Consider the following 144179-nt stretch of genomic DNA (forward strand, 5'->3'; position numbering starts at 1 on the left):
CCTTATTTTTTTGTATACATATAGTTTTTTTTTTTTATTCTAAAAAATTCTGGGATACAATTTCTTCTAATAGATCAAAATATACCCTAAATCTAGCACATGGCTTTGTTCTAGTATCCAGCCTGGGCACATTCTCTCCTCTTTTTTTTTTCTTTCTCCAACCAGCTTGTCAATTTCTTCTTTACAATTTATAAAAAAATTTCATCTTTACTGTCATACTCCATCCCTTCATCATGTTTCCCCTTCTTTTGTATATATATAGTTTTTCTTTCTTTAAAATTTTGGGAGGTAGTTTCTTCTAAGAGATGAAAATACACCCAAAATCAAGTGGGTGGCTCTGTTCTATTCACCAGTCTAATATATATATATGTGTATATACATACATATATATATATGTGTGTGTGTGCATATATATATATATTTATATATATATGTGTGTATATACATATAAAAGAAATTTAAAAAAAATTTTATTTTATTTTATCTTTTTTTAATTTTAATTTCTTTTTTCCTCCTTTCTTCTCGCCCTGGTTTGGGTCTCTTCTGATTTGGTTAGCATACATTTTTCTGGGGGTCTTTGCCACACTTTTAGTATCTTATTCTCTCATTCATATATTCTTATCTGGATTAAATGACAAGGTGGAAAAACTCACCACACAAAAAAAGAACAAGGTGCAGTACTGATGGCTAGGGACCTAATCAATTCAGACATTGGTGATATGTCATAAGTAGAGTTCAGAATGATGATTCTCAAGGTGCTAGCTGGGCTTGAAAAAGACATGGATGATATTAGAGAAACCCTGTCTGGAGAAATAAAATCCCTTTCTGGAGAAATAGAAGAACTAAATCCAACCAAGTTGAAATTTAAAAAAAAAAAAAAAAGCTTTTTTTGGTTGGATTTAATGAGGTGCAATAAAAAACTGAGGCTCTTACTGCTAGGATAAATGAGGCAGAAGAGAGAATCAGTGATACAGAAGACCAAATGATGGAGAATAAAGAAGTCAAGCAAAAGAGCAACAAACTACTACTGGACCATGAGGGGAGAGTTTGAGAGAGAAGTGATATCATAAGATGAAATAATATTAGAATAATTGGGATCCCAGAAGAAGAAGAAAGAGAGGGAGAGGCAGGAGGTATATTGTGTGAATTATAGTAGAGAATTTCCCTAATATGGCAAAGGGAACAAGCATCAAAATCCAGGAGGCACAGAGACTCCCCCTCAAAATCAATAAAAAATAGGTCCACACCCCATCCTCTAATAGTAAAACTTACAAGTCTTAGCAACAAAGAGAAAATCCTGAAAGCAGCTCAGGACAAGAGGTCTGTAACATACAATGGTAGAAATATTAGATTGGCAGCAGACTCATCCACAGAGACCTGGCAGGCCAGAAAGAACTGGTGTGATATATTCAGAGCACTAATGAGAAAAATATGCAGCCAAGAATACTATATCCACCTAGGCTGTCATTGAAAATAGAAGGAGAGATAAAAAAGCTTCCAGGACAAACAAAAATTAAAAGAATTTTCAAACACCAAACCAGCCCTACAGGAAATATTGAAAGGGGTCCTCTAAGCAAAGAGAGAGCCTAAAAGTAATAGACCAGAAAGGAACAGCAACAATATACATTAACAGCCACCTTGCAGGCATTAAAATGGCACTAAACTCATAACTTTCAATAGTTATCCTGAATGTAAATGGGCTAAATGCCCCAATCAAAAGACAGAGGGTATCAGAATGGATAAAAAAACAAAACCCATCTATATGCTGTCTACAGGAAACTCATTTTAGACCCAAAGACACCTCCAGATTTAAAGTGAGGTGGTGGAAAACAATTTACCATGCTAATGGACATCAAAAGAAAGCTGGGGCAATCCTTATATCCTTATATCAGATCAATTATATCCTTATATCAGATCAATTATATTTTAAGCCAAAGACTATAATAAGAGATGAGGAAGGACACTACATCATACTCAAAGGGTCTGTCCAACAAGAAGATCTAGCAATTTTAAATAACTATGCCCCTAACATGGGAGCAGACAACTATATAAACCAATTAATAACAAAATCAAAGAAACACATTGACAATAATACAATAATAGTAGGGGACTTTAACACCCCCCTCACTGAAATGGACAGATCATCCAAGCAAAAGATCAACAATGAAATAAAGGCCTTAAATGACACACTAGACCAGATGGACATCACAGATATATTCAGAACATTCCATCCCAAAGCAACAGAATACACATTCTTCTCTAGTGCACATAGAACATTCTCCAGAACAGATCACATCCTGGGTCACAAATCAGGTCTCAACTGGTACCAAAAGATTGGGATCATTCCCTGCATATTTTCAGAGCACAATGATCTGAAGCTAGAACTCAATCACAAGAGGAAAGTTGGAAAGAACTCAAATACATAGAGGCTAAAGAGCATCCCACTAAAGAATGAATGGGTCAACCAGGAAATTAAAGAAGAATTGAAAAAGTCCATGGAAAGAAATGAGAATGAAAACACAACTGTTCAAAATCTTTGGGACACAGCAAAGGCAGTCCTGAGAGGAAAGTATACAGTGATACAAGCCTTTCTCAAGAAACAAGAAAGTTCTCAAGTACACAACCCAACTTAGACCTAAAGGATCTGGAGAAAGAACAGCAAAGAAAGCCTAAACTCAGCAGGAGAAGAGAAATCATAAAGATCAGAGCAGAAATCAATCAAACAGAAACCAAAAAAACACTAGACCAAATCAATGAAACTAGGAGCTGGTTCTTTGAAAGAATTAATAAGATTGATAAACCCCTGGCCAGACTTACCAAGAGAAAAGAGAAAGGACCCAAATAAATAAAATCATGAATGATGGAGGAGAGATCACAACCAACACCAAAGAAATACAAACAATTATAAGGGCATATTATGAGCACTATACACCAACAAATTAGACAATCTGGAAGAAATGGATGCACTCCTAGAACATATAAACTACCAAATCTGAACCAGGAAGAAATAGAAAACCTGAACAGACCCATAACCAGTAAGGAGATTGAAGCTGTCATCAAAAATCTCCCAACAAACAAGAGCCCAGGGCCAGACATCTTCCCAGGGTAATTCTACAAAACATTTGAAGAAGAATTAATACCTATTCTTCTGAAACTGTTCCAAAAAAATAGAAATGGAAGGAAAACTTCCAAACTCATTTTATGAGGCCAGCATTACCTTGATCCCCCAAACAGACAAAGACCCCATCAAAAAGGAGAACTACAGACCAATATCCTTGATGAACACAGATGTGAAAATTCTCACCAAAATACTAGCCAGTAGGATCCAACAGTACATTAAAAGGATTATTCACCACGACCAAGTGGGATTTATTCCCGGGCTGCAAGTTTGGTTCAACATCTGCAAATCAATCAGTGTGATATAATACATTAACAAAAGAAAGAACAAGAACCATATGATACTCTCAATACATGCTGAAAAAGCATTTGACAAAGTCCAGCATCCTTTCTTGATCAAAACTCTTCACAGTGTTGGGATAGAGGGTACATTCCTCAATATCATCAAAGCCATCTATGAAAAACCCACAGCGAATATCATTCTCAATGGGGAAAAACTGAGAGCTTTTCCACTAAGATCAGGAACATGGCAGGGATGTCCACTATCACCACTGCTATTCAACATAGTAGTAGAAGTCCTAGCCTCAGCAGTCAGGCAACAAAAAGAAATAAAAGGCATCCAAATCAGCAAAGAAGTCAAACTCTCACTCTTTGCAAATAATATGATACTTTATGTGGAAAACCCAAAAGACTCCACTCCAAAACGGCTAGAACTCATACAGGAATTTAGTAACGTGTCAGGATATAAAATCAATGCACAGAAATCAGTTGCATTTCTATACACCAACAGCAGGAGAGAAGAAAGCAAAATGAAGGAGTCAATCCCATTTACAACTGCACCCAAAACCATAAGATATCTAGGAGTAAACATAACCAAAGTGGCAAAGAATCTGTACTCAGAAAACTATAAAGTACTCGTGAAAGAAATTGAGGAAGGCACAAAGAAATGGAAAAGTGTTCCATGCTCATGGATTGGAAGAACAAATATTGTGAAAATGTCTATGCTACTTAAAGCAATATACACATTTAATGCAATCCCTATCAAAATACCATCAACTTTTTTTCAAAGAAATAGAACAAATAATCCTAAAATTTATATGGAACCAGAAAAGATCCAGAATATCCAGAAGAATGTTGAAAAAGAAAGCCAAAGTTGGTGGCATCACAATTCCAGACTTCAAGCTCTATTACAAAGCTGTCATCATCAAGACAGTATGGTACTGGCACAAAAACAGACACATAGATCAATGGAACAGAATAGAGAGCCCAGAAATAGACCCTTAACTCTATGGTCAACCAATTTTTGACAAAGCAGGAAAGAACGTCCAATGGAAAAAAGACAGTCTCTTCAACAAATGGTGTTGGGAAAATTGGACAGCCACATGCAGAAAAATGAAACTGGACCATTTCCTTACACCACACACACAAATAGACTCAAAATGGATAAAAGACCTCAATGTGAGACAGGAATCCATCAAAATCCTTGAGGAGAACACAGGCAGCAGCCTCTTTGACATCAGCCACAGCATCTTCTTTCTAGAAGCATCACCAAAGGCAAGGGAAGCAAGAGCCAAAATGAACTATTGGGACTTCCTCAAGATCAAAAGCTTTTGCACAGCAAAGGAAACAGTCAAAAAAACCAAAAGACAACTGACAGAGTGGGAGAAGATATTCTCAAATACATCAAATAAAGGGCTAGTATCCAAAATCTATAAAGAACTTAACCAAACTCAACACCTAAAGAACAAATAATCAAATCAAGAAATGGGCAGAGGACATGAACAGAAATGAAATCTTGTCATTTGCAACAATGTGGATGGAACTAGAGGGTATTATGCTGAGCAAAATAAGTCAATCAGAGAAAGATAATTATCGTATGATCTCCCTGATATGAGGAGTTTGAGAGACAGAGTGGAGGGATTGGCGGGTAGGGAAGGAAAAAATGAAAGAAGATAGGATTGGGAGGGAGACAAACCATAAGAGACTCTTAATCTCACAAAACAAACTGAAGGTTGCTGGAGAGAGGGGGTATGGAGAGGGTGGTTGGGTTATGGACATTGGAGAGGGTATGTGCTATGGTGAGTGCTGTGAAGTGTGTAAGCCTGACGATTCACAGACCTGTACCCCTGGGGCAAATAATATAGTATATGTTAATAAAAATAATAATAAAAAAGCTCTTATTAATTATGATGATTTATCTATAGGTTCTTTTGGGTTTTATATGAACATAATCATATCATTGGCATATGCTGAGAGTTTTATTTCTTCATCCTATTTTTTTTTATATCTTTCATTTCTTCTAATACTTAAATGCTTTGACTGTGATCTTCAGTATAATGTTAAATAAAAATATTCATAGTATTTTTTCCTGGTCTCTGAGGGAGAGGTTTGTTAGAATTTTTAATCCAAATGAGAACATTCTCTTTTATCCCCAAATTGTTAAGAGGTTTTTGTTTTGTTCTGTTTAATAATGAATCCATGATGAATTTTATGAAGTTATTTTCCTGTATTCATTGAGACAAGTACATATTTTTGTAATTGGGTGACTTACATGAACTAATTTTCTATTGTAAATCAACTTTGCATGTCTGGCGTAAACCAACTTGATCATGATGTAATGTTCTTAATACATTGCAAGATTTACTTAGCTAATATTTGGTTTGGGATTTTTGTATGTAAATTCATGAGTAAATTGTCCCATCATTGTCTTTCCCATTCTATCTTCAGATTTTTAACATCAATATTATACTGGCAGCATAAAATGAGTTAGAGAGTATTTATTATTTTAATATTCTTTGGAAAAATTTATGTAATACTGCAAATATTTGTTCCCTCGGTGTTTAGTTAGAATTCAGTGCTGAAGCCACCTTTATCTTGTGTTTTCATTTTGGGAAGAATTTTTCAAAAAAATGACATAATTTCCTGAACTGTTTGCCATATTATTACAGATTAAAATGCAAAATAGTAAAATTTTAATCCATTATTAAATCCAAAATTAAAATCCACCATTTTATGATTTTACCTTTTGAGTTAGAAGATGTGATAATTTATATGTTAATTATGTTATTGCTTATTGACAGCATTTTAATCTTTCTTCATTTTTTATTAAGATTCATTTTACATACAATTAAATTTACCCATTTTGGTGTATAGTTTGTGGGTTTTGACAAATATTAGTTTTGTGTTTTTTGGTGTAGTTTTTTCTTCTGTGACCACCACCATTATAAAGATATATCATTGTTCCATCACCCCAAAATATTCGTCTTGTCCCTCTGTAACTAACTCCTTGTCCTACCTCAGACTCATGGTAACCATTGATCTGTTTTCTATACCTATAGTTTCACTTTTTTCAGAATTTCATATAAATTAGATCATCCACTATGCAGTTTTTAAAGTCTGGCTTCTTTTTATTTCACGTAATGCAGTTGAGGCTGGTCTGTGTTGTGTGTATCATTTTTACTCCCCAATATTATCTTGTACAGATATACCACTGTTTACTTATCCAGTCATCAATGAAAGGACATTTGGGGAGTTCCAGTATTGAGAAATTACAAACAAAGCTGTTACAAACTTTTGTTTGCATATTTTTATGTAAGTAAGACTTTCATCCTTAAAGTGGGAGTGCTGGATTGTATTATAAGGGAATACTTAACTTTCTAAGTACTGTTAAACTAGTTTCCAAAGCAGCTATGCCATTTTGCAGTCCCACCATCCATATATGGAAGTCCTGGTTGCTCAATACGATCATCAGCATTTCACATTTGTTGTCAGCGCCTTTGTGTGTGTGTGTGTTTTAAGTTCTTATATAAATTCCAGTTAACCTACAATGTAATATTAGTTTTAGGTGTACAACATAGTGATTCAGCACTTCAGTACAACACCCAGTGCTCATCTCAAGTGTACCCCTTAATTTCCATCACTTATTTCATTCATCCCTCCACCAACCTCCCTTCTGGTAACCATCAGTTTGTTCTCTATATTTAAGAGTCTTTTTTCTTGCTTTGCCTCTGTCTTGCTTGCTTGTTTGTTTTGTTTCTTAAATTCCATATATGAGTGAAATCATGTGGTATTTGTCTTTGGCTGACTTATTTCACTTAGCATAATACTCTCTAGTTCTATCCATGTCCTTGCAAATGGCAAGATTTCATTCTTTTTTATGACTAATATTCCATTGTATATATATGCCATCTCTTTTTCATCCATTCATCAATTTATGGACACTTGGGCTGTTTCCATAATTTGGCTATTGTAGATAATGCTGCCATAAACATAAATATCAGGTACATGTATCCCTTTAAATTAGTGTTTTTGTATTCTTTAGGTAAACACCTAGTAGTGTAATTGCTGGCTTATAGGGTGGTTCTATTTTTAACTTTTTGAGGAGCCTCCATACTATTTTTCAGAGTGGTTGTGCCACTTTGCATTCCCACCAAGAGTGCAAAAGTGTTCCCCTTTCTTCACATCCTCATCAATACTTGTTTTTTGTGTTGTTGATTTTAGCCATTCTAGTTTCATAGGTATAACGTGGTATCTCATTGTAGTTTTGATTTGTATTTCTCTGATGATGAGTGATATTGAACATCTTTTCATGTGTCTGTTGGCCATCTGTATGTCATCTTTGGAGAAGTGTCTCTTTATGTCTTCTCGTTTTTAATTGGATTATTCATTTTGAGGGTATTGAGTTTTAGAAAGTCTTTATAGATTTTGGATATTAACCCTTTATCAGATATGTCATGTTTTATGGATCTTGCCATCAGATGATATAAGTTCTCCAATTTTGTTTTTCTTTTTCAAAATTGCCTATTCTAGTTCCTTTGCCTTTCATATAATTTTAAAAACTAAAAAGCCTGCTGGTATTTTAATTGGAATTGCACTAAATTTATCAGTCTGGGGAGAATTGACTTCTTAATAATATTGAGTCATAAAATCCATGAAAACAGTGTATTTTTTTCAGTTATTTAGCTCTTCTTTTATTTTTTCATCAGTATTTTGTAGTTTTTATCTCTTTGATCTTAAACATATTTTGTTAGTTGTATGCCTAAGAATTCATGTTATTTAGTGTCCTTAAGTATAAATAGTGCTGTTTTAAAATTTCAACTTCAGATTTTTCATTAATGGAATATAAAATATGATTGATACATTTGTACATTGACCTTATATTCTGCCAGCTTGTTCAACTCATTTATTAGTTCTAGTAGTGTTTTTGTAAATTCTTTGGTATTTTCTATGCAGCCAATCTAGAACCCTCAGTATGATGTGGAATAGAAGTGATAAGGATAGAAATCCTTGTTTTGTTACATTCTTAGGGGGAAAGAGCTAGTCCTTTACCATTGTGTGATGATGTTAGCTATTTTTTTTCTTAAATAGACGTACTTGTTAAGTTAAGGAAGTTCCCTTTTATACTTAGATTACTGGGAGATGTGCTTTCTATTATAATGGATATTGAATTTTTTTTTTTTTTTTTTTGGTCAGTTGGTTTTTCTGCACCTACTCAGAGGATTATTTGATTTTTTAGATTTTTTAATATGATGAATTACATTGACTGATTTTCAAATGTTTAGCCTGCCTTGCAGACCCTTGTTAAACTCTAGTGTATCCATGATTATTATCATTTTTATATATCATTGAATTTGATTTGATAAAATTTTCTTAAGATTTTGCAGCTGTATTTATATGGGATATTGGTGTGAGCTTATCTTTCCTCACACGGTCTGGATTTTGGGTTTCAAGTAATGAAGGCCTCAGAGATGAGTTCAGTAGTATTCCCTTGTCTTAAATCTTTTGGGGAGAGTTTGTGTAGAATTGGTATTATTTCTTTCTTAAATGTTTGTACAGTTTAATGGTAAAGACTTTGGGGCCAGGAGTTTTCTTTGTGGGAAGTTTTGTTAAACTATAAATTTAATTAATAGATGTGAGACTATTCTGGTTATATTTTTCCTTGAGTCAGATTTGAGTGTGGCTTTAAGGAATTTATCTCATGTAAGTTTTTGAAACTACTGACATGAAATTGTTTTTATATTTTCTTATTACCTTTTTATTGTCTATAGGAAATGCAATGAGGTTCTTTCACATATTCCTGATACTAGCAACTTGATAAATTGTGTCTTTTCATTCTCTGTTTTTTTTCTTGATCAATCTAGTTAGAGGTTTATCAACTTTATACATCTTTCCAGAAATCTAGCATTTGGCTTTAGTGATTTTCTCCATTGTTTTTTATTTTCAACTTTTATCAATTTTTGCTCTATTCTTTATCATTTCCTCTCTTATGCTTGCTTGGATTTCACTTGTCTTTTCATTTGTCAGTTAATTCAAGTTGATTAATAATGTTGTGCATGTTTTTTATAATCTTACTGATTTTATGATATATTCTTTTGATTATTGAGAGAGTTTTATTGAACTCTTGGTAATTGTGAATTTGCTTATTACTGCTTTCAGTTCTATCTGTTTTTGCATTGTATACTTGGAAGCTCTGTTATTAGGTGCATAAACATGTAAGATATTTTTTGATGAATTCACCTTTTTATAATTATAGGATGACCATCTTTATGTAATATTCTTTACTATGGATGTTATTTGGACTATTATTAAAATGGTTACTGTAGTCTTCTTTTAATTAATGTTAGCATGGCATATCTTCTTTATTGTTAAGATTTTATTTCTTAGAGCAGTTTTAAGTTCATAGGAAGATTGAGGAAAAAGTACAGAGATTACCCCTATACCTTCTGCCCCCCACATATGTATAGCTTACCCCATTATCAACATCACTCACCAGAGTGATGCATTTGTCACAATTAATGAACCTCACAGACACATCATCATACTCAATATCCATAGTTTACATTATAGTCCACTCTCAGCATTGTACAGTTTATGGGTTTGTACAAATTTATAATGATCTGTATCCATTATTATGATGTCATACCAAGCATTTTCACTGCCTCCCAAATCCTCTGTGTTTCATCTATTCATTCCTTTCCCCCTCCAATCCCCAACAGCCACTGATCTTTTTACCACCTCCGTAGTTTTGCCTTTTCTACAATGTCATATAGTTTGAATCATATATATCTTTTTCATCCTTTTACTTTTAATTTTTTTTGTCTTTACACTTAAAATTCTTATAGGCATCATATAGATGAGTACCATTTTTTATCCAATCTGTCAATTTCTTCTTTTTAATTAGGGTGTTTATATCATTTGCAATAACGTCTATCTGCCGGTGTTTTCATACCCTGTACACAGGCCTTTGCTGGCACCACAGAAGAGTAGACAGTGCCAAAACTTTTGCTGACGTATTCTTCAATAGCAACATTTTACAGCATAAAAAAAAGTCTGAGGCAGTAGTGGAGTCATTGTGCTTTCTAGTGATCTGTTATACTGGCTTTGGGAAGCAAGTTCTTTCAGGAGTAAATAATCTTCTAGGGTTCTTGGAAACATTTTGTGGTGAGGAGGAAGTGGAAGGCCAAACTGTAGGAGGGCTAGAGGATGTGGTTTTTCAAAAATGTAATCCTGAACTTCTTTCTGATTAAAGTGATTGAGGTTCAGGTTATTAAAATGAAAACGTAAGAGACATGACCTTATTTATTCCCATGTAAGATTCATAGAACATTTATCTAAATTTTCATAACAAAAATATCATTATGATTTGAGTGCAGTTTTAACTTGTTACTTTTACTAATAAAATATAAATTACATTTGTACCATTAAATAATTTTTTAAAATACAGTTTTCTATGGATCCATAATTATCTGTTGTATAGATATACTATGATATATATATAATAGTCTCTCTCTGATGGGTATTTTAGACATTTTTCCTATTTAACAACAACAAAAGAAAATTTTTTAAAAGATTGTATTTATGTATTTATGTATTTATTTATGGAGAACACAAGCAGGGGAGGGGCAGAGAGAGGGGGAGAGAATCTCAAGCAGACTCCCCGTTGAGCATAGAGCCTGACACTGTTTTCGATCTCACAACCCTGAGATCATGACCTGGGCCAAAATCAAGAGTCAGCCACTCAGCCAGCTGAGCCACCCAGGTGTCCCGATGATCTTCTATTTATGTGCATTGAGGATTATTTCTTTAGGATAAGTTTCTAGTAAAAGCTAAAGCTTCTGAAATATTTATTGAAAACAGGATCATTTTATCTGAATTTAAAAGTCAAAAGAAACCAGTGAAATTTAGTGCAAGATCTGTAGCACATAGGTCTTAGAAGATTTTTAGGTTTGGGTCTGTAATTTGCCTGACAGTAGGTAGTTTTTCCTTTTTTAAAATACACGATCTTGGGCTCATAACTGTTCTGTTTTTTTTTTTTTTTTCCCAAATTCTCTTTTTTTTTTTTTTTAAAGATTTTATTTATTTGTCAGAGAGAGAGGGAGAGAGAGCGAGCACAGGCAGACAGAATGGCAGGCAGAGGCAGAGGGAGAAGTAGGCTCCCTGCCAAGCAAGGAGCCCGATGTGGGACTCGATCCCAGGACGCTGGGATCATGACCTGAGCCGAAGGCAGCTGCTTAACCAACTGAGCCACCCAGGCGTCCCTTTCCCAAATTCTCTTAATCATAGATGAGTTTCTCTTTTTCTGATCAACTCTTCAACCTTGGTCATCAGGCTTTGAAACTTGACTTGTTCTTACTTCATACTTTGTATTCTCTTGTCCTGTAGTAAATATTGTAAACTACAGAGATCAAAACAGGCAGGCCTGTTTATGGCATAGACACTTCAGGTGTAAAGGTTTGGATCATCACCCTTCAGGCAGAGACATACAATCGGCAGAGGTGTTTGCTGAAGGGCAGAGGGAAGATGAAATGGGATGTCGAGAAAGGAAGCTATACTTTCACCTAGGTTCACATGACCGATTGCAGAATTTTGAACCAAAGCAGTTATGCTTATTTTCTTACATTCTTTTTCTTTTCCCCTTTCATATTCCTCTCTATGTAAGAGTTAATACTGAACTCTGTATCTTGGTATTTAAGTTACAGATTTATCAAGGAAAGAATAAAATTACAAAGGAACAAGCCTCACCCAGAGATGGACAAATTGAAGGTTTAATGTCTTCACTTTTAGTGAGAGAGTAAGAATATCTTTGGTTAGGTGGAAGAATGATACTATTATTTTTAGTCAGAAGTTAATGTAGGTAAAAGAGATGAACTAGAAGCTGAATCAACAATGGTGTACAGATGGCTAGATTATTTGCTGTCAACTTCGCATTATTCCCAATTCTAAGGAATTCTATTTCCCAGAATCCCTTTTCTGATGTGCTGTTCTCATGTGACATACTCGTTTAAGATTTGGATGGCAGGATGAAAAGGTCATTATTCTAAGGAGGTGTGGTGGCCAGATGTAGTGACTTTGCAGATCTTCCCAGGAGTTTCTCTTTGAAGTCATGGTGACCTGATATGGCAGATGTATAAAACATACTACGAGCAACCATTTCATAGTTGTGACAGCCAGATGTAGCTTCTCAGACTTATCTCAAAGCTCTAGCTTCTCCACTGTGTTCTAGGTCTTTGGGCTGAAGTCATTAGTAACTGAGTCTATGATCCTTTTGTTGCCATCTCTAGACCTTCCCTCCTCCAGTTCCTTCCATACTTGTGCAAGCCCTGCTTCCTATATTAAATTACTTTTATTATGGTAATGTGCAGTGGTTCTGTGTTTCCTGATTTTTCTGGATTGCTGCATATACTAAAATTCAATTATTCAGTGGATTACTTGTGTAGAAATGGGCTGATTAAAGCCGTAGGATCAACAATTCAACAAGTCTTAATAGGTGAAAGAATTTAGTATAAAGCAAAGCTACCAACTCAAATCATAAAATAAAGATAATACTATTTAATAAATGGTAATTTGGAAAAAATAATAAAAGACATTTAATAGTTTTCATAAAAATAAACTTTCAATAAATTAAGGAATTAGATAAGAAAATTAGAAAAATTAGAAAATAGAAAATAAGAAAATAAGAAAAATTGAAGCTAACAGAAATTAGGAATAACTACTTGTCTTTTGGGAAAGAATGTTTGTATAGTACCAAAGCAAAGGCAAATACATGAAGGAAAAGACTAAATTAAGTTAGACTAACATAGGACTAAATAAGTTTAACAATATGAAATATGAACAATAGGAAATTTTAAAATTTAAAGGTCAAAAATACATAAATAAAAATAGAAGGAAATTTGAAAACTTCTGAAAAAATTTAAACATATATATCAAGAATTATAGCTTCATAAATAAATAACCTAATGGTTGCGTGGCATTAATTATCAATTTAGAAAGAAAGACACATAGGTTAAAAATTCCTTAACATAATAGGGAGTATAAGAAATAAAAATCAAAATAGTAATATCTGACTTTTTTGCCTCTTAAGCAAGGCTTTATAACAATAGTACATATTAGTAAAAAGGATATAGTTAAGTGCTGGTAGTAGAATTTTAAATTGTCACAAATTTGGTGTCATTAAAAGAGCTATTTTTAGTCATTAGTAAAAAGAACTTTTAATAATCATATAGTTTGATTCTCTGTTCTTCTAGGGTTTTATATCAGTGAGATAAATAACTTTAAATATGTAGGAATATTTGTGCACCAAGAAAATAAATAGTATTTGTAATAGGAAAAAGTGGAAACATACTAAATGATTAACATTAAGACACTGGTTAAATACCTATGAATTACTGCATGATAAAATACTATGTAACAATTATATATAATTCTGTCAAATAATATTTAATGACAAAAATGTTCAAGACATAATATTAAAAACTATAATATAAAAAGATGTTATACTTTGGGATGAAAGTTCATAAATATTTGGGAGTGGGTTAGTGTGTGAGTATGCATTAAAAAGAAAAAGATTGAAATTACTGCATCATATGGTATTTTTATTATTAATTTTTTGAGTAACTTCCATACTATTTTTCACAGTGGCTGTACCAATTTACATTCCCACCAACAGTGAAGGAGGGTTGCTTTTTCTCTACAACCTTGCTAACACTTGTTATTTCTTATCTTTTTGATTTTGGTTACTATGACAGGTATAGGAAGATATGCTGAAAATTTTAATACCACTAAGTGGTGTTGATTATGAATGAGATGGATTTAATTTTTATTTGTTATGATTATCTGTATTTTTTTGTAAAACAATGAAGCTTAACTGTATAAAGTATATGAGCCCTGGGTTCAGGCAGGTATGTATTTGAATCTTGCATTTATTGTTTATATGCCACTCCACTGAATTTTTGCCTTGCATTGATTATTGTTGTGTACTCTATGTAAGGATCAGCAATTTTTTTCTGAAAAAAGCAAGACAGTAAATATTTTAGGCTTTGTGGGTCAAGAGGCAAAATTGAAGATATTGTGAAGATAGGTACGTAACAAGAGAGAAAACAAATTTCCACAAATTTTGTTTAGCAGAACTAAAAATACAATGATAATAATTGAGTATAGTTATTTTTGAACTATTGGTCCACTTATGAGGATAATGGCATTTTTTCCTATGAATAACATTTGTTTAATGGGGATTCAAAGTTAGTAATCTCTATCCATCAAAGTTTTTTGTGAAAGCACATCTATCTGTCAATGTTGATCTGTAATGAGACTTCCTGTGTTTCACTTTGAAAATGTCTTTTTACACCGGTATTGCCAAATGCTGATATCTATCCATGAGCATAAAATTTTAATTAAACATCATTATTGTCTGGAAAGCAATTATGGTATTCCACTAAATTCTTCTCCACATTTAATTTTTAACATGCCATTATATTGGATATTAATCACTTCTAATGGAAGGTTAGGTAGAAGTTCATCAATTGCACAGTTAAATGGATTTTAAAATATAGAAATTTCCTTTTCACTTTCATTTAGATGTGAAAAACACACCTGGAATATATGTAGTTTGAGGTCAAAACATGTATCTGTTGTGAATCTATATTCGACTGAATATCTTACTTCTTGTTTTAACTTTTGACAAATAGAAGTATATAAAAAAGCTTAACATTTTTTATGATTCAAATAACAATAGTTGTCATGGAGTTTTACCTATAAGTGCTGATTTGCCTTGTAATTTAAATTAATTAGGAAATGTGCTCAAGTCTACAGCAAAAGCTTATTTTCAAAAACATTAAGTGTTCAATAATTATGGCTTAGAGTGGTTTTTGTTTTGTTTTGTTTTGTTTTTAAACCAAGAAATACCTCAGTCTTGGCCCTGAGGTCAAAATATTTCAATTTTCAATTAAGTGTTAACCACTGTTAAGCTATTGAACTTTGGTATGGTAGGACAAATCAGGTTATTCAGTTTCTACTTCTGACAAAAACTCATTGGAATAATGGTCTATGAGTCACTGTAGCTCACCGTTGATACTACTCGGTCAGCGACACATGTAGATTCAAATAATTTCTGCCAAGTACTTGCTGATGACTATTACAATGAGTAAATACTTCACAGTTTCATAAGATTTATAAATGTATTCAAATAAGCCTTTTCTGCTTCACATGTATTTTTACTACTATCAGTTGTAACACATCTTAGCAGATTCCACTTTGGGTTGTATTGAATTAGTTCTCTCAACTTCTTCAAAAATATTGTCATCTATACCTTTTCCAATGCAAACTGCTCATGGAAGCTAATTCTTTTTTTAGAGAGACAGCAAGAGAGGGAATACAAGCAGGGGGAGTGGGAGAGGGAAAAGGAGGCTTCCTGCTGAGCAGGGAGCATGATGTAGGCTCAATGTGGAGCTGTACCTGGGGCTTCATGCAGGGATTGATCCTAGGATCCTGGGATCATGACCTGAGCTGAAGGCAGATGCTTAATGACTGAGCCACACAGGGGCCCTTTGGAGGCTAATTCTTTTGTCACTTCAAATTCAGGATTAACTCTTGAGTCATCAAAAATCAAAGAAAACCATTTGAAATTATTTGTCTTTTTTTTTTTTCAATTGACTATTGATATTATTTCTAATACCCTCAACTTTACAAGCAACCATTATCATGGAAAGGCTAATATTTTTGAACAAGTTTTTTTTTCTCTGTACACATTTCTTCAGTTGCTGCAGTCAAATATGGTAAATGGCTTTCCATATCTGTGTAACAAATGAGCTGCTCAGAAGTTTAATTTGGTTGCAACTTCATTCTCGATTTTTACATTTTTGTGAAGGAATTCTGCTGTGATGAGATATTCCATTTTCTAATTTTTCTGACTGTTACTTTCCTATGAGTTGAGAATATTGTGAGAAGTTCTTAATTTGGAAGTATCAACAAATATTATATAGGCACAGCTATAGTTCATTGTATTATAAACACAATGTTTTGCCATATAATTCAATAACAAAGTAATCCACACTCCACTGTGCCTTAAAAGTATGGCCCTGTATTTGAAGTCCAATTTCCTCTTTTTGTTTTAACTTGATAGGTATGCACTGGTAATAATAATGAAATAACATGTTGCAATATGGTGATATTCATGGCACTCAAAACAATGCTTCACTGTGATTTGCAGTACACTGCGAAGCAAGCAAGTGACAGAGACCGAATGAATAACACATTCGGTCTCTGTCACAACTGTTCAACTCTGCATTGTAGCAAGAAAATAGCCATAGACCATACCTAAATGAATATGTTTGTGTTTCAATGAAACTTTATTTGTGTAAACTGAAATTTGAATTTCATATAATTTTAATGTAAAATATATGAAATAATATTCTCATTTAGATTTTTAAAACATTTTATAAAGAAAAAAAGCACTCTTAGATCATGGGCCATATAAAAACAGATGGCAGGCTGGACTTGGTCACAGACTTTAGTTTGGCTCTCTCTGGTCTACTTGAGTCAAAATATTTTCATTCCCTATACATTCCCTGCTGTTTCTTTCCTAGTTGCCTTTTTTGACTTATGCTATCTCCTCTACCTGGAATGCCATCCATCCAATGTTCCTTGCCTCCCTTCATTTTTATGAGATTAACTGCTGCAAATCATTTAAGATCAGCTCACTTCTCACTTTCCTAAATCTTTTCCTGATATGCTCTCCTCCCTTAAGATTTCCTCTTTCTTTTCCATAATAATCTGTATATAACTATTATTGATCTTTTATCACCATGTTAAAGTTTTCTGTTTATGTATTTTCTTCCCCAACAGACTAGACAACTGAGGACAAAAACTATGTGTTTTTTAAAAAATTACTGTATCATTCATGTCTATATAAGGAAAACATGGGATTTACATATATATCCATATATTAGACACATAAAACTCATATATATGTATATGTGTGTACATATTTTATAGATATGTGTATCTGCATTATGTATATGTGTATATTTATATCACATATATTTGTAATACATATGTAAAAGCCAGTCTATTTTTATCATTTCCATAAAATGAAAGACTTCAGCATCATAATTTATTGAAGTCACTGCTCATGCTTAACCTTATGAAATTTAGAAACCACTTGGACATTTTTTTTTTTTTTAAGTCTGCGAGACTAACTCCTATAAGGAAGACCAGGTTAAGAGCAAAGCCAATTCCGTATTTTCCAAGACTTAATTGAAAGACTGTATACAGATGTTTATCAAGCCAATTATGATTACTGGGACATTTACATGTTCATTCAAAAGAATGTAGTTTTCTTCCATATTTCTTTGTGTCTCCATTAATATTTTCCTTTCTAAAAAACAGGCTATATTACTGGGCACATTTTAACACTACAATTAGTCATGGATGTGGTGATTCATCAGGTTGGCTTAAAAAGTGAAAGCAGCCTTGCCCTTCCTAAGCTTTGACTGTTGGCAACTCTCTTTTTCCCACTCTGAATCAGACGTGTATTTGTTTGAGTAATCAAGAAAGAACTGTCTGTCTTGTGACCTTAAAGGCTGGTGAAAGGGAGCAACTGAGTGTTTTTGGCATAGTAAATTTAGCAGAACAATGCAAATCCTGTAGACCAGAGACTGCTCTGCTTGGCCACTTACTCTGGGCAGACTTGAATGTCACACAATTCTCTGATTGCCAGCAGGATTTTTCACCCTCTGCAGAAAACCATTTTAATATAAGCAAAATGGACTTCAAGTCTTATAAAAACAATTCTTAAACTCTCTCTGTGTGCATCTTATTGAATTCTCTACCATCTATTAAGACCTGCAGTCTTTCCAAAATGAGCATTCTGAATCCTACTGTGATAAGAGCTGGTAACAGACAGGTTTATACAGGATGGACGCCATTAGGGGAAAAACACATCAAATAACCTGCTGGGGAATGAATGAGTCAGCCTAATGCAAATTTAGGTAAGGCAGTGGGACCACACAGAGGGGATGTTGAAGGCATTTCAAAGATGATAGAGAGGGATGATAGCCAATGAGGCCAAGAACTTTGAATAAAATGACAGATCTGATGACAGTGAAGCTGAATCTGGCGGAAGCAAAGGATTCACTTTTCACTTTCTCCTAATGGATTAACTCATCCTATTTGCCTCTTAAACAACGGCTGTTTTAAAGACACCAGTTGGAGGAAGTCCAAGCATCCAATTTTAAGAACGCCTATTAAAGCTGTTATAAGAGAGTGTCTCTCTCTTTCTCTCTCTTATTTTTTCTCTTGGTGGGGGTATGCAGGAGGTCATTCAAAAGCCAGATAGAGATACAAATTCTAATGCAGAAAAGCATCCCAGTGGACTCCTCCCTGCCATGTGTTTGATTCTTAAAATCTATGTCCCAGGTCTTGAAATCTTTAAACAATCTACAGTGTTCTTTTGCTTGCCCTGGGAAACCCATTTCAGTAGCAGAACTATGCTGGTTACACACCTTTTCTGACTCATGTTCCCAAGCTGTTTTATTCCAGATATGCTTTGGGGACAGTTATGTGTACTATTCTGATATCTTCCTAAAAGGAAATTATTCTGGAAGTAAAGTCACTGGTAAAATCAACTCAGGGAAATGCACTTTATAAATATTAAAATATGAGCATTATTAAAGGCTATGCTGTAAAAATACCAATTATTTTTCCTGGATAGCAGTTACAATAGAACAGTGATATATCCTGAAGGGGAGAGTGAAAGGACCTCAATTTGAGAAATGTGAAGCAAGGAAAGTTTTAAATAATTATATTCAATAGTATTACCTAAGTGGTTACTTAAAAGACAATTCGCCATGTAAAATAAAACACAAAAGACCAGTATGAAGGGAATGGAAGGTAATGTTATCAAGGAGACAAATATAAATCAGGCTTCTTTCCATATCCTCTCATATAGGAATCTCCTTTTCTCTTGGCTTCCTGTTTTCCATGTGGAGAAATTTCCTTGAATATGTTAGTCCCAGTTCTAGCCACCCTGACTCATTCCTTCCCAGAGGAGTGAGCAATTCAGGGCTGACTCAGCCCTGTGGGGATGGCCTGGTGAAGGTCTGCAATTCTCCAGCACTGCCTTGGACTCATTGGGTCCAGCGCGCTCATTCAGGGTCTAAATGTTGGACGATCTTTACGACTACAGATCTAAAGCCAAGTTCTTATATTCACCTTTTTTTTTTTCTTAAAGATTTTATTTATTTATTTGACAGAGAGAGATCACAAGTAGACAGAAAGGCAGGCAGAGAGAGAGGAGGAAGCAGGCTCCCTGCCAAGCAGAGAGCCCGATGCCGGGCTCGATCCCAGGATCCTGAGATCATGACCTGAGCTGAAGGCAGAGGCTTTAACCCACTGAGCCACCCAGGTGCCCTACATTCACCTTTTTTGAGGCTGCTGGTTTGACTCACCCTCTATCTCTTAATTGGTTCTGAATTTAGGTCGGAAAGGGAAGAGTTATTTTTGGATCTTGATAAAGCTCCAATAGTTGATTATGAAACAAAATTATGTGAGATGTAAGAAGTATATCTAAGTATACCTCAGAAAAAAAATAAATAAAATTTATCTTCCTGAGAAGAAGCAAAACCAGAAAAATAATACAAACTAAATCCCTTCATGTTTATTTGTTTATAGTGATGTATGACATCAGATAGGCAGATGTATGAAAGAAAACAGCATAGAGGGAGCATAAGGCTACACTTGGATGAGTACTAGTTAAACAGATGTACTAGTTAACATCAAAAAAGACTGAGAGGAGAAAAGAATTATGCATTTCACTCCTCCCTCTCCCTTCCAAAAAGGAGTAACTACAGATATTTGAAAGGAAAACATGGCCATAGATGCTGTGAGGCTATGCAGTAAAATCAAATTTCAGACTAAGGATAACTGATTTCAGGATATAAACCAGGATCAATCACGATAGGGTATATGAGATACCATGAAGCTATGTGTCCCAGTGGGACAGAGTGGAGAATGTTCTGTGGGAAGGAGAGAGCTTCCTTTCAGAAAAAAGGAGGAGGATCTGAAAGTTTAGTTATAAGAAAGCTAGAGGCCAGAGGGAAAGAAGGGACAAATAATGGGAGCTGAAAATGGCTTGATCAAAGACAAGTAGAGCAACAGCAATGCAAATCTCTGCTGAAGTAATATTTTTATTTGGATAAAGAAAGAAAATGTAACTCCTTACCTTTTCTTACTCAAAATTGAGCACTCCTGATCAGAAACCCTGCTTTCATTATAAAAGCACCTGATGAGGGCTTTAGAATGACAAAGTCTTTAAAATATTAAGTGAAATCCAGTCCTTTCATAGCTGCTTTGACAAGCAGATCTTCTCCTCCTTCTCACCTTCCTCCACTTCCCATTCTCCACCTGTCACCACTCTACCGCCTACCATCGTCCACTTCCCACCCCTCAACCTCCCGCCCTTTCACTGCCACCACTCCTATGGAGGTATATAACTCCTACTCATTCAGTATTAAGTGTAATGGCATCTCCTCCAGAAGGCTTTCTTCAACTCTTTCAATTTCCACTTACCGATCAGCCTTACATTTCCTCCTCTCAGATTCAGACTGGCTGGCCCAGTGTTTAAGAACTGGAGCTGTACAGTCACAGAGATCATATTTGAAAATAATCTCTGCAATTTGTTGTCTGCACAATCTTGGGCATGTTATTTAACCTCTCCTAGTCTAGTTTCTTCATCAATAAAATCTGGCAAATGATAGTATGCATTCCATATGGTTGTGAACACTAAACAATATAATGCACACAAAACCGGGCACATTGAAAGAACCCATTAAAAGTGGTTGTGATTACTGACCAGTCGTTCTCATTTTCTAGCAAACCACTTACCACGTTGCATGTCTGTTTGCATGCAGACTGAGAACTGGAAGTTGAATCCCCAGTGCCTGGTACAATGTGAGACCCCATAAAAATTTGCTGAATGAATTCAAAGAGTAAGCTTATCTGATTCTCTACCATAAATGAAGCTAATATCTGTGGTTGTATTTCAGAAAGGGCATGCTAGTCCAAGTCAAGCTATATCATTGTCTACTCTTTCAAAATACCTAAAAAAAGAAATTCTCTAATCTCCTTTGGTAAGGTTCTCTGGTCAACGTTTCTCTAAGTCAAACACACACTTTAAAGGAAAGTTTATCACTTAATTTTTTACATCAGTGGAAAAAGAAAACAGCTGCTTTCATTCCCTATAAAATAACCTGTCATACATATAAACATTCACATTGGCTCTTTCTCCTCTTACTAAAATAAACCTATTTCTTTAACCTTTTTAAATAGTCTTTTCTCTTCAGGCCTCTTAATAATTGTGTTCTGAAAAATACTGAGTCACAAAGCATAAAAACAGTGAAAATTTTAATGAAGCTTCAAGAAGTGGTACATCTAACACCTGAAGAAAGGACATCCATTTAAAAATGGAAGAGCCACATTTATTTGGAAATAGTGATCTTCAAAATATTATACTGATGAATGAAGTCTTAGTAGTTTAAGCCAGTTATACTAATTAATTCTTCTTGCTTTTATAAAATATATTTCCAAAGGATTGAACATTAATGAATTTAACATATTAAGAATCTCAAACTATTTCATCCTTAGACACATTCACTACATTTCTAAAGATCTGGCCCAAAATGTAAATTGGTGCATCCACTATGGAAAACAGTCATGGAAGTTCTTCAAAAAATTAAAATTAGAACTCTCAGATGATTGAGTAATCCCTTTCCTGGGTATGTATCCATAGGAAATGAATACCCAGGATCTCAAAGAGAGGTCTATGCTCTCATGTTCATTGTAGCATTATTCATAATAGCTACAACATGGAAACAAGCTAAATCTCTGTTAAATGGGTGAGTGGATAAAGAAGATGTGGTAAATGTATGCGATGGGGTGTTATTTGGCCAAGAGGAAAAAAAAAATCTTGCCATTTGCCACAACATCGATGAATCTTGAGAACATTATGTTAAATGAAATAAGTCAGAGAGCAACAAATTTTGGGTGATATCACTTCTATGTGGACTCTAACATGGCTGAACTCATACAGACTGAGAATAGAATGGTGGATACCTTGAGCTGGGGGTGGGTAAGACAGAGAGATTTGGGCAAAGGGTACAAATCCAGTTAGAAAAATAAGTTAAGTTCTGGAGATATAATACACAGGAAAGTGATTATAGTTAATAAACTATATATTATATCCTATATATTATGTCCTATATATTATATGGAGATCTTTCTCAACTTAACAATGGATTTATGTAAGAATAACCAATAAGCTCATCATAAGTTGAAACTATCATAAGTCAAAAATGCATTTAACAAAACTAACCTACCAAACATCATAGCTTAGCCTAGCCTACTTATATTCACCTATTAATTTAGCAAAATCAGCTAACCTGAAGCCTATTGTGTAAAAAAGTGTTGAATAACATATGTAATTTATTAAATACTGCACTGAAAGTGAAAAACAGAATGGTTGCATGAGTACAGAATGGTCATAAATGTATCTGTTGTTTACCTTGTTAACTGTGTGGCTGACCAGAAGTTGTGGCTCACTACCACTGCCCAGCATCACCAGAAAGTATCGTACTGCAAATCACTAGCCCAGGAAAAGATCTAAATTCAAAATCTGAAGTACAGTTTCTACTGAATCTGTATTACTTTTGCACCATTATAAAGTGGAAAAATCGCAAGTCAACCCATTGTAATTGGGACCATCTGTACTTGAAAGTTGCTAGGAGAATCGTTCTTAAATGTTCTTATTACAAAAATGAAATGAAAACGGATGCTTGGATGGTTCAGTCAGTTAAGTGTCTGACTCTTGATTTCTGCTCAGGTCATGATTTCAGGGTTATGAGATCAAGTCCCGTGTCAGGCTCCACAGTTAGGATTCTCTCTCTCAGCAACCTTGCCCCAGCTCATGGGCACTCTCTCTCTCTCAAATTAAGAAAAAAAAAAAAAAAAAAAAGGTAATTATGTTTTGTGATGGAGGTGTTAGCTAACACTATGGCGATAATCATTTTGCACTATATAAGTGTATGAATATCAATTTGTTGTATACCTTAAACTTCCACAGTATCATATATCAATTATATACCTTAAACTTCCACAATGTCATATAGCAATTATATCTCAATATAGCTGGAACAAAATTTTAATAATAAAGACCTGTCCCAAGAAGAATCATAACATGATTCAAAACTGTGAAAAGTTAGAAATAAGCCAGGGAAAAGATCATATAGGATAAGAAATAATTTGTTTCAGAAAAATTCTTGTACAACCTTTCCTTACCTATAGGATGAAAGAGACAATGCCTTAAAAATGATTATGTATGCATTTAAAATAGTATTTTAAGAATTATTTTTGACATTTGAAATTGTTTGGGGCACCTGGCTGGATCAGTCAGAAGAGGATGCAATGCTTGATTTCAGGATCATGAGTTTGAGCCCCATGTTAGGTGCAGAGATTGCTAAATAAAAATTTTTAAAAAAGTAATAATAATGTAAAAGCAAAAATGGCTTATTGGATTACATATTCAATATGAAAATTTTGTTTAAAATATTTTTTCAATGCTTAAAATAATATATATTGTGGTAGGCATTTGTCCTATATGTAGCCATCTGTGGTTTAGGACTTGAAATTAAGGCTTAGTATTATGTGAGATCTTGACATCTGGTAAAATGAAAAGGAACTTGAATGACCAGTGTAGCTACAAGTTGCCCTTGCCATTCTGCTTTTGTAGATAAGGTCCCCTAGCCAGGCTTATCATGGATTAGCAAACCTTCTTACCACTAGGCACAGTTCCTGCTTATCCCTAAATAGTGGGCTTCACTTCTTTGCTCAGGGATCATTCAAATAAGCCAATCCCATCCTTCTGCTGGAACTAGGAGTCACTCTGCCCTTTTGATACTACAAAGCCTGCCTGCCAGTGTCCTTGCTTATTCACGCTGTTCCTGAGTGTACCCCCCACGTAGACTTGTGTGGCACATGGAGTTCCCCCTCTCCCAAGCTGTGAGTATATGTGATTAGTAGATTGTGGTTGATCTCATGGGTCCAGTGTTGGGTACTGGTGTTCAGTCATCCCTGTAACTACAGGCAGAAATCCCTCCCTTACCAATAGAGTGAGTCGTAGGTGATTAAAATACCACCCAACAATTGTTAATTAAACACCCTTTTTATATTTGGTGAAATTCTCAACAAAATACGAAGTGTCAAAGGCAGAAGCTCTTTCTCCAGTGTTCTTTGTAGCTAAGACATGTGTATATGACAAGGCTTCCACCCATCAGGGGCCTGAGTTTGACTGGGAACATGAGTCATTAGGCATTCAAGAAAGTGTCCTCTTGAGTATGGTGGTGGTGGTATCCGACAGTTTATGTACAGCAGTGATGAGGTTCCCTTATTGACCCCTAATTATCAACATGGAAAGTTGCAGTTTTTGTGTAGGTTGCGGTGTTGCAGTATAGATGTAGCAAGAGTATCATGATTAGATCTTGTTTCAGCTGGATGGCTTTTCACATTGAGTCTCTGACACTCACAAATCTTGTGAGGACCCAATACTGTTTTCTTTACTATTCAAAGTAGGTCAAGTTGGCTGTGCTTAGTACTCTGACCAAAATAATAAATGACATCGGAAAAATTTGCAGGCAGCCAGCATCCTTAAGGAAATGGAAAACTGAGATTATATGACCTACTTACATCAGAAGGCTTTGAGAATAAAAATGTTACCAGATAATGGGATTCTACATCTATAGCAAGCAGTGTTAAAACAAAAGAATTAATTAATTCTTCACCTGTGATTACCTCTAAAGACAGGCTTTAGGAAATAAATGTTTACTGATCTGGCATAGTAGGATATGTGTGGGAAATGCAAGGATTGTGGCATAGGCTGGTTGTTTCTAAGTGCACTGGAGAACTTATAGACTTAAAAAATATGCTCAATATTCAAAATTCTTGTCTTGATGCATTCAAGGATAGATAATTTCTTTGATGATATGAAATTATCTTTTACATTTTTCAATAATGGAACAGTTGTAGTTGACAGTAAGATATAAAATTTTATCCTGAGGGTCACTAAATTATGAAGTCAGTTTAACTTACAGTCTTATTCTTATGATAAGTTTAGGTATTTCTTAAGCAAGATGGAAACCTATGAATTAAAATAGGGCCAAATGAGAGGAATCAGACCATGAGAGTACAAAGACTCCCAGGTTCCACAGAATCTCCCCTATAAGCAGAATCAGTCTCTTACCTCTGTCCTAATCCTTTCCCTGCCTTGCTTGGAGACTTCTAAGAAGCTTGCCTAAGGGAATCCACTTTTCCTCATGCGTACCTGTACCTCCTCTCACTGCTTTCAGTATAACTCGAGTCCGACATCAGCATATCTCAAGGGGCCACTTTCCAATAAATCAGAGAGGGGAAAATTTATATACCAGATAACTATAAACACTTTATTAATTTGTGATGGCAAAAGTCTAGGGAATGAATTCTGAAGGGCCTAGATTAAAAGAGAGGTAGTTTCATGTGCGTTCATTTTGAAAAAAATCATGGAGTTCTTCATTGTTACATATGCTCTTTCCTGTATGCATATTTCATTTCAACAAAGTTTGTAAACATCAATAAATCAGCATGTTTTATCAAATCTGAACATGATACTGACCCAAGTAAACCTTTTGTCTTGCTTTCCTTTCTGCAAATTGTTCCCCAGTGACTTTTGAATTCACCTTTTGTACATATCTGAATTGTTTCTGACAAACATTAAAGAAATTCATCTCCTTTTATAGGTGCTGGCCTCTGTAATTGAAACAAAGCAGTTATTTCTAAGATTTGAGTAGAAAAGGGTTCCAGATGTATATGCAGCCTCTTCCTCTTTGTCAGTGTCTCCGTCTCTGGAGTCTAGTCCATGGATTGCTGCTGCCACTCTTACCTCCCGACTTTTTACCACCCTGGCCCTGGCACACAGAAGCCCTTTCAGTTGCTTCCACTCAGAAAACCCAAGACAGGCTGATATTTTCTTCCTTCCCCTTCCTTCCTTCCTCCCTTCCTCCCTTCCTTCCTTCCTTCCTTCCTCCCTTCCTTCCTTCCTTCTTTCCTTCCTCCCTTCCTTCCTTCTTTCCTTCCTTCCTTCCTTCCTTCCTTCCTTCCTTCCTTCCTTCCTTCCTTCCAGATTTTTATTTATTTAGTTGACAGAGAGAGAGAACACAAGCAGGGGAAATGGCAGGCAGAGGGAAAGAGAGAAGCAGGCTCCTACTGAGCAAGAAACCAGATGCAGAGGCTTGATCCCAGGACCCTGGGACCTGAGCTGAAGGCAGACACTTAATGGACTGAGCCATCCAGGCACCCCAGGCTGATATTTTCCCAGTACATTTTACTAAATAGGAATAAAGAAGTACAAATAGAAATATGGGGTGTGGGATAAGCCTGCATTGCAATAGTTAGGTTTCCAATATGGACCTCTAACTATTTGCTCTTTATTCCCACCACCCCCCACCCCACTTCCATCACTTCCATTGCATATACTTCTTTATATACAGAAGGGTTGGCAGTAGGTGACCTCAGAATTTAGTGTATAGCTTACAACATGTTAAGATAGGATCATGGTGGAGCTGGAGGGGGGATGAATATTTCTGAGGCATCCTGACTTGAAATCAAATGTAATAATTAATGAGGTTGAGGTTATCTCATAGACTGAGAGTATTGTATTCAAATGATAAACAATGGCATAATGTTGGGTGAGAAAATAGTGTTGAAAGTTTAAATGAAAAAGAAGGATATAGGTGTTTACATTGAGCAGCAAAGCATAGTTGATGGGCACATTTTGTATCTGTGGCTGACTTTATGTTTTTGAATATCCTTTCAATATTGTGGGAAGCAATAATTATATTAACCATTCTCCTCTGCACCTAGGACTGAGGCATGTGATTTACTCAGATGCATCCCTAGAAGTAATTAGGTGAATTAAAACCATCACTTTGAGGCAAAAAATAGAGATATGAGTCTTTTATTTTCTCATGAAATAGACGGGTTCTAATTTGAGAGTGTGTTCTTAATGTAGGATCTTTATAAACCAAAAGACTAGTATGAAACTAGGTGAAAAGGAAGCTAGATTTTATCCATTTCTGAAGTTGGACCAGATTATGAGAAAATTCATATGGGCACAAATTCAACTTTATAGGTATCCTCTGTAATACTGCTTTACAGATCATAGAAGTTCAGTGAAGAGTATTTATATTATTATTTTAAAAATTACTCAAGTACATTGGCAGATACTCCATGTCAATGTTAGTTTGACAGGATATATGTTAATGTATGTCAAACCAGCATATACTGAGGGAGTTCACAGCATTTGTAGTTTAAATTCTATAATAGTGGGATAAGGAAAGGGAATGTAGGAAAAATGAAAACATCCCACCCTGGAGCTGGGAAATATTTTGAATCTGACTTCACAATTAATAGGAGGAGAAAATGAAATTTTCCTAAAGCGTGAATTCAAAATTCCACAGGTTCTTGCCAGGCGGATGCAGTCCATGGGCCAGCCGCAATAGTTGTGTTAGAGCCCAATCCGGAGATAGAAGAGATAAGAGTAACATGGGAGCCAAATATGTAACTTAGAAAAAGCAGAGGTTTCTAAAAGGAAAAGTGTGAGGTGCCCAAGAAATCACGTTTGTTGTCAGAATGAAATTTGGTGCTCCGATAAATTAAAATATTACTTGACTCCATGTAATGAAAGATAACATGTTACTCCAACCTGTGTCCTTCATAGTAAGCCATTAATCAAAATCCCCAAAGGGACACTCAGAAAATCAGAGATTTTAAAAAAAATTTCAATTAAATTTTATGCTTAAATACTTGTGGATATCAGACTTTTAAAAAATGTGTACTCATTTCCTGTATCTTTATGAAGGACAGTTTTTTTCTTGTCAGCACAGAGATGGAGAGAAATGGTGGTTCTTGAAATAATGTTAAGGAGACCATTAGATGAATTTAAGTCAAAGTAAAATATGTGAGGACTGAGGCTGAGTGACTTAACCGTGGTTTCCCTTGTTTCCCTGACTCACTTCCTTTTCATGCATTTAAATGAGACTAGTCAACCAGTAAAGATTTTGAAAAGAAAACCTATCTCTACCATTCATGTTGAGTTTTTCACAAATCAAAGGGTGATATTTACCTCGTGGTGTTATGGGTTGGAGGAAAAGCTTCCTATAGAATGGTGTATTTGATCTCTAATTAGAGATAAACATCATTTATCTCTAACTGGCCCATGCAGTCTCAGTATATCCCCCATCAAAAAAAAAGACCCCCCCACCTTGGATGCTCAATGATGGGAACAACAGAGGGTGAAGGTGTGAGGCACTTGTCTAAATGGAAAGAGTGAACTATGCCATCCTCAGTCCTGCTTCCAGACTCTTATAAAAAGATTTCAAGCACCATAAAACCTTTTGAGTTTTGATCTATTCTGTTGTATTGAGGTAAACAACTTTATTCTATGAGTTGCTTTAGAATACACCCAAGCATAGAAGTCTATCTAGTCCCAGTTAGGACCCTGCTATTATGGGTTTAGAAGGACTAAAGTCATGTTTGCAGTTGAATTTTATAATTCTGAAATTCTTTCTCACCACCTGCTCTGATGGTCCAATCACCTCCGCCCTTGGTCTGGTCTGTTTCTGTTAACGTGACACCTGGCTTCCCTGGGGTGGTCTGCTCTACATCTGAATCATTCAGCAAATATTCACTGAGCAACTGCAAGACGTCAGACTCTGTGCTGGTTGCTAGGGATGCAGAGTTAAATAACTCCCCATCCTCTTGCGTTACCCGCAGTCTGGTGGTGAGGAAACAGCAATCTATTCCTTTCTCTTGACAAATTCCTTGATACCTAGAAGGCTTAAATGATAGTTTTAGCAATGAACTGAAATAAAGAAAAAGCAGAAGACACGTCTTAAAAATAATAAATAAGATGAGATGGCATGACAAGTCACATGAGAATGTTTCTGAGTTGGATCAGAAGACTTAAAAAAGAATTTTAGCTGCAGTTAGATTTCGGTCAGTAGTTTGTAAGAACCTGTAGAATTCTCAGTTCCACCCAAAATCTGAGGCTAGTTTTGTCACTTGGTGGAGATTTCCTACCTAGTCCATGTAATGATACATTTCATTCCCTACGGTTCTTGCCCTAGTCCCAGCATAAGATAAATAAACATCATTTTCTTGTCTCCAAGTATTCCTCCTTTGAATTTTATTCTACATTGAAATGACCTTGTGATGTTTTCTCTCCTCTTCAATTCCTTCCCCACCAATCACAGCTCTGTGCTCTTCTGGCTTCTCATAGGTTGTCTCCTACTTTAGTAAGCCCCCCCTAAGTGCCATGATGAAGACACTTGAAGTCTTTTTCCCTCAGTTCCTCATGTTTAAATAGGGACAGCATTATATATTCATTGTGGTATTTTTATTAATGCTTTCTGATTTTACTATTAAAGACTGGCAAATACCACACCAGTTAACTGCCATTATTCAAGTAGTCAATTATCATAATATTGAAAGCACATATATTGGGTGACTAGAAGCAATGTGGTTTAATTTATTGGCATTTATATGGTAGTTCACATATAATGTTACTACATTTTTACATTTTAAAATTCCAAGATGCTTGGTGATACTTGTGTCTAAAACAGTATGGGAAGTACAGTCTATATTTAATAACTGCTTGCTGATTTATAAATATTGATCTGGTGACTTCTTCATTTGCCTGTAGCATCTATAATCTGGCACCTTTGTTAATGGTAAAGAGATTTCACCATAAAATTATAGTGGCAATGAAAGAGAATGTTTTTAGCATTATATAATAAAATGGAAATGGAACATTTAAAACTTTATAATCCATTCTGTGTTCAATTTAATTTTTTGGCTCTTTAGGTTGCAAAAACCCAAACTTCCAGGTTGTAGGAAAGATTTCCATATTTTTATTCCAGTCTTTTACGCAACTAATACATAAGAGTATTCTCATTGTAAAATTTAATCAGTTGAGAATTATATCTTCAGCATTTCTTCAGCCCTTTCCAACCCTCCTCGCTTTCCCAAAGTATATTGTTAATAGTTTGTTGCATATCCTTCCAAAGCCCTTTCTGGGCATTTGTGCAAAGTTACACACACTTTCACAAATGGGATAATACTTTATATATTGTTTTTACAAGTTTATTAAAAAAATCTACAATGTCTTGTGGATCTTACACGTAAGCATATAAATTTTACTTATAATTATTGCATAGTATCATGGTATAGGTATATCATAATTTAATCCTCAATTGATTAGTAGTCAGATAATTACCTATTTTTTTGCTCTTAAAATAATGTTTCATAAAAGTTCCTGTTGATGCTTTTTTTTTTGTAACCAATTTTGACATTTATTTAATTTTTATGTACCACAAGTCTCAAAAAAGTGAAGTGGACCCAAACCCTTTTTAAAAAAAATTAATTAATTTATTTGAGAGAAAGGGAGAGACAGAAAGAGAGTATGCACAAGCAGGGAAAGGGGCAGAGGAACACAGAGAGAGAGAGATCCCAAGCAGCCTCCACACTGAGAGTGCAGCCCTGTGCTGGGCTTGATCTCATGACCCTGAGACCATCACCTGAGCCGAAACCAAGAGTTTGACGCTTAACAAAGTGAGCCACCCAGGCACCCCTCAAGTCTTTTTTAAAAAACACCTTTATTGAGGTATAATTGATATGCAAAAAGCTATACATGTTTAATGTATATAATTCAATGAATTAGAACATTCAGTCATGATAACCATCACTATAATCATGATAAGAGACACATGCAGCACCTCTCAGAGTTCCCATGTGTCCTTGTGGGATTTTTGTTTTAAGAATACAACATGAAATCTATCCTCTTAACAAATTTGGAAGAGCACAATGCCTTATTTTGATGCACGTGTAAAATTTTTTTCCAGAATAGATATATAAGTGGAGCTGATGGCCCAAAAGATACAAACATTTTTAATTCACATAATCCTGCCTTTAAAATGCTATTTTTTGTACTCCCACATCTGGTTCTCTAGTATATCTGACATAATGTCTGATCTCCTCCCAGAATCCTTGACTGCCTTGCTGAGCACATTCCTAGTCTAATCTGAATTTTCCAAGATGTTGCAGGGGATCTCAGAAGGGTACCTAGGGTCATCATTTGATCAACTCTGCTATCTCCGTTTCTTTGTGTACATAGATGGGCTCATAAGACCTGGAAGAAATCAGATATGCTGCTTCCAATGCCAAACATAAGGAATTTCACACTGTTTCTTTTACTCCTTTTGGAACTTGCTAGGGGATTCAAGTATAAGGAAGGTACTTTCTCTTTTCTGCTGGATAATGGTGGGGGAAAATACTTTTATCTTATATTTGGCTATAGATATAAATGTAGGTATGTAGAAAAATTTACTTTTTTAAACCAGAGAATATAAATTTCTTTCAACACCATGTAACACTTATAAAAATGCCTAAGATCCTTTTTAAGGTAACAAAGAAAACTTTTTAATTCCAAAAAGTAGAATTATACAGGCTGCATCTTCTTTTCTCAAAGCTAAATTTAGTTAGATGCTTGAATTAAAAAAAAAAAAAAGAAAAGGGGAAAAAAAAGAAAAAAGAAAGGAAGCAAGCAGTGGATGATTTATATTGACATGTTTGTTGAAGTTAAGCATTTATGTTTTAGGTAACATAGCCTTGAAATACATTTTTTTTAAATTGGTTAAAAATAGAAAAGAAGCTCTAAAGATAAAAAAACAAGGCAGGGTTTTACACAAATTTCTAAGTCCTTGGTAGATTAAGATGGTTAAAGGTAAATGGATGTAACATTTCTTGAGTAAATTGGGCTTATTAGTGTGTAATACTAAACAACATTATTTTTTTACCATAGTTTCTTCAAGCTCAGGCTCAATTCATAAGCTTTGCCTCACTGTTGAATGATCTCTCAGGTGGGTCACTGAGCCATAAGGACAATCACAATTCAGTAGTGAGAATGTCCAGTCCAAGGTAATAATCAGAACTCCAAATTTCATTTGAGGTAAAGCTCTCTCTGTGAGAGGTGGGGCGGAGCAAAGGGCAGACCATGGCACATAGTCTCTCCATGTTGGGGTCCTTTCGTATCTTCAGGCTGTTGTCTTATATGACAGCCCTTTTAAAACTTCTCAAGTATGCTCCTTCCCAGGGAACTACCTGGCTCTTGTCAGGCATCCTTGCCTTGTGGTTATTTGGCTTGAGGTGAGGGGATACAAATGAAACTTCTCTTTAAACTATTCAGTACTTCATTCTTCATTCTTTAATCACTGAAGGTCTACAATCACAGAAGGTGTGTGATCTGACTTTCATGGGGTCTGAAGCTGATTCAGTTTTTCAGGGATGTTTAAAAAAAAAGAATACAAAAGAACAAATGTGAAATTAGGAATGAACGCGAATATTTGCTAAGAAGGTGAAAAGAAATCAGAACTAATGACAAATTTTAAAAAGCTTACAAGCGCCCTAAACTTCACAGAATTAAAAAATAGCATTTTAATGCTATTTTATGCTATGACTCCCGCACCTCTGAAATACCTTTTTCCCTATGATTTTTGGCTGCATATTCTTCAATCTCCTCTTCATATGCCAATGATTTAGAAATGTCATTTTCAGTAGATATATTAGAAAGGAATTTCTATTTCTGCTTTGTCATGGTTAATTAAAATTTCTTTTATTATTAGTTTAGAAGTTCCTTCCACCTTTATGCTTCTTTATTGGAACTGCCATATACATTTTTAGAATTCTTATAAAATGTGGGAAAACCACTATTAAGTTTCTTTCATATATGAGCTGTTTCACATATGAGCTGTAAGATTTCCAGTTTTCTGGTGCAGTGAGTTAATATTAAATACTCTTTTAATGGACAGTTTTTGTTGTCTGGGGAGACACCTGTGCAAGTGAGGGGGCTTGAAGTTTAATCTTCATGATTTTGCAGTAATCCACTGTGACCTGCTAATGTTGGGGGAATTGGTTTATAATCTCTTGGAATATATCATCTGGGTCATCCAGTCCCTTGATTTGGGATGCTAGAACTCTCAGCACCTAATTTATTGTTCTTAGCCTTTAGGACCTCAATTGAAACAGATACTTTAAGTGGTAATACATAATGATATATGGGACCTGAATAAGAGGATTATGTTAGTTTAAAAGACTGAATCAAACTGTACCCTACAGACCCAGAGAATAAATATCCACCTTTCAAACCATGGGAATTATAAGACATTGTATGGGTCATAATATCTGACAATGATGCATTAAAACTAGAATGTCATTATACAGAAATATTAAAAAGGTCAACCACTCATACACTTAAAGTTGTTTTTCTCAATAACTGTTGAACCATAAAGGAAATAAAAATTTATAGTTACTTAGAAAATAGTATTAATGAAATCATTACATATAAAGATCTATGGGATAGAGTTGTAACTAGAGGCAAATTGATGATCTTTCTGATATGAAGAATTTGAGAGGCAGGGTGGGAGCTAGGGGTTAAGGGGTAGGGTGGTTGGGTTATGGACATTGGGGAGGGTATGTGCTACGGTTAGTACTGTGAAATGTGTAAGCCTGACGATTCACAGACCTGTACCCCTGGGGCAAATAATACATTATATGTTAATAAAAATAATTAAAAAGAAGACAAATTGAAATTATTAAATATTTTTATTATTAAGCAAAGAGAATCAAAATCAATTGTCCATTAACTAACTAATTAATTAGTAGTGACTACCTCTCACAAGGATTTGTTTTTTTTCTAAACGTACATAAGCTTTGATATCTAGGCTTGTAAGGAATAATATAATCAAGCATACATTAGCCTATTTATGTGGTGATATTGGTTCAGAGAAGAAGACTGAACTAAAAATTAGGAGAATCTGAGGGTGAAATGTTTGTATTTTGAACTTACTTTATTAGACATTTCCTGCTCATGACTTGGTGAGCCTGGCACATGCTTGTGTATCTGTAGTTAGTACAATAGGTTCCTAACTTCATTATGTTTGGCTTACTTTATACTGAAGTGTATATGGGATTGGGGAGTTTACAGTAACAGAGGGAAATGTGTGAGCCCTTAGACACATGACATAAAACTTCTCATGGAAATGTTTGTAATAGTTCTTGGTAGAAACCTCAAGAAATATTAAGTTATAAGAATATTGGTTAATTTCCTATGGCTATAACACCTTTTTTCTCCAAGCTTTTATTTTAAATGGACTGGGGCACCTGGGTGTTGGAGTCAGTTAAGTGACCAGCTCATGATTTTGGCTGAGGTTATGATCTAATGGGTTGTGAGCTGGAGTCCCACGGGCTGCTGCTTGAGATTCTTGCCCTCTAACTCTCCCGTCACTGGTGCATGTGCAGGCATGCTCTCCCTCAAATAAACAAAGAAATCTTAAAAAATAAAATAAAATGGATAGAGGCTACATAGAGACAGAAATATTTACTATCTTTTGTTTTTCTATTTTTGTTTTGCATGTATTTTTAGTGCTTTTTTGTTGTTTTATAATCTTAAACAAAGGTCCTAGATGGGTTTTGCTCGCTCAGAGAAGAAAGCACCTCAAATAGAGGTCTTTCATAGAATGATTCATTTTAATTTGGGGGATTTCATTTACTCATCACAAAAATGTTTTCAATAATAATGACACTTTCTTTTAAATGTAGACACAGTGTGGGGTGTACGATGGCATGGTCAGTTAAGCATCTGACTCTTGGTTTTGGCTCAGGTCATGATCTCAGGGTCATAGAATCAAGCCTGGCATTTTTTCCAATGTCTGTCCTTTAAAAATTCAGGTTGTCTTTACCATAGCCAAAAAAGTTTTATTTAAAATATGTGTAGATTCAAAGTTAACTTCTTACTCCCTTAACACTTAACTGGTTTTGCTCACTACTCTATAGATAACCCATAAAACTTCGCATAATTTACATCTTGAACAAAAGTTTAATAAATCTAGTGCTATTGTTTCTACTGTGCTCAAATAGTTATTTCCATTTACTCAAAGACAGTAAACATCAGGCCCAAGACCTAGACTTTTGCATGAAGAGAATTTGGAGCTCCTTTTAACACAACAACTAAATTTGAGATATTCCAGTTTAAAAAAAAAAACAAGATATGGTGAATTTTTATCAGAAATCCTCTCCTTCAGATATTTAAGAAATCTTGTCTTAAATTTGGTATCAGAGATGATATATTATCTTAGTGGGTTAATAACATTTCCTTCATGCAAATGTAACATTATTCCTATAAGTTAGCATCCTTTTTCCTAAGAAATTTGGGGTCATAATTATGGCTTTATTTTTTCATTTTCTAAAAGATTTTATTTACTTATTTGAAGGAGAGAGAGGGAGAGAGAATGCGAGTGAGCACATGAGCAGGGGGAGTGGCAGAGGGACAAGCAGATTCCCTGCTAAGTGAGGAGCGCTATACCGGGCTCCATTACAGGCTCCATCCTCAGATCATGACCTGAGCCAAAAGCAGATGCTTAACCAACTGAGCCCCCAGGCACACCCCATCATTATGCTTTTGAAAATTCTTGATTTAAAGTGGCAATCTGGAAAAATAAAGCTACAACTTTTTTTTTTTTTAACAAACACTTCAAACTCTGAGAAAGATGAAGCCTAAACAAAGAACAATACTGTTATGAGTCATGTATTTATAAAAAAGGAACTATAAAGTACTAGTGCACAGGCACATGCTGCCTAATTACACAGGAGGTTCATTTGAGGCTAGAGCGGGCAAATGGGCTTACTGTGCTGTTCCCAGATTGCCTCAGGGTACAGTTTCCTGTGTTTCGTGGCAAGTGAGTATGAATAAGACCCTTCCTCCAAACCACCAGAGCACAGTGGGAACAAACTGCTTCGATCTGGACTGCAGAGGTAGAATGAAGTGGGTTCACAGCCTCTCCTCCCAACATGTAACCAAGAAAAAAAAAGTTAAAATTCAGCAGCAGCTTAACAAGAAAATTTCTACTCCTTCTCTCCATAAATTTGAAAAGTAGCTACCTTAGAGGAAGCTAGGGAGAGAGAGAAAGCTTCTTTCAAAACATCATGTCACTCCTCCATGCAAAACCCTTTAGTGGCTTCCCATCTTCCTCAGTGTAAAAGCCCAAGTCCTTAAAATGTTTTCCTGGCTTCTCTAGGTCCTGGCTCCCACTACCCTTCTGACCTCATTGCCTAAGAGTCTTGATGGCCTCCTCATTCTTCTTCAAACATGCCAATCACTTTTCCAGTGCTGGGCCTTTGCATTTATAGTTCCTTGGCCTGGAGAGCTCTTCCCTTGGATAGCATGGCTCATTTCTCTACTTTTTTCAAGTCTGTAGGTCATATGTTACCTTACCAGAGGTCCTTTCAGACTACCCTATCCAAAATACTAAGCCCTGTCACTTTCTATTATGCTTGCTTCATTTTTCATACATGATCATACTTATATCACCTGGCTTATGTATGTTTTGTTATTTATTCATTGTTGTCTCATTCCCACTAGAAGGTAATCTTCATGGCGTAGGTACTTGGTCTATTTTGCTCACAGCTATAAACCAAAAAATGGATTTGGCAAAGAGTTGACTCAAAAAAATATGTTGAATGAGTGAATTCTGGTGTGGACAGAGTTCTAGCCATGCTTCTGTTCTGCAGAAGCAATCCTCTGTTAATAGTGTGAATCCACAGTGTAATGACATTCTCACCAACTTCTTCCACAGGAAGAGAAATGGCCTGACCAGGCATCATTGGAAGGCCAAGAGAAAAATAATAGGAAATACTTTTGAGTATATAAGCTCTCATTGTATGATCTCAGCAAAGGCAAAAAGGGTCCCAAGAACCTGCTTGTTTGTAGGGATTGATGCTGAGATGGAGAGAGAAGGGGAAGTTTAAAGAAGTGAATGGATCCTTGGCTGAATGAAGTGAACTTTCTTACAGTTTCCTTAAAAGTATTTCAAAAGGAAATAAAATATGTGTCTTTGTTTGAACACTGCCTTTCCCCACCTCTATAGCCTCAAAATACAGAAAATAGAGAATTTCACATCTCAGAATTAGACTTAAAGTCATATCAAGAGATGGGGAGGGTGGCTTTCAAATAGATTTACCACACAATATCTATTGTCATGTTAGGAAGGAATAAGATGGGGGCATCTGGGTGGCTCAGTGGGTTAAAGCCTCTGCTTTCAGCTCAGGTCATGATCCGAGGGTCCTGGGGTCAAGCCCCTCATCGGGCTCTTTGCTCAACAGGGAGCCTGCCTCTCTGCCTGCTTGTGATCTCTGTCTGTCAAATAAATAAACAAAATCTTAAAAAAAAAAAAAAGAAGGAACAAGATGTAGAAATACGATCCATCAATCAGTAGCTAGATAGAGTTATGTGTAAATGCGGACATGGCCTAGAAGAGACAAAATGATGAACTACATCTGGAGGAAAATGTCAGAGAATAGAAGACAACCTAATATGAGTGCTCTGAGTTTATTTAAAACAACAAAAAAGGAGGTGCCTGGGTGGGTCAGTCAGTTAAGCCTCTGACTCATGATTTTGGCTCGGGTCATGATCTCATTCATGGGTCATGAGATTGAGCCTCGGGTTGTGAGATCAAGCCTTGCATAGGGCTCTGTGCTCAGCGGGGAGTCTGCTTGGGATTTTTCTCTCTTCCTCTGCCCCTACCCGCTGCTCTCTCTCTCAAATAAATAAATAAATAAATAAATAAATCTTTTAAAAAAACAAAGACAAAAAACTCGTAAAATTGTGAATTTGAAAATAAATGTGAAATATAACAATAGGATGATATCAGAGGGTGATTACTAAGTAAGCAAATTATTAATACCAACACTACTGTTTAATAAAGTGGAAATAACAAAATACAAAATACATATGGCTGGAAATATAAATTCTTGTACATAGGAAAAATTTAGATAACCTCAATGCCCATAGGGATTTAAAAATTATAGAAATGATGATAAAGTGAGCAAATAAAATTCACTATGAGGATTCTAGAGGTCCCTAAAGTAGAAATGCCAACAAAAGGAATAGAATTTTATTAAAAAATGTAGGGGAAACTTCCTCTGAAATTAAGGAAGAATAAAGAATGTAGATCATTAAAAAAAATCAATACATAGCAACATAGGTATATATAATTGAAATAATTAAACTTTGTGGAAAAAGAAAATAATTCTTTGGGCACCTAGAAAGCAAAGGAAGTCAATAAGAGCTGGGATTGAGGTAGCTTTTGTCTTCTGTAGTAGCATCCAATGCCAGGAGACAGAGGAATAATGACTGCAGAGTTATGAGATCAGAGATTTTAACCAGAAATATTATAATTTGCCAAAACATTATTTGTTTATAAAAGTCATCGGCAAATTTTCCAGCATAGGAGAATGCAGGGAATATAGAGTCCATGAGTTCTGGAAAAGCCTATTTAATCTCAATTTTTTTTTCACTTTTACTGAGATATAAATAAAATTTTAAATATTTAGTGTACATTGTGGTGATTTGATAAACGTATGCATTGTGAAAGAATTCCTCTAACCTAGCTAATTAATGTATCTATCACCTCACGTATCTATTTCTTTAAATGGTGAGACCATTTAAGTTCTCTTGTAGCATATTTCAATTATACAATACATTGTTATCAACTGTAGTAATTATGTTACACATTAGATCATCAGATCTTATTTATTGATAGCACCTTTTTTTTTTTTTTTGAAGATTTTACTTATTTAAGAGAGAGACAGAGAGATCATTAGCGAGGGGAGGAGCAGAGGGAGGGAGAAGCAGACTTCCTGCTGAGCAGGGAGCTGGATGTGGGGCTTGATTCCAAGACCTTGGGATTCTTACCTGAGCTGAAGGCAGATACTTAACCGACTGAGCCACCCAGGAGCCCCTTGAATAGTTTTGTGAAACTAAGTTTTGAAAAACTACCGAGATTTAAAGGAGGGGAAGGAGGTTCACTGAGAAAGGAAGTACTTACTATCTCTCGATTTTCATTTGGACAGCTATTACCTTCTAATTTCTAAAACACACAGATTCTAAGGAAACAAAAAACAAAACAAGCTAAACTAACAACAATCTGGAAAATACAACACAGCCATTGGAACAATGGTTCTCGGGCAATATTATCTGCAACTTTTCTTAAGTACTATATTTGTGTTATCATTACTCTTTCCCTGGCATTTTTGTTTTCCTTTTTTATTCATCTCCCTCAAATATCATAGCCTGGACCACTCTTTTATAAAGAAAGAATGCTTCCAGTTTATTCCTCCATTACTACAGATTCTTGACTTCATAGATCTCAACAGGGATGCCTGGGTGGCTCAGTCAGTTAAATGTCTGCCTTTGGCTCAGGTCATGATCTCAGGGTCCTGGGATTGAGTCCTGCATCGGGCTCCTTGGTTAGCAGGGAGTCTGCTTCATTCTCTGCCTGTCACTGCTCCCCCATCTCTGTCTCTGAGAAAGAAATAAATAAAATCTTAAATAAATAAAATTAAAAATATATATATATTATATATGTACATATATCAACAGAGACTGAGATAGGAGGCTTAAGAGGCCAAGGAATCCATTCTGCTCCTCTGCTTGACTTCAAGGCTGTCACCTTGAGCCATACCTCGGAGCACAGCTTTGTGGGTGCCATAATAGAGTACTAGGTGAGAGGAAGTCTTATAACTCATTTCATAAAAATTTGCTCATTTTACAGATAAGAAAAGTTAGGATCAGACTTTATAAAAAGTGTCTTACACTGGGTGCAAACTGGAGTCCAGGACTGTGATTTCCAGGTCCAGTCAACTTCACCACCAAGTGCCATGCCAAGTGTTTGGCATCCTGTTGGAGCATAGCCAAATCCTATATTAGCCTCTGGTATTCAAGGTTGTTGTTCCTGTTGTTTTCTTTCTTAACATGTTTCTCCATCTGCTGATTCTTTAGCTGTGGGGTCCTCAATCTCATCCACTGAGGAGCCAGCTACATTAAATAAAAATATGGCCATGAACCAATTGGCTAGCCCTGCTCTTAGCCCAGCCCCCAAGTTGAATGACCTTGTCGGGTTTTACTCTCACTCTTTACCAGGGACATCAGTATCACCTCAGCTATTCTTAAGCAAATCTAATAATTCCATAATGTAGGGGATCTCAGGGAATGACTGATTCTCTGGGGCATGTTTCTGTGTGCACGGCCTGTTCTTTTCAGTGACCTCCCTGTGAGTTTCTGGAATGTGAAGACTGCTTTCTTATGAAGAAACCACTGGCCTACATACTTCTAGTTCTTTAAAAAACTGTTACAAGGGGCACTGCTATAACCAACAATATAAACTCTTGGACTGTTTCCTGGTTATCTATCTGCCTGTTCTTTATCCACCAGCCTGAAAAGAGTGGTGAAATTTTGTGAGCTAGCTAAATAAACTGAATAAATGAACAAATAAGTACACTGAAAAATAAGCACTAAACTGTGAACTGAATGCTTCCATAACAGACTTTCTGTTGCACGACTTCCATCAAAAATATCCTTTTTCTCCTAACCACTTCTCATTTCCAACACTCTAGCCTTCCCTTAAACCTTCCTTTCTTTCCTCTACTCGTCCCCTTTCCTTCTTCCCTCCCACTGCCACATTTCCTTTTTTAAGTCCTCAAAAAAAAAAAAAATTGAAATATACTGATGCTGGATTGCTATCTAATGCTGGGTTGCTATCAGTTAACTATCACAAATAATACTTAGATGTAAATTTTGACATTTTGGTCAAATTTCCTCATGGTTATATATATATATATTTTTGTAGTATCAACATGAATATAGAAAAGCGACGAGTATGTTGGTATGTGTGTTTGTGTATGTGTGACAGTGACAGGTATAGAAACAAAGACAAAAAGAGGCAGAGACATTTCAAATGAGTATTATTTGGCAACATTTAAAAAAAAAAAACAAACATTTGGGTGCACGTGCCCCTTTGAAGCTGACATTGTGGAAAAACACAACTTGTGTGTGCACCTTCATAGCATGCTCAGGACACCATGCTTCTTCCACTCAGCATTATACTGAATGTACATTATTATATTATGCTGTTAGGTTGTAACTCTCACTGCTAATGTATTCCACTGTGTGAATATAGCCATACTGTTAGATTTCCATTTATCTTTTGACCACCAATCTCTGTTGGCTAGAGAGTTGGAAAGGATTTTCATATGTAATTGATATCCTGCTTCTCTTGATCAGTTTCCTGATGTCTTCTGATCACTTAGGACTGCTCTCTTTTTGAGGCTGACAGTCATTGTATTTCCATGAGAGCTCTGCTGGCTCTGAGGCAAATCCGATCATAGTTCTCTTTTTGTTTTCCTTGCTCATTCTTTCCTGAATTCTTCTGCTACTGCATATATATATATACATATATATATGATCTATTTATCTATCTAATGTTTTATGTAACCCACACACACCTTTTTCATGCTTATCTCATATGCCAGTTATTCCTAATTTTTTTATATTGGGCAAAATGGGAGGTAATTTGGAGACATTTATATGGAACTTGTTGAAAAAATTATATATTTTTATTTATTTAATTACAATAAAATACAACATGTTAATGAAGAAATTAAGTGTGGTCTATATAAAGATGACAAATATTTGTAGTTTTTAAAATGAGAAACTTAAGTTTGCTTTGGTGAAAGAATCTGGTATTTTTGTGTCACATTTTATAACTCAAGTGTCTATAAATTTCCTATTCAAGTCTTATTAATGATGCAAAGTCTTGATAATTACCATCAATGAGACACTTTTTTGGTGCAAGTGTTAGAAGTATTAAAACCATTAAAATATTGTAACAGTTTAAATTATATTTGAAAAATTAGCAATCTATTTCTCACTGACAACTGTAACATTGAAATTTCCTTTGCTAATGAGTCTAGATTTTTAATCCAATAGAATTTTTAAAATATCAAGTATTTGAGATAATGACAAATCTCTATTTGGGACACGCCTACCTACACATCAGAGAAGCAATCATACAGCCAGCACATCAACTGAAAACAGAAAGAAACATCCAATATATGGGAAGCTATAAATGTGGGGCCACTGTCCAGATCTATCTTCTTCCTAATATCCCATCTGGCCCCCTTACTCCTCTCTCCTAACCTTCTACCAGATTCACTTTAAGCTATTTGGCCTCTCTGACCCCAACTCCTCCAGCGGCCTCTTGGCCTCATAATGGGTTGATTTGTGGCTCCCCAGCAGATATGTCCATGCCTTAATTCCTAGGTAGATGTTACCTTATTTGGAGAAAGTGTCTTTGCATACATGATTAAATTAAGGGTCTTGAGATGAAGTAATCATTCTGGATTGTTTGGATGGTCACTAAATCCAATGACAGATGCCTTTATAAGAAGCACACAGGAGAGAGATTTGATATGATGAGGAAGTAATGGGACCTCAGAGGCACAAATTGCAGTGATGCAGCCACAAGGCCACCGTCAAAGAATGCCAGCCACCCCTGGCCTTGCAAGCTGCCCAAGGGCTGAGACAGACAGGATAGTGTAGCATGGCCAGTGAGCCCTCTTGACACACTGTCTTTGGAGTGGCCAAATAGGGCTACTAGCATTCAACTCACCCTCTAGTAGTGATGCAGTTTCTTCTCACTAGGATTATTGACAATCTGTATTGGAAAGAACAATTGTTTTCTAGAAAATAGCCATAGTTTTGGTAGGAAAAAAATATAGGTTTATGTTGGATCGGTACCAGGAAAATCACCCAGCAAAAAATACCCCTGACTTTTATTTTGAATTTTATTAAAGCACTCTTTGAGCATAAAGATTCTGAAGAGGTGGTAGATGGTGGTGGAAACCCTTCTATATTCGGGTTTAGAATTACCCTAAATTCATGTGTTAGTGTATTTGAACTTCATCTTTATTAGTTCTCTGACACATTACTTTTTGAGACATAACAAAAGTTTTGAGAAATTTTCTTCAGATCACTTCACATCACAGTTTGGTCTTTGCAGTTCCTTTGCATCAACTCTCTCTGTCTCTGCCTCCCCTGGCCCCCACCATGTGCTTCTCCTCAGGTAACACTCCTCCTGCCTCTTCTAATAGCCTTTGTGCCAACTTTTCTGAACTTCGTACTAGGAGGAGGGTATTTTCCCACAGTGGCCAATTGTTCCAGCTTATTGAAGAATTTTATAAAGAAAACACCAAAATAGACCATTTGGTAATTTAAAATTAGTGATTGGTGAGCTTTTGGGGTTCCTGCACTGCAGTGATCATCTTATAGATTCCACAGTTCTTGGGGCAGAGTGGTAGAGAGGAAAGTAGATTCCCTTCTTCAAGGCCAGAACAGGGGAATGTTAAACAAACACAAGCAGAACATGAGGAGTGGCTAAGAGTGGCTTCATGGGGTGAGAGAAATGACAGCAGTCACAACAGCAGTGCAGAGGACATTCATTTCTAAAATTACCATTGTGTGAACACTGCTGGTGAAGTCCTCTCATCCCAAGGAATACTGTCTGAATTGTAGTTGAGAAGTACTAGGACTGACCCTTTGGACATAAGTAAGCATTCTTGTAGCTTCTTGATAATATGAAGGATACGCCCCTGGAGGAAGCTGGCACCTCTAGTTTCCCTGGCAAGTATTCATTCATGATTCATTTTACTTTGGCCAACTGATAAGACACAGAGTGTGACCACAGCTCTAAGTACAGCGTTCCATTCTACAGATAGAAAAACAGGGCACAAAGATATTTAACAACTTGTCCAACATCACAGTTAATAAGTCGCAGTAGGAATCAAACACAGGCAGTCTGGCTAGACAGTCTGTTTGATAAGATTTGATTAGCATTTAAGTCCATGAAAGAGCGTGGAAGGATTGCTCTACTGTTATTCAAATAATTGCTCCAAGAAATGGAAAGACATTGTGCATAACGTATTTACTTGTTAGTGTAAGTTGGTGTCACAGTGTGATGGGACAGTATCTCTGGTGTCTCACAACAGGCAAAAGTCATACAAGAATATCTTGCATTCAGTATTGGAAAAACTGAAACTGCCTTATGTACACAAGATTGAGATAATTTTTATTTCAGCAAAATATTTTAAGCCTGTTCATTTTTGTACCCTGAGGTCTGGAAAACCTGGCATTCTCTTGCCTAGCTCTTCTAATCTACTTTAGCATCAGTGTTCCCCATTTTCTAATACAATTAGAGTTTTAGGTTAAAGAGAAGGATTTATTAAAGCAAATGTTGTTTTTACTGTAATGTTGTTTAATTTTATCAGACTGGTATCCAAGTTGCCCATGGAACATAAGCTCTGTAGATTGTGAAGTTTAGGAAGGATAAAACATATGGCTGATGGGTATTCTTGAGGAATCTTAAATCTCAGCTCAGATATTAAATTTTTAATCAATTTTTGAGAACATATGCAAAATGCTCTTCATTGCCATTAATGTCTAGGAAGCCAGGTTGTGGATTTTGATCCCTAATATAAAATTGAGAATCAGTTATTTAACGATTTATCTATTTATTTATTTATTTGAGGGTGGGGGGAGATAGAAAGCATGTGCATGCACATGCATGAGGAGAGGGAGAGAGAGAATCCTCAAGCAGACTCCCCACTGAGCATGGAGCCTGAAGTGGGGCTTGATCCCAGAACCCTGAGATCATGACCTGAGCTGAAATCAACTGTCAGACGCTTAACCTACTGAGCCATGCAGACACTCTCAGAATCAATTATTTAATATACCTGGACTTTTCTTCAAAACTTAATTGTAAGTAAGTGATTTATGTCCATATCCTTTTGGGGGAGAGGATAGCTCATCAAAAAGGTGGTAAATTTTCATACATTTTATTTAGAGATTAAAGATTAAGTCCAAGCTAAAATTGAGTTTGCTCTGGGTTAGCAAAAGTTGTTTGAAGAGAGAAGCTGCCATTTAATTAAAAGCAACAGCAGGTGGAGACAGTCTTGTGTAAAGATGTTTTCAAAATCTCAGACTCCAGTGTCCCCTCTTTTCAGAAATTCAGGCACATCTTTTGCCAGGCACACCACCCGGCTATGATATTGGCATTTTGAAGAAACCCACCCCAAACAAAACACCATATTTGTCAACCTGGAAACTTCCCAAACCCTGTCATTTTGGATTTTTATGGAGGCCTCACTACCTAGGTATTACTGACTAAATCATTGGCCATTCATGAATGATCTCAAATTCTAGCCCCTCTCCCCTTCCAGAGGGCTGAAAGATCCAACCTTCTAATCATATGATTGGTTCCTCTGGCAAACTCAGGTGTGATTGAAAGGGTTTCATATGAATACCTGAAGACACCTTTATCTCTTTCATCACTTAGGAAATCTGAAGGGTTTTAGGAGCTCTGTGCCATGAACTGGATGAAGACCAAATACGTATTTCTTATTATAAATCACAATATGACAACCTCCAACCTCTTCTCCTGGTCACTTATATTCCTGTTAATGACCCAGTTATAGTGTTGCCTTTCCCTCTGAAATCTGTTCTGCTCTCATCTCAACTCCCTTCATGCATCCCCTCTATTGAGGGCTTAACACATTACATGATAATTACCTGTTTGCATGTCTGCCTCTCTCCGCCACCATCTGGTGAGCTTCTTGAGCTTGTTGACTCCTTGTACACCTTGTAAAACATCGGAGTCTTTTTGTAAACTCTGAGTGATTGGTTGTTGAATAAATGAATGAACACAAGTTTGATGTTTTCTAATATTCATGAGACTATTATCTGGTGAATTTGCTGACATCAGCTCTACTTGTTGACCATAACAGACTATTGACAGTGAGAGAACTTTTTTATCAAGCCACAACTATAAGTATCTAACATAGTTTATTTATTATTAATTTTCATTTTCTCACATCATTCACATATATTTGGAAATATATATTACAAGGTATATGAGCAAATAGCTGAGCCATTTCTTTTAATATTAACCAGAATCACTAGGTATCAGACTTATTTCCATTTATAAAATTCATGAAGTAAGAAGGTATAATCATTTTATTGCCTTGTAACCAGAGAAAACTTTGGGTCACATGTACATTCTACATTTCTGAAACATTATTTATTCTCTATAGTTTGTGAGTTTCACACATTTAGCTTTTAGAGCAAATTCTAAGCTTATAGCCACAAATTTTCCAGGTTTTCTAGTGATTCAAAATGGATAAATTTTGAATTCACCAGTCTTTTTTCATTTAAGCTGTTTGGGCATTTTATGAGATTAAGCAGAAAAAAGATTTGGTTAGCATATCTATTTTCTTTGAAATGAAATGAATTTGATAGCTGGTCTTAATTAATTTTGCCAGATAAGTGTATGTTGCTGAAAAGTAAGCCTATTTTCTTCAACTGAGTGTAAACAAGTGAAGAAATATGGTGGGAAATAGTGTTCTTATGTCTATTCTGACTTTCAAAACACATTTGTCTTGTAACATTCTTTAGTTTTCTTCTTGGCTTTAAAGATGTGACCTTTCAGACTTTACATTTGTTCAACAGAATTGATGCAAGTCTTTGCAGCAACTGTGTGTCTCAACCATGCATCTTTCCACTTCAGCTCACCAGAGAATGGACTACTTTTATTACCTGAACAGGAAAACTGAGTCATCTAAAAGGGTCAAAAACCAGATACTTTCCTAATCAGAGACCTCAGAGCTCGAATGTGTGCAACTTGGGTCCTCTCCCTTTGGAGACAAACTTATGGGAATAAACTTTTCCATAGCAGAAAAACATCATGACTTTTCCGTATTGCACTCCCAATTTCTTGAGAATGTGCTTGAAGAAGGATGTTGAACTGAACTCTAGATTTCTGTCTTCTATTTCAGATACATTCCATGCAGATTATGGCACAGTGTAGGGCATACTACTCAGCCTCCCACACACGATGATTCATACGGAAACCCCTTTTACTGGCTGCCAACAAATCAAGAGCTTGGGCTAACAGGGTTTGAGAGAGCACGGATTCAGCGTGAGCCAGGGCTGGGCAGGAACACAGTGTGCATTCCAGGTTGGCAGACGAGCACGGTTTACAATTGCAAGGGAAGGCAGAGCGCTGATGCTGAAAAACAGTCCAGGAGGCTAATAAATACTCGGTAGATGAGGCCCCAAAAGCACACAATCGCTCTCTCTTTCTCTCTGTCTCTCCACTTTCCTTCCCTGCTTTTTTCTCTCTCTCTTATTTCCCTAATATGTTTTTAAAGCTGCGATGTTAACTGTAAAATTTCCAAAGTCCCCTATTCATTGTGTTACAGGCAAGCTGCTGTGTTACCCTGAGCTATGTCTGCGGATACATACTGATCCGCCCTTAAGCTCATAATGCTGCAGCGTGTCCTGGTTTGAATCGGCATTGCCATACAAGGCAGCTTTGAATTCCACATGGTAACCTTTTATTACTCTTTTTAAGTTTCCCAAGCACTGCCAAACGTCTTGAACTTTGTGGAATGATTATAACCTTTATAAACATAAACCTCTGATTCCACTTTGAAATCTGCAAAAGAATGCTGAAATTATATTCACAATGCACATTTCAAAACCAAAGACCTAGAACACTATTTTGATTACTTCAAGCCTAGAAAACATTAATTGGTGTCATTGGACAATTGATAAATGGGCCTTGCAACAGCTGTGCTGGTTTTCAGGAAGACATACAACCCAGAAACAAAGACTGGGCTGTGAAACTAGCCTGCGTGTCTGGATTGTTTGTACATGCCTCAGATATTTAGAAAGCTGCCCCTTTAAAATCTCCAAAACATTTGTTAGAAAACTGCATAATATAAGTATGTTTCCCTTGGCACCTCAGCAGGGCAGTTCTTGTTTTCGGCTCAAAATATGAGGGATTTGGTTCAGAAACAGAAAAGGTTTTGTCTTTAACGGGCTGACATGGGGCTGCTGCTGGTTGCGTGACCCAGAATCAATTTAGTGTGGAGCAACTCTGTTCGTGAGAGAACTTTCTTTACAAGGGGGGCTAAAGCAAATGTGCATGGAAGAAACCTCTGCGGAAGGGCAAACAAGCAAGAGAAAACTTTTTATGTGGTCCTGGTATAGTTTATATGGAAAAGGAAAGACATGGAGTCAGTATGGCAATATGGGGAGGCTGGATGGACAAAGTTCAAATGCCCGTTCTTCCGCTTCCTAGTTTTATGGCCCTGGTCAAATCACACAATCTCACTGTCTTCAGTTTCCCTATCTGTAAAATAATATGCTAAAACCTACCTCCAAGGGAGTGAGTACATATGTATAAAGCATTTAGAACAATGACTAGCTCTGCTGTTCAAAAGAATAGTAAGACAACTTTAAAAAGAGAGTGACTAAGAATGAACTTTGTAAAACAATGTTTTGGCTAAAATTTGCTCTCCCGCTTACCCCAACACCCACACTTAGGAAAGGTCCTTCTAAAGCTATTAACTCTTCCCTTGGTAAAATGCAGATTAAGTACTCTGAAAAAGGCTCTATGATCATTCCGCCAAAGACCTTTTGGCTAGAAATAAGTAATAAAAATTCCTGTGTTCATTCTACAAGAAACAAGAATTGAGACCTGTACCCCTGGGGCAAATAATACATTATATGTTAATAAAAATTAAAAAAATGTTGATCATAGCTAGACACTAGGAGAGGAAGCAGCAGCAGCAGCAGCAGCAGCAGCAGCAGCGGCAAGAATTGTCCTCAGCCTTCAGTAAGGATACTGAACCCTCCCCTGGGGTTAGCCTGATGTGCTTACCCTGTCTTATGCCACCATAGGGCAGAGGGGATTCCTTAATAAATATTAAATGGTGACGATGATTTCACAATAGTGCCTTACAGTTACCTCATAGATTTTGCAAAACAGCACAGGGAATTTCCTGATATTGGAAAATAAGGGGTATAGTGCCATTTGGTAGAAAATGAGGTGGGGTATGGAAAATCAATTCTGAATGAAAAGTACTTTAAGTCACTATGGTCCTATACCGTCCTCAGCTTCTTTTCCCAGCCCCTATATACCTTTGTTAAGCAGGACTGCCAAAACGTTCACTTGTACCCTTACGGTTCTTTTTTTTTTTTTTTTTCTTTTTATGATTTTATTTATTTGAGAGGGAGAAATCACAAGTGGGCTGGGTGGGGAGGGACAGAGGTAGAGTGAGAAGCAGACTTCTCACTGATCAAGAAGCCAGAAACACCAGGGCTGGGTCATGACCTGAGACAAAGGCAGACTCTTAACCAACTGAGCTGCCCAGGCGCCCCACAATTCACTCTTATATAAGCTTAAATACATTGAAGTTATGATCCCTAAATTGTATAAATTGCAATTCAAAGGAAGTAACTAATTTTTAAATGTGAGAAAAAAGAACTGTAAGAAATTGGGTGAATAAATGATTATGAATAGTATCACATACCACTGTTCTTTGATAAACTATAAGAATTGACAAACTTCCAGGTTAATCTCCATATTTTATCTCTACATTTATCACAATGGGTTAAACACCTATCTCCTTTATAAGATAAAAGATTATGAACTTCTTGAGGGCAAGGCCTATGTTGTACATGGTTTTATACCCATCGTACTTGGGAGCTCGTGGATGATAATCAATCCCCTTTCAATCTTCCTTAAATAAATGATGTTTATTTCATAAAACTTGGAAAATGAACAAGCCCTTGTGTTCTAAACTCTTTCCCACTGAATTCTTAGCAGCACTAAATGTATTTCTCATCTTGGCAACTGGAGTGCTGAGGATCCCATTTGTCTAGCACAGGAATTCAAGAACTAAAGTCTACCAATAGGAATATAGGCCTTCCATTTTCTCCAGGACTGTTATACCAACCTCCAGAATGTTCTGTCTTGAAAACAGTACTCCCCAGGTTTTCTGAGTCAGGATTATTATGAATGTTCCTTATGTTTATAAACTCTACAGGTAGAGTTTATAGACTTATGTTTATTAAGACTGCACATTTGTATAAATCTTTGAGCCAGGGAGAGGAAAGGCAGATAAAAAGATGAGTTAATATCTTCAGTAGGGTTTTTGTATAAATAACATTTTATAGTATATGGAGGAAATTTACATGTTTTGCAGGATTTCTCTTTTATAGATCAACTAATTCTGTTCAACATGACTTACAGATACTAGGGCCGAGTAATGAATTACCACCAAATTTTGTGGCATAAAGCACCCATTCATTATATTCATGGCATCTATGGTTGGGAATGTGAACAGGACACAGTGGGTTTAGCCTGTCTCTGCTGACATTGGGGGCTTTTGCTGGAAGACTTGAGGCTGGGGAATGGAATCATTAGAAGATTCATTCACTTATGTCTGGAAGTTGATGCTGGCATTGGGCAGGGAGCCTCAGTTCTTCTCCATATGGACTTCCCCACATGGAATCTCCAAGTGGGCTACTTTGGGCCTCCTCACAGTATAATAACTGGGCCCCATCCCTTGAGATAGGCTAGAAAGGTCATATTTGTGAGCTAGCCTAGGAAGGTACGCTTGCCACATTCTGTTCATCTGAGTAGTCACAAAGTCCTCCTCAGGCACAAAGGGAGGGGAGATAGATTCAAGATGGTAAGTGGCAAGCTCCTGGGAAAACATGTGAGACCACAAATATTACTAGGGCTATTTTTGAAAATGAAATCTGCCACATAGGCATTTTATAGATGACAAATTGAGACACAAACAGGTTACGTAGTTGTTCAGAACTTTCAATATCTACTGTACCAAACAGGAGTACCAAAACTACTAGTATATTTTTAAATTCTTCAGTAAAGAGAAAATATACTAAGCTTGTCTTAATTTTACCCTAGAAAAATAGTAACATGAAATTCATTTCAAGGTATCATTGACATATAGTCATGTTTCATAAGGAGACTAGGACCTTTTTTTGTAAGTTAATATGAGATGCCAACATAACTTTTATTTATTGACTTCTTTATCTACCTTTCTAGCCAGTGTTTCCTGAGGTTTAGATTTCAGGTTCCAAACTATACCCCTATAACTGTCTCAAACTCAGTGTTTTCCAAAGCAAATTTATTTTTCTGTCAACCTGGCTCCTCCACAAGGAGACTTTTCCATTTTTGTCACTGCCGTTCTTCCAACTGGCAGGAATGGGGTTTTGGGGTTGTCTTGATTCCTCCTGTCCTTCAATCCCACTGTGACCAGGTATTTTAGACTCTGTTTTTGCAATGCTTCTATTTATCTATCCACTACTCTAGGTAAATAATGAAAATAACCTCTGTTATTAGAGAAGACATTCCAATATCTCAGTCACTTTAGGATCATTTCTGTTGTCTCCTTAATTTTCTGTTTACCTGTTTGTCTCCTCCATGAGACTATGAAGAATTGAGAGAAGTCTAATCTTATTCACCTCCTGTTTCCCAGTGTCCCCAATATAACACTTGACCTAGTCAAGGTATGTTTGTAGAATTAGAATAATCTGCTTTATTTATCTGTATTATTTAGGAAAGGCAAAGTCCCATGAAAAACAACACTAATTTCAGTGGCTTAAAACAGTAAATGCTTACTTCTTGCTCACATCATGTTCCAGTGCACAATAGTGTGGAGAAGAGGGTCTCCTTTATCTCTTTGATCTCTTGGCTCCACCATCTTCTAAGGAATCTTGAGGGTTTTTTTTTTTTTAGATTTTTTTTTTTTTAATTTATCTATCTGACAGAGAGACAGAGATCACAAGAAGGCAGAGAGGCAGGCAGAGAGAGAGAGAGAGAGAAGCAGGCTCCCTGCTGAGCAGAGAGCCTGATGTGGGGCTCCACCCCAGGATCCTGAGATCATGACCTGAGCCGAAGGCAGAGGCTTAACCCACTGAGCCACCCAGGTGCCCCGGAATCTTGAGTTTTAATGGCCAAACCTAGAGGGCTCTTGCTGGGAAATACAGTCCCACTGGAGATAAGTTTGGTTATCATCTAGCCAATGTCACACTATTCTTTCAACTATATTTTTATTTATAATAGTCATCTTGTAGATCTGCTGGTCCTACACCTCCTTATTTCCATTCTGTTCTCTACCTCCTTCCTCTGCCAAATCTCATTTGGGGACATTTTTAACTTTTTTGTGTACATTGCATGACTCTGGCCTCTGGGCATAAAACTGGTTTGCCCAGTGAGAAACATTTGAGGTCAGACCTTCTTTTGGGGGAATTTGGAATCAGAACCTGGTAGCACTGTTAGGGAGGAAAAATTTTACTTTACCTTTCTGTGTTATTTGGCTGACAAATTGATATAAGACAGATTAATAGGGGAAAAACAAACTTAATTACAGATGTGCAGGAGCCCCATAAGATTATGAGACCCCACGGGCCGCTGGGCAGTTGAGGTTTATATACCATCCAGAACTAAGAAGGGAGTAGGGAGTCTGAGACTTCAAAGAGGAGGAAGACAAATTATAGGAAGATGAGATGAATAAATATTTTGGTAAACAAATGTTTGCCATACCATTCAGAGACAATGGGACACACCGAGGAATTTGCTTTCCAGATTATGCTGAGTTTACCCCTAGTTTACCACACCTGGCCCATGTTCTAAATTCTTTTAGGCAGGTCAGGGGAAGGTAAAGCTTTTCCCCCAAGTCTTTGGGTCTTGATTAACTTCAGCTCAAAGTAATCCACATGCCAAAGTGGCATTTAAGGAGAGGCTCATTCTGAATCCCTTCAGCACTAAGCTCTAATAGTAATTTCTTAGGCAGTGGGGTATAAATGATTCATTTGGGAGAGTTCACAGCCTTCCCTCAATCCACTCAGACTATTGAAGAGGTCTCAGTTCTCACATGTCATGATAAAGTCAATGCTTAGAATCTTAGAGCAATTAGAACCTCATTATAGCTATTGTGCAGTCCCTTATTTTCTAATATTTTTAATGGCTTTGATCTCCTCTTACTTTTTATATATTCTCTGCTCTTAAATCTTATTTTCCTCAGTTGGCCACATTTAATTTTATGTGTTGGAATTCTTCCATTCTCTCTAGAACATAAAGCACCATGAGAACAAGGATTTTGTCTCATTCACTACTTTGTTGCCAGTGCGTGCAGCCATTCCAGGCATATAGTAGATGTTCATTAAATATTGACTGACTGTGAGTGAGTGTGTGAGTGCCTGAATGCATGAATGAAGCAACGGAAAGAAGTGGACATGGCAGAGTGCAAGAGAAGAAAAATTGGGTAAGATTGAGGCTTGGGGGACTTGTGGAGAGAGGGCAGCTAGAGGTGTAAAGCAAGCAGGCAGGAGAGAAGAGCAATTTTATAAATATTGCTGAGGGCGGTGTACTACGAACCCTCTAACCACTTTTATTTAAAAGTTCAGTGCTGTGGTGAGTGCTGTGAATTGTGTAAGACTGATGAATCACAGATCTATACCCCTGAAACAAATAATATATGTTAATAAAAAATTTTGGGGGTGCCTGGGTGGCTCAGTGGGTTAAAGCCTCTGCCTTTGTCTCAGGTCATGATCCTGGGATTCTGGGATCGAGCCCTGCATCAGGCTCTCTGCTCAGCAGGGAGCCTGCCTCCCCCCCCCCCCCCCCCCCCCCGCCACGCCTGCCTCTCTGCCTACTTGTGATCTCTGTCTGTCAAATAAATAAAATCTTAAAAAAAACCTTTTTTAAAAAAGCATGTACTGAATAAAAAATGCCATCTCATATGTTGAAAAAAATAAAAATTTTTCTTCATTCTAAATTAAAAAAAAATTCAAGTAAAAATTTTTTTAACTTTCTGAGCTGTATTTCTTCTATTGATCCATTTTTTTAAAAAAATGACCAAATGAGTTCCATATCAACTAGTAAAATTCTTACCTGGTTTTCATGACTTATTCACATGTCACTTAATTCCTTTTGTTATTCACTATTTTGAAGGCATATATCATGTGTTAAGTGCTATATTGGGTTCCAGAAAAAAATATATAAATAATATTATATTCCTGCACTCGATTAGGACAATGATGTAGGTAAGCTAGTACTATAGATCGAAAACTTTGTGGGAGCACAGAGGTTGGGTCACAAAGTTAGTGGGTATGAGAGTGTCATGGATCAGCTTCTTAGTGGTAGCTACCTTTGTAGTCATGGATGAAAGAAGTTGCTAGCTTCAACAAACTAAGCATTTGGCTATGGCTAGATAACAATGCATATGTATGGACAGTTAGAAAAAGAGTCTGGATCACTGTTAGATTTTTAAGTAGGAGAATAGAAATTCCATCTTTGTTTTATACTCTGGGAGAAAAATAGAGAATGAATCACAACAATGTTTCTCAAAGTGTGGACCCAGGTATCAGCATCAGCATCACCTGGGAACTTTTTAGGAATGCAGATAATCAGGCCCCACCCAAGACCTACTGATTCAGAAACTCTGGGGAATGGGGTCCAGTAATTTTGTATTGAACAAGCCCTCCTGGTGATTTTGCTGCACACTAAAGTTTGAGAACCACTGAGTGAGCACGGAGTGTGAGAGGGTGAGACTATAGCAGGAAGACCTGATAAGAACTTAAAATATCCCTGGTGAGAAACAGTGAGGGCATCAACTACAGTGTTGGTTATGGTATTAGAGAGGCAGGCACAGACAGATTTAAATAAATGTTTCAGGTGGTAAGATAAGTCAGCATGGTAGGGGAACCAAGGAATAAGATGTAAGGAGGGAGAGAGAGAGAGAGAGAACTTTGATAGAGGAAGTAACAATGACCTGTGAGTTGAAATGGATCAGATAGAATGAGATGGAGGGGGGAGCAAGCCAAGCAAAAATCTAGTAACCAGTCATCGCAAGAACTTCATAGTATCTCTTATTGTGACTTCACGTCATCTCTGGCCATTCGCTGGCATTCTTCCCAAGAAACATACCCCAAATGATGCCCCTGTCTCATCTAACAAGCCAACACAAACCCCAAGCTTCAGAACTAGACAGCTGTCCAGTAAGCCTATACCCTACAGCTAAAGGATCTGAACTCTAAATAATCATTCATCATAGTGGTCCATAGATTCTGAACTCTAATTATTCACCATAGTGTTGAGTTGTTTGCCAATTCAACAGTCATTACCCCTCTTTCTATATCAGCAATTTTGTGCTGAGTGACCATGTGCCCAACCCTCAGCGTATGAATTATGATGGGATAAGTCAACCATACCTATAGCTTCCCATTTTCTCTGAGCAGGTGACCAAGTTCTAGCTAAGAAACAGAAGGGTAGGAAAGTCTGTTGGGGGTTCCTGGGAAAGATGTTTCTCCTTGAGCAGAGAGAGTAAAATACCCTTTTGTCCCACCTCTGCTGTACACTTTGGGTGCTGTTATGTGAAGGACTGGCATTTGAATGAGAGGACAAACTTGAGAATGGAAGGCAATGCATATGGGATGGCAGAATAGAGAGATTAGAAAGAGCTTGTTCTGAGCCCCATTTGGATTAGCCTATGTCTTGTCTTTAAGTACTTCCAGCCAAAAACATTCCTAATTGATTACTCATTCTTCTCTAGCAAACTACCGGAACTAACCTTGGTATGTCTCTCAGCTCTGTTTACTCCAGGGATCTAGATTTTTTGGCCTCATTTGGAAATCTGATATCATTCTGCTTTGTAAATCCCTTAATCTGGCCCTTTCCCTCCCCATACTTCTTACTTGACGTCTAGGTCCTATGAATTCCAACTTCTGTGAACTGCAAACTCCCTGTACTCTCAGCTGCTGCCTCTCCTTGTTCCAACCGAGAACCAGTTATCCCTCAAGTTCTCTATTTCCTCTGTAGTATTCTCCAGTAGAGACCAGTAATTTTTGCTCTCGTACAGGCATTCCAGAGTGCCTGTGGTGTCAGTGTCTTCCTTGTTCTCTGTTGGCATTTCCACTAATTCCTTTTTTTTCCCCCTAACAAAATCACAGCTCTTTGAAATGTGTATAATAGATGGCCTCAGACTTTACCATCTATTTTTACCCTTAGTTGTCATCTTGAGTCAAATTCTAGGATACCTCATTTCATTTTTTGATAACTTTTGGCCTCTGGCTCATTCTTCTCTCAACCATTTTCCCTATTGTTATTCTTGGTGACTTCAACATATTTATAGATGTCTATCCTACCCTTGGGCCCATTATTTCCTAGACTCCTCACCTCCAATGATCTTTTCCTCCATCCTACTCAGCTATAACTATGAGGAGAAGAGAAACAATGAATGGGGTTTGGCCAGAAGGTCTCTAGATTCCTAAACCCAGCCCTCCTTTAAACTATACCATGATGCCTTCACAGTTAGTATTTATGGGAGCATCAACTCTAATGTCTCTGCTATTCGATAATAGCAGATTCTAGTAAAGGTAACTGGGTGCAAGTTGTTTTGTTATTGTCTGAAGGTCAATATATTCTGGGGTGAAGACTCATTGAGGAAAAATCAATAGTAGCCTTCATAAATGTCAGCATAAAATGCTGTTCAAAACAAGTATAAAAGGCTCATGATACCTTGTTTTGAGTGTTTCAAAATATATTATCAGATTAAATAGAAGTTACAATGACATGTTGTTCCCCATGAAGAGATAAAATAATTAGCTAAAGCTATTTAAATATCTGTTAATTATATGAAAAAAATTTCAATTAAGCAAGCATGTGTTTCAGATTATGTGCTCAAAACACACCTGTATACCCCAGCATAGTGGGTCTTTTTCATATTTGCGAGTATTCAGTGCAATCATTAAAGTTGTCATTGAGCATTTAAATCAGGAGAGGTCAGGTAGGGACAGAGCATATCTAGTAAGACTCTGTGGTAAAATGCTATTTTATGAAGACTTTGATGGAGTCATAAGTTTTCTGAGGAATTAAGTGAATGCCCAGAAGACAAGTTCAGATATGCCAGGGTATCCTGAGACAAAGGCTTAATACTGATCTTGGGTTATGGTGTCTCTTTGGTAACCATGGTGAAGCTGGATGAGCTTAAACGCTGCATGTTGGAAATTCCTTATGATGAGTCAATAATGAATCTCTTGCCGGTAAAATCGGTCTGAAATACTTCAAAGTCAGATTTGGAAATCTATGCTTGAAGATTTCAGAGTTAGGAAGTCTCAGCTTGGGTTGATTAAAGAAGAAAACCCCTCAAAGGCCCTCATTTGAGGAAAAAAAAAAGATATTTTACAACAAATAGAAATGCTGGTGTGTCTTTTAAGCAACTCACATTTCTTAATGGGATCAAACACTGAAATCCATTGATTTCTCAAAATTATTACTGTATCCAAGGGTTACAAGCAAAATTCTACTTAGAGATGAACAGGATGTGTCCAGTTTCTGTGAATGAGTTCATGATTAATCATTCTAACTTGTCAGATTCTTCCAATAAGGATGATAAATGTATTACCTCACCTCAGTATTCTTCAACAACTGATGTGTCAAAATCTTTTGAACTTCCTGGGTCAGGAAAGAAACCTCTTTATTCTCAAGAACCTATAGCAGAGTAGGGAATAGGAGAATCAGAAGTCCCCACAACACCTTTTAATATCCAAAATGGTGGCTTCTGCAGAAGGGAAAAAGACATCTCTTATTCTCTGCGGTCCTTTATCATGGTTCATATTCTGGTATTCTCTTCCTCCCAATCTAGTTTCCAGAGTATCTCTGCTGCTAACTGCATAGACATGGTTGTTAATGCCTTCTATATTGACTACAGAAAGAATAAGCTGTATCTCTGAAAATAAGAACTGAAATGGAATTTGGGTGATAGAGATTTCCATTTACCCTTGAGAAGTTAGGAAATAAAAACCTATTCTTCATTATCTACTTTTAAAGAAAAAGAATGCATGAATTCAGATAAAAACATTTATTACTTCCCTATCTTTTCTTATAGCATGGAGAGGATTTAACTTTGGTCCCTGTACCAAGTAAACCATTATTTAGAATTGACGACAATGCAGAATATAAAATGATAGTGGAGAGTGAGGGGTGAGCATATTCAAATGCTAGAGGGAAAATAAATTGTAGAGAATCTAGTAACCATCTTATTCTCTTGTTATAGGACAAAGTATTTAAAAGACTTTTTGTTTAAAAAAGAATCTAATTAAAAAATATTAAGATAAATTAAAAATATCACTCATTCTCTTGCATTACATAAATTTCATTACAGTTCATTTAATAATAAGTCACAGTAAAGAGTCGAACCCAGTGGCTCTGTATTTCCCAGGCCAAAGTACTTTATTCTTTTAGGAAATGCCTAACATACATGCAGTCAGTTATCTTGGGTAGTGAATGATGGATTTGGTCAATTTTCTTGGGCCTCTAACAATCCCCAGACAGCTTGATTCTCCCTCAGCCCCGGGAATGTAGGTTGCGCAGGCAGACATGTAGAGTGGCCACGTTCATATGTAGGGGAATTGTTTCAGTTTATCCACACATAGCCATGCCTGGGAAAGTTAACTTGTTCAACTTTGTGGAAAAAATGCTACAGAAAGTATATTTGTTGCCATCTGAAGTAGAGCAAGCATAAAGTGATATTTACAGATAATGATGGATACTTGTGATATAAGCATTTAATACTCTATGAAGGATTAGATTACTTCTTCAGATAAAGTGACATGTGTTCAAGATACTTTTTCATGGCTGAGGAAAGCATAATGCAGAAGGAATAAATGTGTCTACCTTTATGTTAGTGATAGGATGTGAGTGGTGAGATGGGATCTGGAATTTAGGAAAAGCATTATCAGCCAAACAATCATGAACTGGGGGAAAAAAATCCAAAGCAAATTATTCTGAGTATGTGTCATAGAAAACCACTACTCCCATTATGACAGAAATACTTCAGACTGAAAAAAAGAAAAGAAGGAAAGAAAGAAAGGAAGGAAGGAAGAAAAAGAAATCTCTTGATTTGCTAAACTAGGAAGAATTAATCTACTACTATACCACATCTTTTTCACACTAAGTAGCCAGAAAAATTGTTAGAAAACCAAAAAACAATTCAAGTGTAAGAGTAATAATTGTTAGATTCACCTCAAAAGGATAGAGCTTACCCAAACTTCAGTTAAAAAGACACATTTCTGGGCGCCTAGGTGGCTTAGTGGGTTAAGCCTCAGCCTTCAGCTCAGGTCATGATCTCAGGGATGGATGTCCCGCATTGGGCTCTCTGCTGGGTGGGAAACCTGCTTCCCCCGCCCACCCCCCCGCCCCCGCCCGCCTCTCTGCCTACTTGTGATCTCTTTCTCTGTGTTAATTAAATAAATAAAATCTTAAAAAAAGACACATTTCTTTTCTGAAAGATGAAACTTGTGCACGAATTGAAAACTTAAATTTGTTGTTTGCTTGATTTATTTAAGTGTCATAAAACGGGCACCTGGATGGCTCAGTTGGTTAAACTTCTGACTCTTTATTTCAACCCAGATCATGATCTTTGGATCTTAAGATCTAGCTGTGTGGGGGGCTCTGCGTTGAGTGTGGAGCCTTCTTGAGATTCTTCTTCTACCCCTCCCCGATCATATGCTCTCTCTCTCAAAAAAAATTTTTTTTCCCATAAAATGTATCCCTTCATCATAAAGAAAAAGCTTAGTTTCCTGTCTTGTGAGAAACAGCCTTTATTTTTGTTTGAGGCTTTATCTGTGGAGATGACGCCGCCTGCTGTGACAAAGCTAAACTGCAGACTGATTTTTTTTTTTTTCCTCTAAGGGAAAGGATATGAAGAATAAAGGTACAATTGTTGAGGTGAAAGAGACTTTATTTTGAATATACATATCATTCATTCAGTTTCATCTTTATAGTGCATAGTATATATGGAAGTATATATGGAAAAATAAACATAGAAATATCTAAAGATGGAAGTATACAGGCAAAGAAGACATTCGATATATACCCTTGAACAGGTTTAGAAGCACCATACAACAGTATCCATTAGAAAAGAGTAAATTCATGCAAAAAAAAAAAAAAAATCTATCCAAACCATGGTAGGCAAGTGCAATCAGTACAAGTTATAGTTTCTTGGGTACAAAAGGTATACGTGTTCTTTGGATTGGAAACGTAAGTGAATGGCTTGGCTTTTATGTCCAAGCCAGAAATCACCTATAGAAGGAAAAAGTGGATGCCACGTGTGACAGTAAAGTATTTAAGGCCGTAGATGGAGGTCATGAGCTTATAAAGAGAATGCTGCGAGGTAGGGCAAGTTTAAAAAAAAGAAAAAAAAAAAGGATAGAGAAATGCAATAAAGCCACCTCTGCCTAAATGAGAAAAGAGCAAATGCAAAAGCATTAGAATAACAGCCCTCTGTACTCTGCTGCGTTTCTCTTTTCTTTGTCAAAAGAATTCACTGAGTATCACTACAAAGTTCAGTGAATAAGATAAGGCAATAAACGCAGAGCCTTGGCATTAGGGCAAGTTTAATTTCCTTTCATTTTAGATTAGAGGGGGAAAAGAATATAGAACTAGTAATGTGCATCTTTCCATTCAGCACACTAATTTTTAAGTGTTCATAAATACTGTTTGTTTGGCACACAGGGGTATAGGTGTATGAAGATTAATTAAACCCAGGCTTCCACCTCCAAGATTTTACATGAGGAAAGCTAAGGAAATATAAAATTCCTTACTGTTTTAAAAATCAATTGCTTAAAAGGGAGGTTTTAAAAATTGAGATGAAAAAAAAATTGGTAAGGAAAAACAGCAAAGAAAGGTATTGAACAAAATCTCCTGGTTTCCTTTACAGTTTCTTTTTTTCCATTTATTTTTCCAAATTGCATTTTACAGTAGAAATGCAGATCATTTAGGATAGCTATGGCTCAATACTGCTTGGTACTTTCCTCTTAAGACATCATCTTCTTACACTCCACTGAACAGAAAACCATCCCTTCTACTGGCATGAACTTCTGCCCAATGAGACACTTGCTGCAGCACGAACACAAAAAGCACTCTGTGGATGCATGCCAGCTGAAATTGTTATAGGTCACCCGTTGCACTTCAGGGTCGATGGCATTGTGGCACCCTTGACATACCTGTTAAGTTGATTACACAGATAACAGAAGAGGATGAGAGATCAAACTGATGGTAACATTTTCATGTTAGAACAAACAATGTCTTTCTTTCAGATGGTAAATTAAACTGAGAATGACCACCTCAAAAATATATAACTAAGATTGACCTTCTAGTTAACTTTTTAGCCAACCACTGTTAATGGATGTCTATAAAGAATGGGTGTCTCTGAGAAATAACAGGTAAAGACCAAACAGATGAAAGATATCCCCATGGTGTTTGAGGCAGAAAGTCTCGATGGTGAGTTTCAGAGCAGTTTCATTCTAGTGTATTCTATTTTACTAATTATAGAGAAGTTTTATGATTTTCCCTATAAATCCAAATGCTGGTGAAGATGTGGAACAACAGGAACTCTCATTCATTATCGGTGGGAATGCAAAACGTACAGCCACTTTGGGACACAGTTTAGCAGTTTCTTAGAAAACTGAACATACTTTCATCATACAGTCCAAAATGATGCTCCTTGGCATTTACCTAAAGGAGCTGAAAACTTATGCCCACAAAAACTTGCACATTGATATTTATAGAATCTTTATTTATAATTGCCAAAATCTGGAAGCAACCAAGATGTCCTTCAGTAAGTAAAGAGATAAATACACTGTGGTAATCGAGACAATGGGATATTAACCAGTGCTAAAAAAGATAGAGCTATCAAACCATGAAAAGACATGGAGGAATTTTAAATGCACATTGCTAAGAGAAAGAAGCCAATCTTTTAAAAAAGCAACATACTGTATGATTCCAACCATATGACATTCTGGCAAAGGCAAAACTATGGAGAAAATAAAAAGATTAGTGGTTGCCAGGGGTGGGATAGGGGGATTGGAGAGAAGACCAGGTAGAGAGCACAGAGGACATTTAGGGCAGTGAAAATATTCTCTACAATTTTATTATGATGGGTATATGTCATTTGCCCAGGCTGTACTTTTGTCCAAACCCACAGAATGTGAAACACCGAGGATGAACCCTGAGGTGAACTATGGACTCTGGGTGATTATGAAATGTGAATGTAGATTAATCCTTGGTAAAAAATGTAGCATTCAGGTGAGTGATGTTACAGTGAGTGAGATAATATATGTGTAAGTGTAGGGGTTATGTGGGAAATTACTGTGTCTTCCTCTTTTGTTGTAAACCTAACACTGCTCTTAAAAAATAGTCTTTAAAAAAAAAAAGATTTTCCTCACTCATTAAAGCTTTGAAGCATAATTTTACTAGTCTTACCTCTGACACATGAGATTATTAACATCACTGGTTTCTAGAGAGTATGAGATGAAAATCATATTCAAAAAATTAAGGATGCAACTTAAAATACTGCCAGTGTTTGAGAATAATTAGTTTGCACTAAAAATTGTAGTTAATTGGCTTCTGTTCTAAGTCATAATTTATGTATAATCAAATATTGTAAAATATTAATACTTATATTCTCTGTGGAATTCAGTGTATGTTATGTACAAATAAATACATGGCATGCACATACATCCACATCCACAACACACATAATTTTCTTCTTTAGCTGAACATCCATATGAAGAAAATAAATGAATAACCCTCAATATCTTAAGAGAAAACAAAACTACCCTATCGAGACTTCCAAAGCACTAGATAGTTCATAGGCTTTCTTGTTTGTGCATATTCTGAATGAATGGGACTATCTAAAGTTTTTAAGTATTTTATAACAAGTAAAGAAAGCGACAGACTGTCCTGCATTACATAGAAGTGTCTAATCTTCAGCACCTTTGGTTTCTTAATGTGACTCCTTCAGAGAAGAGGGCATGTCATTCAGCCTGAGCCTCCTTACTTGAAAAGACCTTAAAACATGGCTGCTCTTCAGTGGGGAAAACTGGTTTAGGTTGTGAAGTGAGGCCTTGTTACAAATACCCACTTCAAACGTGCAATATACTTTCTATGCTTTTTTTTTTTTTTAAGATTTTGTTTATTTTGAGAAAAAAAGAGAGAGGCAGAAGGAGATGGGGGTAGAGATTCTTGAGCCTGGCATGGAGCCTGACATGGGCTTGATCCCACAACCTGAGATCATGACCTGAGCAGAAATCAAGAGTCGGATACTCAACCGACTAAGCCCCCCAGGCGCCCTGACTTTCCATACTTTTTAGTGCTACATGGCCTCTAATTACAGAGATTATAGCTATTTAATTCCCATGTTATGTCAACCTAGTGTTTCCTGAGAAGCAAGGGAGATATTCTCTTTCCATGATCAATATGTGGCTATTCCCGAATACAACAAAAATGGGTGTTTTAATTACAAGTGAGCTCTTAATTTGTAGCTGTATCATGCAAGCAATTGCTTTTGCATATATTCATATTTTGTAGATTTATATTTAGAACATTGCCCTTTGCAGTTTTCTATCTTTCATATTAATTTTTCAATATTTGAAACTTGTTTGTGTAACATAGAAGCGTCTCACAATTTTTTTAGAAAAAATTGTTTTTAGAACATGCTTTTAGACCATGACCTATCTTCTTTATCTCAGCCCTCTAACAATACTTGTGGATCTTTTCATATCTTTTGAAATTCATATTTTTATTTGTGATTTTAAAAAAGAGATAACTGGGGCACCTGGGGGGCTCAGTTGGTTAAGCAACTGCCTTCGGCTCAGGTCATGATCCCGGAATCCCGGGATCAAGTCCCGCATCGGGCTCCCAACTCCATGAGGAGTCTGCTTCTCCCTCTGACCTTCTCCCCTGTCATTCTCTCTCTCTCTTACTCTCTATCAAATAAATAAATAAAATCTTAAAAATAATAAAAAAATAAAAAAGAGATAACTACTATTCAATTATATATAAAATTAAGGAAATTGCTTAGGCTAAAAAAAACCTAATGAACACACTGAATGGTATAGGAATTTAGGCTTTATGGTTTCATATAATTTAGTTTTTCTAATAAGTTGTCATTCATCCCAAATTCTGACATAGAGTCCCAGCTAAAACCTACTGCCCCTAATTCTTTATAAATCTGAAAGTTGCCTAGGCCTCATTGAGTGTCTGGGAGATGATATGCTTTACCACTTTCTGCCTGGCATTTGATTTTTTGGGGTTCTTAAACTTACAGTATTTCAATTTGTTTTGATTTCCTTCAATTTCTTCTACTTCTTTTAGTTTATTTGTATACACAATGTGAAAAAAAACAACAACAACAACAACAACACTAACACTTATTGTAATGACCTCTCTGGCAAGAGGTTCCTGTGAAGTCTGAGAGATGTGAATTCAGGGGATGGCCATTTGAGACCAGAATTCCAGAGACCATTCAGAGACAAACTAAGTCTATTTCCCACTATCCTCTTTCTAAGTTAATTTTTTTCCCGCAGAAATGCCCTGTTTTAAATTGAGTTCTTGCCTTCAGGTCCACAGACAATTTGAAGATTAAAAGATCTAAGCAGACTGATGCCCTGAACCAGACAATCTTCAAAATTTTACATCATTTAGTATGTGGAAGGGATAGCTCGTTTTATCATTAGCTGATTTTGTGCAGGCAATGGAAAGAGCTGTTCATTTTAATTTTATGCAAAGGGCAGTAGTACATCTTACTGAGAAAGTAAACTTTCTAAAAGAAATCATACCACATTATAAAGCTAAATGATTTACAAATTTTCTCTCTGTGTTTTCATAATATCTCTGGTTATTCCTCTCTGTTGGTTAGTTACAACCTAAGAAAGAGAAGCTTGTAACAGTTACATAAAGCAGCTTCATCTGTTTAAGGCTTTATTCAGTATTTACTGAGTATCTACTGTGCTGTTCTTGTGTTGGAATTAGAAAACACAGCAGACAAAATTCCCTGCCTACATGGAATTTGCATCCTAGTCGTTGAGACCAAGGTCACACAGCCCTATAGTAAAATATACATTATGATAACAATTTACCTTTAAAGAAACTGTAGCAATAATATTCAGGGAAGCAGTTTTTAGCTAAATTATGTACCAGGTCACATGGTGATTCATAATCCTTTTCCCAGGTATAAGGAGGCCCATGTTGATCCAAAGCAAATGAGAAATATTAGAGGACAAAGAAGTCACTTGAACATTTCCTAAGGGCAGACATTGAGGGCATGGAAATAAAAAGGCAAGCTCTGTCCACCAGCTGCTTATAGTCTAGGGGAGGAGACGGAAAGGTGGTATTAATTACACACAGATGTGCTCCGCTGGAGCACAGAGAGGCATCTTACCCAGAGAAAAAGGGCTGGAGCTTATGACCAAAAAATTAAGAAAGGTATTCTAAAAAAAAGCCTCCACTGAGTCTGAGCAGGTGAAACGGGGAATGGGGAGAGTGCAACAGATGGAGGAGTTAAGGTGAGTAGAAGACCCAGAACGGTCCAAAAACTAGAAAATGGGTAACTTGTTGAATATGATTTGGATTGGGTAACTAGTAGAAGAGGCTGAACAGGCAAGGAGGGGCTGGATCTGGTAAGCAAAGGCTTAATGATTAGGTTTGCATTTCAGAAAGATTACCTTCCATCATTATGGAAGGTGATTTTGGACAAGATGAAGAATGGAAGTGGGGAGACCAAACTCGAGGTCACTATAATAATCCAAATGACAAAAAATAAAGTCTGACATATAGTTGTAACTGTGAGGATCTGAGATTTACGGATGAGGCAGAATTGATAGAAAATGACGAATTATACTCAGAGAGTGGATAAAGGTTGAAAACTGGCACTGGCATCAGAACTCATTACGTTATTCCCACAGTACCACGCTCCTAGAATGATATAAACACAACACTGTATTCCTTAGCCAGAAGCCTGCTTTACATGATAGCTCTGAGGAACTTTAGTACATATTTTCCTGCTTATAAAGAAGTAGATGTCTATCATTTTAATATCCCTTGGATTAAGAGCTTTACTATATATGGTCAACTTTCTTTATCTATCCTTTATCTAAATTGCTTATCTCTTGCCCTTCGTCTAATAGCAGCTCTGAGTAAGCAGGGTAGAGCCAAGAAAAAAAATATACTCTCACATTAACTATTTGAATGTTTGGCTGATACAAATAAATCTAAATATGTAGGTCAAATTTTGTTACAGTCAATCAATTTAATGAGGGTTTAAGAAACAGGCATTGTACAATGTCCAGGTTAAAAAGAGAAAATGAAGCCACAGTTAGGGGCCCTAGGAACATGGAACAGAAACCAAAAACACTCAAACACAGCTAAAGAACACAAAAAGCTCCTAAAAATCTTAATGTAAATGGACTCTGATCTGTATGATAAGAACCAATCAGTCTCATTTCCATTAAAGAACTTTTTTTAGTGGGAATTTGATGACTAAGTAGCACTTATAATCTATAGTGTAAACTGTACAGATAGAAGTCTTGAGGTGGCTCACAGTCAATGCGTGTTATTGTTTTTGAATTACCTGGATTTTAAGACCCTATAGCAGGAATCACAGGTTTCTCACTTAACCGCAGTCCTTTCTGTTTCTCATTGGCTTAGATAAAGGCATAGTGTCAAGTCCTAAAGCCGGTCAAGGCACCCATACCCCAGAACGCTTCTTACCACAGCATGATTCTTCACATAGCAGGGCTTGCACACGGGTTTGTCATTGACCATCACATATATTTCCCCAGCTAGGATGTTGTCACAGTCAAAGCAACAGAAATGTTTCAAATGCCAATTTTGGTTTTCTGCTTGGGTGTACTCATTGCTGAATATCAACTGGGAAGAGGGCAAAAATAAGAGGAATCACGTATTTTCCTTTTTGCTACAAATGACAAAGCTAGGTTCTGTAGACCAGTAAGAGATTTAGATCCACAAGTAAAAAATCAACCCACTTTCTGACCTCAAAGTCTGAAAATAACTTAATCCTTAAACTCAGGTTATTATTTCCTTCAGTCCAAATCAGTCTTCTATGTTCCTGGACAGTCTTTCATTAGTCAACACAGTTAAAACAGATACCCCGAATGACTGAGTTAAAAGCTGTTTTCCCACTCAAATCCTCTGCATGTAAATAAAGAGACTGATGCTTGGCTAATTCATGTGGACTTTCTGCCAAGGATGGCCTGGTGAAGATGGTTAGGGGACTCTATGGGGGCACCAGAGGGAGCCCATCTATAGGAGCCACAGGGAACACACCTCATCGCAGCCAGCACACCGTGGTTTCTCACTGTCACAGTAATGTCTGCCACAGTACAGCTTCCCATTCTTCCAGAAATAAATCATGTCGACCAGGAGCTCGTGGCAGGTACTGCAGACGAAACAAGCTGGGTGCCACAGTTTATCATAGCCGGCCCTTTCAGCGTAGATGGCTGGGTCACCCTCTTTCATACTCTGTTTGCAGCAGTAGCAGGACTGAAAGGAAAGCCGTCCAAAACAATATGTTGTTATAAGACTGGCATTTCTCATCATTGGTGTCACAGGAATTCAGAGAAACAACTTCCAAGAGAAAGAATTCCTACTAAAATTAGTAATTTGTCCACAGAGACAGTAAGATGTCAGCATTTCTGGGAAATGGGATTTCTTGGCTTTCTCCAGTCTCTTCAAACCTAATTCTTGTGCCCTGCTGGTAAAGGAGCACTGTTTCCTGAATTATCACTAACAGAAAAAGGGCAACAATAATTTTCACCCCAACTTTTAAGTGGTTCTCCCAAAATCATTAACTTAGAGCTTATTGGTATCTTTTCTCTCTCTCTCTCTTTTTTTAAACAGGACTAAGCCTTATTGGTTAATGTGCTAATTCTATCTATGAGAAATATATTACACTAAATTTAGCTCTTATATTTTGTTCATGTGTATCACAATTCTCTTTTAATTTCAAGGCATAAGAAAAAGACTTCAATTTCCCTCCTAAGAGAGATTTTTAAAAAGTAAGATTGATTATATAGTTGACCCTCGAACAACACAGGGGTTAGGGGTGCTGACCCCACACGTAATCAGAAAGCTACGTATAAATTTGACTTCCGCAAAACTCAACTACTAATAGTCTACTACTGATTTGAAGCCTTACCAATAACATAGTTGATTAACACATATTTTGTATGTTTTATGTATTATATACTGAATTCTTCTTATTATTAAGAAAATCAAATGGAAGAGAAAATACATTTATAGAACTATACTGTATTGATAAAAAAAAATCTGTGTATAAGTGGATCTACACAGTTCAAACCCATGTTTTTCAGGGTCAACTGTATATCCACATAAATTTGAATTATGAATCTTAGGCATGTTCTCACAAGCAAAACTGAATTAACCTAATCATACATTATTCTTGTTTAGGGGAAGAGATAAACAATTAACACCAAAATTATGTTTGGAAACAGATTCTAGAGGAGCATGTTGTATTCCAGCATGACACCAATGCTAACTACTATGTATACATAAAACTCACAATTACTCTTGGCAACAGAGAATCAGAAAATTGGCGTTAGATAGAGGTTTCAAATGTGATGATTTGCTAAAATAAACCTAAAATGAATTTTAATTTATTTCCTTCACTTACTCCTTTTGGAAACTGAGGAATGCCACCCCGCCCACACCCCTGTAAAAAATATTCAAAGAATGGGAAAGAACCTGTAGAAACAGACCAGTTGGGCCAACACCAGGAGCTCTGTACTTACATACTGAGTTTTTCTGTGTTCAGCTGATTTGTCCTCCATGGCCCCCACGGCTGCTGTGGTGCTTCTATCCCCACTGGGGATGTACATTCGGTTGGGGCCTTGAGCATCCATCTCACGGGGAAGTTTGACATCTCCTACTCCCAGAGCTTCGCTCTTATATTTCTTCACAAACTGTTCCATCTCCTTTACCTCTTTGGGAGACAACTCATGACACTTTGAAGGGTCCTGGTCGTGTGCAGGGAGCTGCTTTGCCAGCTGTTTTTTTCGGTACTGTGCCCCCTCTGAGCCTGCCACTGGCTGCTTCTCCTTGGGCAACATCTGCATGTACTGCCTGGCCTGAACCACAAGGAGACCAGTGTTAACTGAGAGATGCCTTGGTCATCAGACAAGCAATATTTTATAACACACACCAGAAGCAAATTAAGAAAGAAGGGGGTTTTATCCATTCATAACAGTCTTTATAATATAAATATATTGAAATATTAACATAATCAAAAAAGGTATTGTAAATAGATTAAGTTCAGTAAAAATAAATACATTTTTCTCCATGAAATTAAACCTTTGTTGTCTGTATATAAGAAGATTTTGGTTATTAATGTTTACTTGTGCTATATATACAAATGTATAATTGTAAGAGAACACAAATTTTTAGCAGGCGTGGTTAAATGTTTAGAATTGCCTATGGATCAAGAACATTTTTATCATTATATATAAAAAAAGATATCATAAGATTCACTTGAATGATTTAACTAGTCTTCTTAAAAGACTTCCAAATGTTGTATTTGGTTGTTACAACAGTAAAAGGAGTTTGACACAAAATTACCTTTTTTTTCTTTATATAGTAAAGTATACTGTTAAACATTTTTTGAGTTTAAAAAAAAACGACAAATTCTATTCTTTCAGATCGTCCTTGCTATCTTAAGAGATACCTCTCAAGTATAAGCTCGAAGTTACTAGATATATACAAAACATGTTTTTCGTCTAATTATTAAAAAATGTCAGACCATTCCCTCAAAAAGGTTAACATACTTGAGTAGTCAGGAAAATTCTATGAGGTATCTAATTTTAATTTCGAAAACCAGTAAGAGTTGGAAGTCAAAGTAATGGGAACCCCAGAAAAATAACAGATTTGAGGTTGATTAGGTCACCAAAGGGACTGCCCTAAAAAAAGTAGCCCCTGAAATTTAACAAACAGACTGCCCTTCCCCTAATTATTTACCAATGCCTGATTCTGGACAGGAGGAGCCCATTCATAGGTAACTGTATTGATGGAGACATTCTTCTTGGCAGCAACTGGATTGGTCAGTATCATAACATTACGTTTATACATGGGAATTCCATCTGATTTTAGCTTTGCAATCAGGGTGGTATATTTGGTGTCTTCAAAAAGTTTTCCCACTTTTCGATCCTCTTCATTGCTCAAGAGGACATCATGCTCTTCTTGGCCACACTTGCAGTTACGACATATTTTTCTGTAATTTTGGAAATAAGTTAGCAATAACTAATTATACCTAGTAAATAAGTAAGCATACTCATACATTTTTAGTTTATAAAATACTTTTATACACGTTCCACATAATGGTATGGAAAGGCAAACTATTGGGCAGGGGGATTCCAAGAAGCTATCCATAAATTTAAGCAAGGAAACATAAAAATGTACCTTCACATTATAAGACTTTAAAAAGTTAGTTGTTTTTTCTTTTTAAAGATTTTATTTATTTATTTGACAGAGAGAGAGAGACCGATCACAAGTAGGCAGAGAGGCAGGCAGAGAGAGAGGGGGAGGCAGGCTCCCCACTGAGCAGAGAGCCAGATGTGGGTCTCGATCCCAGGACCCTGGGATCATGACCTGAGCCGAAGGCAGAAGCTTAACCCACTGAACTACCCAGGTGCCCAAAAAGTTAGTTTTTAATTAAAAAGTGTACACTCAAGGGGGCATATCTGACCAAAGCCTCATCTGGTATTCCTCATTTTCTTAAATCAATAAGTAAATAGAATCACCAAAACACTATTACAACAAGTTTCATATTTTATTGCATGGTAAAATTTCATAGCCATTACCTAAGTTTTTTGTTTTGGGATTTTTTCTAAGTGAGAGGGAGGCTGATATAACTTTTCTGATCAAGGACTATAAAGCTATGTACAGCGTTAGCTTTCCTCATCTCCTTTCCTGTCCCCTTGCTAATTTCCTTTCCTTTTCTTTCCCATGTCTTGTTTTCTTTCTCTTTCTTTCCTTTCCCTTTATTCCTTCATTCACTGACCACTTACTATGTGCTCTCATATGTATAAAAAACCAGATAGATGAAAGTCTCTGGAGTTTCAGAGAAATGAAATGAAAGATACCACTAGATGAAAGCTACTGCTCTCTTTCTCCAATCTGGTCTAGCAGGTAATCATTCTTTCATGCAACTTACATGAACATCCATGTGCTTAGCTTATATATAGCACTTAGCTAAGCTTATAGCAATGAACTTAGATTGATACACCCTATAACTGCATTTGTGATAGATAAGTACAGGATACTTTGAGAGGTCTAATTTTTACTTAGAACTGGTGAGGAAAGGGCTCCATAGAAATATTACTCCATAAGAAACTAACATTTAGGTTGAGATGAAGGATAATGAAACAAGTATGGAGTGTGTGTGTGTGTGTGTGTGTGTGTACTTGAGATGGGATAAAGAAAAGAGAAGAAAAGCCTCCAAACGTTGGGTAGAAAGTGTATTTGTGATGGTCCTGAATTAGGAAAGAGCTTGCGCCCTTAGGTCCCGTAATCAGAGAAGGCTGGCATGGTTACAGTGAGGTAAATAAATGGGGAGTGACAAGGTTGGAGAGGTAGGCAGGCATAAGATCATGTAGGGACTTGTAGGACACATTAAAAGATTTGGCTTTTACTATAAGAATAAGCAGGAAGCACTGAAGGCTTTTAGGTAATGGACTAACATGATTAGATCTATCATTCTCAAAAACTCTACTACCTATTATATGAGAATGGATTAGGGGTAGACATAATTGGAAGGAGTGAGACCAATTCAATTAATATGTCAATAGTGCATCCAGTTTGCATCCTACTACTGCTTTACAAGTGGAATTTATATTTTTGATGGTTATTGTTGTGGTCTAGGTACGATGTATTATAGCTTAGACTATAGTATTTAACAGTGGAGATGGAAAAAAAAAAAAGAACAGATCTCCTCAAAGGTAAAACTGACTAAACTTTGTGGTTGATTTGGATGTAGTGATGCTAAAGGGAAGGCCCAGTCTGTCAGAAAATGAACCCAGGTTTCCAGGATGAGTAAGCTGGTAGAAGGAATATAACTATGAAAGAACAGATCTGAGATAGTTGGGAGGGAGGAGGCTGATCAAAGCTCTCCAAAATTCAACTACTGAAAAGTTCGAAATGTCTACAAAACAGAGTAAAGATATCAAGTAGATTGTAGGATATGTAGATCTGGTGTTAAAAACTGTAGCCTGTTAGAAAATATAAATTTGGGAGTCAGGGAGTGACACATGTGCATATAAAGTAAACAGATCACTTTCACTTCCTAGGCAAGATTACAGGGAAAAGGTGGGGACTCAGGAAGGAGTCTGGCAGAGAAGCAAAAGCTGGAAAAGGTGACTGAGGAAAACAGAGAAGTTGAGAGACTTTGTGGTGTTAAAAACATAAGCTGGAAGTAAATATAGGGCAATGGTAGTATATAAATCAGAGGGAGGAGTCTGAGAATTTAAAAAAATTTGTAATATCCTTACATTGTTGAGGAAGATATCGAAGATACAGATTAACATTTGATGTTGTTAAGCATGCATATTAAGTTAACTAGATAACTAAAAAAGGACATATTACATATAATTTCTAAACTTAGAAAATGGAAGGGTGATACAAAATGCAAGTAATTAAACAGGAGGCAGTAAGAGGAGAAAAAAGAAACTTAGAAGATTAGGACATGTAGAAAGCACAAATTAAGATGGTTAACATAATCCAAATATACCAATAGTCACAATAAATGGGACTCAGTGCTCCAGTTAAAAGACAAAGGATTTCAGACTGAATAATACAACAAAATCAGACTCTATGCTACTTGGAAGAGACACTTAAAATTTAAGGACAAAGAAAGGATGAAAGCATAAGGATGCAAAGAGATACATCAGGCAAATTCCAACAAAAAGTAAATTAGATAGTTATATTAATATCACACACTTTAGACTTTAATGCTGTTTAATGAGTATTAAAGAGAATCACTACACAGTGACGGAAATTTAAAATCACCTCTATGATGTAACAAGTATAAAATTAATATAGTTTAATAACCTATTCAAAATATATAAGCAAAAATAACAGAACTTTAAGAAATAAACTCATTATAATAACACTAAAAAATGAGAAATAAAGATTTGAATAACACAATAATCCTGATCAAGCAGATACATAAAAAATATCCTATCCAGTGACTGGAGAGCACTTCTTTTTGTGAACAGTTGATACACTTCAGGAAACTGAACACATACTGATAGACCAAGTCTCAAGAAATGCCCAAGGAATCACCATCAAGCACATGATCTGATCAGAATATAAGTATGTTAGAAATCAACAGCAAAAAAAGAAATCAGAGAGGGAGACAAACCACAAGAGACTCTGGACTCCAGGAAACAAACTGGGGGTTACAGAAGGGAGGAGGGTGGGGGGATGGGGTAGCCAGGTGATGGGTATTAAGGAGGGTACATGATGAGCATGGGGTGTTATATGCAACTAATGAATCACTGAATACTACATTAAAAACCAATGATGTGCCATAAATTGGCTAACTGAACATAACTTGAAAAAAAAGTAACTAGAAAGTACTTTTGAAAGACTCCTAAAAAATTCAATATTGAAACAATCACAATAGAAATTAAAACAAATAACATTTTTAGGAAAAAAGAAAACAAAACTATTACTTCTTGAAATGCAGAACACAACTGAGGGGGTGCTTAGGAGAAAAGTCATAGCTAACATGCTCAAGCTGGAAGGACAAAAGAATAAAATTAGTAAGTTTAACTCAAGAAGTTAGGAAAAACAAAGAATAAGCCTAAAGAACATGGAAGGTAATGAAAATAGCAGAAACTAATAAAACAAGTATTTGCTTCTTATAAGATACAGGGGGAAAAAAGAAAAGCATTCCATACATTTTAACATCTCTTCTGACTACATTTTGCTTAGTAGTTTTAGCTCCAGAAGGAAAACAGACAGAATTTTAGGAAGGGTTTCTGGGAAAAAGCCCACACTAAACATACATCATATTTAGTGCATTTGTTTCATCAAGAAAGCAACCTTGCCATCACTTCATTCATTCAGGCCTGTGGGTACTAATCAGAGCAGTAAGAAAAATCAAAGAAAGTGAAGTTATAAGGATTCATCAGAAAGGAGGAAACTAAACCACTATTAATCACAGACACTATGACTGATCATATAGAAATGTATTAACATCAGTAAAAGTGTAGTTAAGTTTTCTGGATTTAAAATAAAATTGGATTTCTCTATACCACTTAAGTTAGGAAAAAACAACTAAAAATTCTTAAATGAATCTCTTTGCTAAATAACAAATTATTAAATGATTATAGATTTTTGTGTTTTGCTTTCTTAAAGTGAGGTATCAAACTAAAAATATTAGATTTGACTTGTGCAGTCCAGAGAGAGAGAGAGAGAGAGAGAGTCAGAGATATAGAGGGTGGGGAGGCAAACTAATTTCCTTGTGCACACATTGGTTAGAAAGCTTTATTTGGTAAGAATGTGCTGAAGAGTTTGCATATTCTAGTTCAGCTATAAAAGACTCTTAAATCTTATCTCATACTCCCACCCAGTGGAAAGGAGCATCTTATTCTACTACAGTATGTTCTTTATTCTTGTTCTTTAGTTAACAAAAACAGTATAATCATCCATAAAACTATCACATTGCTTTTGGTCCAAGTTTAAAATCATACCTTCCTGAGAAGACTTTAGTTCTTTAGGGGTGGGAATTTAGTTCTTAATATAGATAAATAGATCCTTATATGGCTGTGAACTATGGCATGCATCCTAATAATTAGCAAAGTGATTGACTAAAGAAGGGAGTAATAAAGTCACAAGGATATGTGATGAAGGATATGGACTTCCTCTGGAAATGTTTATTACCCAGTTCTACTCCAGAACAACATGTGCACCGTAAAATAAGGGGAGTTAGATTTTAGAATTTGAAAGACAAAAAAATATGTGAAATAAAGTCTGGTGGTTTCTAAAGCATGAATTATAACAAGCTATAGAATAAATAAGTTCTATTTACTATAAAAGCATTATATATAAAAAGGTGTATTAGCTAATGATATAAGAGCCATCTCTATACTTTTTCTTATTATTTGTTCTGGCTATTCTTGGAAGGCTTATGTTCTGAGAATATCTATCTTCCCCATCCATCCCTTCACCTGTCTATATACCCTTATTAAGTAGGTAAAATCAGGTTAAAACAATATACCAATAGCAGCAGTGATGAGGGGAAAAAGAGGTTTTCAGTTTTCTCAGTGAGGAAAACCCATGATTGATTCGTGATAGCTTTTAAAGTCACACACACATCATAAACCTCATCTGCATCCTCGTGGCAGCACGGTGTCTGCAGTAATAGAGCACTTGGCAGGAACAGGACTGAGGGTGGAATGGTTCTTTCAGTTTGAGTTGTCATCACTAAGCAGCTGGAGTGACCACATCCCTTTGGGACCCCTTACTCTAGAGCTCCATTTCTAAAATACAAGGGGATTGCTACAAACCACAGTTCAAGAAAGAGACCTATAAAATCTGGGCCAGGTGCCAAGAGCTATCCATTACAGAAATCTATGCCATTTACTAGTTCAAAAAATTATTTTAAATAATATGGGGGGGGGGTCAGTCTACAGTGTTTTACATTTGAATCAACTATTTAAATTGGAAATTTTTATTTTTACAAATCTCTCTTAAGAACTTTATTTATTTTTTTTGGTTTTGTTTTTATTTATTTTTTTGGTTTTGTTTTTATTTATTTTTTTGGTTTATTTATTTATTTTTTTGGTTTTGGTTATTCATTTGAGAGAGAGAGAGAATACACATCAGCAGGGGAGGGACAGAGGGAGAGAATCTCCAGCAGACTGCGCTGAGCATGGAGCCCAATGTGGGGCTTGATCTCACAACCCCAAGATCATGACCTGAGCCAAAATCAAGAGTCTGACACTTAACCGACTGAGCCACCAAGTGCCCTCTTTTAAGAACTTTTAAAGTCATTAGGAAGATATCCAGTAAGTTTATCTAAACGAAAATTTTGTTGAGAAATCAGGGGAGAAAAGGATATCATTATCTTGGTACCCAAGAAAAGGTATGAGACTGAGTAGGACATTTATTACAGAATTAACTTCAACCTAAAATCATACAGATCTTATTCTTCGTAAGAAAATGAAGAATTTAAAAAAAATTGATTTTATGCCAACCTAAAACAAAACAAAAATGCCATGGGTGAGCACAGTAGTACCCACGTGCTGGGGCAATGTTTGTAAGGTTTGTTTAATATCTTTCCTCAGATGCTTCACCAGTAACTTTTGATGATTTATGCAGACAAATAGTTTGTTTACTACATTTATATGAGCTATACCAATTTGATAACAATTTTTGAAGGAGTTATAAGTCAGTTACCACACTTAGCACAGTTGCCAAATCTCTAAATCTTCTAACCTATCCTTCCTATAGAGCACTACTCAGATTCTCCATAGGATGTTAATAAAAGTTAGATTGGGGAAGAAAGAAGGGAAGTGAATTCAGAATTAAGTTTATTTAAAAGAGTCTTTTTTATAACCTTTTAAAAAAAGATGCAAATGTAATCTGATAGGCCAGGAAGCTCTAAGGTATGGGGGAGTAGGGTTATTTGTACTAAAAAGTTATTTGTACAAAAAGTTTAGGGTGTTAACACATACACATGTAAAGGTTAATATGCATGACAAATTGAAACTGTATACTCACATTTTTATATTTCAACTTTGGATTTCTTGAGTTAAATCCAGGAGAGTTATACCAAAATTTAGCAAAAGTACTGTCTCAGAAAAATACAGATTTACAGTTTCAAGCTGAAAGCAGGCAAAATACTATTTTTCATCCCCCACACCCCCCAAAGAGAAATTATTTTTGTATCACTCTTTGTAAAAAATATTTTTACAAGGCAAGTAGTAACAACTGGAGTGCTTTGACATGCTGCCAGCATTCACAGAGATTTAAAGGTATGGTCACGGCACAGCTACAAACCATATTTTAAAAGGGTTGGAAGCTGCTGTTTTATAACAAGGATATACTTATATGGACTTAAGCATGGGCCTCTGTTATAGGATTCCATGCAAGGATTAATCCATTTATGGTGGGAAATTTTTAGTTTTCAGCCAGCCCTAAACCAATCAAATTCTCTGGACAGATGTGTGCTATCTTCAAGTAACACTTTTCTTACAAAATGCTACTATCTCAATAGAAGGATTTATCAAAGATAAAAGACTCATTCTATTACTTACATGATGAATAACTATTATTCTAATGATATTACTATACTTTCAAAATGAAACGAATGACTATAAATTCAAAATCTTGGGTTTGTGTCCTAACATCTCATAAATATTTTTAGCTCTAGATATTACTTGGAAGTGTGTCCAGAAGACAGCAGTTCTTATTGAGTAAATATCAGGCATCCTTTTAACCTTTTATTTTTCTCTAGTCTTGTCATTACTGATGCAGTGAAGAAAGAGAGAGCTCACAGTTAAAGCATCATTGTCCACAAAGACGTATATGTCACAAAAGCACCACACTGTAGAGAAGACAGCCTGATGCAGCCCCCAAAGGTCACTGATCACAAGCACAGGAACATGGGTTTTAGCTTGTGTTCTGCCCTGTAGAAGGAGGTGTGATGAGAAAGGTTTTGGCAAAAAATTTGGGTCCAAATTCCAGCTCTGCTGTCTATTAGCCATGGCTCTGGTAAGTCATTTAATTTCCCTAAATCTTTGATTTCTCATATATAAAATGGAATACTATCACTTACCTCAAAGGGTATTATGAAGATTAGTTACAATCAGGGACATAAAATGCCGTGGTAAGCAGAATTCTAAGATGGCCCCTCTGACCTGTACCCTCTGGTGTTACCCCCATGATTATGTTACTATGTATGACAAAGGGAGATTACCCAGGTGTACCAAATTTAATCACATGAGTCCTTTGAAAACATAAATTTTCTCTGGCTGGGCACAGAAGAGGAAGCCCGATAGATTTAAGGCACAGAAAGGATTCTAAGCGCTGTTAGTGACTTTGAAGACAGAGGTGGCCTTGTGCCAAGGAATGTGGGTCGCTCCTAGAAGCTGGGAACAGCCCCTAACTGACAGCCAGCAAAGAAACGGGACAATCTACAACCACAGGAAATGAAGGAAATGAATTCTACCAACATCACAAATGAATCTCGAAGCAAATTCTGACCCCACTTTCCAGATTAGAGCCCAACCTGGCCAAAACCTGCTTTCAACCTTTGAAATCCTAAGCAGAGAATCCAGCTAAGACTGCCTTGATTTCTTGCCTAAAGCATAAATGGAATCCATTAATAACTGTTGTTTTAACCTGCTAAATTTGTAGTAATTTTGTTATGCAGCAATAGAAAATCATTACAAGTGCTTATTAGTGTGTGACACATAGGAAATTTCATAAATTATATTTCTTATTAATATCTAATAGGCTCAGACAAGTCATTTTAACTTCCTTGGGTTTTAGGTCTTTGATCTAAAAAATAAGGTCTGACTAGCTAAGTTCCAAGTTCCCACTCTAAACTTCCATAAGTCTAAGAATTCATTTTTAGATGAATTCTCATTAATTCATTTTCCACAACTGTTGCAACACACCTTGAACAGGCAATCATGCCTGCTGGATCTCTTCCTTTCACTCTCCAGATCCATTCTGCACCCTTCTGCACAGTACCCTGAGCCATGCTCTAGGAGGCTGTCCCCAGCATTGGAAGATACCAGCAGGAAATCTGAGTGATGAAGAACAGTGAGGTCTAAGGATTTATTTCCTGGCTTCCTACAAGTGTACAAGGTGCTCAGGCCAAAAATGACCCCTTACTTTACTTGGGGATATGTAGAAGCAGGGAAGAAGGTGCCAAGGACTGAAATGTGCCACCCCAATCCCCTGATGCGTTTGTTGAGGCCCTAACCCCTAGTGTGATGTATTTGTAGATACAGCCTTTGGGAGGTAAATTCAAATGAGGTCATAAGAGTAGGGCTCTAATCTGATAGGACTGGTGGCCTTGTAAGAAGATGAAGAGAGAAATCTCTCCATGTGCATGCACAGAGACACGTGAGGACACGGAGAGAAGGTGGCTGTCTGCAGCAAGAAGAGGTTTCTCACAGAACCCAGCCATGCTCTGCTACTGAACTTCTTGCACTTCCAGCCTCCAGAACTAGAAGACACTATGTCTCTGTTGTCTCAGCCACCCAGTCTATGGGATTTTGCTAAGGGAGCCTGAGCTGACCTAGACAGGGAGTAAGGAAGAGTTCTCAGAGGTAATGCTTGATCTGAGACTTGAAGAATAGTAAGGACTTTTTGTTTCATGATGGTAAGATGTAGGGTCTTTCCCGTAAAAGAAACACACACACACACACACACACACAAAACCTATAAGAATTTCAGGGAACAGCATGTAGCTCAGCAGCTGATGCACAGTGTTTAGAAGGGAAGCAGGAGAGGAGACTACACAAGCAAGCAGGAGTTGAGGTTTGAGGTCAAAGATTTTGCCTAAAGGATCAAGCCCAGTGGGAAAGCAATGAAGGTTCTTAAGCTATTGGTAAGTACACAGTTGTATCCGTTTTCAAGACCATTCTATGGCTGCGTGGAAGTGAGATTGCTAAAAAGTGCTGAATAATTTAGCTCTGATTTTTATAATGTGTCCCATGAAGCCCTAAAGGTCCTAGAAGTCAACAGTTACCATGAAGATGGAAGAGGAAGCTCAGTGAACAGGATCCTAGGGCTCTATGTCCACTTTAATCACAGCAGTTCTACGGCCCTGGACCAGACCTGGAATGATTATTACACTGAGGACAACTGGCCTAGCATATTTTACTTCAATGACTGTACTAAAAATGGCTCATCTGGAGGTCAAAGGCACCTGCCCTCTAGCCTTCCAGTTATGGAGAAAAAGTCAGGGAATTATCAAGAATTTTGAGAGAGAAATGTGTCTGGATTCATGCCAGGAATAAGACAGAACTACTAAATAATAGCTTCTGGACAAACAGTATAAAACTCAAGTGAGGTTGGAGACTGTGGCAGAACCTTAGTCTATTAGGGCTCCTAACAGATTCTCAGAGTATATGAAGGTAAGTAAATGGAAAAATTAAAATTAAAAAGTGATTTTCATGCTACAGAAGTCAGCTCTTCTCTGACATTTTTATCTGAAAGTCTCAGATTATAGTCTGGATAGACTAGAAGAGAAGAGAAGAGAATACAGTCTGCAATAGAAAAATCATATAGTACAAACAAGAATTACTCTAAACTAACCTTCTGCTTTAGAGAAAAGATGCTATCACTTAGGAATGCTACCACTTAGGAATGAGCTTTAAAAATGTCATTAGCAGTTTTTGGCAACTGTAGTCAACATAAAAAGATTTTTTTGATTGTACAGTAAGAATCATGCCCAGCAGAGGGCAGTGCGACTCTCTACACAGCCTACAAGTAAATGGTGTGCACCTTAGGAGCTAAAGTATTCTAATCCATTCAATCTATTTTGTGTCTAGTGACTTTACCTTTCAAAACCATAACAGACATGCTGCCTAACTGCTATGTCCCTTGAAAAGGGGGCACAGGAAAGACCCATGAAAGTCTTGTAGTTAAAAACCGTGTAATTAAAAACCTCCCTGGAAAATTTTAGCTCCCTACAAATAAAGACCTGTACCATCTATTCTGTACCATCTATTCTAACAGGTTTCTGTTGCCTTCACTATTTATTTATTTATTTATAAAAGATTTTATTTACTTATTTGACAGAGATCACAGTAGGCAGAGAGAGAGAGAGAGAGAGAGAGAGAGAGAGAGAGAGAGAAGCAGGCTCCCCGCTGAGCAGAGAGCCCAACGAGGGGCTCGATCCCAGAACCCTGGGATCATGACCTGAGCTGAAGGTAGAGGCTTTAACCCACTGAGCCACTCAGGCATCCCTGCCTTCGCTACTTAAAACTGTCTTTGTTTCCTAAAACTTGCTAAATGAACTAACTTTAAAAAGAGCCTAATATCTCAAATTTTGTTTACATTCTCCTTTTTTTACATTGTATACAGTCCCAATAGCAGATTAAATTTTTTATTCTAGAGTTTTCTATGGAAATGCAATACAGAACTGGTTCTCAAGTGATATTTATTCTAATAAGGCGTCTGCCATCCTAATAATGTATAGTTGATGACTAACTTTTTATCCTCATCCTAATGATGTATAGCTGATGACTTTTTTCTTCTAACAATAACATGCTGATATTCTAACTTTGAACAGATTTATAAACTACTATTACAGTCCTTGACAGCCACTGATGAACAACACTTATATTCTTTATAAGAACAGGTTTAAAATAGTAATTTTTAAATTTATATGACCTACTATCACTTTAAAATATGTAAATAAGATCTACACAAAATTCACATTTTTGTTTTCAAAAATTCACATTTTTGGGGCACCTGGGTGGCTCAGTGGGTTAAGCCGCTGCCTTCGGCTCAGGTCATGATCTCAGAGTCCTGGGATCGAGCCCCGCATCGGGCTCTCTGCTCTCTAGGGGAGCCTGCTTCCTCCTCTCTCTCTGCCTGCCTCTCTGCCTGCTTGTGATCTCTCTGTCAAATAAATAAATAAAATCTTTAAAAAAAAAAAAAAAAAAATTCACATTTTTGATCCACTAACATTTGTCTGCCATGTATGTGCACTTGATTCAAGCCAAGACCATGGAAATGAATTATTTTTTTAAATTTAAGTGTTTCAAAGTTTCTCAGTAGTAAATTTATAGCTGAAAATTTCGAAGAGCCCTTAGGTTCAAGTCTACGTCCTGGCAACTAACACATGGATGCTTAATTAGCCATATTTATTGTTTATTGCAAATATACAGATAAGATGTGCAAAGTTACCAGTTTTTAAGAAAAGAACAATAATTAAAATAAACAGTGACAGATTACCATAAACTTATTTGCCACTCAGAAAAGAGACATATTCAGTAATCTAAACTCATAGGAAATCTGAAGGACAGCAAATAAACAATTCCAAATATAGTTACTATGATCTAATTAGCCCAGTCACACTTAATGATAGGAAGACAAAATAGATTTTTTTAAAATTTATTTCTTAGAAAAGACTATGACAGATCTACCTCTTAGCACCATGCTAGAGAATTTGCAAGAGATCTCCACTGCCTGAGGAAGCAGTGTCAAAGAGCAGAAATTATTCATGTGCTTATAGTTTTTAGAACATTACCTCCAGAAGTGTAGTTCGAATCCTTCACATTTTTCTTTGCATTTTAAACAGGGGGCTCCAAATCCTTGCTCATGACCTAAGCCCATCTGTTAAGGAGAAAACAATGTGTATTATAATAGTTTTTAAAAATCTTATCAATTCAATAAATTCCACTTAACCACTCCTATTGCTATAATTTCAAACAAATCTTTTATGAGTATCACATTATTTGGTTAATGATGACACCTAGATACGGATATGGGGACTAGAAATACCTACACAACATACCTTTAATTCTTATTGGCTTTTTCATGAAAAGCACCAGAATACAACTGTGTAGAAGACTATAAATACTGCAAGTTGCAAAAAAGTCATAAATTTATCTCTTTGGCTACTACATGCCCTGTATACAATAGGAACAGGGAGCAAAGAGCCAGAGCTTAGAAAGCAAGTCTGCCCCCAATTAACATATTTTGCAGCAAACAAGGAATATGAAAAAGATTTTAGGAATTGTGATTAAAATAATATTATTTCATTTTATTATTTACTATTAATTTATTTTATTAATACATGATCAATTTTATCATTTATAATATCACATTTATTCAAAATATTATTTATTATAAGTATAATAATAATAGCAAGAAGCATATATTGAATGCCAGAAATAGAAGTAAGCACTTACCTAAATCTTAAAAAAATCTCATAAAATGCTTATAAAGTAGGCAATGTTATTCTCTATTTTAGAGATGACAACTGAAATTCAGAGAGGTTAAAGAACTTATTTAAGCTCAAAGTGTAAATAAATGGTAGAGAAGTGATCTGGGTCCAGGTCTTTCTGACGCTGAAGCCTGTGCTTTTATGCCGAGGGTGGGAATAGAAGGGATGTACTATTGCCCTTATTATAGCAAACTATTTTTTAATCATATTAAATAATAATTCTTGGAAACTTGCTGAGACATGACTTAATAAACAGAAAAGGAGAAGGTGCAGAAGAGGGAAGGACACAAGAAGATCATGAAAGCTCTTTTACCCAACTATTGATATTAGAGTAAAAAAGACCAGCCCACTTTACATCAGCACATCGGCAAATCACCAGTGACCAGGTCACTCTGTATTTTAAATATCACATCGTGACTGTTTACAAATTCATTACCACCTAGTGCCTGGAGTAAGAGTTCAAGTTGTGTTTTTGCTATGCAATCCAAACCACACTGTTACTTGTTCCTTGAAAGATCAGTCTGACCATGCCCTCAAGTTTAGATGAAGCCCTTCCTTTTTTTCTGAAGAAAATGACCACATCCTCTTACCATAACTAAGGTCTACCCAGCTACTCAGGGGAAACAACATTAATTTTAAGTCAGGTCATCTCAAGCATACTCTCTAAAGGTGATAAAAATCTGTCCAGTACTAACTAAACTTCATCACTTTTGCCATGTCCCCATTACCAAAATCTAAAAAGATTTTGAAGTTGTATGCTTTAATACTAGGTGACACTTTCTTTTGCTTGCTCGCTTCTTTTCTTGCCTTTTTTTAGGGAATCAAATTGTTTCCTTGTCACTGATGATCACAGCTCACAGTACAGAAATAAAGTGGTTTAAGCAAAAGAGAGAGAAACCCATTATTTGAATTTTCTTTTCTTTTTTAAGATTCTATTTATTTATTTGAAAGAGAGAGAACATGAAAGCCAGATGCCGGACTCGATCCCTGCACCCGGGCATCATGACCTGAGCTGAAGCAGACGCTTAACTGAGCCACCCAGGTACCCCTGAGTTTTCCGGTCTTTGTAAGGAACGTGATTAAAGAGTTTTCTCCATTACGATATCCAGACTAAAATGAATGGCAAATCTAAAAAAGGGTACTCTTTTTTAAGCTCTTTCTAATTTTCCATTACAGGAAAGTTAACAATCCTGAATTCACCGGGTGTATAGATTTCCTTCAGAGGGTGTTTCATGTATTCCTACCAAACTCTGATCCCAAATAAAAATTATCATATGGTTTCACTTATTTGTGGAGCCTAACAAATAGCATGGAGGACAAGGGGAGTTAGAGAGGAGAAGGGAGTTGGGGGAAATTGGAAGGGGAGGTGAACCATGAGAGACTATAGACTCTGAAAAACAATCTGAGGGGTTTGAAGCGGCAGCGGGTGGGAGGTTGAGGGAACCAGGTGGTGGATATTGGAGAGGGCCAGTCAACAGCTTGCTAACCTAACACTCCTCGTCAGGCCGGTACTCCACTGCGCTGCGGGTGGACCTCTGCAGAACATCAGGTGCAAACCCGTCAGTTTTCAAAAGATTCCCTGGCCCATTTCTGCTTCAAGGAAAAGGACTACAAGCCTCTAAATGCAGATGACTGAGAGCTTTAGACTGGGAATGTACAAATGTGTCAGGAAGGCTGGGGAGGCTCTTTGGAACAAATGATGCTTGAACTGAGCTGAAAGGATGAACAGCACCTGACTCAGTAGAGAGAGGAAAAAGCACATTTAAGGCAGAGGGGACACCTAATGTCAAGGTCTGTGGCAGAAGAGGGCATTGTTAGAGCTGGGACACCTTAGGGCACTCGAAAGGTGATCGAATCAGACTTGCAGCAGGCTGGAGTGGGCTTTTTTTTTCTTTCTCCTTTTCTTTTCCTTCTCCCAAGGAAGAAATAATCTTCTGAGGATGAGACTGGTAAGGAACAAGCACTGGAGGAAAGCCATGCAGGCAGTGGAGGGGATGGGTGGGGACTGGGGTTGCAAGAGCCCTCAAGCTTGGCTTGCTGTGCCACAGAGCCCCTTCTGCGGAGACCAGGAACCTGGCTCTGAGCAAAGCAGCCATTTGAGGAGAGGGCTCTGCAGCCTGCCCCAGAGAGCTCAGGAAGCACTGCTCCAGGGTCCCGCAGGCCACCCACCCCACACCCCGGGTTGAGCCTGAAAGGCCAATGAAATCTCTATCTAGGTTCCTTGGTCCAGTACAGGTTATGACTACCTGAAGAGAGTGGCCCTCCCACCTTTCCAAACACAGTTTCATTTTCCCCAAATGCTCAGACACAAGGAGGGAGGCGAATCTGAAAATATCACAGAGAAGGAACGAGTAAATGAAAGAGAGCGGAATGAGATCACGGCAATATGATACACTCTCCTGCCATAATTCAATAAAAGCAGTTCTAATTAAAAATAACATACAAATGAAAAAGACACCTAGGATTCAAAACCATTGTTCATAGCTAAAGGGATTAGAGAGAGTTTCAGACTGGAAAGTTGTTTTCCTAGAGGAATTTCATTAAATTATTTTATAGCTATTATTTAACTATAAAACTTTAACTTCCTTGAAACCCAGCAATAAAGATCTCTAACCTATGCCACTTCTTGGGTGAGACCTTCTTCCATATTCTGACTCTCTTTATCAACCTCTGTTAGGATAAAGAGGCACAATGCCACTAATAACAAAGATACACCGTTCTTACTCTTACTTACCAGGTCCACACCTAGAATGCAATGTGTTCTCTAATCCTGTTAATTCCGATTTATATGAGAAAACTGCACCAGAGCGGACGTATCTCTACTGGTGTGAGGCAAACTTCTGTTTCTGTTTCTACCACAACTTTGGCATTTAGGCATCTGCTATCCTTCCCTTCACAAGTCAAACATATTTCAGATGAAGGAAAGTGTGCTCATTCTACTCAATAACAAAATGAGTTTCCGAACCAGAGCTGCCCAGGCACAGTTTCTCGGGTCCTATTCCCAGGCTTCTTTGGGAAGAGGTCATAGGAGCCGGATTCCCCCAACTCTTCCTAATCTTAGTCCAACGGTCTGAAACTCCATTATCCTCAGCCAGTTTCTCTCCCTCCTTCACTTTTGTGTTCAGGATTCCTGGAAGCGCAGGATCCCAGATTCTTCTCCCTATATCTCTTCCATCTCCTTTTTCCTCAACACAGGCTGCACCTTCTGGTTAGCATCCTTGTGTCCTCAAGGGCCCTGGCTGCGACTCTTAGATATCCAGATCATATAGGTTAGATTCTGCCCAGGCATCTGGGCTTGAGAATTCTTGGGGAGGGGTAAGAACAGGGAAGGCGTTATTTAATGATCCCCAGGATGTGTGCAGGGGAATGTGGGAGGGAGTGGTGAAGGGGAGGGGGCACCCAGAAAGTACTGGCTCCTCAGCTAAGGCAAGTGAAGCTAAATGAAGTCCAGATCCCTGGACTAATACAAACACCAAGATATGTATGCTCACATGTAATAACATGTTGTGAGAATTAGCTATGCCAGGTATTAAGGAAATGATCAAGATCTACATAGCTAACCAGAGAATGAAAATGCAAAAAGAGCTCCTGCAAGAGTCAGGATGTCCCTGGGTCCCAGGGTGTCCCTGACAAGTCCAATGATTTCAGAAGTCATTTTTCTTCTCTGAGCTTCTTCGTGTAGACAGTGAAGGAACTGAGATCAATTCTAACAAGCTTTTAATTCTAAAATTATGACTGCAAATCAGGTTTCAGATTAACTTGATCTGAATTTGTTATTCAGCATGGTTTTCTGCTTAACATTTAAACACTAAGTAGACAATAGTCATTTGAGAAAGCTGATAGATTATTGGCTCCTATAGGTCAGAATCATTTGGAATTCAGTTTGGAAGAGTAGTTTATAAAGGAAACAAAAAGTTTAAATTCTGAGGGATAAGACACAGTTCTGTTGCACGTAATTATTTTAGCAGCAAATGTGATATGGTATTCCCTGCAGAGTCAACACTTGGTGCGTTAAAAAAACATGTTTTTCATAAGCACACACGTCCCAAAGCTCTCTACTTCATATAATTTTAGTAACACTTTCTGGCCAGTATCAATACAAGGATATAACAGATTAATTTCTCTTCAGCGTCCAAAAGAGCAAATCCTTTGGGTTGACTGTATTTGGAAAAACTATAGTCAGGCTTTGGGAATACCTATCAAAGTTCTTTCAGAAAATAAAAATGACTCTATAGTATTTATCCTGAAATACTAGTCTTAGACAAATAAGATTTTTAAAATATGCTTAACTAAAGGTTCCAGATCCTGAACTTACATTACCATGATCTATGCCTCAAAACATCCCTTGTCCCCTGCTTATTCTAGGGTAAAAAGTGGGAATGGAATCAATTTCTCCATATTCATAATTTCAGGTAACCAGATATGTTGGCAACATTTCAAGTGACCCTGCTGACCCAGGAAAGAGTATTGTATGTCAGATACTTTAAAGAAAAAAGAAAGAAGGGTAGGGAACATCTGGTATTTCAAACATGGTCTGAATTGATTTGACGATAATTTAAGTCTGGAAGATATTATGCAGTATTCAGGGTGAGATCATCTGATTCATGCTGTTTTCATAACCAAATTTCCCTCTGGAGCAAAGAATCATATGTGGTTACTAAACAAGCAAGTGTTACTAAGACTTCTTCAATCATTTTGGAATGAAACAGACCTAGGTAGATTATAGGAAATATACATATCTTCTCTTTCTCTCTGTACATGTGCATGTTATTTACCTACTTATCACGTATGCAGACATACATATATTCATATTACAGTCTTAAAGAAGCATTTTAGATCTCGTTCAAACAAGTGAGTATTCTGAACAAAGGAACATTTCCAAAAAAATAATTTCTCTCAGCACATGGCTCTTTTAAAAACTTGGTGTGATCTGAGAAGTTCCTCCAACCTGAATCTATTTGATTCATCGGTGACACAAAAATTTAAATTGTTTTAGAATTTTTGTTCATTGGCTGCTTCCCAATCTCTACCAAGATTTGCAGTACCCACCCCCAACCCCCAGAAAACCAGACTTAAATATAAAAACAGAGGCATCCTTCAACTTTTGGGTAGTTTGGTAAATTTCTTAGATGAGAATACAAAGAAATAATTTATGATTAAGAGCTACTATTAATCATTTCTAGCAAAATTGCTATATCTTTTTTTTTTGCTTGCAAGAACAAAAGCTTTCCATCTCTCATTTAAGTTCAACATACTTAAAAGGAAGAAGGAAGAAAAAGTTGTCACCACTCACTTAGTTGTACAAGCTGGGGCCCAGAGTCCTCCTTGTCCCTGGCTAGCCTTGCTTACTATGCTCCAAGTCTTGCTGGTCTCTCCTCTAAAGACTCCATGGTTTATTCCCCTCACCTCCACTCCACTGCTCAGTTTCACACTTCTACCATGTCAACCTGGGACCACTCTTCTCAATGATCACTCCCTTTGATGGTGTCTTACTGCCACTCTCAAAATTATTTTAATAAAATCTAAAGATGATCACAACATTCCCCTTGTTAGATGCTTTTACTTAGTTCAATGAATTCCACAAGTCTTAACATGGCAGAGAAGGTTGTTTTCAATCCACACCTCTCTCTTGTTCCTTCTACTCTCTTCCTCACAAAGCTCTGCTTCCCAAAGGAGCTTCTCCCCTTTGTTGGATCTCATTCCTTCTCCTCCCTCTGGAAAAATCCTAGTTTGTACATACCCAACTCAAACATCAGTTACTATGCGATGGCCTTCTTGGACTATTCTTAGCCAAATACTATATCCCCATCAGTCTATTACTTAGTCCTTTTTTACTGTACTATGACTGTTTAACCTCAGTTTACCCCATTAGATTATAAGTTTCTTGTTCATATTTGAATCCTCATGCTTGCCACAGGGCCCAAACTTGACAGAAATGCCAGAAAGTTTCATTTAATATTTGCCTTAATTATCTAATGACCTTTAACATAGTACTTTTATCTCACAAGTTCACATAGTATTTTTACCCCAGGAAATCCCATTGGATTTCAAAAAAGAGAAAAAAAGAAAAGCAGCTCTGGTAGGGCTAGTTATTGCTCAGCATGGTTCTAAGATGGATCATCTCATTTTATCCTCGCAACAACCCTATGAAAGTCTCTGAGATACTATTAATTATCATCTGCATTTTCATCCAGATGAAGAAACCAAAGCAGAGAATTTTTAATTTGCCCCAGGTTAATTAACTTAACTTAATTCTTAAGTTGCATTGCAGAATGCCTATTCTTAACCATTAGTGCCTAAATGTAGGTCATGAACATGGAAAGATCCTGGAGATAACTACTTAGTAACTTAGTACTACTTAGTAAGTTAGTTTTTTAACTACTTAGTAAGTTAATTTTTTAAAAATAGAAAGAAATAGAATATTTAACTTGAGACCACGGATTATAGCTCAAGAATAGAATAATCAATTAAGGGTCTTTAGTTATAAGATACGACTTATACAGAAGCATATGGGAATAAAACTCTTCACTGTAGATTCTAGGATTCATTTCCATATTCCTTCAGTTTTTCAGTGCCGTAAGTGCAAAGCCAGAGCCCTACATGAATCTGTATCATAAAATTCACTGTGAGCCAAATGGACCGACGTTTTTATTCACACACAGTAGTATACCATCACATAGATTATTGTGTTAGGAAAGAAAAGGAAACAAGTGATCTTTCAACCTAAATAGTTTATACTAAATTATATTCTGGAGGTACTGTGTCACTCTTCCTGGAACTTTAACAAATTAAGTAGATAACTCCCACTCAATCTGTCCCTACTTTTTTTTAAGGCAGTACCAGAATCAGGTAAGCGAATACGGACTGTCACCAAGGCAACTTGTCTACTTCAGTCTGAGATGTAATCGGGTGACAGCAGATCTCCTAAGACATCTATACAATTTCAATAAATATGATAACTTTTTGACAAAGATCAGAAGTAGATCCTGCTGCTTTTTTCTAGTTCTGATAGGATACCTTGAAACATTTCTAACTATGCTTTTTCTTCATGAGCAGTGGTGATTGTGATGGTGGAGCTAAAAGTACCTCTACCACCATTTGTTAAGGTGTTAGCACTGCCGGCACAGCACATATACCATCCCATTCAGTTCTCCAGACAAGCTATGGCAAAGTGTTTTCTTCTCTTTTTCACAAAGAAGGGAAGTAGGATTTGGACAGATTGAGTAATTTGTCCAAGGCTGCCCAACTAGCAAGTGGTAGAACTGAGACTTGAATCTTAGCAATTATAACTCCAAGTCCTGAGCTCTTTACTCCAAAGCCATCATTTTTTCTTCTCCAAAATGAGAGTTTGAAGATAAATAATAATTTAAATAAGTAATATTTCTCATGTGTACCTTCTCTGGAACATTCGGTTTTGATCTGAAAAACTGTCTATTCCTCACTAGCCAGGAGCTCCTCCTTCCTGGACAAATGTGAGACTGGTTATAAGGAACCTGAATGTCTGCACACCAGCTGCACTAACACTGAAGGCCCTGAGGTGATTATTCACACATGCGGGAAGGCCTGCAGAAGAATGGGGTGCAAGTCAAGGAAAATCTCCAGGGTCCTGACACAAAATAGGTCTCTTCCAATGTTATATCAAGAGAAAAAATGTTTTAAGAGAAACAATGAATCCAAAATATATTTATGTCATCCCCTGGAAAAAATAAAATAAATAAAACAATGAAATAAAGATGAACAAATTAAATTTCAAAGTTGGAAGATGCTTATTCAAACTAGTAGACTCAACATTAATACTGAAAATTATTTGCTATGTTATATATCTATTATCTATATATATATTATCTATATATACATTATATAGAATATATATATATACATATATATATATGTATATATATATATTTATAACCTATATACACATTACATAGAAGATACCATGTAGTGGCCGAAGGTAATATAATGAGGTAAAAATTGAAATAATACTTTTCATTTTTTTCAGATCACTAAATTTCTAGATTTATAATGTTAAATGTCTGTACTGGTTACAAATTACCCCCAAAACTCAGGGCCCAAAATAAACATTATGATCTCACAGTTTCTGTGGGTCAGGCCATCTGGGAGCAGCTTAATGAGGTGAACTGGCTCAGAGCCTCTTGCCACATTGCAATCAGGGGTCAGTTAGGGATGCAGTCACATCATAAGGCCCAAATGGGGCGCACCCAAGACAGAAGCTGTGGCCTTTAATCTTGGAAGGGACATATAATCATTTCTGCCATGTTATACTTTTTGGTAGCAATTGACCAGGTTCAGCTGACACTCAAGGGGAGGGAAATGCACAGGGTATGAATTCATGTGGTTGTGAATCAAATGGGGGCCATCTTAGAAGCTGCCTTGGGGCACCTGGATGGCTCAGTTGAGTCAGTTAAGCATCGGACCCTTGGTTTTGGCTCAGGTCATGATCTCGGGGTCCTGAGATTAAGCCCTACAATGGGCTCTGTGCTCAGTGTGGAGTCTGCTTGAGGTTCTCTCTCTCCCCCTCCCCCTGCTTCCTCTCCCCCTCCCCCTGCTCTCTCTCAACTAAACAAATCTTAAAAAGAAAATAAAAAGCTGTCTTCTACAACCTCTTTTCTGTTTTGATTTTAAATCCAAAGACAAGTGATTTGTGATGAGACAGACATATTACAAAGGGAGGGGATATAGGGTGTGCTTATCTACCACTCATCTTTATTTTTTTTCCATTTCAAATGTTTAAGTGTCTCTTCACCCAAACGGGCATAGTGAACAGAACTTTGCCCCTTCCTTATAAATATTTTTATTCCTCTCAATTTGTTAGCTGTTCACTCAGTCAGGAGCAGGGAACAATCTTCCAGAAGATAGGGTAGAATATGATTTTTAGTCTCTAAGTCTTATTTTCCATTGATCTCAGCACATATACATACTTTTGGTAATACATATATACATATACATACTGCTTGTGTTTTAGAACACAATCATAAATTGGAATATAAAATGTCAAGTTTGAATAGCAAGAAATTTTCAGAAATCTATTCAAGAGAAAAATTTTACTATTTTTATACTATGCCATAGTCCTCCTTAATAAATACATTAAAAATAGAAAAAAGATTTATATAAACTTTATTCTATTACATAAATTTATTTGATGATAGAGTTAAGGAAAAAAAATTATAGCACTTCTTTGTGATGTCAGGATGCAAATTACTTGATTCCAATTAGGCAGTAGTTATAGTCAGGAGTTCCTAACTGTACCGCTTACCTATTCAAAGCCTAATGTAACCTTACAGTATTATGAGGGAAAAAATAACTTAGAAAAATCTACACTTATTTTAGGTAAGCAAATGATTAAAAATGTATTGTTTGTTCAGTTTATACTAGTTCCTTATAAACATTTTTCAAACTGACTATCAAATTGTTTTTATACTATTGCTTAAAAGAAGTTGCTTGAAATGTTCACCAATAGAATACCTCCTCACAGACTCTATTCAAAGAAGGCATTATCCTCAATCTGTTACGTTGAGAAGGACAATCCAGGCTATAACAATGTCACAATAACAGGTTATGATTGCTACTGAAATGATTTCTTAATTAGGATCAGCTGAGCTCTGGCTCCATGGAAGGACACTGCAGTGGCATGTGCTTTTATACACAGCCCTCAAAACCTCCCAATTATTAGCTATAAGGGATTTTTAAAACCTGATTCCAAAAGGCATCTCTAGTAGTCCCTTAAAAGAATTTAGATCATAACAAGCAATCCTAATTTGGTCTTGTGTCACTACCTCAACAGCTGACTCTAAAAAGTGTATCCCACACATGGCTGTATCGTCAGAGGCTCTTATTAATACTCTGTATGTCCTAAAACTTGAGTGTTGCCATCATTTTTGCCAGGCCTAAGGGCTATAATATTATTTCTTTAGGAGTAACTTGTTATAACAAATGAATGAGGGTATGGGGAAGGTAACTATATACTTGTTTTACTTATTGCCCTTAACTGCTTATCTAATCAGAACACATACAGGAAGAGAGCAGAACAGGTGTGCTTTTACAGAAAATGAAGGGAAAGGCTTGAGGCACTGGCTGAGCCATCGAGGAGGCTGCCCATGGGAACAAGAGGGTCCAAAGGAGCCTGGAGAGTCAAGCCCAATGGAGAGAAGCATAGAAAAAGAGGGGTTGGGGAGGATAAGAAGCACAAAAGGACAGTCTTCTCATTTTCCACTTTAGCCCAGAATTGGCATTCAGGGACATTTAGAAAAAAAAAAACAAAGTCCAATAGCATAGACAGGGGTCTTGGAAACTGCATGTTGTCACAAAATTCTTGATGATATATTCAGGTGCCTGTTAAAGGGTTTGAAGTTATATGCAGAATTTTCTTCCTTCTAGGTTGAATTTCTTGATAGTGATCACGATTCATCTATTTATTGTCTATGTGCAAGCACCATACTTCGTGCTTTAAAATGTCCATTTCAATTATCCTTATACCCCTGAGAGATCGGTAATTGTAACCCATTTTCTGATCAAGATCCCAAGGTTTAGAGTGTTAAGTAACTTTGCCAAATTCACCCAGCTTGTAAGTGTCAGGGCAAAGAAATGAACCCGGAATTCTAAAGCTGATAACTGCTGCAGTTCAGCTTCTCCAAACATTTACTTATTGATGTCAAAGTCTAGTTACCTAAACAAAACTGATCAGGGAACATTAACAGCATTAATAATTAACACTTATTAAGCACTTGCTAACTGTGCTGTTTACATGCATTGCTTTGTTTAATGACAAAATTACCCAATAAGGAAGTATTTTCCATGTTTTATAGATAAGCTCCCTGAAGCTAATAAAGCTAAAAAACTTGCCCAAATTTCTAGGGGTGTATCAAACCGAAATTCAAACCTCTGTCTAGAGCCATCAAAGTCTGTTCTGCAGCCTCTAAAGTCCCTAACTGTACTCCACTAGAGTGGGCAACAGTGACCACAGGAGGATCCTATCCTCTGGGTTGACTTCATCTGGTCCATGAGAAAGTACCAACAAATAACATCTCTATTGTTTTCACCTGTGACATCTTAAAAGCAATATGGATATTAAGCCATCAAAATCTGTCTTGCCTGACTTTACCTTTAATTTCTCCTAATTTCTCCTGGGTTAATTTTCTATTCTGCTACCAATGGCACAATCTAACACATAGCAACATTTGAATATTTGTGAAACCTACTTTCAATTTGTTGCAGTAACAGAATTTGTAACTCCTCTTAGAAATCTTTGGCAACTTGCCATTCCCCAGAAAAATGAGCCCTACATTTATTTACATGGAGATCACATGACTTAGGTGGAGTGAGTTTGAAGAGGTCTGAGTCTAAAGGCTAACAGAAGAATGCCTAGAATGAGAAAAGGATCCTCTAAAAATCAACCAAGGGATACTGCAAGGTTAATTTTCCTTTATAATTTTTCAAGAGCTTTTGAAATATCAGTAGTCTGTGATATTGTGTAGAATATCTTCTCAGAATAGACTCTGATACATGAGAGATCTTCAGGAAATTATGCTTCAGCCCACAAAATTCAACAGTCCCATTTTGGCATGTGTGCTGGATTGAAGTAATGATCCCAATTCTTCATTGTCAGGTAGCAGTATTAAACATTCTCACCCCTTATTATGCTTAGTGAAATAAGTCAATCAGAGAAAGACAATTATCATGTGATCTCCCTGATATGAGGAAGTTGAGAGGCAACATGGGGGGTTTGGGGGTAGGAAAAGAATAAATGAAACAAGATGGGATCGGGAGGGAGACAAACCATAAGAGACTCAATCTCACAAAACAAACTGAGGGTTGCGGGGGGTGGGGGGTAGAGAGAGGGTGGTGGGGTTATGGACATTGGGGAAGGTACGTGCTATGAAGTGTGTAAACTTGGCGATTCACAGACCCGTACCCCTAGGGCTAATAATACATTATATGTTAATAAAAAAATAAAAAATTATAAAAAAAAATTCACACCCTTGCCATAGCCTCACAGTCACTAGAATGGACTGCTCCTCTCTTTGACTTGAGTTTGGATACATGGCTATTGGGGAATAGCAGAGGCTTAAAGTGTGTTCCTACAGTTGGGCATGCCCTCTACCACTCCAGCCTTTACTTCAGGGATCCCATGATCTAAAGAGGATAAAAGATATATGGAGTCAAAGTGGTCCCAACCCACAACCTGGAACCAAACCCAGCCTACACAAACTAGACCCCAGTGTGAAATTTCCACCTCTACTTCAAGAGATGATATAGTGTAATAAATAAGAATCAGGGTTAGGATGGAGAAACATATCCTTAACAGCAAGTTCAGTGACACACTTCCACAATTTGAGCCTGTAACTGAGGAAAACCAGAAATTACTGCAGATCACCTACCTTGGCTTTATTTTAGAAGAGTCAAACTGAATATGTTGATGGGGTAAATAACAAAGGTTTACTGACTTTTTCCCTTTTCACTGACTCTTCTCTTGGTTCATGCTATTTATTCTTCCTGCAGTGCCTTCTTTGCCTAATGAAACCCTCTTTACCCAATAGGAGTTAGTTGTTGTTGTTTTTAAAGATTTTATTTGACACACAGAGAGAGAGAGAGAGTGCACAAGCAGGGGGAGAGGCAGAGGAAGGGGAAAAGCAGGCTCCCTGCAGAGCAAGGGAAGCCCGATGTGGGACTCGATCCCAGGACCCCAGGATCATGACCTGAGCCGAAGGCAGTGGCTTAACCCACTGAGCCACCCAGGTGCCCAATAGGAGTTAGTTTAAATGTTGTTTCTTCCATAGAACACTCCCAAATCCATCCAAGTTAATTACTGCTGCTTTGGAGACTTCATAATAGTTGTTGGTATTCCTGTGATTGCAGTGCTACTCAAAAATGTGGCAGTCTGTGAACTACTGGTTATTAGTCTGTGGTGAGACATATAAAGAAACTGAGAGTAAGCTATGAGGGATTATTAGCAATTTGACAGTAATTTTATGGTGATGCAGTTAATAATTTTTTAATTGGCCTCCTCTTTCTTTTTTCTTTTAGCAATTCATTTTTAGTTTAGTTTTTTTTTTTTTTTTAAATACTGGCCCATGAAAGATTCAAAGTTTAAAAAAAAAAAATGGTTCCTCACCACAGCTATTTTGAGCAATCCTATGTTACAGCACTTACTTCATTCTATCCAGCACTACAATTAACTTACATATCTGCCCTACATATCTGTTCAGTTTGTCTGTCTGCCTTCTTTTACCGACCAAAGCTGACACCACAGCGTTTTGGAGATACACACTCAACAAGTGACATTGATAGAAATGGAGCTTTTGTAATCTTACATTTTTAAACTGCCCTTTAATATTCTCTATGAAGAACAGAGGGTAACTTTGTTTTGTTTAACTCCCAATTACTTTTATTGTAGGCTTATACCTCATGAAGGAAGAAATATCTTTACCTTTACTTTGTGACTCACTCTATGAAGACTTCCAGAGGTTATATTCAAGAAACAAAAATCCACCTGACTTATGCAAGATCGTTTTTCATTGAAACATGCTATTACTTTATCTTCAAACAAAGCAAGGGCAAGTTCACTGTGGCTGCAGACTTATTAATGGACTCAGCACCAAGGCATCTGTGCGGGCTCTCAGCCTCTTTTTTGCTAGGTTTGCTGCTTAGGTAAGAAGCTATCCAACAGACCACCTGAAACCTCTTTTACAGTTTTGCACAGTGGTCAGAATGTCCAAATAATAAACACAGGCTGAATCATTTGTGATTTGAGAATGATCCACCATTTCAGAGATTAAATATATTTGTTAGCAGCAGACTTGTTGTCATGTGGCAGGTGAGATGTCAGCAGTCCTCAGTGTCTGGCTTCTCAAATACAGCTTCCCTTCATGCCTTGCTCAAACCCAAGAAGCCCTGCATTCTTAGTAGACTACCCTACCCAAGGACCAGACAAACTGGGAATCTTAAACTATGCTCTTCTCCTTTTTAGAATATAACCAAAATAAAAGCAGCAATACCTGGAATCAACTAATTTTTATAGCTATGTACTTCTTAGTGTGGCAGAAACAAAGTACTTCCATAGCATGTTCTCAAAATATACCTCATGAATTTCTTGTGGTTCTTTTTTCTATCACCTTCTGTTCTTTCCTAATATTTTTGTCATAGGCAATGGGTAGTGATTATAGTAGTTGATTGAGAAGGAAAGAAGAGAGAAGCGATTAAGAAGTCATTTTAGGGGCACAGCATGAATTTACATTAGAAAATTATAGTCATGCATATTCTTATCTCTCTAATTCCCTATTATTTATGTAGGGAGTTAAGTAAATTGGATACTTAGGGGAAAAAAAAACAGGTAAAACAATTCTAAATATGACTAGAGCTCTTTTATAGGAAAGTCAAAGACTGGAGCTGGATAACTGAAAAGCATAACCTCTACATTTAATCCTCTAATAACAATGCTTAAGACAAATTTTAATACATGGACATTTACCCAAAGAGCAGGTGTGAACTTACCAGTTACCAAGTTATTTTTCCTTAAAAATCCTGAAAATCTATGAAGTTTTGATACCTGTTTTCAATTTGGTTAGTCTGTTTTTCTCTCCTCAAAAAAGTTGATTTCATAATTCATAATTTATATAATGTTCCCTGAATCTCACCACTTTGTAAAGAGCAAAATAATTTCCTGTAGGTACTATATATTAATGATCTAATGAGCAGATTTTGAAAAATCATAGTTTCATGGCAGTAGTTACCAAATAAAGACTGTAATGACTGTAAACAGAAAACATAATCCAGAGATGCCTGGGTGGCTCAGTTGGTGAAGCAGCTGCCTTCAGTTTAGGTCATGATCCCAGAGTCCTGGGATGGAGTTCCACATCAGGCTCCTTGCTCAGCTGGGAGCCTGCTTCTCCCTCTGCCTGCTGCTTCCCCTGCTTGTGCTCTTTCTCTCTCTCTGACAAATAAATAAATAAAATCTTAAAAAAAAAACAAACCCAAAACCACAATCCAGTAATGACTCTTGTAGGGCATTTCTATCTAGGAAGAAGACTTAGTTTTTGTAACTTTACAGGTATAATGTAACTAATTATAGCCTTATCGATTTATGAGCTTTTTCACATCCTAATATGTAAAATCTGCTTTCTCATTCTTTTTACATTTGCCAATAAGATAAATAAGAATTCCTAATTACAAAGTTTTCCAAACCAGGAACCAATACTATGAATTACTACAAAAAATGCCCCTTCTCTGTGTTAGAATTCTAGTGTATTGCTGACCAGTAAGTAGTATTATATTATATTATATTATATTATATTATATTATATTAATGGGTATAATCCCAGTTGTGCTTTTGATCATTTATTTTGATATTTACTTTTTTGGTCTATCAAGAGTGTAAATTCTATGACACAAGGTACCTTACCTTTTCTGCTCATACTACACTCACAAAGTCTAGAACAGTGCTTGACACATGAAGTACTTATAATTTTTAAATAAATTATCTTAATTTGGGAAAGAACTTTTAAAGACAATAAAAAATCCATTATTTTTTCATTTTCTTGTAATTAAATACCGAGGAAAGTGATATATCACACCTAGGATTATCTGACCTAATGGAGCAGTTTATTATGCATTTGAAACTTCATACTATACATTTAAAATAAAATAATTAAACTTAATGTCTTCAAATACTTTACAAATCTTATAAAGGTGAATTAAGTAAAAACAAGTTGCAAAGAGTTAAAATTTATTAAAAATTATTTAATTTATAGGTTTCCTCATGAAATTCACAGAACTACATAACATTATACACTATACTATTTTATTAAAATTACACATATTTCTATATTCTTGCCTTATGTGATTTCTAAGCACTGTGGAACATTGTTACACTTGGTAATTCATCAAAGTCAAAAAGAGTCAAGGATCTGAAGAAATCTCAGAAATCACTTGATTCCCCTATTGATTTTTATAGATATGGAAACTGAGAACCAAAGTGGCCAACATCACAGACAGATCTCTCCATTCATGACAGGTCTTTACATATACTGGGTGCTTACTGACATTTTCTGTTTTTGGAGCACACTGTGATAATATGGTTTGTAAAAAAACCTTATATTCAAATTAGCATGGGGCCAAAATGTATTCCTACTTATAGTTCTCAGAACAAAGAACATTGGAAGTAGTCCTCTTTTGTCAATTTATCATTTTCTTCCTACTAAATAGGCCTTTCAGAGTAACCCTTGTTGCTCTCTAATGGCCCTTGAGGTTAATTCCATGTTCACAATGCTGGCATAATTCCAGAGCTCAGGAAGAGCCTCGTGAAATAGTTGATCATTTTGGTGTTTGCCACTGCTTCTTAATAGATGTTCTTGTATCAAGAATGGGAAATTTAAAACAATAATGATAACAACAACAACAACAACAACAAAACAGTTCTCCTCCCAGCACTGATTAATTTTTTTTTTTTTTAAACTCCCCTATTCTTTGCTATCTGGTCTGCTGGTCTAGTGGCACTCAGCACTTTGCTACTGGGGGAAAGAAAGGTTTAGCCTATCAAGCGATGTATGGATAAAGCTTTCTATCAGCTCAGCTTCAGCAGGTAGATGGACTCTTCTACAGCCCAACCCATAAGTGCCTTGATACAGTTCCAGTTGTCACTGATACCCCCAAGCACAGAGCCAAATGCTGGGTCGCTATTGTTCAAGGACCATATTTAGTAGCCAGGAGGCAGCATTACCGTTGCTCCCAACAAAAGCTGGAACGTTGGAAGAATCCTAAAGGCTATGGTCCAGAATATTATTGGAGCTTATAAAATTTCTTTGCCTGTAAAAGTCTCTGAGAAGGACTTTTTCACAATATGTTTATTTTATTTAGATTTTGTGACTGTCCAAAGAACATCAATGGCAACTTACACTAAAGGGTAAATATACAACATGGATAAAATATAAATAAAATACAGAAAACCAGTAGGGTGGTAATTTTATTGGAATAGAAACCACTTCTTCCAAATAATTCCTTAAAACAAAAAATCTGAAATGCTCTTTTGCTTATTTCTTTTTTTATATTAGGGTAATTCATTTAACATATATTTAGCAAACAAGGCAAAGATATAAGAGGACTCAGGGACTAGAGGACAGGATGGAGAAGAATGGTTCTGAAGACTATGGCTCAAGTTAGGTTAATCTGAAACTGCCAGAACCTATCTAAAGCCTGCTTCTTTTGTCTTAAAATGAGGCTAAGGTCTACTTCATAGGATTGCTTTGGACAGCAAACAAAACTATGCAAGTATAAATAGGAAAGGAATTCACTGTTCAAGAAGCTTGAAATCTAGGTAAGAAGAAATCATAATCTAGAGGGAGAAAGGAATCAATGTCCGAAGAGTTACAGATTACACACTTTGCGAATTCAGAAGAAAGAGATACTGCTTCTAGCTAGGAAGGAGAAGAAAGATTTCCTGGAGGACAGGGCATGGTGGGGAGGAGGGGAGTGTCTTGAAGGATGAGTAATATTTAGTATTGTAGATGAGAAAGCGAAGTCAAGGAGTGAGGTGATGGTACGCGCTAATAGCCAGCAGAGAGATAAATCCCCAATTCTACTTCATAGGAGAGCATAAAGGAACAAAATCAATAGAAAACCTACTACAGTTCTATTCAAACCAATATTCAGGGCAAGTTAGAGAAAGTGACTTTTCATATCCAATTAATGTAATGACTCACCCCATGGGTTAACAGAGATAAAAGCCCAGCTGAGGACCACTTCACTTTCTTCTGTACTTGTTCTGAGAGACAGAGTAACTGCCTCTAAGGCAGAGCCCTGGCAGTACCTTGCCCTCCCATTACCCCCAGCTTTGCCAATGATTCTCGCAGCAAGAATGGCTTCAAGCCGAGAATCCAACTGTAGATTTGAACATCCAGGTCACCATTTACTTGCCTTTTCTGCTTCAATCAAGGGCCACCTAAGAGAAAAGTCTCGTTCTAATTCCTAATGGAAATAATCTTTGTGGTTCAGTACTCTTGCCAACTGCAGTCACGTGGTTTCACTATGTTTCTCTGGCTAATGACAGAAGCTTTTAAAACAAGTTTGGATGCGAGAAAGGGGATTTTTTGTGACCTGTAATTGTAAAAGTGCATCTCATCTTTTTAAAATAAAATTAAAGAAACAAGGAAGAAAGTCCTGGGAAAAATATGTAAGGCGTTAGGAAGGATCAAAAGACAAAGGTTAGAAAGGAGGCAAGAAATGAATAAGAAGTAAACTTAAAAGCTCTGCAGCAATTCCAGGCAGCCTAAGGGAAATTATGGGACTTCTCCTTCTCTCTGGTATGTTTTTAAAGGGAAAAAAGTGATTCTCATGGGAGAGTAACACAGAAAGGAAAGAGGAAAACAGCTGGCTGTGGGCCATGATTTACCATTCACCACAAAATGAGACTCTGTTTCTGCTTCTGAAAGGCCATTGTTTTTTCCAAGCAGACATGGCCTCTATTATACAAAGTCAATTGTAATGAAGAGACATAAAACATAAGGAAGAGATCTAGACAAATAACTCAGAAGACAGGGCACAGACATAAAAGTCACATTCCACTCTAAAATATTAAAACAAAAACTCTGTATAACCAAACTAGCTTCACATCCTAGCAACAGCTCGCTTGCTTCAAACAAAACAAAATATAGCAAAATTTAATTATAAAAATCCCTTGTTTTTATGATGGTGGGTTTTAACTGGTAATTACTCCAAATCTGTGCAAATGATGTAGACACCCAAGTTCTCCTTTTATAAACCAAGAATCCTATAATAGTATCATCTGCTTAAGTTGTTATGGAATAAGGACAACCTTTAATTCTTTTTACACAAAATATTAATGGGAAAAAAAAGTAACATTTTTCATTTGCCGGGGGGAAAATTCATCATGAAGTCAAGAGTATAAGGGTTTTAGAAGAAAAAAAATGCCACATATCTTAAAACTGACGTCAAAACAGTTTTATTTAAATGGTTGTGTCTCTGTTCCAACTTCCAACATGGCTTTTTTAAAGGTACATTCAAACTATTACTTTACTTGTATACCCAAGCCAAAAAGAAGGGAGACTTGAAAATTAGTCTACCAAAATAAGGTGAGAAGGCTCTGCTAATAGATCAGCGATAAAAATCTTATAATGTTTCCTTCTTCCAATGTGTTGGAAAACATTTTCCAAAAGGAATGCAAGTTTCTTTTTCAGATCACGGCTAAAACTGTAAAATCTACTCCTGGAATCTCCAAACGTTTTTTACAGGGAAACTTTTTGTCAAACCCATAGAACATCAAGCCTGTCGAGGATACTACAAAGGCACAGAAAGGGTTATGGTTGGCAGTCAAATTGGACATTTTCTTGGGATCCTTTAGTAGTTTCGAAATTATTGGTTGAGGACTCTGCCCTGAGAATCAGCAATGATGACAAGGTAGTGAAACAAGCATTTGTTACTGTCATGGGATTGTAAGAGCTTTAAATTTATAGAATCCTTTTTCTCTGGGGTAGAGGAAGGACAGAAGAAGGATTAGAGAAAAGGGTAAGATTCTTGGATGAAAAGATAGCCTTTTAAACTAAAGGGGAGATGAAAGAGAAAAATTATACCATATAACAAGGGCATTTTAAAAATCATAATCCACATTATAAAACTAAGGAAATTGTTTATATATAATGTCTCAATTTTTCCCTTGTAAGGACATTAATTCTTAACTTTGGACTATCTCCCTCAGAATTACCTTTTTTGTCTCAAATAATTTCAAAATCACTTTTAAATGTTGACCCCTTCCCCTTAAGTGCATTTCCTTTTTCAGAGCAGTTTTATGTTCACAGCAAAATTAAGCACAAGGTATGGAGTTCCCATATAACTCCCTGCTCCCCGATCTCCCACATATCCTCCCACAGTATCAATATCCCACACCAAAGTGGTACCTTTGTTACAACTGATGAGACCACACTGACACATCAAAGTCCAGAGTTTATTTTAGGGCTCATTCTTGGTATTGTCCATTCTATGCATTTTTACAAACATATACTGACATGTAGCTGCCATCGTAGGTAGCATACAGAATATTTTTACTGCCCTAAAAAATCGTCTGTGCTTCACCTATTCATCCTTTCCTCCCCCAAAGGGTGCTGACTCTTAAAAAGTAGTTTTTGCATCAATATTTATAAGCACAGTCAAGACCTCCCAAATTTTAGACAGGTATTAAATGGCTCTTACCCACTTGAAAAAATTAGCAGTTTTCAGCAACAGAAGGATAACTAGGCAGCAAACAAAATGCTTTCCTAGTGGCAAGCAAGATTAACAAATGTTGTGTCATTTAAAAGGTCAAGAATATGAAACCAAAAGGGAATAGAAAAGAATACTTTACTCTTATAATTTACATATGTTTTCCTGTCCTTAGATTCCCTTTTGAATGCCAGTTCTACTCATAAGTGATAAACTGCTTTTCTACTGCAAGTTTTTATATTTCAGCAGCTTCCTAACCTAATATTTTACATTTGCCTACATTTTCAAAAATCCAATTCTGGGCATGAAACAGAATTAATGCTCAAGTCAAGAACTCTGTCTTTAGCAGATGAAATAATAGCAACATTGGCAACCATCGTGGACAAGAGAAGAAAATTAGGTCCTATTTTTTTCTCCTTTCTCTCTCTCTGTAAAACTCCCTTCTCTATTTGATAAGGGACAGCTAGCTTAAATTTACCGCAAAGTAAACAGGAGCAATTCCCCGGAATGAGACCTTTCACAAAGAATGTTACACTGGAATGTGACATCAGCATTCTTTCTGAGTCACAGTCTTGTTCCCACCGCTTTCTCCCAGGAGACTTGAGGCTCCCATAGTCAGGGAGCAGCTCAGGTAGGGCTGTGGGTCCTGAAGCCCCAAAGGGAGGCAGAGGGAGCACGGGGGCTGGGGGTACGGGGGCTGGGGGCACAGCCAGGCGGGAAACGTCCCTGGCGTTAAACCACTAGTGACTATTGCCCCTTTGGGGCTAGCTGCCGAAGAGGAAGAACGTTTTCTCTGAGAGATAAAGCACTAATAGGGAGACAGTGCGTGGGACGTCAATAATGAATGGCCAAAAAAAAAAAAAAAAAGGGGGGGGGGACTATTTTCACGTTGTCACCAGCCGCGAATGCGAAGGAAGTGCATTAAATCAGCGCTCACTTTTGAGAGGCAGAGCAGCCAGGGTGGGAGGGGAGGTCTGAGCTGTCAAAGTCACATCACTGCTCCTAAACCACAAAGGCTTAATAAAGTTGAACTTCCTGAGACAGGAAGAAGAAGTGTCACGATCTCGCCCGAATTCGCCCTGCCCTCATCCTTTTCTTCTGGGGAGGCACAGGCGCCGCTGAAACATACTGAGGAAAGTTTCAGACACCTCCAACGGTTGGACGTGGTTAGACGGGGAGAAATGTCCCGCGCCCGTTCTCGCTCTCGCGCCCGACTCTCCGTCGCTCCCGGATTTCAGGAGTTAGGCGGGCTGCCAGGCATCTCGGCTACCGGGAGAGGCGGGTACCTGGCCCGGGGGTACCGGAGACCCGGGGCGGGCTCGCGCGGCTGTCCCCGTGCGCCCCACCCGCCGCCCGCAGCCAGGGGGCGGCGTCCCGCGCAGGTGAGGCGGCTGCTGCTCGCCGCCCGCGCCCTCCTACCTTTTTCACTTTGGCCTCCAGGTCCATGTTTGTGTGTCAGAGGAGTTCCTCCTCCCGTCCAGGATCTCAAGCCCAGGATCGCCTGGCCTCCGGCTTCACTGCGGGTACTGGGGGAGGACCTGCGGGGACTCCAGCGCCGCTGCCGGAGCCACTAGCCGGCGCCGTCAAACTTCCGCCGCCCAGTCCGCCGCAGCCGGCCTGCGGCGGGGACCCGGGAACAAAGAGGCCCAGGCAGCCAATGGCAGCGGGGCAGCGCCGGCCAGCCGCCAATCACCGAGCGCCGCACGCACCTTCGCGGCCCGAGCTGGGCGCGGGCAAGGTGAGGGGCGGAGTCGCATTCCGGTAACCCTGACCTGGTCTCTTTCGATGCACAGAGCGTCTGCAGATCCTCTCCAGAGGAAATTGAGGCCCACCCAGCCTCCAGCTGAAGATGAGGAAGACCCCTTTCCATTCTGGCAGCTCGTACCTGTGTTTGCCTAGGACTTTAGATATGTGTCCTGGGGAGTACTTATCTCACTGCTTAGCTTCTTGGTTTATTTTCAGAGCAAAGAGAAAGATTTGAGATTGTGGAGACTGTTTGGGATTTCTATGATGGTCATTGCACCCCAGTTTCACCACTGAGTTGTAGAGGGGGCCATTTCCCAAATGCTTTTCTCCATAATCCCAAACACTGGCAAAGAACCTCATTCACAGACTGAATGTCTATAAACAAGATTATACATGTTTTCTGAGCATTCAGTTGTTCAAAAAGGGCGATGATGTGAATCACTTCGGATAGGTTGTGTTATTCCTTTGGAAGTAGGGGTTTGTCCTTTGTCCCTTATACATGAAATGGTGTGAGGCTCCTGCTCATGTTCTCTTGCCTTGATGAAATTTCAGAGGCATAACAAGCAGCACTAGTGCACCAGAGCTAGGATCCATTTATGGCCTCATTCATTACAGTCATTACAGCGAATACCATCAGATTGGTGGGTCTGGAAGGGATCCTACGGATTACTGAGTCTAGCTTTCTCATATTTCTGGGAACTGAGAACCATAGACATGTAGGGATCTGTCCAGTTTCTTAGTTGGGGGCAGAGCTAAAGCTCATGAGTCTAGGCAGTGCCTCCAGCATGTTTGGGAACATAGACACAGTGTATTGACTAAGAGAAGACAGAGAAGAGCCCATTTCTTTTTCAGTTTGTGATAATGACAAATAATTACAATGCACAGACCAGGGGTGACCTAATCTGGCATCTATTTTTAAAAAGAAATCCCCCCACAAATGTAGATATCTGGGGACAGATGTCTCTTCCTTTAACTCTGAAAGTTTAGTAACTGAAAGCAGCCAAAACTCCTATTAGTCAACACTTTCAGCCTTTTGCTCACTTGGCTGTTTGCTAGCATCGTTCAACAGAGCATTGATTTATAATGTGCATGTTTTCCTCATCCTATTAATAAACTAAGAATGGAATGATCAAAATGGATTGTGAATTTTTCATTCTAACTCAGTTGAAGTAAAACTTTCCCTTCCCATTTTCCCAAACCATCTTGAAATATTTGGGCCCCTACAACATTTACCGGGTATAAGCTCCCTGAACAGGAGGCTTAGTTATGACTAGGGAATTTGGTCTCTTTCAGGGAGCTTAAGAGATGGATAATGTCCAATAAAACAGTCTAAATAAGGCATCAGAAAAATGTCATGACATAAATTTTGGGCTTATTTGGTGGGATTTCAGAGATGACACTAAGAAAATGATTGGAGACTTTTTTTTCTTTTAAAACCATGAAATTCTGCCTTCTCCCTCTCTTTCTTCCCAGCTCTCCTAGCCTCATTTTGTGTTGGTATCATTAGCAAGGATGGAAGTTGATTTCTATCTGGAATCTACTGTGCCAATATTATAGAAGATAAAATAGAGGTGGATAAACGTTAAGTTAGGAGGATTAGATTGTGAGTCTTCATTTAGTAATTCAGGGGTTAAGCTAAAGAGATATTAAAGAGTTAGAACTTGTACTCCCGACTAAACATAATTGACAGAAAAATAAATAGAAGACAGCACACATGTTTCTGGTTTGATCACCTATGTAAATGGTTCAGGAAAAGATAGAATATATGATGAAGGGCACAATTTTGTTTCATTGTGCTTTCTCTGGGGGATGGTGGAGAAAAGGTTCAGTTCTGAATATATTGGGTTTGAGGTTGGGATATGAGAAAAAGTATCTAAATACAAATCTTAGAGATGAGAGCTGGACTGAAGTGGTGATTTAGGAGTCAACAGCCTACATAGTTAAATCATTGAAAGCCATGGACAGAGTAAGATCAGCATGGGAGATGGCAAAATAAGAGAGTATTACAATTGAGCAAAGCTGAACAAGAGAATCACAGAAAGGACATGAGAGCCAATTAGAATATAAGGAAAAAAATTCAAGTAGAGTTCCAGCAACCAAAAGAGGAAATTCAAGAAGGAATTAGTCCACAAGGTCAATTGTAGAAGAGGGTTGAATCCCCATTGGATTTAAAAAAAAAGAAAATCACTTGGGAAATGTTAGCTATATCTCACTTGAAACAGGTTGAGGGCCAAAGTAGGGCAGTTGCAAAGGATATGGAGAGTTAGAAAGGGTAATCAATGTTATTAAGGAGGTGGAGAATATTGGAATTGATTGATTTGAAAAGGAGGGAAGATAAGGAATCTAGAATGACTCTTGGGCATCTATTTGGGAGAATGGTTTGATAGATCTAACTCAATAAGGTAAGAAACAGAAGAGAAGGAATATTGAGAAACATAATTGGTATTTTGTATATGGGGTTTTTTTTAGGGCAGTTGGATTGAGTCTGGTGATCCAAAGAAAGATGTGGGTTAGAGATTCAGATGCCTGATTATAAATACAAAGCATACACACATACGTATACACATATACATATACACATATAAACAAGCACACATAGTAAACATACCATAATCACCAGGAAAAGGAAAGTTTTCTACACAAGTGAGGTAAAATTTCAAGACAGAGATGATTATACCTCTCTCCTCAATTGTTAATGTGGTCCCAGAAGTCCTCTTTAGAAATGTTTATTAACACATGTTAGAGGAACTCCTGTACTACTGGTAGAGCTATTATTGCTCATTAGCAGCCTGTATAGGATTACATATTGTTCTGTAGTGATATACCAACATATCTCAGAGCAAACCATTACCTATAAAAAATTTTTTTAAGTAGACCAAACATTAGGCATTGGCTAAGTTAGTAATGGATGATTCATATGATAGATTTATTAGAGGTTCCAAATTATAGTAGCTTAAGAATTTTTGTAATAGTGAACAATTACGTTATGGGAACAAAATAAAATATAGAATTATATATAGACTATGCTCACAACTATGCAGAAATACCTTGCACAGAAAAGGAACATGAGGAAAATACACTAAAATATCAGTAGTGGTTTGTCTTTGATTGGTGGGTCCGTGGGGATTCCTTCCTTCCTTTAAAAAATATTACATGATGAGCATGACATATTTCTTAATGGAAAAACCTTCTTTAAAATGTTATTCAGAGCATTTTAGGAAGACGGGACAGTGACAGCGTAATTTTCAATCTCTCTGTAAACCCCTATGAAAAAACAAATTAACTAGTTAGCAAAACCAAAAGCCCATGGGCAACCTTTGTAATGAAACTAGGTGATAAGGTATCTGCATAAACCCCAAAATACAAGCAGTGAAGACAAACCACTAAGAGCCTCAAGACATGTATGTATAAACAATTTTGTGGGGGGAGGGAAGGAAGGAATAGGGTGGTGTCTGATGGAAAAAAGAACTCAAGATGTTCTCCACTTATTCATCTTATTTTTTCCAGTTCATTTTAAAATGTGGCAGGCATTTTATAACAGCAGTTGACACAGTAAGAATGATTAAAGGGAGGAAGCAATCTCACCCTCATGATATTTCAAAACTGGCCCTCAAGGATTCCCTTGTAGAAGGACCCACAATAAGAAACTGCACTGAGGAAAATAAAAATTGAGTAAGATGGGGCAGAACAGATATTGAAAAGTGAAAGGCTACAGGAGCACTCTTTAACATGCTAACCAGGAACCACATGCAGTTATTTAATGTTAATTAATTTAATTAACATAAATGAAAATTTAAAATTCAGCTTCTCAGTCACACTAGCCATATTTTAAGTGCTCAACAGCTAGAGAGGGAAACAGGATCAGGGAATCCCAAAGGCACTGCAGTATTTTTTAATATGTCATAAAAACAAGGAAAGATGGAGCTCTCTGAATTGGGGCACAATTTTCTGAAAACTGCCTGTTGATAAAAGTTTAGGAAAATTAATATCACAAAAATGAGCAACAGTAAATTATCAAGCTCAAACTAAATACAAAGTTATCATAAGAAAAATGTCATAAAAAGAGAAAATAGAGCAGAATAACTTCCCTACAGATAATGAAAGAACATCAGAAAGATGTGTCCACAAAGCAAAACAAAACAAAACTGTAAACAATTATTTCAAAACAAGCTAAAAGACATTAAAAAGTTAACACGTCAGGAAAAAAACCACACAAAGCAGAATTAGAAAAACTCAGAAGAGAGGTGATAGAATTCAGAAATGAAATTAGAAATGAAAAAAAAATTACAAAAATGAAGACTAAGTGAAAGAGAATACAAGGGCAAAACTGATGATGCCTCAGAAAAATAGGTAAAAAGAAAGTTTTTTTTTTCTAAAAAATCAAAAAGAAATGAAGGGAAAAAGAGAAAATATTCTAGAAACAGTAACAAATATTGAAAATAAGATAAAATGATGGACATATGAATGGGAGTATCCCTGATGAAGAAAATAAAATCAGAGGAACAAATACCAAAAACTGTAATTCAAGAAAACTTTCCTGAGTTCTTTTCAACCCAGAAACTCTCCCACTATAATCTGTCCAAATCCCTGGTCCACACAATTTTTAAGCCTACTAAGATGACTGTTCTATGCAACTAACTTCAGGGTGGTTTGTTATAAAACAATAAATACTACAACACATTTTGAGTTTTGCCAAAACAAAAACAACAACAAAAATCTAAAATGTGGCATTGGCTTTGGGCAGGAATGAGAAGAAACTCAAAGGCACTTGAGGATGCTAGCTGAAAATCTAAGGGACTTTTAGGAGACAGCTGAAATTGAAGGACTTTGAGGAGGCCATCAACAAGGGTTCAAAGAAAAATATGCACATGTTACTAGAAGTGAGAGAAGAAGAAGCAATCGCTAAGTAGTAGCAGATAGTTTGCCAAGACTATTGTCTAAAGTGAGGCAGAAATACTAAATCCCTAGAACTTGATGACTGCAGAATATAAAAATGCCACCTGGCTTCTTTTTACTGCTTATGATAAAATGTGAGGAGATGAACTGAAGAATTCTGGCACTGTTACATTAGAAAGAACTGGTACTTTCTGGGTTGAAAAGTAAAACTGTTTCTTATACTCAGCATTTCCATAAAGCAAATGACTTTTAAATTAACAATTAAGATGTGGTATATATACACAATGGAATACTATGCAGCCATCAAAAAATGAAATCTTGTCAACTGCAACAACGTGGATAGAACTAGAAGGTATTATGCTAAGCAAAGTAAGTCAATCAGAGAAAGACAAATATCATATGATCTCACTGATATGAGGAATTTGAGAAATAAGACAGAGGATCATAGGGGAAGGGAGGGAAAAATGAAACAAGATGAAACCAGAGAGGGACACAAACGATAAGAGACTCTTAATCTCAGGAAACAAACTGAGCGTTGCTGGAGGGGAAGTGGGGTGGAAGGGATGGGATGGCTGGGGGATGGACATTGCGTAGGGTATGTGCTATGGTGAGTGCTGTGAATTGTGTTAAAACTGATGAATCACAGACCTCTATCCTTGAAACAAATACTATAGTATATGTTAATAAAAAAAATTAAGAGTGGACTTCTAGAAAAAGATCAAATCTAGAGTGTTATATAGGAGCCTTTTTTAAGAGTTCAAAAAGATCTAGAGGAGTGACTCATATATAACCTTTTACAGACAGAAGGCCCCCAATGTCTTAAGATTATGCTTCATAAATCTTCTACTCAATTATGTCTGGAGCTTTTGCTGGAAGACCAGAAACCTAGGGGTGGCTCAATGTTTGGGAGCTAAAATCATCTGAAGTTACCTTCATGTGTATTGTTGCTGACGGCTGTTAACCAGGACTACCAACAAGAACATCTACAAATGGTTTCTCCATGTGTTCTTTCAGCATGGGTTAGCTTGAACTGCTTCACATTCGGTAGCTGGGTTTCAAGAATAAGTATCCCAAGAAAGCAAGGTGGAACTGAAGGCTTTTTCTGAACTAGCCTCCTAAGTCTTATGGCATCACTAAATTCTGTCAGTTAAGGTAGTCACAGAGGTCCAAGGGGACATAGACCTCACTATGCAATAGGAAAAACATCAATATCACATAGTAAGAATGTGGTATGGAAGATAATTTTGTGGTCATCTTTGGAAAATACAACCTACCATAGGCATAGATTTTTTTTTTTTTTTTGAGATTTTGTGTATTTATTTGACAGACAGAGATCACAAGTAGGCAGAGAGGCTGGCAGAGAGAGAGGAGGAAGCAGGCTCCCCACTGAGCAGAGAGCCAGAGGGGTTCGATCCCAGGACCCCTGGGATCATGACCTGAGCCGAAGGCAGAGGCTTTAACCCACTGAGCCACCCAGGCACCCCCATAGGCATAGATTTTAATCCATAGCAACCAGTTGGGTCTTTACCTCATCCATCCTCAAATTAATTGTCTGCTGTGGGCCACTGTCTTAAAATAGCCAGAGATGGTAAAACCTTCACCCTGCCATTGGGCTGATCCCAGGTTACTGTATTTTGTAATGAGGGGTTGAAGAGGCAGCCAGGCAGGGAGTACACAACAGATAATTTGGTGAATCACGGGAGATTATACCTTCCCCATTTCTCTGACTCCTTCTGAAAGCACCAGTCCAAGCCAACATCTACATTTAGTAAAAGACAAAGTGTTCAGTCTTGGTAATCAGCAGACTTTCTACTTCTTTGTATTTCTGGCTACCAATGGAAAGGGCTTCTCTTAACAAAACTGTTGATTGATCCCAATGGACCCTTTTCCTCTCAGATGAGCCAGCTTGGATCCTAACTTGTTTCTGTCTTATAGTTTATTGGAGGCTGTAAGAAGTTATCAACACCTCCACCCACCCTGACATTTGCTGTGGAATTTTCCTAAGTTACAATTTTGGCGTACATGGCCTGTGTCCTAAAAGAAAACTGGAAAGAAATTTCACCAAGTCTCCTGAGATCATTTTTAAAGGATTGTTATCTCCTCACAGCCTCCCTCATCGAACAGAATCACATTTTAAGGTGTTTCCTTTGCAATACATGCTTTAAGATAGTAACTTCTCAGTGTCTTGTCATTATCTAGTTGCATACGACAGAAACACAGTCTGAATTAGTTCAAACCTGTTGGGTTTATTGACGCTATTAAAATTCTCTTTTCTCTTTCTCTTCCCCTCTTCTTTCATCTCTCTCTCTCTCTCTCTCTCTTTCTGGTAACTTCAGATTCATTCTCTCAGTTTCTCCGTATCACGGAGGATGTGCCTACAGACAGTTCCAGGTCACATCTTTCATAACCAAATAAATGAAGGTTCTTCTTTTCAAGTTCAAATTTGAAAAACCCTGGGAGTGATCTATGATCAATCTAATTTTCTCTTTTTACTAAAATGAGGCGATATAAGTTAGCCTTATTTATATCTGTCCCTTATAATCTTAAGGAAAATGCTGGCACAAAATACCCATTTTTATATTCTAGGAACAAAACTTTTTTTGTTGTTATTTTGATTGAGAAAACTCCATAATATTGCACCAAAATGTAGTTAGATTTATTTTTAACCTAAACCTAGAGTACTGAATAATCCCTTTTGAATTGCTGAATGAATTTAGAAATGATGTAAACAGTAGAAAGGAAAGATATCGTCTGTTTTCCGCACAAGTCACTGTGAAATGTTAACAATAATGATAAATATATGCTCACTACTTTCCTAGGCAAACAAGGAAAATGTGATGTAAAAGATAGGATTGTAATATAAAAGTACGAGACATTATAGCATTGCAGTTTATTGAGGTAATTGGCTAGGAATCCCTGTGTGTCTTGGAATGGAGAATTTCACATCATTTCTAAAACAAATATTTCCTTGTGGGCAAATGGAGGGAGTGCTGAATGATATTTCTGGAATTATTGTCTATGCAGCTTGTTCCCTGGGTAGAACGATACCTTTTAGGAATAAGCAATTAGGGCTTTTTTGGTTTTGCTCAGTAATCAAGACAGCTGTGGAAACATTCTGTGGATAAAGAACCATGGGCACTGTCATGGACTGAATGTTTGTGTCCCTCTAAAATTCCGATGTTGAAACCTAAACCCCAGTGTGATAGTACTGGGGGGTAGGGCCTTTGGGAGGTGAAGTCCTGAGGGCAGAGCCCTCATGAATGGGATTAGTGTCCTTACAAAAGCGATCTCAGAGAGTTCCCTTGGTGTGAGGAGGACACAGGAAAAAACTGTCAACTATAAACATGAAAGCAGCTTCTCACCAGACACCTAATCTGCCAATACCTTGATCTTAGACTTCCCAGTATCCAGAACTGTGAGAAATAAATTGTTTAAGTCACCTAGTCTATGCTGTTTTTGTTACGGCAGCTAGAAAGGACCAAGATAAGCATCTTGCAAAGTTTAAGCAGATATCACAGTCTTATATTCTTTTAGCTAGTGTAGCAATTTGTTTTCTAAACAATGTAATTATGGTTTTCCAGTAAACAGTTGGTACAGTGCTATAGTATAGAAAAAGAGAAGTTGACTTGTATGTGAGACAGTGTTATGTATAATTCCTACAAACTCAAAGCTCATAGATATTTTAATTCCACATTAATTATAACAGAACACCTTGCTTTAATTACGACTTAATAGTGAAACTGTAATTTTACTTTATAGTACAACATTCCTCTATCCATCATATTGTCATTTAATAAACTTTCTTACTTTAACAATTTAAACAAGACCTCATTTTTTTAAACTGCTTTTTCTTGGGTATACCATTTCCTGAGAGTCCAATATGTTACTGCTAAAGGAAATGTTGTACTTTTAAGATTGCCTCTTAACTGTAATATAAATATGAGTCTCTGGTAAGTTTCAGTGTGGTCAAAAGTTACTAATTTATTTTTCATAAGTTGAATCAGTCCTAAAAAGGGATGGCACCAGCCTTTTGGTGACTATTTTAGTGTCGTGCTTACTATAATAGCTGGGTAAAGAGGAAAATCAATTATAGTTTTGAAAGAGATGTAGATTTTGTTCACTTAAAACTCAGGCTTTTAATCCGTGGATAAAAACCTAGCCTGGAATTCGTCTGAAAGACATTTGCTTCTACCATAAGAGGGTGTAGTAACTCTAGGCACCTATCATTTAAACAAATGGATTAGTCAAAATAATGATGTGAGAGATTCTCCAAATAAGGCCAACATGTTCTTTTGGATATGTGAAAAGTAAATTGTGCAATAAAATTTCCATCATATTTCATCTGTTTCCGCTAGGTCACAGAAGTTGGATCAGTATTCATATGCATATGAGAAATTCCAAGAATATCAAAGGTGAATGAATTGACTTGTATACTTCTTAAGATGTCATTTCTGTGTAACCTTAAAAAGTAAAGACCCAAACGTATCCAAAATATGTATACAGTTAATTTTATTTTATCCTGTTCCTTCTCCTATGGTGAATTAACAGGAAATAAACTATGTATTTCATGTTACATTTCACTGCCCACAGCATACTACTAACTCCATTCAATTTAACTCAACTCAATTTAATTTATTTCATACTGAGAGCTCATGTCTGTCCTAGTCAATATTGTATATACCCAAAGATGTAAAATTATTTTCTTTCTCTCAGGTCCTAGTGTGAAAAGAGTAAGTAGTAGGAAATAGTTAAATAACTATTTACTTATTCAATTAATGGGAGTTATAAATGATAGACAGTAAGTGCTATAGACTTTAAAAGCAAGATGTGTATAAACATGTTTATAATAGTTCTCTTCATAATTGCAAAAAACTAGAAATAACCAAAATGCTCATTTTCATTGAAGAAGAAAAGTAAATTGTTTATATTCATACAATGGAATGCAATTTTTAAGAGGAATGGACTATAGCTAGATGCATCAACACTGATGGATCTTATATATAATGTTGGGTTGAAACACTTAGGTAGCTGCATTTAAAAAAAGATACAGTTTGGTCTAGTCATACTATATACTTTTATAAACTCAACGATTTAAGTGAAATCATTTGAGTACTGAAAGAAAACATAGAAGAATTTCTTTATAAAATTAGATTAGGAGGGGCACCTGGGTGGCTCAGTGGGTTGAGCCTCTGCCTTTGGCTTGGGTCATGGTCTCAGGGTCCTGGGATCAAGCCCTGCATTGGGCTCTCTGCCCAGAGGGAGCCTGCTTCCCCCCTCTCTCTACCTGCCTGTCTGCCTATTTGTGATCTCTCTCTGTCAAATAAATAAATAAAATCTTCAAAAAATAGATTAAGAAAGTACTTTTATAGCTTTGATTAAAAATCTGGAGCTACTTTTAAAAAGACAAAACTAATTTTATATATATATATATATATAAACACTTTGTGGCCAAACTACCATACTCAAAGCCAAAAAGATAAATGACAACTAAGAGAGAAAAATTATTACTCATGTAATGATAAGTATTAATATGCTAGGAATTGATTTTTTAAAATGTCAATAATCTAAATGAAAAAAATATGCTGTGGCATAAAAAACTAGGTCACAGAGAGCTTAAACATAAGAAAAACATACAACTTCACTCAGTGAGACAGTTTCAAATGAAACTACATGATGTACACTTTTCACCAATTAGATTAGCAAGAATCTAAGTTTAATGAGATGGGGAAACAGGAATTTATATGTCATTGGTATGAATATAAAATAGTGCATCCTTTCTGAAGGGCAATTTGGTAATGCCCATCAAAATTATAATCATATTTTCCCTCTAACCCAGAAGTGCCACTCACAGGAATTTATCCTGCAGGAATACGTGCACGCAGAAAAATGGAGTCTTACTATCTGCATCATCGTATTTGTAAAAGATAAGAGAATAACTCATTATCCATTAATTGAGTATTGGTTATAGAACTATGGTAGATGCACACCATGGAATGTTATGCAGTTTTCAAAAAGAATGAGAATGTGCTGTCTTGTACAGATACGGGAAGATCTATATGCGATATTAGGTATTTTTTTAAATGAAAAGGTGGGAAGGGAATAATAAGAACACATGATACAGTTGTGTTTGCTTATATTGGAAGGATCCAAAAGAAAATACTGAATGATTTCCCATGGGAAGAAGGTAGAGGGGGACATAGGATAGTTACAACAGGGGAAGAAGTAAGATTTTTCAGTATATTGTATTATACTCTTGTATTGTTTTGATTTTGGAACTTGTACATAATACCTACTCAAATTAACTAACAAACGCATGAAAATAAGAAGGAACAAAGTACAGAAGAACAAGTACAGTGTGATTGCTTTTATGTGAAGTTTAGAAAGAGACAAAATATATTAGTTTATTATTTTAGGTTATATACATGGATGGTAAATACTGTAAAACAAACCAGGAAATGATTAATACAAAATCCAGAATAGTTATTACCAGTATTGGGAGTGGGGAATGAAGGTATAGAGCAAGGAAGGTGCAACTTTAGAAGGAAGGAAGGGAGGGGGTGGAAGGTTGGGAGGGAGGGAGGCAAGCAGGCAGAAATAAAATAAAGAAAAAAAAGAAATCAGTGAAAGCTAAAGGAATTCGGTAAGCCTTCCTGGGAAGGAGGGAGACTTAAATTAATTCTTGAGGGTGTGGATTCCAGTAAATGTAGTTCACATTGATGTATTGTTTTATAGCTTACAAAATGTTGTATATACATAATGTCATATTGAATCTGGATAGGCAGAGAGGGATGAGAGCGGGCATCCAAAATTAGGAAAATAGCATAGCCAAGGCCGAGTGGGCACATTTTGTGTTACAAAACCTTGAGCGATCAACATAGTTGGGGAGTGGGATTGGGCCTTAATGAGCAATAGATCAACAGGTTCATAAAGTTTGATTATAATGGGATTGGGAGTTTATCTTAGAAGCCATCAAATGTGTGTTTGCTTGCAAAGACAGATCCAAGAAATAGTTGACAGCTGAACATAGTAGCATTTTTTTTGGCCCTGCCAAACATTGGCTCTAGCCTTGAGACGCCTCATTAACAATCATCTGCAGGACCAACACTGCTCATTCCAGCTGCCCAGCCAGGTATATTTTTGATTACTTAGGAGGGTGTTCTTTAATTTCTACCTATTTATAAATTTCCCAACTTTCCTTCTGTTTTTGTTATTTTCTAAATACATTCCATCGAAGTTGTCTCTTTGACAACATCTCTGTCATAGAGGAAAAAGGAAGAAGGAATGGGAATTGCTTCAGATTAAGGGAGACATGACAGCCAAAACCAGTGCATGGCCCTTGACTAGACTTTGGTTTGAAAGTGTAAAAACAGGGATACCAGGGTGGCTCAGTCAGTTAAACGTCTGCCTTCTGCTCAAATCATGATCTTAGGGTCCTGGGATCAAGTCCTGTATTGGGCTCCTTGCTCTGTGGGGAACCTGCTTCTCTTCCTGCCGCTATTCCTGCTGGTGTTGCTCTCTCTCACAAATAAGTAAATAAAATCTTTTATATATGTATATATATAAACAGCTATAAAATATGTTTTGGAGACAATTAACAATATTTAAATATAGATTGGGAAATAGAAAACATTAAGAAGTTTTCTAAAGTTGTTGGACGTGTTGACAGTACTGTCAACAGGTGGGAGATGCTTATTTTCTGAAAATGCAAGCTAAAGTAGCTGGGTTGAAGCAAATAATGTTTATTATTTTATAATGGGTCAGGAAAAACATGTTGAAACAAGTATGGCAAAATATTAATTATGAAGGGTCTATGGGTGATATTGTGCTATCTCTACTTCTCTGTATTATGAACATTTTCATGGTAGTAAAAGTTTAAAAATCCAATATAAAATTATATATACACATAACTTAATTGCAATAGAACCTGTTGGAGATAATGGAGTCATTACAGAAAGAAAATCTGCAGAAATAATTAGAAAATTAAGAAACAGACCTTTTCCCCCCAGCTTTATGTAGTTTCATCTTTTCTCATTCTAGGGAACAGGCTATTTTCTCTCTCTCTCTCTCTCTCTCTCTCTTTTTTTTTTTTTAGAAGAAAGAGTTTCTAGAGTTAGAACAACATAATGGAATTTTTAAAAAAGAATATTTAGTTCTTGGGGCAACAGGGGTGGCTCAGTCTGTTAAGCATCTGCCTTTGGCTTAGGTCATGATCGTGGGGTCCTGGGATCCAGCCCCGTATCCGGCTCCCTAATCAGTCGGGAGCCTGCTTCTCCTTCTCCCTGTGATGCTCCCCTCTATTCATTCTTTCTCTCTCCCCTTCTCACTCTTGCTCTGGGTCTCTCTCTCTAGTAAATAAATAAAATCTTCAAAAATGGAAAGAATATCCAGCTCTTTCCAGTCTGCCTGAGGGCCTTACTGAACTTTATACTATCTGTATATTGGGGTCTAGTGTGTCCTAGGCAGATACCCAGTCCCAGTTCTTGAAATAGGGAATATGTGTCATTCACATTTCTTGTGACAGTATTGCCAATACAAGAGACTACACAGAGGTCAGTAAGTCACAGACCAGGAATTGTTTGAAGGACCAGTCTGAACTTCAGCACAGTCAAGAGTGTCAGGCATCCAATAAAACACTGCTGTCATGAGCACCTGGTCTTCTTGCTCCTTGGATATCTCTATCTGCTGGAAAAACTCTTAAAATGGCAGCTGCAAGATACTCGTTGAAGGCACTGCCTGGTAGACATTGCAGAAGATATTGGAGACCCCTGGTGGCAACATAAATGAAAAACAGCTCACCACAAATTCCCAGTCTTCCTAGTATGTAAAACAGAGTAAATGGAAACAGCCATAAAAAAGAATGAAATCTTGCCATTTACAACAGCGCAGATGGAGCTAGAGAGTATAATGCTAAACTAAATAAGTCAGAGAGAGACAAATACCATATGATTACACTCATATGTGGAATATAAGAAACGAAACTAAGGGAAAAAAATGAGAGAGAGAGAGCGGCAGGGGAGAGAGAAATCAAGAAACAGACTCTTAATTATAGAGAACAAACTGATGGTTACCAGAGAGGAGGTGGTAGGGGTGGGGAAGGGGGAAATGAGTTAAACAGGTGATAGGGATTAAGGAGGGCACTTGTGCTGAATCATGATGTCATACACCTGAAACTAATACAGCACTGTATGTAAACTAACTGGAATGATAACTTAGCAACAACAACCAAAAAGAAACTAAAGCCATCCTCTCTGAGTCCCCTTTATTTCTCTGACCTTTCTACTTAATTTTTCTTTTTCCTGGTCTTTAAAAACATTGTCATTCTTTAAAGGATTTTCCATGCTATCTTTTCACTTACATGTTCTCCTTAAATGACCCCATCCATTCATCAAATCACACATTTAACATGTTTTATTCTATGGAGTCCATGCTCATATTTCTAACTCCCTGCTAGCCATTTCCATTGAGATTGCTCTTAAACTCAACATGTGGAAAGAATTATTTTCAAAATCTGTTAATCCGGTATTTTTTATCTTAGGAAGTGCTGTCACAATACAGCCAAGCCAAAGGACGTATACTTCAATAAAGTATAAAGGTACAAAGAGTCTTGCACACTTAGCATGTACCCAGAACAGGGCTAGGGCTGGCACAAGGAAAATAAAAACACATCTTCGAGTAGAGTGAGTAAATAGATCCTTTATTTTTTTTTTAATTTTATTTATTTATTTGAGAGAGAAAGAGCATGAATGGGGGGAGGAGCAGAGGGAGAGGGAGAAGCAGACTCCCTGCAGAGCAGGGAGCCCAACTGCTCTGATCCACGTGCAAGGTTCCACGTGCAAGGCTCCATCTGCCGGTCTCCACGTGGGGCTCCTTCCCAGGTCCCTGAGCCTAGACACTTAACAGACTGAACCACCCAGGTGCCCCAAAATAGACCCTTTAATGTGAGAGAAATGTATATTCTGTTTTGGGAGTTTTGAGAAGGAGATTTAACCCAGCCTGAGTGGGAAAGATTCAAGATGAAGGATTTATAGAAGAAATTCCTATCAAGCTATGCATTATAAACACTAAGAATTTGTCTGTGTTATGAGCTGAATTGTGTCCCACCAACATGCATAAGTTGAAATCCAACCAGTACTTCAGAATGTGACTGTATTTGGAGATGGTCTTTAAAAACCTAATTAAGATATGGTCATTTGAGTCAGCCCTTATCCAATATGACTGGTGTCCTTGTAAGAAGAGGAAATTTGGACACAGATGGACACAGAGGGAAGATGATGTAAAGACATGGGGAGAAGACAGCACTCCACAAGCCATCAACCCTGTCGGTACCTGGATCATGGATTTCCAGCCTCCAGAACTGTAAGGCCACAAATTGGTGTTGTCTAATATACCCAATCTGTATTATGTCGTTACAGCAGCCCTAGCAAACATGTATTCTGATTTCTTTTTCAGGATAAAGCTAAGACCTTTCTAAGTAGAGGGAAGAGAATGTGCAGAACAACTAATAATGAAAGATCATAGCTTAGTTGGGAAACTGTAAGTAGTTCAGTAGGACCAGATTACTGGTCATGCTGTGGGGAAGAGACATGGGGAATTTTGAGGAGTAAGGTTAGAAAGACAGGAAGAGGCCAGTTTATGAGAAGAGCTTGTGTGCCAAATTAAATAGTGGAAATTGGGATGAAGACATTATGGAATTAAGGGAAGTAGTATTAAAAGAGACCTTATATTGTAGTTACCTCCCCCAAATCAAAGTTAATTATTGGTGTACAACTCTTAGGGCTCTGTCTAATCCAGTTTTCCATGTTAATAACTATTATTTAATGAGGTCCACTGGATAGAGAAATATTTTAAGAACTACATTGATCCTTTTCTCTCATAAGATTTTTATCCCCCCAAAACAACCTAAATACTTCTTAACTGAATTTTATATCAATATTCTTCCCTCTACCCCTTCATGCCAAGATTCAATGATTTATTCTCTCCAGGGTTTATGTTTTTTTGTTTGTTTGTTTAAAGATTTTATTTATTTATTTGACAGAGATCACAAGTAGGAAGAGAGGCAGGCAGAGAGAGAGGAAGGGAAGCAGGCTCCCCGCTGAGCAGAGAGCCCGACGTGGGGCTCGATCTCAGGACCCTGAGATCATGACCTGAGTCGAAGGCAGAGGCTTTAACCCACTGAGCCACCCAGGCGCCCCTCCAGGGTTTATGTTTTAATAATATGTGGAATTTGGAACGCCTGGGTGGCTCAGTTGGTAAAGGTACTGATCTCAGGATCGTGAGAAGGCATGGGTGGCAATTTATTTTTGTTGTTCTATCTGTAATCTCCCTATTACCTTTTAATTCTTTACTCTCCCATGGATAGAACAGAATTGTTCTGCTTTTGTAAAATAAGGTGTAAGCTCCGTGAAGGCAGCGGCTGATAGAGTGCCTGATACATAATTGACAATAAATGTATTTTGGGGAAAAATACAATTTGCTCTTAGCCATCAATCATCAAATCTTCACAAGGCAGTTGTTCCTGAATTAGAGCAGTACCCCAGAATCCCCTGGGGAACTTTTCCAATATGTACATGTGCTAGTTCCTCTCAACACCAAGTCTGGATTTGGGAGAAGGGGGATGGAGTGATCCAGGCATAAGTACAGTGAAAAACTTCCAATATTACTATGTTATCCCCTGCTAACTGATGAGGGCAGAATTTGTGATTCCTTTCACCTCAGTTAAATCCCTCCCACCTGAGTACAAGGACGAGGAAATAGGTTAGGTAGTGGGGGAAATGTTTTGGAAAAGGGGATTTTGCCTAGAGCTTTTCAATACATTCTTTAGCTGCTTCTGTTCCTAAGGCTGGTCTCCACCGAGAGCAATGTGCTGTGTAGTCTTATCTTAAAAATGGGGGTTTTGGAAAGATGGGAAAACCACTAAACTTAGAATCAAAAGCCCAGGGTTTTATTGTTAGTTTAGGGTTTTATTGGTAACTTACTGCACAGTTATCAGGTTTGAGGTCTCAAGTAAAATAGATAACTCTCTAAGCTCCAGTTTCCTCACCTGTAAAATAAGAGTAATAATGTCTATTTGAAAAATACAAGTATTCGAGGTCTGAACTGTTTTTGACTAACGGCTGTACTTAAAAAGTAGCACTTACCATTCTGACCTTGAAGGCATGTGTTTTCCCTTAAAGGAAAGTGCCATTTATGGGGGAAAGGAGTGTGAAGTTCTTGCTAACAGACTTCTAGAGTTAGCTATCTTCACAACTAGAATTGCTGCAATGTCATTTCTCTTCCTATAACGCAAACCAAGGGCAGATGCAGTGGCTTTTGGTAGCGGAAAACTGCCCCTTTTGCTACCTCTTTAGGACATGGCAAGTCTCTGCTATGTCTTTTAAAGCCTTCATGTTAGCAATTTGATGGTTTGTTACCACTAGAGATTTTTCTACATCTTTCTCAGGGACTTTTTTATTCCAAACAACTGAAACCTAGAAGGTAGTTTGTTCTGAACATGAGAAACTGATAAAGATTACAGGGGATATCATGGACCCCTTGGTAAAAAAGTGCTGTTGGGCCCAAGAAGAGGCCCTCAAAGCAGGAAACAGGTAGCCAAATATACTCTTGCACAATCATGCTCACAGCAGTATTATTTGTAAGTAACCAAAAGGTGGAAACAGTACAAATGTCCATCAGCAGCAGCTAAATGGATAAACAAATCTCTCTCTCTCTCTCTCTCAAACACACACACACACACACTGGAATGTTGTTCAACTATAAAAAGGAAGGAAATACCGACACACGCTATAACCTCGATGAAACTTGATAACATTATGCTAAGTGAAAGAAACTAGATACCAAAAGTCACATATTGTGTGATTCCATTTATATGAAATATCCAGAATAGATAAATCTATAGAGACAGAATGCAGATTTCCAGAGGCTGGTAAGAGAGAGAAACAGAGAGAAATTGCATAATGGGTATGGGGTTTTATTTTGAAGTGATGGAAATGTTTGGAACTTGATGAAGTGGTGGTTGCCCAACAATGTGAATGAACTAAATACCACCAAGTTGTCCCTTCAAACAGTTAATTTTATGTTATGTGAATTTCATTACAATAAATTACTGAGAAAACAAACAAATGAATCAAAGAAACACTTGAGACAGGCTTTAGGCAATTTTCTTCAAGCTCAGGAAGCTACATTTCATCAGACAATTCCATAGGAACATTTAATCCATTTTGCCTGATATTTCATGATAACAAAAGTTATTTCTTCAAGGACAAATGCATTACCTGTTCTGATCACTTTGCACTAAATGTGGTCTCTGTGATGGTAGAATTCCTACCAGTGGTTGGCTGGGAGGTAGAAGTTTGATTGGATATAGCATGAGAAAACTTTTCAGGTGATAGAACGTCATATCTTGAATAAGATAGTGGATACATGGATATACACATTTGTCAAAAATTCATCAAGCTGTATACTTATAATTGGTCCACTTTATTAGATGAAAATTATAATTCAGTAACTTTGATAAAATTAAAAGAAATAAAATAAGCATGTAATGCATTATTATGGTGACACTTACCAGGAAAAATAAAACCCAAAGATACTAAAACATGCTACCTCTGATGAAGCAGTGTTGGGTGGGAAACAATTGAATTTCACTTTATATACTAGTTATTCTATTTCTGTGTGCAAATATCAGAGGTTTTGTTTGTTTGTTTTGTTTTGTTTTGATGTTTTAAAGCCAAGAGAGGGAATCAGGGTGGGAGTGGGGTGGTGAGGAGGAAGGACTTGGATACAGAATTTAGATGCCTGAGCATCAACCAAGGCTCTTGCTATTGAACTGAAAGAGCTCTGGGGAAGGACACCATTTAAGCGGCTAGGGGCTGTCTTTGTTCATGACCTCCCTCAGTCAGTGCAGAATGGGGCAGCCTCCTTCTCTGGTCAACAGTTCTTATCTGCTTTATACATTGAGTCCAGCCACTGTGGGAGGAAGACCATCAGCCTGCCTGTGCTTGAGGATCTCTCCCACTGGTAGGCAACAATCATTCCATAGGTACTTTGAATCCTTGTACTTGGTATAATTCTGCCCCAGTTTGGACCTTTTGCTGTTACAGTCCAGGATATTGATGAAGGTAGGGGCAAGTCGAACTTTGGGGATAGGCGTGAGACCTCTAGGACAGCTGAATTTGGGGATTAAGGAAGTCAGTATTCTTGCTTTGTTTAAGAAATTTTAGACAACTCGGGTAATTTTGATGATGTATGAATTTCTAATCAAGAAGTAACTTTTTTTTTTTCTTAAGAGAGAGAGAGAGAATCTTAGGCAGGCTCTATGCCCAGCCAAGTATGGAGCCCAAAGTGGGGCTCAGTCTCACCACCCTGAGATCATGATCTGAGCTGAAATCAAGAGTTGGATGCTTTGGAGCACCTGGGTGGCTCAGTCAGTTAAGTGGCTGCCTTTGGCTCGGGTCATGATCCCAGGGTCCTGGGATCGAGCCCTGCATCGGGCTGTCCTTGCTCCGTGGGCAATCTGCTTCTTTCTCTCCTGCTCTGCCCTCCTTATGGTCTCTCTCTCTCTCCCTCTATCAAATAAATAAGTAAAATAATAAAAAAGAAAAAGAGTTGGATACTGACTGAGCAACCAAGGCACCCCAAGAAGTAACTTCTTCAAATGGGGGAGTTTTGCCCAGGTGGCAGGAAACCAGTGAGGGAGGAGGTGAAGGTTACAACCTGATATTTTTTGATGTTGCTGGTGTTTATTCCATGTCAAGCTCTATTCATTGGAGCCAACTTCATAGAAATTAAAAAAGCAAAAAACCAAAAACCCAACAACTCCTAGAGTATTATTGGCATATATATTTGACAGTAATTCTTTGGATTAAAGTGTAAAATAAAATAATTATTTGCTTTTTTTTAATTGAAAGATATTTTATTCTAACCAGTAAGGATTTAAATTCGATATACCATGTATCTTGATGTTTATGGAGCCCCTTTCTCTGAGAGGTAACAATTGAACAGTTTTATTTCTCTCTGTGTATTATAACCTGTCAAACCTGTCATGAAGGTACTAAAGACCGACTGTAACTTTAACAGTATGACAGGGTTTTGCTGCCACCTAATGGAAAAGTATCATATTTTTCATTATTCTGCAAAAGACAGTTTTCTTTTTACCTTGAATATTTTTGAATATTACCTTTTATATTACCTCGAATATTACCTTTTACCTAGAATATTCATATAAACCTGTATTCATTATTTTATTAAATATACTTCAGTTGGAAATGATTTTTTTCTTTTTTCTTTTTTTTTTTTTAAGATTTTTGTATTTATTTGACAGAGAGAGAGAGATCACAAGTAGGGAGAGAGGCAGGCAGAGAGAGCGGGGGAATCAGGATCCCTTCTGAGCAGAGAGCCTGATGCAGGGCTCGATCCCAGGACCCTGAGATCATGACCTGAGCCAAAGGCAGAGGCTTAACCCACTGAGCCACCCAGGTGCCCTGATTTTTTTTTTCATTTCTATTAATTTTAATGTTATTGAGGTTTGTGTGCTATGTATGTGTGTTGTGGTGGTGGTAATGCAGGGGGTATAATAGAATGCAAAATTAGTTTGAGTAAGTTTTAATATAAGCATCATGATTTATTTTCTATAATTTTGTTTAAGTGAAATTTGCTAAAGGTTTAAGGATATAATAGATGGGTTGTGAATATCGAGCTTTTGTGCTCTATGAACTTAGGCAATTTGGGTAATCCTGTGAATGAAAAGAATTTTTATCCATAGTATGAAAGGATGCTAGAGAAATAAATATATATGTCAGGAAAAACACATATATGTATAGTTAGATAGATAAATAGATTTACCCACTGAGCGAAAAATATTCAAAGTTGCTTTTTTCTTCTTATAATCTACTTTTACATTGTACTTATTTAAAATACACGCAGGAATTGCTTTTTGACTCTTTTGTTCACTGATGAATACCTGGTGCATTCTAAGTGTTAATATTTGTTGGATGAATAGTATTTATGTGATTACATAAATTCTAGAAAATAGAGGAAAGAAAAACAAATGACCACAACATTAATCTGTGAGGGTTGCAAAGTTTGGTTGCAGAATATCTCATCTGCATATTCTGGAATATTCCCCCAATCCTAAGGATTTTCTCCCATTCCCAGTTTCCCTTTGGGCTCTATATACACTCTCTGGAATATAGTTGCCCAATATATCAACATCCTTTTCCCAGTGGACCCATAGAAACTCCTGGCCACCATATTCCTTTATCTTCCATAAAACCATCATACCCAGTTTTCAAAAAATATATGACTTTGGAAAAATATCTTTCCTTCTCATTTTGAAGAGACAGATGCTGAGGTGGTATGATTCCTGAAAGACATTGATTAGGAAAATTACCTTAGTTTTTAGTTTTCAGTCTGCCACCATTCCTGAAAATTCTTCACACTTTTTTTTTTTTAAATGCATTCTTTCCTTTATTTGTTTCTAATTAAACTAAAAGGAGGGAACATGGGGTATGTCTCAGGAGTTCTATTTTTATGTCAAAAATACATTAGCTTTAGACATTGGCGAAAAACTAAGAGCATTATAAATATGTGTGATCTTGACCTATTTTGAAAATTCTGATATCCATATAAGTAAGATCTTTCTTTTTTTTTACTGAGATGTAATTGACATATAACATTGTAATTAGTTTCAGGTATGTGACTTCTTTACTTTAGGTGTAGGGCAATTTTAAAAAGGAATTACAAGGTCAAAGGACCAAAGTTAAGTTTAAGTTAACTTGACATTTCTCTTGAATCCCACATGTTATGGAACCTAAATACTTAGGGCTTCCCTAGGATGGGCCTTTATGAATGCCCTCTGTTCCACCTTCTAAAGATACCTGGCCAGTCATGTCTCCTTTCCCACTCTGCACTCCCTTCCTCAACATTTTCCATTCAAAATTCTACTATATTCTCTTGGGAAAACTCTACCACTTTCCACAGGAAAGGGCTATCAGTGCCTGGATCCACATGAATCTGATACTTTGGGCTTCAGTCTAATGGACACTGACATTCATTACCGCTCAGTCTCATAAGGGACGATGAATACAGGTCCATCTATTAGAGTTTCTTTTTTAATGCCTTCACATCAAGAACTGTAAGGTCTGCTGGCCTCTTTATTAGTGAGCTTATTATCCAACGTATCTTTTGCTAAAGCAAACGGTGAAGAGTGATTATGGGAGGTTAAAATATAGGTTTTCCCATTCAGCTGTGCAAGAAAATTTTCTTTATTTTGATCATTTCTACATGCCTGCTGTTTTTGTACTGGGAAATTTGAAGGATGGGCATAAACATCAATTATAAGTAACTCATACTTTTCAGTTTTAAAATGGTTTCTTTGGGTTAAATTTATCATCTCCTACATTAATCCCAGTCTTTCATATATTCTCTTCTTCCTTTTATAAAACTTATCTCAGGGTCAAGGAAGAACATCGGCTTTGCAATTTCCCTTTATCTGTGGTTTCTGTGGACCTTGGGTTGGGTTTTTTAAACATCAAACCCCACTCTCATAACTTTAACCATATTAGTCTTTTGATGACACAGAACTTATAGTTTACCAGGGCCTTCCTTGAGGACTCCATGTCCACTGCTGCCACTTCTTAGGTGTCCTTGGGTGGCATAATTTCTGTTTTGTTCTCCTGGTATTGGCATGGTGTGGAGATTGCTCCTCATGAACTTTGTTACCTCTTCCATCTGGCCGGGTCCTGTCTTGACTCTTTCTGGCTTTATGTATCCCTTAAGGTCCAGCTATGACTCTAATTCAGTCTCTTAACATGGGACATTGACTTCAAATCTCTGTGCTGTAAGTTAATTTCCTACTCATCCAAACCCCTCCTGTAAGCTCACTTCGTGTACTTTCTACCACACAAGGGAACTACTGGATTGCTTCTCTGTTAATCAGGAAATGGAGGATATGGAAACACCCTGCTCCATGTATCTCTGCGCCTTTCTCTGCCTTTGCGGCTTTACTGCTCTCCAAGATGTTAGAAAGAGTTCTAACTTAGTTGTTCTCAACTTATTTGGAGTTTCAGAATTTTTTTCAATCACTGAATTGAGGCCTTTTCAGGTACCTACACCTTTTTTCTTTGTCTTGGACCTGTTTTATCTAAATTTCTCTTCTTTTTCCCTCCACCTCCCATCCCACCTCCCCACCCCTATACCCAACACTCTCCTTCCCAAACATCTATTCAAAACCAATGGACCCATTTGAGCTTTAGGATATTATGTGATACCTTCTCTGCCTGTATCTTATTGGAAAATTTTATATTCAGACCTCTGAGCTTGATATGCATAGGCAGACTTTAGATTTTGGAGCATTCTTTATTCTTACAATAAAGTCTGACTTTTAAGAGTATTTTCTTCATGTGGACTCAAAAATTTAAACTTTACATTTTAGAAAGAAACAGTGGCCTCTTTCCTCTTAACACTTTCTCTTTTTTTTTTAGGACACTGAACCTTATGCCTTAGCCTTAGTGGTGGAAAAAATCGTCTTTAAAGAAAGGAGAAAAATAGATTAATACAAGGGAAAAATATGATGTGAGGTATTTCAAAATGCTTTCATTTTAAAACTTTTATTTATGTATTTCTTAGGGCACGGAAGAAACCATACTGAGGAAAGATATGTTCTATTACCAAGGCTTTGGGGCACCCTTGGTATGATAGGTTCCTAGTAATATGCTGAAGAGATCGGTAAAATCACAGAAGAAGATCTGTTTGTAGTGGTTGCTACTGCTGTTACATGGAGAATGGCAAGGCCTGGATTGTACCATTTTGCTTTTGAATCACATTCAGATAGAAGATATAGGAGTATGGATATATAGCTAATTCTGTATGTATTATATCTGTATATCTTATATACAGGTTCTCTTATAATCATAAAATAAAATTTTAAAAATCATAAAATAAACACAATTTTGAATCAAAATATAAATAAAATTTAGTGATAATATATTAACAATAACAATTTTTCTTTGTACAGTAGTTGACAAAATATTTTTATTTCATTATGTCATATAGAAGTTTCAAAATGTTTTAAGTTCGGAATGATGTCCTATTTCACAGATGAGAAACAGAATCCAGGGAGGATTAAGTGCCTTTCTCACATGTGTTACTAATCAGTGTCAGCTCATGAATGGTGTTAATCCATATATGGTTGTGGTTATTATTGTTTAAATCATTCTATAATAATTCTAATAAATGATATAGTTAATAATCGTAATAATAGACTTATCTCTTTTCTACATGACAATCCTTTACCTATTTGAAGGTTCTTATTATGTGTCTCCATCTTCTCTGGTTGTCATATCTATCTTAGTTTTGAAAAGAAAGAAAGGAAGTAAAGGAATCTAGTAGGGAGGGGTAGCCAATATGGGTGAAAGAATCATTATCAAAAGAATAACAGGAGGGTGCAGAACCAGGAAGCTGAGTCCAGAAAGTCTACTTTGAAGGCATTATAACTGCACTTAGAGTTATTTCTCTTAACTTTTCCCTCCATCAGAGCAAGTCAAATATGTGCCCTCCTTAAAGAAGGGCACTGGGTGTTATATGCAAACAATGAATCATGCAATACTACATCAGAAACTAATGATGTACTGTATGGTGACTAACATAACATAAAAAAAAGAACAATTCAAATAGAATCTTAAAATTGGGAGTAAAATGGCAAAGGTAGAACTATTCAGTGCTGGAATTCTATAGCACCCAGTGGTGTCATGGTAAATATTTAACCACCAGTTCTTAGTGGACAACAAAGGCCCTTGTTTTTAGTGTTTGCTGATTTTTGTGGTGTAAATACTCCCATGATGGCCAGTTTCAACCTACTAAAATGATGTCCACAAACATGGAGTTTGGGAGAGGTGCTAATAATTATGTCTTGTGAGATGGTACAAGCCAGTTTAACAAACCACTGGTAGGTTGATTGCAACCCTAAAATGCTACCTAGCCTTAGCTTTGAATATTTTTAGTGTCCCATATTACCATTCTATTTGACAGTTCTAATTATTGTAATTCTTTTCCTGATCTTGCTTCTAAAATTACTTTTGCTCCACTTTATCTCTTTGACCTAGTTCTCCTTGTTTACTGTCATCTTAAATCTTTTCTTCTTCAGGATATGTATTCTTTGCTCATTAAGTCAATATATATACATATACATGTGTATATATATATACACATGTATATATATACATATATATGACATTTTCCAGAGGTCAGATCACCCTGACAAACTGCTTTGACAATATTCTTCATTGTTACTCTTCCTTTATGAATTTAGTATTTATAACTGACCACATAACAGAGCTCAAAAGAACTCTTATTTCTCTCTAAATAGATGTTTCTAATACAGACTAATTCTATGTTTTTTTCCTTTCTTTTTAATTAATTAATTAATTTTTAGCAGTCACATGATATAACTTGGCTTTACTTTTGAACTTGTGATCAACTGTCAAAAATCCCCTTGGTCTTTTTCATGAGGATGGCTGTTTTTACATGTGTTCTCTGTCCTAATCAACTGAACTGTGGAAACTTAGCCTTTATATTAGCCCAAGCTTCTCATTCTAGAGATGAGGGACCTAGAAATCGCAGAGATTAATTTATTTAAATAAGACTACATAGTTTTTTGATAATAAAGTCAGGTCTAGACCCAGATCTTCTGGTTCCTAAATCTTTACTCATTTCCTTGTATTCTATTATTTCCTCTTACTCTTAGAATACTGTGAGGTAGGAAGAGCAAGATCTATTAATTCTACTTGACATATGATGAAACTTGGAGTCAGAAATACTAAGTCATTTGTCTAAGACACATGGGCAATAATGCCAACTGAATTTTTGAACCTAAGTGCAAAGCTGTTATATACCATATTTTTCAAGTACGGCCCTTTACCTTAGAATATAGGATAATTTTAATTTTGACTCTGTGATCCAGTTTTAACTATCCCTCCCATTTTCCTATCATTTATAACAGTATAAAGCATAGGCTTCTGTCTGCCAGGGTCCTGGCAAAAAACAAGCCGACTCATGGTTCAAGAGACTTTAACAAAGGTATTGTATTGGTTTTCCAGGGCTGCTATAGCAAATTACCACAAACTCAGTGGCTTAAAACAAAAGAAATTTGTTCTTTCACAGTTAAGGATGCCAGAAATCTAAAATCAAATATTGGTTCCTTCCAGAGGCTCTGAAGGAAAAAATTGTCCATGCTTCTCTCCTAGCTTCTAGTGTTTTCCAGCAATTCTTGGCACTCATTGGTTTATAAAGGCATCATCACATAATCTTTGTGTATCTTTCTGTGTCCTTTCCTCTCCTTATAAGGGCATTGGTAATTGGACTCAGGACTCACCCTAAATCCAGGATGATTTCATCTCCAGATCTTTAATTAATTACATCTGCAAAGATCCTATTTCCAAATAAGGTCACATTCTGAGGTGCTGGGTGAACAAGAATTTTTGGGCAACACTATTTGACCCATTATTGGTACCATTTACAAAACTGTGGGTGGAATAAGGAAAGAAGCAAGAATGAGAAGCCCTCACCGGTCCTAGGCTTGAAGGGGCAAGAAGGTAAAATTGTGTCCCAGGACCTCAGTGATTAGGAGCAGTAAAGAAGGGAACCATTATGGGAATTCTAGCTATAGAGGGATACAGCCCCTGTTAGGGCTCTAGGCTCAGAACAGGTAGAGAACAGTAAAGAAACATTCTACCACTTCTTTCAATCTCCAGTCTCCTTCCAATGATTCTTATTAACCGCATCCAACCAGAAGCCAGATGTATTAGTTTCCTGTTATTGCTGTAAAAGTGACACAAACTTGGGGGCTTGAAACAATTCAAACTTATCATCCTACAAACCTATCATTGTTCTATAGGTCAGAAGTTCTACAGACAGATCAATGGGTTAAAAATCAGGGTGTCAGCAAGGATTGTTTCTTTCTGGAAGCTCTAAGGGAGAATCTACTCCCTGGCCTTTTCCAGCTTCTAAATGTCATCATTTATATTTCTTTGGTCATAACTCCTTTACTCCATCTTCAAAGCCTGCAATGACAGACTGGGTAACATCACATAGCATCACTCTTACCTCTTTTGCTACCTAAGGTAACATATCCACTGGATGCAGGAGTTAGGATGTGGACATGATTAGGAGGAGCCATTCTTTTGTCTATCATATCAGTGAACAGTCAGGAGGATTCAACCTCCTGTGTAGGGTTGGATCCAGGTTATTGGGGGGGAAAAGCTTATACAGGTTGGAGGCCATCTGTAGGAAACATAATTCAAAATTGACTTAGGTACAAGGCTTTACAGGGACAATAGCTGAGTGTCCCTGAAGCTGAAACTTCATTAGCTTCCAAGTAAATCAGCCTCTGCTCCTGGGCACAGAGAAGGGCAAAGCAGGACAGAGAATAACCTGGGGTCGAAGTGGGGCAAATGGGCAAGAATCAGAACAGCATGCCTTATAAGTTCCCCCAAAAGGTGGTTAAAATGTGGACTTGTTTGGAATCTCCTGGCATTCCACCAGTGCTTGTACTTCAGGGTGATCTCATTGTTCTTTAGTCAGTCATGAATAGCTAATATTTGATCATTTTGTTTGGGAGGATAGCATGAGAGAAGGTCAAGAGCCCTGTGAAATGGACTTTTACCGTGCCTTCATAGAGCTTGGGCTTCACCCATTTTTTCCTCTTCCTGCATTTAAGCAAATGTGTGGTAATCCTATTGGGCTTAGTGCATTCCCACTCAATACTACTCCTTCACCTTTGAAGGCAGTGTAGATTTTACTGACTCCTTTCTCTCCAGTCTTCCCTTCAGATGACCTGTAGTAAGTTGTCCGCTCAATAATCCAGAGAAGGTACCACTGAACCTTAGACTTCATAATCAGAAGTTCAGACTTACTGTGTTGCCAGTGGAAATCCCATCTAGCCACAGTCTATTCAATTCTAAATTTGCTTTTTTTTTCCTTGTGACTATGTAGTGAATTTGATACAGAATTTTCCTTCTAGACCCTCAGTTCTAGGACTTTACAGTGTAGTCATATGACAGTGTGTCAGCAGTTCAATTCCAATATCTGCCCCAACACCACCCAGGGACTTTCTAACAAGAACTAGGACTGTTATTACTTGTATTATTACCCAAGTAGAATAAAGAGGAACTACATGAATAAGAATAGAGAAGTGAAGTATACCAATTGCCCATGTCTTGGTAGTTTAAAAAAAAGAAGGAGTAAACTCCACTGTAGAGTTTACTCTATGAAAATAGATCTTCTTTCTGAAGAAAGTTTTGTTTTCAGGGTATTTTCTTGCTGTGTTTGTTTTATCTCTATAAGTGATGAATTCCCTAATTGCCAGAATTGTACAAACCTTCCAATGGGAGTTGCATTGAAAACAGAAAAAGTAAGAGAATTAATCATACTGATAGATTGAAGATGTTAGCATACACAATCTAATGATGGACATTCTGGCTAATGTTCTTTCTCAGTTTAGGTCCACTGGGCAAGTCACAAAAACCAGTAATGAAGTTAAGTATGGGCCATTTCTAAATTCACAGTATGGGTTCTGCTTCTTATAATCTATCAACCAATACCTTCACTTGATATTAATATCTTAAAAAAGAGAAATTTCTAATTTTGTGTAGAAAATTTCTTAGACCTTTTGCTCCAGTTATCTAAACAAATATGAAAGGAAATGGTTAGCAATGGAGTAAAAATCAAAGGAAACTCAGGGAAAGGGAACTTAAAATGAAAGTGAGGTTTATTTGAAGTGCTAGAACTTTCCAGAAGTTCATTGCTTGACTTAATCTAGTCCATGGAGCACAATTTAATCTTTGATTCAACAATGGCACCAACATAAAATGCTTCTTTAACATGTCCTATGCAAATCTTAAATACTGAGAGACCTGATTGTCCTCATGACTGTCACTTACTAGCTGTATGATTTTGGGTAAGATAAATTCTTTAAGCCTCTATTTTCTAAGATTTAAAAATGAGGATCATATTATCTTCCTTAAAGTGCTGTAAGAATTAGTGGTAATGTGTGTAAAATGCCTATTGCTACTGTAGGCAATTATGGTGCAGTATTAAAATATTACACAGAAATTCATAATTATTTTCTATAACTCTTTTCTCACATATTTACTTTTAAGTAAGAATTAGGGGGATGTTTGGGTTGCTCAGTCAGTTAAGCGTCTGCCCCTGGTTCAGATCATGATCCCAAGGTCCTGGGATAGAGTCCTGCATCAGGCTCCTTGCTCAGTCGGGAACCAGCTTCTCCCTCTGCCTGCCACTCCCCCTTCTTGTGCTCTCTCTCTTTCTCTCTGACAAATAAATAAGTAAAATCTTAAAAAATAATAATAATAAAATAAAATAAGTAAGAATTAGAATTTAAAACTAACCTCTGGCTGGGGAATTATATGCATTTGTTTGTTAATGGAGATGATCATTTGGGGTGAAATAGACAACATACATCTTTAATCTTTCTCAAAGGGGTTTTACTTTGAGGACATGGTCTGCAGCTGTTTATTAAAATGTGTTTCTCGGAGTCCACAGTCTCTCCATGGTTCATCTCCTCTGACTTTCCCCCTTTCATTTTCCCCTTCCTTCTCCTAATGTGCTCCATGTTATTCCTTATGTTCCACAAGTAAGTGATATCATATGATAATTGACTTCCTCCGCTTGACTTATTTCACTCAGTATAATATCCTCCAGTCCCATCCATGTTGATGCAAAAGTTGGGTATTCATCCTTTCTGATGGCTGAGGGTTTTAGAGGGGAGGGGGTGGGGGGATGGGTTGGTCCGATAATGGGTATTAAGGAGGGCATGGAGCACTGGGTGTTATATGCAAACAGTGAATCATAGAACACTCCATCAAAAACCAACAACGAACTGTATGATGACTAACACAACATAATAAAAAATAATCAAAAATATGTTGAAGGAGAAGAAAAGAAGGGCTCAATTATAGCTACCTTTTACATAGCATGTTCTATAATTCTTAGTCTTCTAACTCTGGACCACTGATCATTTTTAAAGTGCTATGTGGAAAGATAAAACTATTTACAGCAATATTTGGTGTAAATACAAAGGGTATAAATACTTAAGGGAAACAAGTATATGAATATAGAATCATCATAGTGAATGATAGCAAGGAAAGTCACTCACTGATTTTCCAGATTTTTCTGAATAAGTTAGAAGATGTTATAAAGCTATATTTTAGTTTCTTCCTCTGTAAAAGGGGGGGCATAAATCTCTTCCTCTCAGTTTCCACATTTGTAATCTTTTGTGAAATTCCCTGTGGCAGAGTCTCCTGGATGTCACAGAGATCAATTCTTTCCTCTTTTATTGAAAGGACTCCTGAGTTTCAGCAGGGTGCATGGTTGCCCAGCTAGCCATTGTTTCCCAGGTTCCTCCCTCCCCCTCCCAGTTCCTTATCAGACTTCATTTTGACCAAAAGAATGGAAGAGAAAGTGATATATGCCACCAGAATCTGACTGAACTGGGACAGGGACAAGTACATTAGCCCAGAGATAGAAGCCCTTAAAGTAGCAGATAGCTCACACCAGTTGAGACCTCTTCTCTGTTATGACTCTAGGAGCGCAAGATAAACGCCCTCCTTTAAGCCACCGTTATTTTAGGTCTCTGTTGCAGAAGCTTGGCCTGTGCCTTATTCATTCAACCCATCAGAGGAACACAGCAGCAGCCCAGAGAAAATGTTGGCATTTTCTAGATAAACATTATTGTTTTGACCACTCTGACTGTACACTACTGACAGCCAATGGCAGCAGTCAGAAAGGTCAGAGATCTCGAAACATTCCAGAGGTTTTTTATTGAGCAGTGGTTTCTAGGTCTGAGCTGTGCCAGCATTAACCATTTTAGGTCGTAGTGGCTATTGGAGCAACTGCTGCCTCCCATTGCTGTGACTTTGTGATGTAGACTGCCAACAGTATAAATGTCTCTCTTCTTTGGCCCTGGATTTTGCCCTATGGCTTCTTTGGTATGGGCCTCCTATCTCAGCCCTCTTACCTGGTCCATGACACACCAACTGACTTGAACTGCTGACTTTGTAATTGTCCTTGGGAACTGCCTGGGAGTGCGGGTCCTTGTTTGTTTTCTCTAGCATTAAATATTAGGCTCTATTTAAGGGGGTCACTTTTTGATCAGCTCAAATTTCACTGAAATTTAGGGAAATGCCGTCTGTAGAAAGTTTGAGATTTGTAAACTCAGACACTGGTAATAGTCCTGCTGATCACGTGCACCAAAGGGAAATTTCCTTGCAACAGTAGAAACTGGCGACTACTGAGTATTTTGCAAAATGACATGTCACAGGAATCCCACCATGTTTTCCACCGGTTAGTTATAAGTCTTACGGAGGATTTCATTGATTTACAATCTCATCTTACACCTCCAGGCTGATGTCCCTGTTGTACTTCAAATACCTGTATCGCTCTTTCTGGCTGTTCTTTCCAAATAGCTCTTCTGATGTCTCCGGAAATTGGTCTTCAGGGTTTTTTGTGTTTGTTTGTTTGTTTGTTTGTTTGTTTGTTTTTAGTCATACGGGTTGCCCCATGATCCACTGTTTTCTATCTAGATTGTCTTGATTCCCAAACTTCCTCTTGAAGATAGGTTTTTTAAAATAATCAACCCTCAGCAAGTAAAAGCTTTCTTCCTCCTTGACCTCCTTCTTTTTCTTCCTTTTCTACAGATGTTCTTGTGCATCTCTTAAGGCGAATTCCTCTTTTCTTCCCTCCACATATGGAGAGGCTTTGGTCCTGTCATATATATATACCCCTACATATGCAACAAATTCCCTGTCTTCACTTGATGTGATGAGCACAGGGTGATGCATTGAATTGCTGAATCACTTTATTGTACCTAAGCTAGTATAGTGCTGTATGGTAACTACACTGGAATTAAGGGGAAAATTCCCTGGCTCTCCAGTTTGACTCTTGTCATGGCATCTCTGAGAATGGATATAGAAAGAAACTGTTATCTATCTATCTATCTATCTATCTGTCTAGATATCTATATCTATATATATCTGCAGGTATATGTGCAAATGAGATAAGCATACACAATTATATAAATATAAAAATAATATAGATATATATAACAAACTACTTGGAACTAATTGTCTCACCTGGACTATTTCATTAACCTTCCAATTTATCTTCCTGCATCCACAGTTGGCTCTCTTATGATCTATTCTCCACAAAGCAACCTGGATAAGCCTTTGGAAATGTAAGTCACATCATGTTTTTCCTCTGCTCAAAACCATCTAATGCTCCCAGCCCAGAAGAGCAACGCATCAGCGTAGAAGTGTAAGATGAGCTTATAAATCAATCAAATCCTCCATAAGTCTTGTAACCAATAGATGGTAAACAAACTGAAATATTGTAGGATTACTGTAACATGGCATTTTGCAAAAATACTCAATATTGCCAGTTTCGACTGTTGCTTCTTATTTTTCAAACACACTAAGAACACTCCTGCTTGGGGTCCCTTACTGCTGTGCTCACTGCCTGGAATGCTAGTCCTTCAATAATCTACATGGTTTATATTCCTTCACTGAATTCTCTGCTTAAATGTCTTTTTTAAAAAACTTCTCTTCTTTGAAGATTTTATTTAGCTTTTTATTTGAGAGAGAGAGAGAGAGAGAGAGAGAGAGAGAAAGCACACATGTAAATGTATACATGCAGAGGTGAGGGGTGAGGGGAGGAGCTGAGGAGGGGTGAGAAGGAGAGAATCTCAAGCTGACTCCACACTGAGCATGGAGCCCAACATGGAGCTAGATCTCACAACTCTGAGATCATGAGCTGAGATGAAACCAAGAAAGAGTTGGAGGCTTAAACTGCTGAGCCATCCAGGTGCCCCTCTGCTTAAATGTGTTAACAAGGAAGCCTATACAAGGAAGCCTTTCCTGACCACTTATTGAAGTCTCCCTTCTTTCCTTCTCTCACACACAGCCTTTGCTTGTCACTGTCTGTTTCTGTCCATTAGAACAGAGAATTTATCTAATTTGCTCAATTATCCACTCTTCTAATGCCTTAAACAGTACCTTGCATTTGGTTAATGATTAATAGATATTTAACACATTAAAAAAAATTGAAGACTAACAATGTATTTCCTGAAAGACTTGTTCTTACTTAGTCTACAAACCAGAGTTAGACATCAACTAAAGGCTTACATAATTGTTGGAAAAGAATTTGCCTTTAGTTATGAAACATTTGTTTAGTACCCATTGTGACAAAAGATACTTTACTAAGTGATTGGGGATTTAAAGTACAATAGAACATATTTCTGTCCTCTAGGAAGGGCAACACATAAAACTTGTGTATTATTTTATTTGATACTGAACATTGTTACAGAGACAGATAAACTATTATTGTCCCTATTTGTAAAATGGGGACATAACTTAAATGTAACTTAAATGTAGAGCACTTAAGTGACTTGCCCAAAGTAATACAAATTAGTGAGAGGTCCAAGCTTTGCTACTAACTAGTTTGCCTTACTTGGACAACTGTCCAGAGTTCCAAGCCTTGTCTTCTTTCCAATCTACCACATTGCTCTTCAGCACATCCACTGTCTCTATAGTGCATATATTTGCCACATTTTACCAAGATGGCTCATAGGAATGAGGAGAGGTTTATTCTAGATATGGATAGTTAATGGTACAGTTTTGAAAATAGAGCAACTATAATTTCATCATCTGAACCAGTAAGCATTGGCTAGGTTAAACATATAACTTCCAGATCTAAGTAGTTACTAAAATTGTTTCTCAGTTATGCTATAATCTCAACATAGGTTATAGGAGGGCTTTGTCCATTAAAGTTACTTGGGGTCCTGGGTTGATGGAAGCTGTTTGGAAACCTACTTCCATGATCACAAAGACAGATGGAAAGGAAGGCTGTAGAACTGGGCACCAGCAAGTAGATGTTTCAAACCCTTCCATTTTGCTGCCATGGTCTCATGGCCACTCCAAACTTGGCGTGAGCCTGAAGTGTAGGAGAATGGAATATGGGTGAAAATGATGAACACTGGTAATGATTATCACACCCACCCACTGACAAATACACACACAGACAGACACACAGATGGTTTGTATGTTACTTTTTTTTTTTTTTTTTTTTAATGGAACGATGACTCATTTGTCCTCCAAAATCCTTGTGGTGAGACTGTATTTCCTACTTGTGTTTAACTATTGACTTCTCTGGAAGGGGCTTGTAAAATCCAGGGAAACTGAACCCAGATGATGATGACAGAGAAACCATTTATCTTCTCCCAGGAGCCTTCCTCCATCAGTAGGAATTTTGTCCCCTTATTACACATTGAAATTTGTCCTTGCTTCTCAGTTTTTTAACTGATCACTTTTAACTTTCATTTCTATACAGATAGTTATTGATAAAATGATAAAGTATTTGAAAGAGGGGGAAAAAAGAATTGGGCTTTTTTTTTGTAACTGCAAATTGTTCAAATCATGATCTGTTAAATATTACTCACTCTCTTTAACATTATAGTTAGGAATATGAGAAATGAATGTAATGCCAAAAAGAGGAACTAAATCATGGTTTATCTAGCTCAGTCTCACTTAGAAGGAGAACACGTAGAGAAATCGGAGTACACAGAACTGTAATGCTTACAGTACATAAAAAGCAAATGGAGAGATTGACTCTTAAAGATTATGCTCCTGAGCCATTACCAAAGGTAATTTTTTTTCCTCTATGTTATTTAATTAGAACAATAAAATATGAAATTACTTATATCCAGGCCTTGAAAGCACATAACTATAAATTTCAACTTAATTTTACATGTTTAAGTCTTATAAATATTTAAACTTTAACTTACATTTTGTTCTATAAGTTAGAAATAGATAAAATTTTTAATGCTGTTTTTTAAATTATTGGTCACATTTTATTATAAGGTTTCATTCAGTATGAATTTGATAGAAGAAAAAGGAAATGGGGAATTGAAGAACTGATATGTGAGACTTCTAAACATTATTCTTTTTTGACTGTGCAGAAATGGCTTCAAATTTTGCCAAAATCCATAGAGAACTGGAACGAGTATGTTTTCTCATTTTATAAAATATATGTGTTACAAAGAATTCATTGAAGACATGATTATTACATGATGTAAGAAATGTTTATATATCTATCATCTATCAATCATCTAATTTTTTAAAAAAGCACAGATAAGGAAGTCATGTTATTGATATGTTTTTGATGCATTATAAATTTGAAATTTTGACAATTATATTTCCTTAAAGTGAGGCATAGGTTTGAATTTTATAATTTAATTTGAGACACCTCTCATTATCCACTGCAGTAAATATACTTGCAATTTAGAGCTCATTTCTTTTTTTTTTTTTTTTTTTTTTTTTTTTTTTTTTTTTTTTTTTTTTTTAAAGATTTTATTTATTTATTTGACAGAGAGAAATCACAAGTAAGCAGAGAGGCAGGCAGAGAGAGGGGAGGAAGCAGGCTCCCTGCTGAGCAGAAAGCCCGATGTGGGGCTCGAACCCAGGACCTGGGATCATGACCTGAGCCGAAGGCAGCGGCTTAACCCACTGAGCCACCCAGGCGCCCCTTAGAGCTCATTTCATTTATCACATTGAATAGCATTCAGGAAGCCCTTGCGTGGGGAGAAATGAGTTATTTAAAAATGAAAACTGTTAAAATAAATAAATCACTTGAATTAGATATGAATGATATTAAATATGGATTATTCAAATCATATTTGTAAGGTTGACTTTCTTCATTGTTAAAGCATGATAAACAATGTAACAAATAAATAAATTAGCACACTTTATAGTGTTGTAGGGGCAAAAATGAAAGAATATTTGATTATAACTTTTTGCTACTTCATATTTTTAACATGAGCAAATATTGAAAACAAAAGCAAGTACAATTAAGCAAAGACTTTCTTCAACTCACATCATATTAGTAGGGATTTGTGAAACACTATAAAATAGAATTTATGTTGTTATAGTATGACATTAATATTATATTTTTACAGGTGTATGCTATCACAAAAGAAAGAAAAAATATAACTGCTTATCCATTATTGCCCATTTTAAACAAAGACTGCACAGAACTTCACAAAATATTTTTATAGCTCAGAACTCAAAAAATTTTCCCTTTGGATAGCATTAAAATTTCCTTTAGCTACCTTTCACTTTTGGGGGGAATTGTGTCAGAATTTGAAAAAATAGAAAATAAATTGCTTAGAGAGCATTATTAGGATGTGAATTTGTTAAATTCAGCTAGAGATATATTTAGTTGCTTAAATTACATGAGACCAACAAGAAGAAGGAATACGTACTTCAGAGGTTTGCATAATTTTTCATACAACTAAGTAATTTGATTTACTCACGTTAGCTATTTCTTTTCTTGCCCATAATTCTCATGTAAAGGTAGAGTTTTAGTTGCTATTTCTCACTGAAAATACAGAACAAAGTAAAGAAATAATCATTAAAAAAGTACTCGATAGGCTGTGAAATGGGTCAGAAATATCTTTTTTTTTCTTTTTAAAAATTTATTTATGTATGAGAGAGAGCATGCACAGGACTGGGGGGGATGGGCAGAGGGAGAGGGACAAGCAGACTCCCCGCTGAGGACCCTAAGATCATGACCTGAGCCAAAGTCAGATGCTTGACTTACTGAGCCACCCAGGTGTCCCCAGAAATATCTTTTCATAGTGTTATACTGGAGAAGCTCAGGTGACAGATACAGGATTGAATTTTAGACGTATTTTTTGGTTGATTTGCTTATGACCTTTACCCATTCGTAGACTTTGTAGAATTTCCTTTTTTGTATTTATAGTCAAACCCCAAAATTCCAATGGCACTATTGTTATTTCTTAGAAGAATGTTATAACACATGCAGGGGGGTAATGGTAATGAGTGTCAGCCACACTCATTATTAGAAAGATAAATATGAATGTGGAAAATGGAGAAGCATTTTAAATGTGTGTGGAAAAACATAGGAAAAGGGAATATACTGAAACCACTTAAGTGTCTTAATAATAAAGACTTTCTGAGATCTGCTATGGGTAGTTTAATACAGTGCTGCTTCTAGAGAATACGTTTTAACAAGCTTTGGAAATAATTTCCAAAATGTTAGCTGTTGACTAAAATCCTCCCCAAACAGTCTTTTGGTGAGATTAGTGCATTCTTCCCCAACTCAGAATAGAAACCACAGAGCTATTTTTCTAGTGAGAACAGACTGCTCTTCTGAAAAAGCACCTCCTATGCAGCTCCCCCAGCCAGTCCCTGGCTCTGTATTGTAGTGCTCCCTGTCACACTGACCGGAAACCTCAGATGATTAGATTTTGTGAGTGCATAGGTACTGCTTGAAAATGCAGGAAAGACAAGAGCTGCTGTATTACTCTGCAAGGGAAAATGAAACTAAATTTAGATCCCCATTCACCAAATCTAGCATCAGTTGTTTTGTGGCTCCTTCATAGTGCTTTGGGCTGCTTTCGGATTTGCACATTTCAGGAACAACATTGTGGAGACTTTGTTAGTCTGCAGTGGTCCATTGGACGGAAGTTGCTCTCGGTGCTCAACTGTTTCCGGTCCCTGTGGGAGGCCTGCCACCTCTGAGTTTCAGTCTCACACTGTACAGCTTGCTGCCCTCTTGTCTCACCAAACACCAAACCTCAAGAATCTAGCTGCCAGGGATCAGGTCATTTGCTGCTTCATCAGCCTGAAAGCTTTTCTTTCTTACAAAATCCACTTTAGTATCTTTCAAAACTTGAGGCTTTAAAACCAAAATTTTTGTTAACTTTCCAGTGCTTAAGAAAAGTTCAACCTTAGCTATTTCATTTTAATCCTGAGATAGTATTTTCCTAATTTTATAAATGAGGAGATTGTGGCTCAGGAAAAAAAATTTAAAAACTTATTGTGTTCATGTGAACAAATAGGGGACATAGAATTTAAAACTAGGTACCTGATATGTGCCAGACAAAGAATTCAGAGTTGGATAATATAGACATGTCCTCAAGGATGCTGGTATGTAGTGGGAAGGGGGACAATAGATATACAAATGAATTAATGCCTTTCAGTGTGATAGAAGTTAGTGTGAAATTATATTAGAATCTAAGTGAGAAAACAGGAGGGAATGAACAATTCAGTATGGGGTGCCCAGGTAAGGTTTCTTTTCTTTTCTTTTTTTTTTAAAGATCTTATTTATTTATTTGATAGAGATCACAAGTAGGCAGAGAGGCAGGCGGAGAGAGAGAGGAAGGGAAGCAGGCTCCCTGCTGAGCAGAGAGCCCTATGCAGGGCTCAATCCTACGACCCTGGGATCATGACCTGAGCAGAAGGCAGAGGCCTAACCACTGAGCCACCCAGGCGCCCCTCAGGTGAGGTTTCTAAGAAGAAGGAACAGTCTTGACAGTTGGGAGGAACCAAACATTCAAAAAGAGGGGAGAGTCAGGGAGAGTTATTTTGAGTATTCTTGCATTTATCATTTCCTAGTCAGTCCCATCCCCACACTTACTGTCTTATTTTTTGTTTTCCCTCTGTATCCTGATTTTCTCCCCTTAACAAAAAAAAAAAAAAAAAAAAGAAAGAAAAAAGAAAAACCACTGGCTAATGCCTATTAAATATCTTTTATCACCACATATTGTGTGTGGTCACTAACCCATTTGAGTTATGGAATATGTTTTCTTTACTGTGCTATTCCATATACACTGATTATAGTAAGTATATATGTATACTATTGAATAAAATTTGATATGTAATGTTACTTTAATTTCCTTGTTTGTTCTGAACATCTAGGATCTTCTTAACTATTGTTAGGGGAACTAATGACAGAGAAAAAGAAGAAAAAATAGGAAAAGTGAGCTAAGGAAGAAAAAAGAAGAAAATGGTGAGAAAGAAATAGAAAAAGGAATGATTGTTCTTTCCACCTGCTTGCAAATTTTGTGCATGTGAAAGGAAAGCATTCCAAGACAGGAAATTTTAGGGATTATGATATGAAAATAGGACATGAAAAAGTATAGGAAAAATCATCAGAGACATGATGAAGGCCTGATATATGAAATCAAAACTCGTTCTTTGATTGAAATCCCCAAATTATTTTCTAAGTGAGCAATATTAGTTCAAGATACTTCAGAATAAAGTTTGGTATTACACACAAATGTGGAGATGAAAAGAGAAGGCCACTAAGGCCAACAGAAGCCAAGTCTTCCATATTGTCTAACATGTGTATATAGAGGAGAATTA

General features: G+C 36.9%; 1 protein-coding gene across 1 annotated transcript; it reads right to left on the bottom strand.

Moving 5' to 3' along the window:
• Positions 1 to 60227: 60227 nt before the first annotated feature.
• Positions 60228 to 104929, bottom strand: LOC111152049 (testin LIM domain protein). The gene is made up of 7 exons (XM_022510334.1): positions 104725 to 104929; positions 82381 to 82466; positions 70119 to 70371; positions 68900 to 69235; positions 67416 to 67631; positions 66840 to 66998; positions 60228 to 61294 (listed from the first exon to the last, which is right to left on the bottom strand). The coding sequence occupies exons 1-7, from the start codon at positions 104749 to 104751 to the stop codon at positions 61106 to 61108; spliced, it is 1266 nt and encodes a 421-aa protein (XP_022366042.1). The 5' UTR covers positions 104752 to 104929; the 3' UTR covers positions 60228 to 61105.
• Positions 104930 to 144179: the final 39250 nt, after the last annotated feature.

The sequence above is a fragment of the Enhydra lutris genome, unplaced genomic scaffold (assembly GCF_002288905.1).
Source record: "Enhydra lutris kenyoni isolate GAN:26980312 unplaced genomic scaffold, ASM228890v2 scaffoldscaffold27, whole genome shotgun sequence".
Lineage (NCBI taxonomy): Eukaryota > Metazoa > Chordata > Mammalia > Carnivora > Mustelidae > Enhydra > Enhydra lutris.

Excerpts from the sequence above, each read along its gene's own strand:
- LOC111152049 (XM_022510334.1), bottom strand. The coding sequence starts at position 104,751 with ATGGACCTGGAGGCCAAAGTGAAAAAG. Across the intron at positions 82,467-104,724 it reads TGGAGGCCAAAGTGAAAAAG|ATGGGCTTAGGTCATGAGCA; the intron begins GTAGGAGGGCGC and ends TCTCCTTAACAG. Across the intron at positions 67,632-68,899 it reads AACACAGAAAAACTCAGTAT|TCCTGCTACTGCTGCAAACA; the intron begins GTAAGTACAGAG and ends CTTTCCTTTCAG.